General features: G+C 44.9%; 3 protein-coding genes and 1 long non-coding RNA gene across 4 annotated transcripts; 1 reads left to right on the top strand and 3 right to left on the bottom strand.

Annotated features, from left to right (window-relative positions):
• Nucleotides 1-17,390: 17,390 nt before the first annotated feature.
• LOC144674738 (uncharacterized) lies at nt 17,391-22,074 on the bottom strand. Its single transcript, XR_013574612.1, has 2 exons — nt 21,897-22,074; nt 17,391-18,569 (listed from the first exon to the last, which is right to left on the bottom strand). It is a non-coding gene; the product is annotated as an uncharacterized LOC144674738 (long non-coding RNA).
• Nucleotides 22,075-51,210: 29,136 nt separating this feature from the next.
• LOC144674741 (dynein axonemal light chain 4-like) lies at nt 51,211-59,842 on the bottom strand. The gene is made up of 4 exons (XM_078535959.1): nt 59,799-59,842; nt 54,910-54,996; nt 53,455-53,538; nt 51,211-52,329 (listed from the first exon to the last, which is right to left on the bottom strand). Exons 2-4 carry the CDS (start codon nt 54,976-54,978, stop codon nt 52,165-52,167), a joined length of 318 nt encoding a protein of 105 aa, XP_078392085.1. The 5' UTR covers nt 54,979-54,996; nt 59,799-59,842; the 3' UTR covers nt 51,211-52,164.
• A 27,563-nt stretch (nt 59,843-87,405) lies between these two features.
• LOC144674739 (uncharacterized) lies at nt 87,406-144,175 on the bottom strand (the record flags this gene model as incomplete). The annotated part of the gene is made up of 13 exons (XM_078535957.1): nt 87,406-87,639; nt 88,820-88,999; nt 89,442-89,686; nt 92,005-92,230; nt 110,701-111,274; nt 125,092-125,222; nt 126,063-126,152; nt 126,762-126,890; nt 137,151-137,160; nt 141,030-141,952; nt 143,745-143,811; nt 143,984-144,049; nt 144,147-144,175. Coding segments are annotated over 13 exons (2,904 nt in total), but the record flags the coding sequence as incomplete, so codon positions are not given.
• Nucleotides 123,941-128,591, top strand: LOC144674740 (uncharacterized). The gene has a single exon (XM_078535958.1). The coding sequence runs from the start codon at nt 124,155-124,157 to the stop codon at nt 127,041-127,043; it is 2,889 nt and encodes a 962-aa protein (XP_078392084.1). The 5' UTR covers nt 123,941-124,154; the 3' UTR covers nt 127,044-128,591.
• Nucleotides 144,176-144,179: the final 4 nt, after the last annotated feature.

The raw sequence follows: 144,179 nt of genomic DNA, 5'->3' as shown, positions 1-144,179 counted from the left end.
GATTGTTTTACTGGGAAGAAGGTGCAAGATTTTTACACTTGGAGACAATGGAAGCAGCCAACAGTGGAGGGACCGTGAGTCTCCAAAGTTCCAGAAAAGTGTTGAGAATCTTGGGTTGTAAACAGTCGTGCTTTAAACTGCCCATTTAATTCCAAGATGAAAGAGAGTTGGGCTCTCAAGGGTACCTTATCAGTGTCTCTATCTGAATGCAAGGCCCATGTGATTCATGTTGCCATAGTGATGGGCTTTGAGATAGAAAGGGTACAGAAGACACCATTGTAATTTCAGGTTAGGGGCTTTCCTAAAATATCACTGTATATCACAGACAGGTTAGTCAGCCAGGGTCCAGGAAAGGGAGGGCAGCAATAGGCAGCAAGACACCATGGTCCACATCACTGGAAAGCAGATACAAGCTTGAGCTCAGATTGAAAAGACCAAATTCATGGAGTTAAAGTGAGGTTGAAAAATGTGCCTAGCTTTAGCTAGAGAGTCTGACCTGGGTGCAGAGTTTTTAATTCAGTAACACATTTAAAATCAAAAGACCAAAGAATGAGTCAACAGTCCTTCCTGAAGCAATCAGCAGAGTTTATTGCAGTAAAAAAAAATATATTTCTTTTCAGATAGAAAGTGAACAGGCATCAGGAATGATTTCCCGATTCCCCATCGGAGCGTGGGACCAGATACAAGTGATTCCCACGGCTCAACATTGCTCCAAACCTGTTCCTAGGGCTCCAGCTGCTAAAAATCTCAGGAGATTCTCTCGGCCTTTCCCCCGATCCAATCCACACTTCCTTATCTCCGATCCCTTCCCTCCTCCCCTGACTCTCACTGGGGTGCAGTCCCACACCCCCCAATATCTCACCAGAGTGTTAACAGGATCTACAACTCTGAGGGCATCACGTTGTCCTCACCCTCACACATTCCTGTCGGAGTCGCTGGAGACCGATCAGGAATGGGAACCTTGGCTGATTTTCCCCTCCCTGTCCCTGTCCCTGGAGCTGGGTGGGGGGGAGATGTTGAGTGAGTCGCACTGTCCCAGTTTTCCAGGTGGTTCATTCCACTCGGCTGCTGGGAGAACCATTGAAGTATAAAGTAGGATTTCCGGCTGGATTAAGGCCGTGAGTTAACCCCCAGACTGGAATCAGTTTCAGATCCTTCAGTAGATGCAGCCCCTGAATCCATCAGAGAAACTCTCCCCATCACCTAATGTTAGACAGTTCATTAGTAGAGTCAGTAGACTTCAGACTGGTTAGCGAAAGATCATCTTCTAACTAACCAAAACCTTTGGGATGTTTATATGAAGAATGTGGTGGATCACTACAGGGAAATGGTGATAAAGGAGCACTGGGAGCAATTGGATTGGACAGAGGGTGACCCCAATGTTGTTTTTGTAAAGAACGTTCAATGTAAACATCCCAAGATGCTTGATGGTGATGTGAGGAAACACAAATACTGAACCAGGGAGATATTAGGAAGGAGGGGGGGAGACGAACAGCTCCGTCACAGAGGACAGTTTGTGGAGGGTCTTTGGCAGGGTTTGAGGAGGGTCTTGGAGGCGGGGGTGGGGGGTGCAGTTTAGATGGGGAATTCCTGAATTGTAGAACCTCTTTTGACACAGGCCGATTCCCAAGCAACACAATATATGAATTTAGAAGAAGAGTGCGAAGGGATCCTGCAATAACAGGTGATTCCTGCAGTTCACTGACCCAGCTCTAACCAATCAGCTATTGAGAAATCAAGAAGGAAAAATAAACTGCAGCGATTTCAGGAAATCACTCAAAATCCTTGAGATAATCATCAGTCAAAGCTCAGAGAAAATCCTCAGAATCAATGATGAGCAGAAACTCATTCTCTATAAATTGGAGATAACCTCTTCACTCAGGGAGTTGTCTAGTTTCCCCTTATAAAGGACGACAATGAGTCTGGAGCTACCGCATGGCCCATGAGGTGAAGATAAATACTTCCAAACACTTAGCCATTGCTTAAGGTTTTTATACACAATCCCAATCCCATCATTGGTGTCCATCTCAAATAACCTAACAAGTCAGATTGAGTTCAATCTTATGTTTAAAACATCAATCACTCCCTCTCTGAGCCTATGCTTGTCTAATGGGTCAAACTGGATCCTAATAATGAGGAGCCCTAACATTGGTGATTATCCTGATAAAACCCCTCTCCACAGACTCAACATCATTCACTAAGAAAGGACACAAGAAGTTAAGAAATAGAAGCAGGAGTAGGCTGTTTGGCCCCTTCGAACTTGCTCTGCCATTTAATAAGATCATGACGGGTCTGATTGTGACCTTAACTCCATTTTCCTGCCTGTCCCCACACGCCTTGACTCCCTTGTCATTTAAGAATCTGCCTAACTCAGCCTTGAGTATATTCAATGACCCAACCTCCACTGCTCTCTGGGGTAGAGAATTCCAAGATTAATGACCCTCTCTGAGAGAAGGAATTCTTCCTCACCTCCATCTTAAAATGGGAGACCCCTTATTTTGAAACTGTGCCCCTTCATTCCCATGAGAGAACACAAACTCTCAGCATCTACCCTGTCAAGCTTGCTCAGAATCTTATGCTTCAATAAGATCACCTCTCATTATTCTAAGCTCCAATGGGTAGAGGCCCAACCAGCTCAACTTATTCACAAAACTGTACACATTACTCCAGGTATAATCTCGACAAAGCTCCTGCAAGGCTCCTAAACAGGGGCCTCAGCATCGAAGTCTTCAGTTAGAATTCTTCTCCCTTCATCCCGATGTCCTCCACACTCCACGTTCCTATCATCCGGTGTTGAGCTCAGGGCGTTGGTCCACCTTGCAACTGATTCCATTTTAACGCACAAAGATAAGACAAATTAAAAAGAAACAAAGAAAGGCCTGACAGCAATACACAAAGTATCAAAATGCCTAACCCCCTGTACAATCGTAGCAAGATTTCCTTATTCTTGTACTCCAGTTCTCTTGAAATAAGGGCCAACATGCCACTTGCCTTCCTAATTGCTTGTTGTACCTGCATGCTAACTTTCTGTGTTTCTTGTATGTGTATACCCAAGTCCCTCTGAACGTCAACATTTACAATCCTCACGCCTTTTAAAAAAATCTGCTTTTCTATTCTTCTAAAGAGTGATTAACTTCATACTTCCCAACATTATTCTCCACATGTCACCTTGTTGCCCATTCATTTAACCTGTTTATATCTCTTTGCAGCCTCCCTATGTTCCCCTCACAGCTTGTATCATCAGCAAACTTAGACACATTATTCTCTGTCTCTTCATCTAAGTCATTAACATAGATTATAAATAGCTGACACTCTAGAACTCCACTGGTCACAGCCTGCCAATTTGAAAATTTCCTGTTTATTCTTACTTTCCATCCATGCTAATATACTGCCCTCAACTCCAAGAGACCTTCTCTTGCATATTAACCTTTTATGTAGCACCTTGTCGAATGCCATTTGAAAATCCAAGTAAAGCACATCTACTGGTTCCCCTTTATCTATCCTGTCCACCTTCAAAATTTGTCAAACACAATCTCCCTTTCATAAAACCATATTGACTGTGTCTGATCATATCATGATTTTTCACAGTGCACTGTTAAGATTTTCTTAACACTAGATTCCAGCATTGCCTCAATGACTAATATCGGACTAACTGGCCTGTAATTCCCTGTTTTCTCTCTCCCTCCTTAGCGCTGAGCTCGGAGGTTGCGAACATGGTGGGCCTTGGAACTTTGGCGCATGCTGAGACTGGGAGCAGCATGCACATGCACAGATTGGCGCGTTGACATCTTTTGGGACCCAGTATGCTTGTGCTGAGGAAAAAACAGTGCAAAAACCCAGGTCAGGTTCCTGGGTACGGAGTGCCTCAGCTAGGAAGTATCCCAGGCAGGGGACAAGGGAGGGAGACAGGGAGAGATTCCAAAAGGAAGCCACAGGTAAGGGACAAAGACAAGGGGCAGAAACAGGCCCCAGTTAAGAAAAAGGAAGAGAGCAGAGAAACCAGCTCCAAGTTAGAGAAAGGGCTGCGGGGGAGCAGACTTTAAGTAAGGAGGGCTCAGGAGAAGCCCTGGTAATTGAAGGGGGACACTGGGGTAAAGGCACCCCTTTGGAACAGTAGTGTCTGACCAGCTTGGCCGAAGATCTGAAGCTGTGCCTGTAATCTGGTGTTTGAGTGCATCCTCAGGAATCCAGCAGAACAGGATCTTGGAAGACGAGATTGAAACCCTGTGAGGTGGGCCGTTCTTAATGCCGGCTGAGTCTGGGAATTGAAGAGGGTTCAGGAGTAGCCCTGAAGATCCAAGAAGGCAGCTGAAGGTTGGTGACCCCTTTAGAGCAGTAGTGTTCTGCTAGGTGCAGCCAAAGAGCTGAAATTGTACCTGTGAGTTGGTGCTTGAGTATAGACTCAGGGATCCAGGGGGACAGAACCTCGCGAGACGAGGTTGAAACCCTGTGAGGTGGACCAGCATGGAAGCCGTCCAAGTTGGAGCAACTTTTGGAGAGAATTCCAAGGCGAGGCCTTCAAAGGTAGGAAACCCTTGTGAGAGCGTTTCAGTGAGATTGGTTAACTCACAATGTTACTGACATCTGGGTGGGTTGTTGAGAAATCCGTGGACTCTGTTTTGGTTGTATTTGGCATTTATTGTGCAGCGTGGTGTATTCAAACACAATTTGCCCGTTAATTCGCACATATCTCACACTAACCCTGAAAGTTAGAGTGTAAGATTGATATTGTAATTCGTTTTATCTTTCTGACCTTGTCTAGTAAAGTTTATTTTTGTTTGTTCAAAACCAGTGGCATCTTGTGGCTTTCTTCACTGAGCAAGTGTCTTAAATCCCCTATTTTTCCTTAGTTCTGATGAAGAGTCATTCGGACTCGAAACGTTAACTGTATCCCTCTCCGCAGATGCTGTCAGACCTGCTGAGTTTTTCCAGCTATTTTTGTTTTTGTCTTAAATCTCAAACTTTGTCTACTTTAAACAAAATGGGGGTCTGGCCTACCAACTTGGCCTGGGATCATAACACTCCTTTCTTGAATAGTGGTGTTACGTTTGCTAACTTCCAATCCACTGGAAAAGTTCTCAAGTCTAGGGAATTCTGGAAGATCAAAACCAATGCATAACTATCTCTGCAGTTACCTCTTTTAAAACTCTGTGGGGTAAGCTGTCAGGTCTAGGGGATTTGTCAGCATTCAGTCCGGTTAACCCGTCTAATAGTTTTCCTCGACTGATGTTAATTACTTCAAGTTTCTCATTCTCATTAGCCCTTGGTTCCCCACTATCTCCGGTATGCTTTTGTGTCTTCTACTGTGAAAACAGACACATTGTTTAACCTCTCTACCATTTCCTAATTTCCCATTATAATTTCTCTTGTCACAACCTCTAAGGGATTCATATTTATTTTTGTTATTCTCTTCCCTTTGACATGCTTATAGAATCTCTTACAATCTGTTTTCATCTTTCTTGCTAGTTTACTCTCAGATTCTGTTTTTTCTCTTGTTATCAATATTTTGTTCCCTTTTGCTAGTTTCTAAACTCTCCCAATCCAAAGTTACTGTCATGGACAAATTTATGTGTTTTCTCACTATCCGTGTCAATGTGTTTTGTATGTGAGGCGTGTGTATTTTCTTCCCGTCCTAACTTAAATAATCTCAGCAACAAGCTTTATTGTAAGTTTTAAATAAAGAAGGTTATATATTACCCCACACTTGCCCCGGAGGTTTAAAACGTGATGTCTCACGCGCTTACCTCACACACACTATCACTCACACAAAGATTAGATACAGATGAATATAAAAACAATATGATCACATTGTATAATTGTCTCCGTCTCTCTTTTGTGGCAGGCCTGGAGTTGCTTAGATGAGTTTATGCTTTTACTTGAAGTGAAGATCTTTTGAGCAGAGCATTCTCAGTAAGCTGCAAGGCTTCTTGTAGTTGAATTTCCAGGTCGTTTGTTCTCAGGTGAACTTGAAGTTGGGACAGGGTGGGTAAAGTCCTTCCCCCACTTTCAAGGTGTGTTGTTTATTACCTTGGCTGCATAGTTGACTTGCAGTTGGTTCAATGGCTGTCTGACAGATTTTAAATGGAACTCTGTCCGTGCAAGCAGTTTTTGCTGTTTTAAAATCAGACGGAAAACATGGATGTGCTCATCATGCGACTTGTACAAGTTCAAAATACTTTGTCCAAAGAAAGATGGTGTGTTGATTACACACCCTGTGTTGTTGTTTGACACTTTCTGTCTAGTTTGATGAGAGGTCATCATAATACAATGGAGGGTCAATGGGATCTATTCACATCCGGCTAACACACATTGAGTTTCAATGTTTCTATTGTCCATGGTGAAGCAGAAAGATGAGCTGGCTGGAATGCTATAGTTCTGCTGCTGACAGTCCATCTTTAAACAAAGGGTTGTATGAATTTCTAAGTGGCTGTGAATGTCCATACTCAATTGGGTATTTCCTTGAGACTCAGGACTATCTGGCTCAGGATGCCAAAGGTCATGTGATTTGTAGTGGCCATTTTAACAGATTGTTTGCGTCCAAAATTGGAAAAGTATTGTCTGAAAGTTCGTAATATACTGACGCACAAGATTGGGCTTTGCAACCTTATATAAGCCTCTACATTTAATCTAATACTTCCCTTAACATTTTTAGTCAGTCACAGTTGGGTCACTTTTTCTGTAGAGTTCTTGTTTCTCAATGCAATGTGTATTCAGTGAAAAATTTGAATTATTTCTTTAAATGTTTATCACCTCTTATTTACCGCCATACTTTGTAATCTATTTCCCCAATCAGTCTTAGCCAACTCACCCCTCATACTCATTTAATTGGTTTTAGATCAAAACCATTTATCTCCTTTTTGTGCCATAATTCATCTATATTCTATCATAATTCATTATACCATAATTATACCATAATTCATCTATTTTATATCCTTCCTGAAATGTGGAAATTGAACGCTATGCCCCAGCTGAGGCCTCCCTAAGTTTTTCTAAAAGTTTAGCAAAACTTCCTATTTTTTGCACTCTACTCCTCTCCTGTATGCTTTTTTTAAAAAATCTCAACTTGCCCTGCCACCAGTAAAGAGTTGAATGCAACCACCTGCAGGTCTCTCTGTTCCTGCACCAGTTTTACAATTGCACCATTTAGTCCATATTGTCATGTCCTGCCCAACACCACAGAAAAAAAGTACAGAGTTAGCGATTGGAAGCATCACAATTCAGTTGAGGAAGTAAAATTTAAAAAAAAGAGAGTGAGTCACCCTGGGCTGGTCTCACCCAACTCACAGAAAATCACAAACAATTATTTAGGTTTCATTGGCTCCTGATACCTGAGCAAACATGCAAGAATTCAGCAAGTGACAAGATACCAGCAACAACACTGAGACTAGTCGATAATGAGTGAGGAATGTTGGGCAATTGCCCACTGTTCCAACAATCCACCACCCTCTCAGTAGCCAGCGTTTGCCTCGATTACGTAGTCAAATCCTACTTGAACCCACAACATTCTGACATGGAGGCTGTCAACTGAGGAAAGGTAGGTAGGTGGTACTTTCAATTCATGAAAAGACTCCAGAGACACGAACACATAATCCAGGCTGGTCCTCCAGTACAGTACAGATAGAGTGTCAAGCTTGAGATCCTGTCTGCCCTGTGTTACAAACGGTTGAAAGAGTAAAGGGGTTCTCTTCAAAATCCGAGCCAATATCTATTCTTCAACCAGCATCAAAGACAGACTATCTGGTCATTTATCTCATTGCTTTCTTGGAACCTGGCTGTGTGAAAATTGGTTGCTGCATTTTCTACTTTAGAACAGACTTCAGAAGTAAGGAATTGAATGTAAATTGTACAAATGAAAGGTCCCTTATCCATGTTTCATGTCTCTCAGTTGTTAATGTGATGATTGATATTCACATTCTATTTTCCTGGTTGGAAAGAGCGAGTGAGATAATCTGTAGGTTGTTTTGAGAGCAGGTTCTTCACAGGCAAAGACAACTGAGTTAGTTAGTTCCTGGGGTGTGTCCAGTTGGTTGAAATTTCCCTCACTCATAGTACAACAGTCACAATACATGCTAACCCATGCTTAAAGATATGGGCCCTGTTGAACCTGAGTGTAGTCTTTGACAAGGTTTACCATGCCATTCATGTCAATGCCTCTCCTCCATGATCCAGCTCTTATCTCTTCAGTCATAGCCAGAGAATTTCATACCAAGGGCTTCTTTCCCCGCTTCGCACCATTACCTCTGGTGCCCCTGTCTAGTCACCAGCACCCATAACCTGGGACAAAGCCCAATAATTGATTTCCCAGATGGACTATCTGTATTAACTAGCATTAACAATCTGAGTCACACCATCAGGCCCCTCGCCATCCCATCACTTGATCCAAGAAGGTGTCGTCCACGATTACAAAATGGGAAAGATTTTCCTTCATCCCCATTTCAAAGGGTCCGTACGAGGTGCTGGGGAGAGGGGGAGTCAGGTCGGTTCAGCCCCTGGGAGAGCCCTTCTACAAGCCCTGCTGTCATACCACTGTGTCAGTTAAACTGACTGACTATGTTGTTATTCTGTGATTTATTAATTAAAACAATAACTAAAAGTGAGGAATTACTTTAACCCACTTCCAAGTGGCACAGACACAAGGCACAGAATGGTACTTAATACAGCGTAAATTGGGAATCTCAGGCAGGGAATGTAAAAGAAGCTTTAATCTGTATCTAAACTTGTGCTGTATCTGTCCTGGGAGTGTTTGATTGGGGGAGTGTACAGGGAGCTTTACTCTGTATCTAACCCTGTGCTGTACCTGTCCTGGGAGTGTTTGTTGGGGACAGCGTAGAGAAAGCTTTGCTCCGTATCTAACCCTATGCTGTACCTGTCCTGGAAGTGTTTGCTGGGGACAGTGTCAAGGGAGCTTTACTCTGTATCTAACCCCATGCTGTACCTGCCCTGGGAGTGTTTGTTGGAGACAGTGTAGAGGGAGCTTTACTCTGTATCTAACCCCGTGCTGTACCTGCCCTGGGAGTGCTTGATGGGGACAGTGTAGAGGGAGCTTTACTCTGTATCTAACCCCGTGCTGTACCTGTCCTGGGAATGTTTGATGGGGACAGTGTAGAGGGAGCTTTACTCTGTATCAAACCCCGTGCTGTGCCTGTCCTGGGTGTGTTTGATGGGGACAGTGTAGAGGGAGCTTTACTCTGTATCTAACCCCGTGCTGTACCTGCCCTGGGAGTGTTTGATGGGGACAGTGTAGAGGGAGCTTTACTCTGTATCTAACCCCGTGCTGTACCTGCTCTGGGAGTGTTTGCCATACTTTGAATGAGACATTGAAGGAGCACCTTCTCTCTGTTCCATTGGTTCCAATGGATGTTGAAGATCCCATTCTAGTGTTCAAAGAACAAGAGGCTTCCCAAGTTCTAGCAGGAAAACATAATGCACTCGACTGTGAATGTGCGACAGGTCCAATGAGGAAGGAATGGAATATAAAAGAGTCACCCTGGGCTGGTCTCACCCAGCTCACACATAATCCTTCACTTTTTAAATAATTCTCATTACGTGGGCAAAAAAAGTGGCACCAATGAGCAGGATTTAATGGCCCCTCCCACCTGGTGAGATATTCCAGCCCCGCTGAACTGAATGGAGGGTTAAAGGGCTCGCTGCCTCCGCTGAGTGGGAGACCCACTGGGGCGGGGCTGTAAAATCCTGGCCAACGTGATAAGTGGCTAATTCGGGAAGAATGTTGGCCCAGATAATTACCTACCCTTTCAACATCCCTCAGCACGCAATGGCTGCCTGGATTACGTGGTCAATCCCTGGGACGGGGGCTGAACCCATACCTTCTGACTAGGAGCCATTAACTCAGAAAAGGAGGGTAAGTAGTTCTCATGATGAATGACTATTCCTGAACGAGGGCCGCTGTAATCTAAACAAAAAATGATTTAAAATCTCAGGGAAATACCTCAAACGCTTATTGATAATGTTCCTCATCTCGTGAATCATGCATTTAATCATACAAAATGCTGTGGGGTTAGTTAACAGCAACCAAGGTTTAGTCAGATTTGCCCTAAGGCTAACCAAGCTTTCCCTGTGTTGTAGTCCCTAAACCTGGATCCTTGCAATAATCCTTTCTACAGTGAGGATTGCACAGCTCGTTCGCCTGTGTTATAGGCCGATATGAAAATGTTCAAATCAGGATGGGAAAAATCAGCCAGGATTCCCACTCCTAATCCCTATCCAGTGATCCTGCTTGAGTTCAGTCATGATGCTACCAAGCCTTTTCCAGATGTCAGCATGGATCAGTGAGTTGGACTCTCTAGTCTAAATCAAAAGATTATTGGTCCAAGTCCCACTCCAAAGGCATGAATTGATAATCCAGGCTGACACTCCAGTGCAGTACTGAGGGATTGTTAACCTGTCCCACGTGTCAGATGAGATGTCCAGCTCAGAGTCTTTCTCCCCCACAATGTGAAATGTTGGAGACCACAGGTGTTCTCTTTGATAACCCAGCCAATATTTATTTTTCAACCAACATCACTAAAACAGATTATCTGGTCATTTATCTCATTGCTTTTTTTGAACCTTGCTATGCACGAATTGGCTGTTATATTATCTACTTTACAACTGTGTCTCCAAAAGCAACTCATTGGTTTAAAGGCCTTTTACAATGTAGAAATGCTAGTTTCATTTTGCTTTTCTGACTCTTGGTCGTGAACAGTTTGTGATGATTGGAATTCACAATTACATTTTCCTGGTCGGGAAGAGGGAGTGAAACATTCCATGGATTCTTCACGGGCAAAGACAACTGGATTAGCTAGTTCCTGGAATGTGTCCAGATGGCGAAAATTGCCCTCACACTGTACAACAGCCCTAATACATACAAACCTTTGCATAAATATATGGCCCATATTCAACTCATCCATCTTGTCCTGGCTGCAGCCATTGACATGGGTGACCACACCATCCTCTTCCACCCCTCCTCCATTGTGTAGCTGGGTGAGACTGCACTCTCCTGGTTCCATTCTTACCTCTCCGGCTCGAGCCAAAATGGCTTCTCTTCCTGCTTCCTCATTGTTACCTCTGGTGTAAGCCGAGGATTTCTCCTTGACCCCTCCTATTCCCCAGCTCCATGCTGCCCCACAGCAACATCATCGAAAACACAGCCGATGCCACATACACGCTGAGGATGCCCAGTTTTACCTCACCAACATCTTCCCCACTGTCTCTAAGCTATCGTACTGCTTCCCTCATATCCAGCACAGGATGAGCAGAAATTTCCCCCAACTAAATATTGAACCAAACGGATTGTCTTCAATCCCCATCGCAAACTCCATTCCGTAGGCACCTGCTCCTTCCCTCTCCCTGACTGAGGCTGAACCAGACCATTTGCTACTTTGCTGTTACATTTGATCCTGAGCTGGGCTTCTGATCAAATATCCACACTATCAAATAACGGCCCCTATTTGCACCTCCATATCCTCACCCTGCTCCACTCACATCTCAGCTCATCTACTGCTGAAACCCTCATTCATGCTTTTGTTCCTCTAGACTTGACTATTCCAATGCATTCCTGGCTTGTCTCCCACATTCACCCTCCATAAACGTAAGTTTATCCCATATTCTAACTCACGCCAGGTCTTGTTCATCCATCATCACTTGGCTCCCAGTTAAAATGCCTCAATTTTGAAATTCACAGACTTATCTCAAATTCCTCCAGGGTTTCACCCTTCCCTGTGTCTCTAATCACATCCAGCCCGACCAAACTCTGACATCTCTGCGCTTCTCTAAATCTGGCTGCTTGTGTATCCTGAATTTACTCAATCCACCATTGTTGGCTGTGCCTTCAGCCGTAGAGGGAACTTTACTCTGTATCTAACCCCGTGCTGTGCCTGTCCTGGGAGTGTTTGATGGAGACAGTGTAGAGGGAGCTTTACTCTGTATCTAACCCCGTGCTGTACCTGTCCTGGGAGTGTTTGATGGGGACAGTGTAGAGGGAGATTTACTCTGTATCTAACCCCGTGCTTTACCTGTCCTGGGAGTGTTTGATGGGGACAGTGTAGAGGGAGCTTTACTCCGTATCTAACCCCGTGCTGTATCTGTCCTGGGAGTGTTTGATGGGGACAGTGTAGAGGGAGCTTTACTCTGTATCTAACGCCGTGCTGCACCTGCCCTGGGAGTGTTTGCCATACTTGGAATGAGACATTGAAGGAGCACCTTCTCTCTGTTCCACTGGTTCCAATGGATGTTGAAGATCCCATTCTAGTGTTCAAAGAACAAGAGGCTTCCCAAGTTCTAGCAGGAAAACATAATGCACTCGACTGTGAATGTGCGACAGGTCCAATGAGGAAGGAATGGAATATAAAAGAGTCACCCTGGGCTGGTCTCACCCAGCTCACACATAATCCTTCACTTTTTAAATAATTCTCATTACGTGGGCAAAAAAAGTGGCACCGATGAGCAGGATTTAATGGTCCCTCCCACCTGGCGAGATATTCCAGCCCCGCTGAACTGAATGGAGGGTTAAAGGGCTCGCTGCCTCCGCTGAGTGGGAGACCCACTGGGGCGGGGCTGTAAAATCCTGGCCAACGTGATAAGTGGCTAATTCGGGAAGAATGTTGGCCCAGATAATTACCTGCCCTTTCAACATCCCTCAGCACGCAATGGCTGCCTGGATTACGTGGTCAATCCCTGGGACGGGGGCTGAACCCATACCTTCTGACTAGGAGCCATTAACTCAGAAAAGGAGGGTAAGTAGTTCTCATGATGAATGACTATTCCTGAACGAGGGCCGCAGTAATTTAAACAAAAAATGATTTAAAATCTCAGGGAAATACCTCAAACGCTTATTGATAATGTTCCTCATCTCGTGGATCATGCATTTAATCATACAAAATGCTGTGGGGTTAGTTAACAGCAACCAAGTTTTAGTCAGATTTGCCCTAAGGCTAACCAAGCTTTCCCTGTGTTGTAGTCCCTAAACCTGGATCCTTGCAATAATCCTTCCTACAGTGAGGATTGCACAGCTCGTTCACCTGTGTTATAGGCCGATATGAAAATGTTCAAATCAGGATGGGAAAAATCAGCCAGGATTCCCACTCCTAATCCCTATCCAATGATCCTGCTTGAGTTCAGCCATGACGCTACCAAGCCTTTTCCAGATGTCAGCATGGATCAGTGAGTTGGACTCTCCAGTCTAAATCAAAAGATTATTGGTCCAAGTCCCACTCCAAAGGCATGAATTGATAACCCAGGCTGACACTCCAGTGCAGTACTGAGGGATTGTTAACCTGTCCCACGTGTCAGATGAGATGTCCAGCTCAGAGTCTTTCTCCCCCACAATGTGAACTGTTGGAGACCACAGGTGTTCTCTTTGATAACCCAGCCAATATTTATTTTTCAACCAACATCACTAAAACAGATTATCTGGTCATTTATCTCAATGCCTTTTTTGGAACTTGCTATGCACGAATTGGCTGTTATATTTTCTACTTTACAACTGTGTCTCCAAAAGCAACTCATTGGTTTAAAGGCCTTTTACAATGTAGAAATGCTAGTTTCATTTTGCTTTTCTGACTCTTGGTCGTGAACAGTTTGTGATGATTGGAATTCACAATTACATTTTCCTGGTCGGGAAGAGGGAGTGAAACATTCCATGGATTCTTCACGGGCAAAGACAACTAGGTTAGCCAGTTCCTGGAATGTGTCCAGATGGCTAAAAGTGCCCTCACTCACTGTACAACAGCCCTAATACATACAAACCTTTGCATAAATATATGGCCCATATTCAACTCATCCATCTTGTCCTGGCTGCAGCCATTGACATGGGTGCCCACACCATCCTCTTCCACCCCTCCTCCATTGTGTAGCTGGGTGAGACTGCACTCTCCTGGTTCCATTCTTACCTCTCCGGCTCGAGCCAGAATGGCTTCTCTTCCTGCTTCCTCATTGTTACCTCTGGTGTAAGCCGAGGATTTCTCCTTGGACCCTCCTATTCCCCAGCTCCATGCTGCCCCACAGCAACATCATCGAAAACACAGCCGATGCCACATACACGCTGAGGATGCCCAGTTTTACCTCACCAACATCTTCCCCACTGTCTCTAAGCTATCGTACTGCTTCCCTCATATCCAGTACAGGATGAGCAGAAATTTCCTCCAACTAAATATTGAACCAAACGGATTGTCTTCAATCCCCATCGCAAACTCCATTCCGTAGACACCTGCTCCTTCCCTCTCCCTGACTGAGGCTGAACCAGACCATTTGCTACTTTGCTGTTACATTTGATTCTGAGCTGGGCTTCTGATCAAATATCCACACTATCAAATAACGGCCCCTATTTGCACCTCCATATCCTCACCCTGCTCCACTCACATCTCAGCTCATCTACTGCTGAAACCCTCATTCATGCTTTTGTTCCTCTAGACTTGACTATTCCAATGCATTCCTGGCTTGTCTCCCACATTCACCCTCCATAAATGTAAGTTTATCCCATATTCTAAGTCACGCCAGGTCTTGTTCATCCATCATCACTTGGCTCCCAGCTAAAGCGCCTCGATTTTGAAATTCACAGACTTATCTCAAGTTCCTCCAGGGTTTCACCCTTCCCTGTGTCTCTAATCACATCCAGCCCGACCAAACTCTGACATCTCTGCGCTCCTCTAAATCTGGCTGCTTGTGTATTCTGATTTTATTCACTCCACTGTTGGTGGCCGTGCCTTCAGCTGCAGAAGGAGCTTTACTCTGTATCTAACCCCGTGCCGTACCTGTCCTGAGAGTGTTTGATGGGGACAGTGTGGACGGAACTTTACTCTGTATCTAACCCCATGCTGTCCCTGTCCTGGGAGTGTTTGATGTGGACAGTGTAGAGGGAGCTTTACTCTGTATCTAACCCCGTGCTGTACCTGTCCTGGGAGTGTTTGATGGGGACGGTGTAGAGGGAGCTTTACTCTGTATCTAACCCCGTGCTGTCCCTGTCCTGGGAGTGTTTGATGTGGACAGTGTAGAGGGAGCTTTACTCTGTATCTAACCCCGTGCTGTACCTGTCCTGGGAGTGTTTGATGGGGACAGTGTAGAGGGAGCTTTACTCTGTATCTAACCCCGTGCTGTACCTGTCCTGGGAGTGTTTGATGGGGACAGTGTAGAGAGAGCTTTACTCTGTATCTAACCCCGTGCTGTACCTGTCCTGGGAGTGTTTGCCATCCTTTGAATGAAACATTGAAGGAGCACCTTCTCTCTGTTTCACTGGTTCCATTGGATGTTGTAGCTCCCATGATAGTGTTAAATGAATAGGGGACTTCCCAAGTTCTATTTAAAGCAATGGGAAAACGAAATGCATTTGATCGTGAATGTGTCACAGGTCCAATGAGGAAGGAATGAAAGGTAAGTGTCACCCTGGGCTGGTCATACCCAGCTCACAGAAAATCATTTCCTCGGAAGTTAATTAATTCTCATTATGTGGGCAACAAAGGCAGCAACAATGTAATTCGGGAAGAAAGTTGGCCCGGATAATTACCTGCCTTTTCAACATCCCAGGACTCTGTCAGCACGCAATGTCTGCCTGGATTACATGAACAAATCCCACTTGAACGCACAACAATGAATTGGAGGCCCTCAGCCAGTGCAAGGGGTGTTAGGGTGATGGTTATAATTAATTAATATTTCTGGATGATGGCAGCTGCAGTTTAAACAATAATTTATATTAAAATGTCACCAAAGACCTCAAACATTTATTGATAACTTGCCCCATCTGGTGGATAAATGCATTTTATTTCAAGAAGTGTTGGGGATGGTTAACAGTGACCATTATTTTACACTTCACAATCAGTCAGGTCTGGACTAAGGGCAGCACTGCCCAGTGCATTCCCTAATCCTGGTTCCTCTGCAATAATCCTTTCTACAGTGTGGACTGTACAGCACATTGATCGACACTACAAATAGATTTAGAAATATTCAAACTGGGATGGGGAAAAATCAGCCAGGATTCCCACTCTGGAACCCTATCCAACAAATCTACTTGAGTTCAGCTGTGGTGCTATAGCCTTTTTCCAGCTATCAGTTTGGATCAGCAGGAGGCACTTTCTCACATAAATCACAAGAACTTCAAAGGCTTGAATCTATAATCTAGGATGACACTGCAGTACAGCAGTGAGGGTGTGTTCAACTGTCCAAGGTGATATCTTTCAGATGAGATGCTAAACTGAGGCCCAGCCTACCCTGTGATGTAAAATATGTTACAATTACGAGGCTCACAAGATTATTATATTTTGGACTGTGCCTGACAACAAGCCTGATTTGATTTGACTGTCACTGATTAGAGGCAACCCGGATTGTTTTACTGGGAAGAAGGTGCAAGATTTTTACACTTGGAGACAATGGAAGCAGCCAACAGTGGAGGGACCGTGAGTCTCCAAAGTTCCAGAAAAGTGTTGAGAATCTTGGGTTGTAAACAGTCGTGCTTTAAACTGCCCATTTAGTTCCAAGATGAAAGCGATTTGGGCTCTCAAGGATACCTTATCAGCGTCTCTATCTGAATGCAAGGCCCATGTGATTCATGTTGCCATAGTGATGGGCTTTGAGATAGAAAGGGTACAGAAGACACCATTGTAATTTCAGGTTAGGGGCTTTCCTAAAATATCACTGTATATCACAGACAGGTTAGTCAGCCAGGGTCCAGGAAAGGGAGGGCAGCAATAGGCAGCAAGACACCATGGTCCACATCACTGGAAAGCAGATACAAGCTTGAGCTCAGATTGAAAAGACCAAATTCATGGAGTTAAAGTGAGGTTGAAAAATGTGCCTAGCTTTAGCTAGAGAGTCTGACCTGGGTGCAGAGTTTTTAATTCAGTAACACATTTAAAATCAAAAGACCAAAGAATGAGTCAACAGTCCTTCCTGAAGCAATCAGCAGAGTTTATTGCAGTAAAAAAAAATATATTTCTTTTCAGATAGAAAGTGAACAGGCATCAGGAATGATTTCCCGATTCCCCATCGGAGCGTGGGACCAGATACAAGTGATTCCCACGGCTCAACATTGCTCCAAACCTGTTCCTAGGGCTCCAGCTGCTAAAAATCTCAGGAGGTTCTCTCGGCCTTTCCCCCGATCCAATCCACACTTCCTTATCTCCGATCCCTTCCCTCCTCCCCTGACTCTCACTGGGGTGCAGTCCCACACCCCCCAATATCTCACCAGAGTGTTAACAGGATCTACAACTCTGAGGGCATCACATTGTCCTCACCCTCACACATTCCTGTCGGAGTCGCTGGAGACCGATCAGGAATGGGAACCTTGGCTGATTTTCCCCTCCCTGTCCCTGTCCCTGGAGCTGGGTGGGGGGCGGTGGGGGGGGGGGGAGGTGGGGGTGGATGTTGAGTGAGTCGCACTGTCCCGGCTTTCCGGGTGCTTCATTCCACTCGGTTGCCGGGAGAATGATTGAAATATAGGCCGGAATTATACATCCCCATCGCAACGAGGATATGGCTGTAGAATGTGAGGGGACATTCTAAACTCCATTGACTTCCTAACGTAAAATCCGGCTGCCGTAAAATTCCACCCATAAAGTAGGATCTCCGGCCGGATTAAGGCCGTGAGTTAACCCCCAGACCGGAATCAGTTTCAGATCCTTCAGTAGATGCAGCCCCTGAATCCAAGATCAGAGCAACTCTCCCCATCACCTAATGTTAGACAGTTCATTAGTAGAGTCAGTGTATTTCATACTGGTTAGTGAAAGATCATCTACTAACTAATCAAAGCCTTTTGCAGCATAGTGAATAGCAGCATTACCTAGCTCCACAGGGCTGGACTCTACATTGTGGGGGGTGTGGATTTTAGGGGCTAAACTGGGGTAATTTCCACCCAGTGACCCACACAGCCGCCTCACAGTGTTACCCCTTAGTGAGTGCATGAGTCGTGTTATGGATGAAATGGAAGTTGCAACAAGTTCCTGGTTTGAGTGTGGGATAGTCAGACCCTTCTCCATCTGACGGGGGTGGGATTGTGGCCAGATTGAGGGGGAATGAACCCATCAGTTGTTGCTTTATTTGGATCTTGTCCCAATGGGTGGTAAGTGGTTGCCGCCTCCGAAGAGGGAATCATATCAAATGGGACAGCAGGGGAGGGGGTTAACTATAAATGGGTTAAATAAACCCATAATGAAATTACCTCAAACACTGAATATACAAAAACGCTTTGTAGAGTCACACCCCATGATGCTGTTTGCTGCTACCTCAAGTCCCGCGAGAGAGGGGCAGCTCTGTCAGTGCCCCCAACAGTGACGTCAGTCCTGCCTTCTAAAATCTGCAGAGTTAACATTTCTAATTTTTTCATATGCAATTTCAATATCTTCCTCAGGGATCTCAAACCACTCAGTCCCTCCGCCCAGTTCCACTTTGTAGTCATTCAGTTCCATATGAACCTTTTTCTCATCATCCTTTTTCTCCTCCTTTGTTGAACATAAACAGATCAGTTTTCGGGGGTTTCCTGTTTGAAGGCCAGAAATTCGACTTTCAGGATTCTTAGAATGACCCACTTTGTAATAGTCAGTACCCGTCTCACGGATTAAGTAGACACGTTTAACAGATTCAGCCTGAAGAAGGGAGAGAACTTGCATTTAATAAGCATCTTTCACAATATCCGGATCTCCCAACATCCCCAATGTTGTATTAAAAAAGAACGTTTAATGTATAAAAACATCCCAAGTGAAGATGTGAGAATAAAAAAACACTGAACCATGAGGGCGATGTTAGGAGGGGGACAAACAGCTCGATCATAGAGGGGGATTTGAGGAGGGTCTTGGAGGGGGAGGGATTGATTTGAAGAACTCTTGAGCTGTAGAACCTCTTCCGACACCTGCCAGAACAGCCCATAGTAACATTGTAAAGGAGTGGGGAAGGGACCCTGCAGAAACAGACTTTTCACTGACCAACCCGAACCAATCAGCTGGCAGTAGTGGGGGAGGGGCGGTGGGAAGCAGGGAGGCATCTAAAAGGAAAAATAAACTGCAGCAATTTCAGGAAATCACTCAAATTATTTGCGGTAATCGTTAATTGAAGTTCACAGAAATTCTTCAGAATTGGGGATAACTATAAACTCAGCTACACGCTTGATGTAAAATCAAATATAAATCTGTCTAGTTTCTCCTTATAAAGAAATGCAGCGACTCTGTACATACTACATGGAATGGTTACAGCACCAAAGAGGCCGTTCTGCCCTTCGTGTCCATACTGGCTCTCTACAAGAGCAACTCACCTGGTCCCACTCCTGTTTCCCTCGGGCCCTGCATTTTTTTCTCTTCAATGCCCTTTCAAAAGTAACGATCGAATCTGCCTCTTCCACACTCTCAGGCCGTGCATTCCAGGTCCCAACCACTCTCCTAAAGGTTTTTCCTCATTTTTCCCTCTGTTCTTTCATCATTAACCTTACATCAGTGTCAACCCTTCTCAACCTTTCCACCAATGGGAACAGTTTCTCTCTATCCACTCTGCCCAGACACGTCATCATTTTGAATACCTCTATCAAATCTCCTCTCGATATTCTCTTCTCCAAGGAGAATAGTCACAACTTCTCCAATCGATCCATGTAACTGAAGTCCCTCATCCTTGGATCCATTCCTGATTCCTGTAAATCTTTCCTGCACTGTCTCTAAACCCTTCACATCATCCTTACTAAAGTGCCCAGAATTGGACACAATACTCCAGCTGAAGATGAATCGCTATTTTATAAAGTTTCACTATAACTTCTTTGTTTTTGTTCTCTATGCCCCTAATTATAAAGTCCAGGATCCCGTATGTTTCATGAGTTGCTTTCTCAAGCTGTCCTGCCACCTTCAGTGATTTGTGCAAGTTACACCCCAGGTCCCTCTGCTCCTTTTCATGACAGTCGACCAGTTGTTTCCTGGCTTCAACTTTTTTTTGAAATTCACGTTTAGTGTTGTGCCAAAACTTATCTTTCTGAAATTTGCCCTCACTGGCCCTTTGCGTGAGGGAGGAATGGAAATGTGGCCTCTCCTGCCGAAAGTTCGGGAAAGTGCGTTTTATTTTAAATCGCCTCTCCTCGTTCTACCTACCAAAGCGTATCACTTCACAGTTCTCTGCTTTAAATTTCACCTGTCACCTGTCCACCCTTTCCACCATCTGGAAGTCTATCACCATCTTCCTCACTGTTCACGATACCTCCAAGTTTTGAGTAATCTGCAAATTCTGAATTTGTGCCCTGTGCACTCCAGTCAAGACAATTAATATGTATCAAGAAAAGCAGTGATCCTAGAACCCACCCCTGGGGAAGCCCACTGTATCTTGCATGAACAGCCCAGGGCATGCCAATAAATCTTCCTAATTTATTTGCCTCAGGATTTAGGACTTATTCCCAATCTCAATCCCAATCTCAAATAGCCTATCCAATCAGACTGGGTTCAATCCCTTCAGCATTTTACAAACCTCACTCACTCCCTCTCTGGGGCCACACTTGTCTAAGGGGCCAAAGTGGATCCAAATAATGAGGAGCCCTAACGTTGGCGATGACCCTGATCACACTCCTCTCCACACACTCGATATCGTTCAATAAGGAAGATGACTCAAAATTACACACAATACTCCAAGTGTGGTCATATGCAAAGGTTTACGTGGATTTTAATGCTCAGTGAGTTAAGAATAAATAAACTGCCTGTGACAAAACGTAGAACATTCTGGAAATACGCACTGGGTCAGTGAGATAAAGAATCGGGGCCGAGTGAGATGGAGACGGGAGTTTGAGGAGTTGGAAGAAAGTGAAGAAAATCATTTTATGGCTTCCAAGGCAGTCGGTGGTAGGTAGGTGAGAAACTCAGAGAGTAAAAGAACTTTAACTATGAGGTGCAGGAAAAGACTCAGTTAGAGTTGGAGAGGATCAATAAGTCTCGATTTGATGATAGTGAGGGCATGGTGTATCTATCATTCTCTAAACGTAATTGGGGCAGGGGAGAAGGGATCGGAAAGAAATGTTAGGAAAGAGAGTGAAGTGTGTTCAGGAAAATCCCACAGCTACTGAAGCAAGAATCTCAGGCCAGGATTTTCAGGCCCTGTTGTGGGCAGGACTGGCTGTGGGCGAGGCGGTGACCCAGCCAGAGGCCCATTGACTTGCGGCGGGACCGGAAGACCGAGGCGGCGGACAGGTGTGGAAAATCCCGCTGATCGTCTTTATTCAGGAATGTGGGCTCTGGCTTTTCTTGGTCCCGAAACAGCCTGCCAGCCTCATAGGGCAGAATATTACAGCCCCATTTCGGCGGGGACGGGGAAGGGGCTGTAAAATGTGGCGAGACATTCTAAACCCCATTGGCTTCAGCGGGAAGGTAAAATCTCCCTGCCGTAAAATCCCACCCAGAGAGTTTCGATTCTCAACCCTGTCAATCATTAAAACATCAGGAACCTGGTTTATTCATTTGCAAACTCATAATACACCACTTAAACCAAAATTTGCAACTCCATGGTTCTCAAAGTATAGAACCATGAGGAGGGAAAACCATTCAGCCCATCGCAGCTCAGTTACCCAGAAAGATCCCACAATTACTCAGCATGGAGGGGGGGGGGGTGGGTGACGGGCCACAGTTTCATGTGCAGCTCTCCCTGTGGGTCCCACCTCTCACAGGAACCCCAGGATGGGCCATCAACCTGAGTCACTGTCCAGTTGAGACTGATACCTGGGACAAGGGGCTGGTGGAGCAGAAATCCCAGCGAGCAGTTACCTGGGAGAGCAGATGAAAGGGGATCGAAAATGATTGCAGATACTTTACAGAGCAGCACACGCTGTCATTGCGTTCTCCTCATTCTGTGGTCCAGGGGTAGTAGGAGTAGAGCTGCTATCCCACAACCCCACAACTCCACACTGAATCTTAAGTATCCTACGGTAAATATTTAAACAGATAATAAACTTAACTCACCATGTTCAGTTGGAACGTCTCTATAGTTCGGTCTGCTTCTCTCCTATATATACCAGCTCTGGTATTCTTAAACCGGTTTGAACAATATTGCTTCATTGTTTATTTAATTGCTTTACCGTAATCAGTGCATCATCATCATCACTGCAAGGTCCTCACACACCCACATCCAACAGAAAAACACCTGAGACGTAACAATGGCTAACAGGGAATAAACACCGGGGTCTGTGAGGGTCTTCGGTCCGGTCAGTGTTACGGTGACCAGGGTCTATGAGGGGTTCTATTCCCCTGTTTGTGGAATGTTACTGGCACCACTTTGGATTTGATGAAATGTTGGTTTCTGTTTCTCTTTCGATGATTCTCGGTTGTCTACAGTTTGTGATAATTGGTATTCACATCCATAGTTCTAATGGGAGAGGAACGATGCTACATTCCATTGGTTGCTAGCAGAACAAGTTTTTCACAGGCAAAGACAATTGGGTTGGTTATTTCCCTGACATTAAATCTGCCCCCATTCACATTACAAAACCCTTAATGTATACAAACCCAGGCATAAATATATGGTCCATGTTCAACTCCTCCTTCTCGACTTGGCTGCATCATTGACACGGTTGACCACACCATCCTCCGGCAACTCTTCTCCTCCATTGTCCAGCTGGGGTGGGTCTGCACTCACCTGGTTCCATTCTTATCTATCCAGCTCTAGCCAGAGAATCATCTGCAATGGCTTGACTTCCTGTTTCATCAGCATTACCTCTAGCGTACCCCAAGGATCCACCCTTGGTCTCCCCCCTATTTCTCATCTACATGCTCCTCAGTGAAATCATCTGAAAACACATCCCACATATACACTGATGACACTCAGGTCTAGGTCACCAACAATTCACTCCACTCTGCACTTCTCCACCGGCTGGAATCTTCTGTTCTGGAGTATAAGTCAGGTGGCAGAAGCGGAAGTGAGAATAATTTCCACTGGGTGGGGGCGTGGGGGTGGAGGGGGTGCTGAGATGGCCACTCGCAATCTTGCACTGTTCATCCCATTACATATGCATCCACGAGAAGCACAGGGAATCTTGCGGCAGAGACAAGGAGGAAGTCGCCATCCCTGGCATTGCCTCCTGGGATTGAAGGTCTGGGCGTCATATTTAAAGGACACCTCCGCCCCCTATAGCTTGCTCTATCCCTTCCACCTTCTCCTGTCCACTGCTCCACCCTTCCCACTAACCCTTCCTCCCTCCCTTGGTCATCTTCCATGCAACTCGCACTGGCGTGTAGGCTGGCAAGGAGGACAAGGCAGAGGCAACTCACCGTTAATCATGGAAGGCGTCTACCTCGTCAGTTGCGCGCCACTTCTACACAGTTCTTCTCGTGAATGTGAACGTTCTAATTTCTCACTGGCAGGGAACTTAATTTGGAGTGGGAGCTTAATTCCGGCAAGCTGGTCTTTTATTGGGTACGCCTGACTCGCTAACGCACGCAGAAGTGGTTCCTGACATCGTTCGTTGAGAATCTCGACCCGCCTTTAAAGTCCCGAGAATAGACTTCCGACAGTTCACCCTGCCGGCGGGAAACTGCTTTTTGGCCTCACACCAAATTACTTTTCCCCCCGCCCCGCCCACCAACCTTCGCGCTGCTGGGAGGCCTGGAAGATCCCACCCAGTTTCTCCATTGTTGGAATGAAATTTCTAATTTTGCCACTGATACCAAGTCTGAGGTGTGGCAAACAGTGTGGATGATATCAATCGACTGCAACAGGACACAGGTAGGCTAGCAGAATGGGCAGACGAGTGGCAGGTGGAATTTAATACAGAGAAGTGTGAGGCGATGCATTTTGGCAGAAGGAATAGGGAGAGAAATATAGACTTAATGGCCCAGTTCTAAAGAGTGAACAGGTTCAGAGGGACCTGGGGGTTCATCTGCATCAATTTCTGAAAGTGGCAGATGTATTGAGAGAGCGGTTAGCAAGGCATGTGCGATCCCGGGTTTCATAAACAGAGGTACTAAGTTCAAAAGCAGGGAAGTTATGCTGAACCCTTATAAAGCTCTAGTTAGTATTGTGTCCAGTTCTGGTCAGCACACTTTAGGATGGACGTGAGAGTCCTTGAGAAAGTGCAGAGGGGCTTTACCAGGATGGTTCCAGGGATAAGGGATATTAGCTGCAAGGTTAGGTGGGAGAAGCTGGGGTTGTTTCCCTGAAGTTAAGCAGATTGAGGGGAGATTTGATAGGGGTGTAATGAATTAAGACAAGTTTAGATAAGATAAACAAAGAAAAGCATTAGCTGCTTGTACACAGTCTAAGAGACACGGATTTAAGGTTCTAGACAAGAGACGGAGGGTGGATATGAGGAAGAAGTGTTTACACAGTGAGTGGTAATGACCTGGAACTCGCTGCCTATGAGGGTGGTGGAAGTGGAAACAATGAATAATTTCAAAAGGAAATTGGATAGGGACTTGAGGAAAATAAACTTCTGGGGCTATGGGGATAGAGTGCAGGAGTGGGACTGATTGGATTGTTCTACAGAGAGCTGGCATGGGCTCATTGGGTCAAATAGCCTCCCTCCGTGCTGTAATAATGACTCTGACTCTAAATGTTGGGAAGGGAAAAAGCCATTGTCACAAGCTCCATCCCCTAAGCACCCTCTCCTTGGCAGGGCTCTGAGGCTGAACCGTACCATTGGCATCTTTGGGGCTGCATTTCACCCTGAGATGAGCTAACGACCACATATCCACACCACAAATAACACCCCTATTTCCACCTCTGTAATACCTCCCGACTCCACCCTGCCTCAGCTGATCTCCTCATTCACCTCCAGACTTGATTAACCCACTGGCTGGTCTCCTTTGGTGCACCCTCTACAAACTTCATTTCATCCAAAACTCTGCTGCCCATGTCCTAATTTGCACCAAGTCCCATTCATCCATCACCACTGTGCTCACTGACCTGCATTGACTCCCAGTTAAGGGACATCTCAAAATTTAAAACTCTCATCCTTTTTCTCAAATCCTTTCATGGCCTCGCCCCACCCTGTCTCTGTAACCTCTTTCAGCCCTATGGCCCTCTGAGCTATCTGTTCTCCCCCAATTTTGGGTTCTTGTGCATCCCCAATTTTAATCACTCCATCATTGATGGCTGTGCTTTCAATTGCAAAGGCCCTAAAGCTTTGTACATGGGCAATACTCAATCCCCTTTCAGCACTAGACATAATTACATAGGCATGTGGGAAGTGAAGTGTGAAGAGGATGCAAAAGGGCTGTAAATGATATAGACCAGTTAAGTGTATAGACAAGGACATTGCAGATGGAACATAATATGGCAAAATGTGAACTTAACCACTTTAGAAAGAAGGACAAAAAAGAAAAATGTTTTTTTAAATAGTGAGAGATTGAGAAATGTTGGGATTCCAAGGGCTTGGGTTCATTATACATGAATCACAGAAAGTTAACAACAAGCAATTAAGAAAATAAAAGGTGTGTTAGCTTTCATTACACAGGGATTGGAGTTTTTTTTATTCATTCACGGGATGTGGGCATCGCTGGCTGGGCCAGCATTTATTACCCTTCCCTGGTTGCCCTTGAGAAGGTGGTGGTGAGCTGCCTTCTTGAGCCGCTGCAGTCCATGTGGTGTAGGTACACCCACAGTGCTCTTAAGGAGGGAGTTCCAGGATTTTGACCCAGCGACAGTGAAGGAACATCAGTGAAGGAGTACCAGAGAGAATAAATCTTACAGCAATTGTATAGAGCTTCCATAATACCACATCTGGAGTAGTGTGTACTATTTTGGTCTCCTCGCCTGAGGAAGGATATACTTGCCTTGGAGAGAGTGCAGCAAAGGTTCACTAGACTGATTCTAGGTATGAGGGGACTGCCCCCTGAGGAGAGATTGAGTAGATTAGGCCTATATTCCCTGGAGTTTAGAAGAATGAGAGCTGATCTCATTGAAATATATAAAATTCTTAAGGATAGACACAGGAAGGCTGTTTCCCCTGGCTGTGGAGTCTAGAACTAGAGGTCACAATTTCAGAATAAGTGGTCGGCCATTTGCAATGAGGAGGTTTTTCTTCACTCAAAGAATTGTGGAGGTTTGGAATTCTCCACCTCAAAGGACTGTAGATCCTCAGTCAGTGAGTATTTTAAGACATATATTTTTGGATGTTAAAGGAATTTAGGGATATTGGAAATAGAGCAGGAAGGTGGAGTTGAAGTAGAAGAACAGCCATGACCTTATTGAATGGTGGAGCGGGCTCAACCAGCCAAATGACCTACTCCTACTCCATTTCTTATGTGTTACTTACTAATTTTGTGATGGGATAAGTTGATAATGCGATGTCTAGTTTGGCTTCAGCCAATGGCTTCCTGAGATGCCAAGTGACGAATGAGGTGTGTCCTTTACTGACAGGTTGATGTGATGTGTTCCATGCTCTGGGGCTCATGGTCACAATTGCACTTTGGGTCATCCCTCACCTTCCACTAATGGAGCCATCCCACATCATTCCTGCCCTGTCTGGATTCGGTTGAACGTTGTCCACTGTCTTCGAGGGAGATTGAAGTCAGGGACCTCTGCTGCCGGGTCAGTTATGAGGTGTTAGTTCTTTATGCTGCATGTGTCCCACGATTCCGTTGACCTGAGTAATGGGTCATTACCAGCCGAATGACTATTAATTGCTGTTTCTCTGAATGGCTGGAGCAATTTTGAGTGTCTTTGTGTGGAGTTGATGGCAACCTGGTCTCCCTGTGTGTGTTAGTTCATTGAGAACCTTTGAGCTAAACCCATCAAGAATATGGCCAAATACCCAAAAGGGTCTCCAGATTTTCAAATTTGAAAGCATCAAATACAAAGTCCCCTTAGCTAAGTCATTGAAATGGATTGCAAATGGGTGGGAACCCAACCATTCTGATCCACGCACCATGTCAACCTGAAAATGACCTGTGTAAACGTACTCTTTGTTTTTGACCCATTTACCATTCCTCAATTCATACTAATATACTGCCCCCAATCCCAAGAGTACTACTGCATCATTTGGTTATCAACCCTTCTGCCAGTGGGAACAGTTTCTCCTTATTTAGTCCATCAAAACCCATTCATGATTTTAATCACTTTTATTAAATTTCCTCTTAACCTTCTCTGCTGTAAGGAGAACAATCCCAGCTTCTCTGATCTCTCCACAGAGCTGAAGCCCCTCAGGCCTGGTATCATTCTAGTCAATCTCTTCTGCACTCTCTTGAAGGCTTTGATATTCTTCCTTAGGTACGGTGCCCAGAACTGAACACAACATTCCAGCTGAGGCCTAAACAAGTGTTTACTAAATGTTTTGCATAATTTGCTTGCTGGTGTATAGTTTCTTCCTGGTGTATAGATCCTTGCTGGTGTATAGATCCTTGCTGGTGTATAGTTTCTTGCTGGTGTATAGTTTCTTGCTGGTGTATAGTTTCTTGCTTGTTTATAGTTTCTTGCTTGGATATAATTTCTTGCTTGTGTGCTTCTCCCTTTTGCAGCCAGGAGCCATGCATGATTCTCAGCTTGTTGTGTCGTCTACAAAGAGCTAAATGCATACACACCCGTGTCTCTGTTCCTCCACTAGTTTTAAAATTGCACCATTTGGTTCATATTCTCAAAATTCCCCCCTTCCATCCCCCACACCCACTCCTCCCCCCACCCCACACCCCACCCTCCCCCGCCCTCCCGCCAACACTGCAGATAAATGGTACCAGGTTAACAATTCATCTGAGGTAGGAATGAAAACTAAGAGAATGAGTCACCTGGGATGGTCTCGCCCATTTCAGAGTATCACAAGCAATTATTTAAAGTTAATTAACACTTGTTACCTGGGAGAAAATGCAAACATTCAGCATGTGACAAGGTACCAGCAACAATGAGGCAATGGCTAATTAGAGAGGAAACTCTTTCGAGTTACCAACAGTCACAGATTGCAACTTCTTTCGAGTACAATCACAGTTCTTGGTTTTCCGGGAGTGGGACATGAACCCACAACCCTCTGATTCAAAGGCGAGGGTGCTATGAACTGAGCCACAGCTGACAATGTTGGCCCGGACAATTGCCCTTTCGACAATTCAGCGCTCCCTCAGTACCCAGTGTCTGCCTGGATTATGTGGTCAATTTCTGAAGTGGGGGATTGGACACCATCATTGATACAAGGAGGGTGGTTGGTGTTTGCGATTGATGAATATTTGTGGAGGGTAGCAGCTGTAGGTTAAGCAACAATTTATTAAAGATGTCAGCAGAAGATCACAAACATTTGTTCATAAACTCCCCCATCGAGTGGATAAATACATTTTATCACCAGAAATGTTGGGGTTAGTTTACAATTGTCATGGTTTTACAGTTCATGATCAGTGAGGTCTGCACTAATTGCAGCAGAGTTTTCTCAGTGTTGTAGACCTGGTTCGTTCACAATAATCCTTCCTGTGGTGGGGTTTGCTCACCTGTATCACAGACAGATGTTCAAACCGGAGTAGGAAAAATCAGCCAGGATTCCCAATCCTGATCCCTATCCCGGGATCCTGCTTGAGTTCAGCTGTGATGGCCCTGATCCTTTTCCAGGTGTCGGTGTGTCTCAGTGGAGTGCTACACTCTCCTACCTGAGATACAAGGTTGTGATTCAAGTCCCATTCCAGAGACATAAACCTATGTGTCGGGCTGACACTCTGCTGCAGTACAGAGGGAGTGTTAAACTGTCAGAGGTGCCTGATGAGATGTCAAACTCAGGCTTGGTTTGCTCTTTGATATGAAATGTTGGAAGAGCCCTGGGATTCTGTTTACTATCCCAGCCAATGGGCGGAATCATCCCAGGTTTGCACTAAGTGCGGTAGCGGGTGGGTAAAATGATGTTTACCCGCCGGCCGCGATGGTGGGTTTTCACGCTGTATCGTCCCAAACCCGCCACATTAATACGCAATCCCGGGAAACACGCCCTTTCCATGGCAGGCGGGCTCTCATTCGCTCGCCCGCCATTACACCCCCGCTTCATCACACTGGACACCATATTTAAAATCCAGACGCGCACACACCTCTCAATCCTCCAACCCACGACTGCAGCAAAGAAGACAAGGCCCCAAAAGGCAAAAAGACTGCAGCCCCCAGGTTCAATGAAGCATCCCTTGAGCGCCTTTTGGATGCAGTGTAATCTCACCGGGATGTCCTCTACTCCAGTTCTGGCTGCAGGATGGGCAGCAATAGCACTAAGCCGGCTTGGAGGCGGTAGCAGGAGTGGTCAGCGCCAACGCCCTGCAAAAGTGGACAGCCACCCAGTGCCACAAGAGGATGAATGATGATCTCCGTTCCCCAGGGTAAGTCACTCATCTCATCACTCTCACTCACACACTCACAAACCCAGCACACACCCACAGGGCCCTCACTCACTGCCAGTGCAAGGGACATCACCATTCACTCTCTCACGCTCATCGTCATTGTCCTCATCCCATCCATGGGACCACTCACTGCCCAGGTGTATGCAGGCCAGGCATACTTATCATCTGGCCCAGCAGGCATCCTCCTTACACTCTCTCCACCTCTATCCATGCAGGATAAGCTGGCACACAACAAGAGGGAGAGGTCGCAGGCTGGTGGAGGAATGCCTGAAATCAAGGTCCTCACGGAGTTTGAAAACAGAGCCATCCAGCTGGCCGGCGATGACCGGGACCGGTCCTGTGCTGACGGTGAGGTCGGCGCTGCTCTACCAAGTGAGGATCCAGCAGTGCAACATCCATCAGACAACCACACTGTGAGTGATGTGTCCTCTTTCACAGGCCACTGCCACGCACTATTTATCTCTCCTTGCTTCCGCAGGCACATCTGGGAAGCAGCTGACGGAGTCCATGACCCAGGACCTCCAATCCAGCCCCGAGGGAAGCTCAGAAGAGGAATCTGCTGAAACCTTCCCTGAAATCCCATCACAGCCTCACCCACACCCTCCACCAGCACAGAGACACACACCTCGCTGGGACCTAGCTTTAGAATAGCCCCAGGATCACAATCCGGTGATCCACAGCAGGCGAAGACAGGGACTTCCCAGGTTCCCAGCACTCGGAGGGCTGCTGGAGGCCAGAAATCATCTGAATCTGAGTCAGATGAGGAGCCTCTGGACTCGGTCATGTCACAGTTGCTGGAGCTGCAAAGACAAGCTCGGGAACATCAGGATCCAGTGCCAGGTTGTAAAGGGCGCAGCAGACGACGATGACGCGTGACACTCTCTGCGGACTGTATTGCAGGGCTCCACCAGACCGGTCCAGGCACCAGAACCGCATCTTCAGCATCCCGATGGTCTGCTCCACCACAGGTGCACACCCTACACCTGTGGGAAACACGAGATCTGAGCATCCTGGCTTTCTTGGTCTCGGGCGAAATGCACAAAGCTGTGTGCCCTCATGAAGATGGCATCCATGACCTCATGGATGCATTTGTGGGTGGAGGGTTAAGATATCCCCTATGGAGGTCACCTATGGAGCCCTGAAGTGAGCCACTGTTGTAAAGATTGAGCACTGTGGTCGCTTTCACGGCTACTGGCAGCAGGTGCCCTCTGTATCCCTGTGGCACCAAATCCTGCAGCAGGAGGCAGATGTGAGCCATTAGTTCCCTAGACAGGCGCAGTCTCCAGCGACACTCGTTCTTGGTCATCTGCAGGAATGAAAGGCGGTGTCTATAGACTCTGGGTCTAGCTAGGCGCTGACTAACGGTGACTCGCTGGGGCACTTCAGCAGCATGTATGGGAGCCCCAGCCACCCCCTTCTTCCAGAGGGTGCTGCTCCTCCCTCTGCACAGTCAGAAACCTCCTCCGTCGCTCTGTTCTCCATCGTCTTCGCTCTCTGAACGCCACAAGGCACACAGCTAGTTCACCAGGCTCCATGCTCCTGATGTACTCCTCCTGCAGGATGAAATGAGAGAGACATATGGGTTAGTTTGGGTGCACTAAGAACCTCTCTTGGTTAAGTCTGAAGGCCCTTAATGCATCCCGGAGAGTGCCGGCCACCACTTGGATGGCCAGAGTTTAATGCGCTGATTGGCTGCCCGAAACCCCAACCACTTTCACCCCTCTCCACCTGACCGATTGGCAGCAGCTTTGCCCACTGGACTGCAGGCTGTGCTCTCAGCTCAGGCACAGGCATTCCCCTAACCCGCACTGCAAGGCTGCACTGTTAGCTTGAACCATGGGGGAGACTGGACCAAACCGGGATGCTGACATTGCCAAGGGGCTGTGAGCACCTCCACCAGTGACTGCTCCATGGCCAGTGTTAGTGAGGAGATTGTACAACGTGCCCAGTCATCCAGCTGTTCTGCAGTCTCACTAGTTTGCAGCCTGTGGCCAAGGGGTGAAAACTCTGGAGCTCTTGGTGACACTTTCATGCCTCTGTGTTGCTTGAGTGGGCAGAGAATCTAGAGACCCAACTTCACACATATCAATGTGGCTGCGCCTGAACTGTCTCAGCTGCAGAGGAATGGTCACTTTCTACAAAGCTTCACTAATACATGGTCACTTCCCTCCCCCTAGTCCGCACGTGCTTGTGCACTAACTTCAACCACAGGGCAACCCTTGCCCCCACGCCTCCAATGGGATTCAACCTTGAAGTCCAACCGGCGACCTGGGCCTGCGCTGCACAATGTTATTGTGCACTCACCTCTGAGTTCCCCTCAATGTGCAGCCCGCCAAATGCACGCCTTATATATCCTGTTGTGAAACATGTCGGTTTGCAATCATGATAAAGCTGTGGGGGGGAGAGGGGGGAGGGAGGGGGGCCGGGAGGGGAGGGGGAATGATTGCTGGAGGCTGGCCTTATAATGATAGGCAGATATATTACAATGAGATCCACGAAATCCAATGGTTCTTCCATTGGGTTGGTTAATTCCCAGGATGTGACCAGACAGTTAAACCTGTCCTCACTCACAGTACAATTGCCCTATTAGATATAAAATACTGCATAAATCTACAGCCCATGTTCATCTAATTTTCTCCACCTTTTTTCAGACTTTGACATGGGTGCCCACACCATCCTCTTCCACCCCTCCTCCATTGTGTAGCTGGGTGAGACTGCACTCTCCTGGTTCCATTCCTACCTCTCCGGCTCGAGCCAAAATGGCTTCTCTTCCTGCTTCCTCATTGTTACCTCTGGTGTAACCCGAGGATTTCTCCTTGACCCCTCCTATTCCCCAGCTCCCTGCTGCCCCACAGCAACATCATCGAAATCACAGCCGATGCCACATACACGCGGAGGATGCCCAGTTTTACCTCACCAACATCTTCCCCACTGTCTCTAAGCTATCGTACTGCTTCCCTCATATCCAGCACAGGATGAGCAGAAATTTCCCCCAACTAAATATTGACCCAAACAGATTGTCTTCAATCCCCATCGCAAACTCCATTCCGTAGGCACCTGCTCCTTCCCTCTCCCTGACTGAGGCTGAACCAGACCATTTGCTACTTTGCTGTTACATTTGATCCTGAGCTGGGCTTCTGATCAAATATCCACACTATCAAATAACGGCCCCTATTTGCACCTCCATATCATCTCCCTGCTCCACTCACATCTCAGCTCATCTACTGCTGAAACCCTCATTCATGCTTTTGTTCCTCTAGACTTGACTATTCCAATGCATTCCTGGCTTGTCTCCCACATTCACCCTCCATAAACGTACGTTTATCCCATATTCTAAGTCACGCCAGGTCTTGTTCATCCATCATCACTTGGCTCCCAGCTAAAGCGCCTCGATTTTGAAATTCACAGACTTATCTCAAATTCCTCCAGGGTTTCACCCTTCCCTGTGTCTCTAATCACATCCAGCCCAACCAAACTCTGACATCTCTGCGCTCCTCTAAATCTGGCTGCTTGTGTATTCTGATTTTATTCACTCCACTGTTGGTGGCCGTGCCTTCAGCTGCAGAAGGAGCTTTACTCTGTATCTAACCCCGTGCCGTACCTGTCCTGAGAGAGTTTGATGGGGACAGTGTGGACGGAACTTTACTCTGTATCTAACCCCGTGCTGTACCTGTCCTGAGAGTGTTTGATGTGGACAGTGTGGACGGAACTTTACTCTGTATCTAACCCCGTGCTGTACCTGTCCTGGGAGCGTTTGATGGGGACGGTGTAGAGGGAGCTTTACTCTGTATCCAACCCCATGCTGTACCTGATCTGGGAGTGTTTGCCATCCTTTGAATGAAACATTGAAGGAGCACCTTCTCTCTGTTCCACTGGTTCCATTGGTTGTTATATCTCCCATGATAGTGTTAAAAGAATAGGGGACTTCCCAAGTTCTATTTAAAGCAATGGGAAAACGAAATGCATTTGATTGTGAATGTGTCACAGGTCCAATGAGGAAGGAATGAAAGGTAAGTTACACCCTGGGCTGGTCATACCCAGCTCACAGAAAATCATTTCCTCGGAAGTTAATTAATTCTCATTATGTGGGCAACAAAGGCAGCAACAATGTAATTCGGGAAGAATGTTGGCCCGGATAATTACCTGCCTTTTCAACATCCCAGGACTCTGTCAGCACGCAATGTCTGCCTGGATTACATGAACAAATCCCACTTGAACGCACAATGAATTGGAGGCCCTCAGCCAGTGCAAGGGGTGTTATGGTGATGGTTGTGATTAATTAATATTTCTGGATGATGGCAGCTGCAGTTTAAACAATAATTTATATTAAAATGTCACCAAAGACCTCAAACATTTATTGATAACTTGCCCCATCTGGTGGATAAATGCATTTTATTTCAAGAAGTGTTGGGGATGGTTAACAGTGACCATTATTTTACACTTCACAATCAGTCAGGTTTGGACTAAGGGCAGCACTGCCCAGTGCATTCCCTAATCCTGGTTCCTCTGCAATAATCTTTTCTACAGTGTGGACTGTACAGCACATTGATCGACACTACAAATAGATTTAGAAATATTCAAACTGGGATGGGGAAAAATCAGCCAGGATTCCCACTCCGGAACCCTATCCAACAAATCTGCTTGAGTTCAGCTGTGGTGCTATAGCCTTTTTCCAGGTATCAGTTTGGATCAGCAGGAGGCACTTTCTCACATAAATCACAAGAACTTCAAAGGCTTGAATCTATAATCTAGGATGACACTGCAGTACAGCAGTGAGGGTGTGTTCAACGGTCCAAGGTGATATCTTTCAGATGAGATGCTAAACTGAGGCCCAGCCTACCCTGTGATGTAAAATATGTTACAATTATGAGGCTCACAAGATTATTATATTTTGGACTGTGCCTGACAACAAGCCTGATTTGATTTGATTGTTACTGATTAAAGGCAACCCAGATTGTTTTACTGGGAAGAAGGTGCAAGATTTTTACACTTGGAGACAATGGAAGCAGCCAACAGTGGAGGGACCGTGAGTCTCCAAAGTTCCAGAAAAGTGTTGAGAATCTTGGGTTGTAAACAGTCGTGCTTTAAACTGCCCATTTAATTCCAAGATGAAAGAGAGTTGGGCTCTCAAGGGTACCTTATCAGTGTCTCTATCTGAATGCAAGGCCCATGTGATTCATGTTGCCATAGTGATGGGCTTTGAGATAGAAAGGGTACAGAAGACACCATTGTAATTTCAGGTTAGGGGCTTTCCTAAAATATCACTGTATATCACAGACAGGTTAGTCAGCCAGGGTCCAGGAAAGGGAGGGCAGCAATAGGCAGCAAGACACCATGGTCCACATCACTGGAAAGCAGATACAAGCTTGAGCTCAGATTGAAAAGACCAAATTCATGGAGTTAAAGTGAGGTTGAAAAATGTGCCTAGCTTTAGCTAGAGAGTCTGACCTGGGTGCAGAGTTTTTAATTCAGTAACACATTTAAAATCAAAAGACCAAAGAATGAGTCAACAGTCCTTCCTGAAGCAATCAGCAGAGTTTATTGCAGTAAAAAAAAATATATTTCTTTTCAGATAGAAAGTGAACAGGCATCAGGAATGATTTCCCGATTCCCCATCGGAGCGTGGGACCAGATACAAGTGATTCCCACGGCTCAACATTGCTCCAAACCTGTTCCTAGGGCTCCAGCTGCTAAAAATCTCAGGAGATTCTCTCGGCCTTTCCCCCGATCCAATCCACACTTCCTTATCTCCGATCCCTTCCCTCCTCCCCTGACTCTCACTGGGGTGCAGTCCCACACCCCCCAATATCTCACCAGAGTGTTAACAGGATCTACAACTCTGAGGGCATCACGTTGTCCTCACCCTCACACATTCCTGTCGGAGTCGCTGGAGACCGATCAGGAATGGGAACCTTGGCTGATTTTCCCCTCCCTGTCCCTGTCCCTGGAGCTGGGTGGGGGGGAGATGTTGAGTGAGTCGCACTGTCCCAGTTTTCCAGGTGGTTCATTCCACTCGGCTGCTGGGAGAACCATTGAAGTATAAAGTAGGATTTCCGGCTGGATTAAGGCCGTGAGTTAACCCCCAGACTGGAATCAGTTTCAGATCCTTCAGTAGATGCAGCCCCTGAATCCATCAGAGAAACTCTCCCCATCACCTAATGTTAGACAGTTCATTAGTAGAGTCAGTAGACTTCAGACTGGTTAGCGAAAGATCATCTTCTAACTAACCAAAACCTTTGGGATGTTTATATGAAGAATGTGGTGGATCACTACAGGGAAATGGTAATAAAGGAGCACTGGGAGCAATTGGATTGGACAGAGGGTGACCCCAATGTTGTTTTTGTAAAGAACGTTCAATGTAAACATCCCAAGATGCTTGATGGTGATGTGAGGAAACACAAATACTGAACCAGGGAGATATTAGGAAGGAGGGGGGGAGACGAACAGCTCCGTCACAGAGGACAGTTTGTGGAGGGTCTTTGGCAGGGTTTGAGGAGGGTCTTGGAGGCGGGGGTGGGGGGTGCAGTTTAGATGGGGAATTCCTGAATTGTAGAACCTCTTTTGACACAGGCCGATTCCCAAGCAACACAATATATGAATTTAGAAGAAGAGTGCGAAGGGATCCTGCAATAACAGGTGATTCCTGCAGTTCACTGACCCAGCTCTAACCAATCAGCTATTGAGAAATCAAGAAGGAAAAATAAACTGCAGCGATTTCAGGAAATCACTCAAAATCCTTGAGATAATCATCAGTCAAAGCTCAGAGAAAATCCTCAGAATCAATGATGAGCAGAAACTCATTCTCTATAAATTGGAGATAACCTCTTCACTCAGGGAGTTGTCTAGTTTCCCCTTATAAAGGACGACAATGAGTCTGGAGCTACCGCATGGCCCATGAGGTGAAGATAAATACTTCCAAACACTTAGCCATTGCTTAAGGTTTTTATACACAATCCCAATCCCATCATTGGTGTCCATCTCAAATAACCTAACAAGTCAGATTGAGTTCAATCTTATGTTTAAAACATCAATCACTCCCTCTCTGAGCCTATGCTTGTCTAATGGGTCAAACTGGATCCTAATAATGAGGAGCCCTAACATTGGTGATTATCCTGATAAAACCCCTCTCCACAGACTCAACATCATTCACTAAGAAAGGACACAAGAAGTTAAGAAATAGAAGCAGGAGTAGGCTGTTTGGCCCCTTCGAACTTGCTCTGCCATTTAATAAGATCATGACGGGTCTGATTGTGACCTTAACTCCATTTTCCTGCCTGTCCCCACACGCCTTGACTCCCTTGTCATTTAAGAATCTGCCTAACTCAGCCTTGAGTATATTCAATGACCCAACCTCCACTGCTCTCTGGGGTAGAGAATTCCAAGATTAATGACCCTCTCTGAGAGAAGGAATTCTTCCTCACCTCCATCTTAAAATGGGAGACCCCTTATTTTGAAACTGTGCCCCTTCATTCCCATGAGAGAACACAAACTCTCAGCATCTACCCTGTCAAGCTTGCTCAGAATCTTATGCTTCAATAAGATCACCTCTCATTATTCTAAGCTCCAATGGGTAGAGGCCCAACCAGCTCAACTTATTCACAAAACTGTACACATTACTCCAGGTATAATCTCGACAAAGCTCCTGCAAGGCTCCTAAACAGGGGCCTCAGCATCGAAGTCTTCAGTTAGAATTCTTCTCCCTTCATCCCGATGTCCTCCACACTCCACGTTCCTATCATCCGGTGTTGAGCTCAGGGCGTTGGTCCACCTTGCAACTGATTCCATTTTAACGCACAAAGATAAGACAAATTAAAAAGAAACAAAGAAAGGCCTGACAGCAATACACAAAGTATCAAAATGCCTAACCCCCTGTACAATCGTAGCAAGATTTCCTTATTCTTGTACTCCAGTTCTCTTGAAATAAGGGCCAACATGCCACTTGCCTTCCTAATTGCTTGTTGTACCTGCATGCTAACTTTCTGTGTTTCTTGTATGTGTATACCCAAGTCCCTCTGAACGTCAACATTTACAATCCTCACGCCTTTTAAAAAAATCTGCTTTTCTATTCTTCTAAAGAGTGATTAACTTCATACTTCCCAACATTATTCTCCACATGTCACCTTGTTGCCCATTCATTTAACCTGTTTATATCTCTTTGCAGCCTCCCTATGTTCCCCTCACAGCTTGTATCATCAGCAAACTTAGACACATTATTCTCTGTCTCTTCATCTAAGTCATTAACATAGATTATAAATAGCTGACACTCTAGAACTCCACTGGTCACAGCCTGCCAATTTGAAAATTTCCTGTTTATTCTTACTTTCCATCCATGCTAATATACTGCCCTCAACTCCAAGAGACCCTCTCTTGCATATTAACCTTTTATGTAGCACCTTGTCGAATGCCATTTGAAAATCCAAGTAAAGCACATCTACTGGTTCCCCTTTATCTATCCTGTCCACCTTCAAAATTTGTCAAACACAATCTCCCTTTCATAAAACCATATTGACTGTGTCTGATCATATCATGATTTTTCACAGTGCACTGTTAAGATTTTCTTAACACTAGATTCCAGCATTGCCTCAATGACTAATATCGGACTAACTGGCCTGTAATTCCCTGTTTTCTCTCTCCCTCCTTAGCGCTGAGCTCGGAGGTTGCGAACATGGTGGGCCTTGGAACTTTGGCGCATGCTGAGACTGGGAGCAGCATGCACATGCACAGATTGGCGCGTTGACATCTTTTGGGACCCAGTATGCTTGTGCTGAGGAAAAAACAGTGCAAAAACCCAGGTCAGGTTCCTGGGTACGGAGTGCCTCAGCTAGGAAGTATCCCAGGCAGGGGACAAGGGAGGGAGACAGGGAGAGATTCCAAAAGGAAGCCACAGGTAAGGGACAAAGACAAGGGGCAGAAACAGGCCCCAGTTAAGAAAAAGGAAGAGAGCAGAGAAACCAGCTCCAAGTTAGAGAAAGGGCTGCGGGGGAGCAGACTTTAAGTAAGGAGGGCTCAGGAGAAGCCCTGGTAATTGAAGGGGGACACTGGGGTAAAGGCACCCCTTTGGAACAGTAGTGTCTGACCAGCTTGGCCGAAGATCTGAAGCTGTGCCTGTAATCTGGTGTTTGAGTGCATCCTCAGGAATCCAGCAGAACAGGATCTTGGAAGACGAGATTGAAACCCTGTGAGGTGGGCCGTTCTTAATGCCGGCTGAGTCTGGGAATTGAAGAGGGTTCAGGAGTAGCCCTGAAGATCCAAGAAGGCAGCTGAAGGTTGGTGACCCCTTTAGAGCAGTAGTGTTCTGCTAGGTGCAGCCAAAGAGCTGAAATTGTACCTGTGAGTTGGTGCTTGAGTATAGACTCAGGGATCCAGGGGGACAGAACCTCGCGAGACGAGGTTGAAACCCTGTGAGGTGGACCAGCATGGAAGCCGTCCAAGTTGGAGCAACTTTTGGAGAGAATTCCAAGGCGAGGCCTTCAAAGGTAGGAAACCCTTGTGAGAGCGTTTCAGTGAGATTGGTTAACTCACAATGTTACTGACATCTGGGTGGGTTGTTGAGAAATCCGTGGACTCTGTTTTGGTTGTATTTGGCATTTATTGTGCAGCGTGGTGTATTCAAACACAATTTGCCCGTTAATTCGCACATATCTCACACTAACCCTGAAAGTTAGAGTGTAAGATTGATATTGTAATTCGTTTTATCTTTCTGACCTTGTCTAGTAAAGTTTATTTTTGTTTGTTCAAAACCAGTGGCATCTTGTGGCTTTCTTCACTGAGCAAGTGTCTTAAATCCCCTATTTTTCCTTAGTTCTGATGAAGAGTCATTCGGACTCGAAACGTTAACTGTATCCCTCTCCGCAGATGCTGTCAGACCTGCTGAGTTTTTCCAGCTATTTTTGTTTTTGTCTTAAATCTCAAACTTTGTCTACTTTAAACAAAATGGGGGTCTGGCCTACCAACTTGGCCTGGGATCATAACACTCCTTTCTTGAATAGTGGTGTTACGTTTGCTAACTTCCAATCCACTGGAAAAGTTCTCAAGTCTAGGGAATTCTGGAAGATCAAAACCAATGCATAACTATCTCTGCAGTTACCTCTTTTAAAACTCTGTGGGGTAAGCTGTCAGGTCTAGGGGATTTGTCAGCATTCAGTCCGGTTAACCCGTCTAATAGTTTTCCTCGACTGATGTTAATTACTTCAAGTTTCTCATTCTCATTAGCCCTTGGTTCCCCACTATCTCCGGTATGCTTTTGTGTCTTCTACTGTGAAAACAGACACATTGTTTAACCTCTCTACCATTTCCTAATTTCCCATTATAATTTCTCTTGTCACAACCTCTAAGGGATTCATATTTATTTTTGTTATTCTCTTCCCTTTGACATGCTTATAGAATCTCTTACAATCTGTTTTCATCTTTCTTGCTAGTTTACTCTCAGATTCTGTTTTTTCTCTTGTTATCAATATTTTGTTCCCTTTTGCTAGTTTCTAAACTCTCCCAATCCAAAGTTACTGTCATGGACAAATTTATGTGTTTTCTCACTATCCGTGTCAATGTGTTTTGTATGTGAGGCGTGTGTATTTTCTTCCCGTCCTAACTTAAATAATCTCAGCAACAAGCTTTATTGTAAGTTTTAAATAAAGAAGGTTATATATTACCCCACACTTGCCCCGGAGGTTTAAAACGTGATGTCTCACGCGCTTACCTCACACACACTATCACTCACACAAAGATTAGATACAGATGAATATAAAAACAATATGATCACATTGTATAATTGTCTCCGTCTCTCTTTTGTGGCAGGCCTGGAGTTGCTTAGATGAGTTTATGCTTTTACTTGAAGTGAAGATCTTTTGAGCAGAGCATTCTCAGTAAGCTGCAAGGCTTCTTGTAGTTGAATTTCCAGGTCGTTTGTTCTCAGGTGAACTTGAAGTTGGGACAGGGTGGGTAAAGTCCTTCCCCCACTTTCAAGGTGTGTTGTTTATTACCTTGGCTGCATAGTTGACTTGCAGTTGGTTCAATGGCTGTCTGACAGATTTTAAATGGAACTCTGTCCGTGCAAGCAGTTTTTGCTGTTTTAAAATCAGACGGAAAACATGGATGTGCTCATCATGCGACTTGTACAAGTTCAAAATACTTTGTCCAAAGAAAGATGGTGTGTTGATTACACACCCTGTGTTGTTGTTTGACACTTTCTGTCTAGTTTGATGAGAGGTCATCATAATACAATGGAGGGTCAATGGGATCTATTCACATCCGGCTAACACACATTGAGTTTCAATGTTTCTATTGTCCATGGTGAAGCAGAAAGATGAGCTGGCTGGAATGCTATAGTTCTGCTGCTGACAGTCCATCTTTAAACAAAGGGTTGTATGAATTTCTAAGTGGCTGTGAATGTCCATACTCAATTGGGTATTTCCTTGAGACTCAGGACTATCTGGCTCAGGATGCCAAAGGTCATGTGATTTGTAGTGGCCATTTTAACAGATTGTTTGCGTCCAAAATTGGAAAAGTATTGTCTGAAAGTTCGTAATATACTGACGCACAAGATTGGGCTTTGCAACCTTATATAAGCCTCTACATTTAATCTAATACTTCCCTTAACATTTTTAGTCAGTCACAGTTGGGTCACTTTTTCTGTAGAGTTCTTGTTTCTCAATGCAATGTGTATTCAGTGAAAAATTTGAATTATTTCTTTAAATGTTTATCACCTCTTATTTACCGCCATACTTTGTAATCTATTTCCCCAATCAGTCTTAGCCAACTCACCCCTCATACTCATTTAATTGGTTTTAGATCAAAACCATTTATCTCCTTTTTGTGCCATAATTCATCTATATTCTATCATAATTCATTATACCATAATTATACCATAATTCATCTATTTTATATCCTTCCTGAAATGTGGAAATTGAACGCTATGCCCCAGCTGAGGCCTCCCTAAGTTTTTCTAAAAGTTTAGCAAAACTTCCTATTTTTTGCACTCTACTCCTCTCCTGTATGCTTTTTTTAAAAAATCTCAACTTGCCCTGCCACCAGTAAAGAGTTGAATGCAACCACCTGCAGGTCTCTCTGTTCCTGCACCAGTTTTACAATTGCACCATTTAGTCCATATTGTCATGTCCTGCCCAACACCACAGAAAAAAAGTACAGAGTTAGCGATTGGAAGCATCACAATTCAGTTGAGGAAGTAAAATTTAAAAAAAAGAGAGTGAGTCACCCTGGGCTGGTCTCACCCAACTCACAGAAAATCACAAACAATTATTTAGGTTTCATTGGCTCCTGATACCTGAGCAAACATGCAAGAATTCAGCAAGTGACAAGATACCAGCAACAACACTGAGACTAGTCGATAATGAGTGAGGAATGTTGGGCAATTGCCCACTGTTCCAACAATCCACCACCCTCTCAGTAGCCAGCGTTTGCCTCGATTACGTAGTCAAATCCTACTTGAACCCACAACATTCTGACATGGAGGCTGTCAACTGAGGAAAGGTAGGTAGGTGGTACTTTCAATTCATGAAAAGACTCCAGAGACACGAACACATAATCCAGGCTGGTCCTCCAGTACAGTACAGATAGAGTGTCAAGCTTGAGATCCTGTCTGCCCTGTGTTACAAACGGTTGAAAGAGTAAAGGGGTTCTCTTCAAAATCCGAGCCAATATCTATTCTTCAACCAGCATCAAAGACAGACTATCTGGTCATTTATCTCATTGCTTTCTTGGAACCTGGCTGTGTGAAAATTGGTTGCTGCATTTTCTACTTTAGAACAGACTTCAGAAGTAAGGAATTGAATGTAAATTGTACAAATGAAAGGTCCCTTATCCATGTTTCATGTCTCTCAGTTGTTAATGTGATGATTGATATTCACATTCTATTTTCCTGGTTGGAAAGAGCGAGTGAGATAATCTGTAGGTTGTTTTGAGAGCAGGTTCTTCACAGGCAAAGACAACTGAGTTAGTTAGTTCCTGGGGTGTGTCCAGTTGGTTGAAATTTCCCTCACTCATAGTACAACAGTCACAATACATGCTAACCCGTGCTTAAAGATATGGGCCCTGTTGAACCTGAGTGTAGTCTTTGACAAGGTTTACCATGCCATTCATGTCAATGCCTCTCCTCCATGATCCAGCTCTTATCTCTTCAGTCATAGCCAGAGAATTTCATACCAAGGGCTTCTTTCCCTGCTTCGCACCATTACCTCTGGTGCCCCTGTCTAGTCACCAGCACCCATAACCTGGGACAAAGCCCAATAATTGATTTCCCAGATGGACTATCTGTATTAACTAGCATTAACAATCTGAGTCACACCATCAGGCCCCTCGCCATCCCATCACTTGATCCAAGAAGGTGTCGTCCACGATTACAAAATGGGAAAGATTTTCCTTCATCCCCATTTCAAAGGGTCCGTACGAGGTGCTGGGGAGAGGGGGAGTCAGGTCGGTTCAGCCCCTGGAAGAGCCCTTCTACAAGCCCTGCTGTCATACCACTGTGTCAGTTAAACTGACTGACTATGTTGTTATTCTGTGATTTATTAATTAAAACAATAACTAAAAGTGAGGAATTACTTTAACCCACTTCCAAGTGGCACAGACACAAGGCACAGAATGGTACTTAATACAGTGTAAATTGGGAATCTCAGGCAGGGAATGTAAAAGAAGCTTTAATCTGTATCTAAACTTGTGCTGTATCTGTCCTGGGAGTGTTTGATTGGGGGAGTGTACAGGGAGCTTTACTCTGTATCTAACCCTGTGCTGTACCTGTCCTGGGAGTGTTTGTTGGGGACAGCGTAGAGAAAGCTTTACTCTGTATCTAACCCTATGCTGTACCTGCCCTGGAAGTGTTTGCTGGGGACAGTGTCAAGGGAGCTTTACTCTGTATCTAACCCCATGCTGTACCTGCCCTGGGAGTGTTTGTTGGAGACAGTGTAGAGGGAGCTTTACTCTGTATCTAACCCCGTGCTGTACCTGCCCTGGGAGTGTTTGATGGGGACAGTGTAGAGGGAGATTTACTCTGTATCTAACCCCGTGCTGTACCTGCCCTGGGAGTGTTTGTTGGAGACAGTGTAGAGGGAGCTTTACTCTGTATCTAACCCTGTGCTGTACCTGTCCTGGGAATGTTTGATGGGGACAATGTAGAGGGAGCTTCACTCTGTATCTAACCCCGTGCTGTGTCTGTCCTGAGAGTGTTTGATGGGGACAGTGTAGAGGGAGCTTTACCCTGTATCAAACCCCATGCCGTATCTGCCCTGGGAGCGTTTGATGGGGACAGTGTAGAGGGAGCTTTAGTCTGTATCTAACCCCATGCTGCACCTGTCCTGGGAGTGTTTGATGGGGACAGTGTAGATGGAGCTTTACTCCGTATCTAACGCCGTGCTGCACCTGCTCTGGGAGTGTTTGCCATACTTTGAATGAGACATTGAAGGAGCACCTTCTCTCTGTTCCACTGGTTCCAATGGATGTTGATGATCCCATTCTAGTGTTCAAAGAACAAGAGGCTTCCCAAGTTCTAGCAGGAAAACATAATGCACTCGACTGTGAATGTGTGACAGGTCCAATGAGGAAGGAATGGAATATAAAAGAGTCACCCTGGGCTGGTCTCACCCAGCTCACACATAATCCTTCACTTTTTAAATAATTCTCATTACGTGGGCAAAAAAAGTGGCACCGATGAGCAGGATTTAATGGTCCCTCCCACCTGGCGAGATATTCCAGCCCCGCTGAACTGAATGGAGGGTTAAAGGGCTCGCTGCCTCCGCTGAGTGGGAGACCCACTGGGGCGGGGCTGTAAAATCCTGGCCAACGTGATAAGTGGCTAATTCGGGAAGAATGTTGGCCCAGATAATTACCTGCCCTTTCAACATCCCTCAGCACGCAATGGCTGCCTGGATTACGTGGTCAATCCCTGGGGCGGGGGCTGAACCCATACCTTCTGACTAGGAGCCATTAACTCAGAAAAGGAGGGTAAGTAGTTCTCATGATGAATGACTATTCCTGAACGAGGGCCGCAGTAATTTAAACAAAAAATGATTTAAAATCTCAGGGAAATACCTCAAACGCTTATTGATAATGTTCCTCATCTCGTGGATCATGCATTTAATCATACAAAATGCTGTGGGGTTAGTTAACAGCAACCAAGTTTTAGTCAGATTTGCCCTAAGGCTAACCAGGCTTTCCCTGTGTTGTAGTCCCTAAACCTGGATCCTTGCAATAATCCTTTCTACAGTGAGGATTGCACAGCTCGTTCGCCTGTGTTATAGGCCGATATGAAAATGTTCAAATCAGGATGGGAAAAATCAGCCAGGATTCCCACTCCTAATCCCTATCCAGTGATCCTGCTTGAGTTCAGCCATGATGCTACCAAGCCTTTTCCAGATGTCAGCATGGATCAGTGAGTTGGACTCTCCAGTCTAAATCAAAAGATTATTGGTCCAAGTCCCACTCCAAAGGCATGAATTGATAATCCAGGCTGACACTCCAGTGCAGTACTGAGGGATTGTTAACCTGTCCCACGTGTCAGATGAGATGTCCAGCTCAGAGTCTTTCTCCCCCACAATGTGAAATGTTGGAGACCACAGGTGTTCTCTTTGATAACCCAGCCAATATTTATTTTTCAACCAACATCACTAAAACAGATTATCTGGTCATTTATCTCATTGCTTTTTTTGGACCTTGCTATGCACGAATTGGCTGTTATATTTTCTACTTTACAACTGTGTCTCCAAAAGCAACTCATTGGTTTAAAGGCCTTTTACAATGTAGAAATGCTAGTTTCATTTTGCTTTTCTGACTCTTGGTCGTGAACAGTTTGTGATGATTGGAATTCACAATTACATTTTCCTGGTCGGGAAGAGGGAGTGAAACATTCCATGGATTCTTCACGGGCAAAGACAACTGGATTAGCTAGTTCCTGGAATGTGTCCAGATGGCTAAAAGTGCCCTCACACTGTACAACAGCCCTAATACATACAAACCTTTGCATAAATATATGGCCCATATTCAACTCATCCATCTCGTCCTGGCTGCAGCCATTGACATGGGTGACCACACCATCCTCTTCCACCCCTCCTCCATTGTGTAGCTGGGTGAGACTGCACTCTCCTGGTTCCATTCTTACCTCTCCGGCTCGAGCCAAAATGGCTTCTCTTCCTGCTTCCTCATTGTTACCTCTGGTGTAAGCCGAGGATTTCTCCTTGACCCCTCCTATTCCCCAGCTCCCTGCTGCCCCACAGCAACATCATCGAAAACACAGCGGATGCCACATACACGCTGAGGATGCCCAGTTTTACCTCACCAACATCTTCCCCACTGTCTCTAAGCTATCGTACTGCTTCCCTCATATCCAGTACAGGATGAGCAGAAATTTCCCCCAACTAAATATTGAACCAAACGGATTGTCTTCAATCCCCATCGCAAACTCCATTCCGTAGGCACCTGCTCCTTCCCTCTCCCTGACTGAGGCTGAACCAGACCATTTGCTACTTTGCTGTTACATTTGATCCTGAGCTGGGCTTCTGATCAAATATCCACACTATCAAATAACGGCCCCTATTTGCACCTCCATATCATCTCCCTGCTCCACTCACATCTCAGCTCATCTACTGCTGAAACCCTCATTCATGCTTTTGTTCCTCTAGACTTGACTATTCCAATGCATTCCTGGCTTGTCTCCCACATTCACCCTCCATAAACGTACGTTTATCCCATATTCTAACTCACGCCAGGTCTTGTTCATCCATCATCACTTGGCTCCCAGTTAAAATGCCTCAATTTTGAAATTCACAGACTTATCTCAAATTCCTCCAGGGTTTCACCCTTCCCTGTGTCTCTAATCACATCCAGCCCGACCAAACTCTGACATCTCTGCGCTTCTCTAAATCTGGCTGCTTGTGTATCCTGAATTTACTCAATCCACCATTGTTGGCTGTGCCTTCAGCCGTAGAGGGAACTTTACTCTGTATCTAACCCCGTGCTGTGCCTGTCCTGGGAGTGTTTGATGGAGACAGTGTAGAGGGAGCTTTACTCTGTATCTAACCCCGTGCTGTACCTGTCCTGGGAGTGTTTGATGGGGACAGTGTAGAGGGAGATTTACTCTGTATCTAACCCCGTGCTTTACCTGTCCTGGGAGTGTTTGATGGGGACAGTGTAGAGGGAGCTTTACTCTGTATCTAACCCCGTGCTGTATCTGTCCTGGGAGTGTTTGATGGGGACAGTGTAGAGGGAGTTTTACTCTGTATCTAACCCCGTGCTGTACCTGTCCTGGGAGTGTTTGATGGGGACAGTGTAGAGGGAGCTTTACTCTGTATCTAACCCCGTGCTGTACCTGTCCTGGGAGTGTTTGATGGGGACGGTGTAGAGGGAGCTTTACTCTGTATCTAACCCCGTGCTGTACCTGTCCTTGGAATTCTTGCCATCCTTTGATTGCGACATTGAAGAAGTGCCTTCTCTCTGTTCCACTTGTTCCAATGGATTTTGAGGATCCCATGATAGTGTTTAAAGAACAGCAGACTTTCCTAGTTGTTTTTGACACAACAGGGAAACGTAATGCATTAGCTTGTGAACTTATCCACACGTCCAATGAGGAAGGAACAGAAAATAAGAGAGTCATCCCGGCCTGGTCTCACCCAGCTCACAGCAAATCATTTACTTTGAAGTTAATTAACTGTCATTACGAGGGTAAAAAGCAACAAGACAAGTGGCTACTTAGGGAGGAATGTTGGCCCAAACAATTTGCCTGCTGTTTAGGAATCCAGCACTCCCTGAGTATCCACTGACTGCCTCGATTACGCCGTCAATTCCCACTTGAACCCACAACCTTCTGACTTGGGGGCCCACAACTGAGACAAGGAGCACGGCTGGTGTTTATGATTAGTCAATATTTCTGGACGATGACAGTTCTAGTTTAAACACTAATGTATCAAAAATGCCAGTGAAAGACTTCAAACATTTGTTGATGAATTGCACCATCTTGTGGATAAATGCATGTTATCACAAGAAATATCAGATTAGTTTACACTGGCCGTGGTTCTACACTTCATGATCAGTCAGATCTATACTTAGAGCAGCAGAGCTTTTCCAGTGTTGTATTGCAGTACTGAACAAGTTGTTGGAGCTGTGGGCTGACAAGACTCCGGGTCCTGATAGACTTCATTGTAAGGTCTTAAAGGAGGTGGCAAATGAGGTAGTTGATGCTTTGGTGTTAAATTTCCAAAATTCGCTAGATTCTGGAAAGGTTCCATCAGACTGGAAAATGGCAAATATAACCCCTCTATTCAAGAATAGAGGGAGGCAGAAAACAAGAAACTATAAGCCAGTTAGCTTGACATCTATCATGGGGAAGGCGTTAGAATCGATCATTAAAGAGGTTATAGCTGGGCATTTAGAAAAACTCAAGGTAATCAGGAAGATGCCGTATGGTTTTGTGAAAGGTGTCAAGACGAGATTAATGTCTATAATGTTATTAGAAATTATTTTTTAAAATAGAGTTTAGTGGTGTCTGTGTCTAATTGTGTGTATGTGTGTGTGTCTTAATTGGAATAAAGCCAGCTGGTCTAGAGGCTTTGATGTATAGAAATAAGTAGGTTTGAAATGGTAATTAGGTAAACATGGGTAAGTTTAGAAACATAGGGGTCAAGGGGGCAATTTGCATTTTTAAATAATCCATTCAAAAGAATGGGTGAAATCTTGCACCTAGCTAGAAGATGCCAAGCAATATGTTTATTCTTTTTTCAGCTTACTAATAAAATTGGTGGAATGAAAGGATGTTATTGTTAGAAGAGGTAAAATTAAAAGTCTAGTGATACAATGGAAAATTTACATTCAAAGAGAAAGATATGTATAAAGGAGAAAGGAGAATGTGGGTAAGGAGAGGCATTTTAAGATCCAACAAGTGTGAAAAGCCTCAAGCTGCTGTCTGCAAGGGCCCAGAGCTGAAAGTAACTCATTTTGAATGCAACTGTCCAGGTTGTGCTTTCCCAGAGGTCTGTTAAATCTATGAGTTTTACTGTTGCCATAATGGAGGTGTAACTGAGAGTCGGGTTAATTAGGGGATTTTTGTAGTTATTAGAGTAGTAATTTTGTAGATGTATGTATGTGTTTACAATCTTTCTTGTATTAATAAATGTTTAATTTGGTTTTTAAAAAACCTCTTGAGACTCTGTGGTCTTATTGCTACTGAATTCAAAGCCTGCATCTCAAAACATACAAATTGCAAAAACGGGTTATGACAGTTGTCTCAAGTTTCTCTCTGGGATTTGAACAACTCAGCTTTTACCATCGGCTGTGTCATAATAAAGAGAAATCATGTTTAACCATTTTATTAGAGTTCTTTGAACATGTACTGTGGATAAAAGGGAGCTGGTAGACGTTCTGTACTTGAATTTCCAGGAGGCATTCAATAAGGTGCCACATCAAAGATTATTGCGGAAAATAAAAGCTGATGGTGTAGGGGGTGACATATTAGCATGGATAGAAGATTGGTTGGCTGGAAGGAAACAGAGAGTATGCACAAATGGGTCTTTGTCTGACTGGCAGGATGAGAGGAGTGGAGGCCCACAGTGGTCTGTGCTGGGGCCTCAACTTTTTATGAGTTTTACAACTCTAAGAAAATGAAAGCAAACACAAGAGTAGAAAAAAACTGTGCTGTTGCCTAGCAACAGAGGTCCAGAGAGGCAGGCCCCACCCATCCACCTACACACAGACGCACACACACACACATACAGTAAAAACAGCAGTTTGACTTCAGTTGGAAGAAGGTATCAGGACAGGCAGAACATGAAAAGGGGCTGATAGCAAGTTCCAGGGGGATGGAACAGGGAAGATCCCAAGCAGACTTTCGAGTCAAAGGAAGGACAGGAACCTGGAAAAGGTCCTGTTAGGTGAAGTTAAGAGTGAGGAGCTTCAAGCTTAAAGGAAGAAAAGCTGCAGGAAGCCAATTTAAAGTGAGTCTGGCTTGTGAGAATTCAGAAGGTCCAAAGAGAAAGCCGAAGGTCAGTAACTGTTTGCTATGGCCATATGAAGCAGTTGATGGCTGAGTCAGTGAGAGAGAGTGTGTGGAAGGAAGCTTGAATGCACGTGGTGACCCAGGGGAGAGGAACATCGGAAGGAGAGTTCAAAACCCTGAAGGTGGACCCTTGCAGAAGGCATCTGAGAGAAAGCATTGGTTTGAGAGACGATTCCAAAGTGAATTCTTGGAGAGTGGAGATTGGAAGCCCTCGTGTGAAAGAGAGTTCAGTGAGACCAGTTGGCTCACAGTGTATTAAGCATCTGGGGGGATTTGAGGAGAGACCCATAACATTTATTTGGGGTGGCATCTGTCACTTGGTTCCAGAGTGTGGTGTGTCGGACCACGGGTCACCTACTGGTTTACATAGACTGTGTACTTACTGTGAACATTAGAGTATAAGATAGCTTTTGTAACTTATGTTATTGTTACAAATCTGTATATATCCGTAAAGGTATAGATGGTGGTGAAGGAATAATATAATATAGTTAATCTTTTCTTGTTTAATAAATGCTTTATCCTTTCATTTATAGTTCATCAGCTGACTCCTGTGACTGTTCAGTAGTTACTCTCCACATTTCTAAACAAAAGACAAAAGTTCGGATCTATCAAGCTGGGTTCCACCCTGGGATCAGGCTTGCCCTGTGGTAAAATCAGCTGGGGTCATAATAAAAAGCATAGTATTATTTAAATGGAGAACGGCTGCAGAATTCCGAGGTGCAGAGGGATCTAGGTGTTCTCATGCATGAGTCACAAAAAGTTAGTATGCAGGTACAGCAAGTGATTAAGATTAATGGAATGCCATCCTTTATTACAAGTGGAATTGAACATAAAGTAGGGATATTATGCTTCAGTTATACAGGGCATTGGTGAGACTACATCCCCAATATTGTGTGCAGTTTTGGTCTCCCTATTTAAGGATGTAAATGCGTTGGAGGCAGTTCAAAGGAGGTTTACTAGATTGATACCTGGAATGAGTGGGTTGTCTTATCAGGAAAGGTTGAACAGACTGGGCTTGTTTCCACTGAAGTTTAAAAAAGTGACGGGTGACTTCATTGAAGTATAGAAGATCCTGAACAGTCTTGACAAGGTGGATGTGGAAAGGGTATTTCCTCTTGTGGGTGAGTCCAAAACTAGGGGGCACTGTTTTAAAATTAGGGGTCACCCTTTTAGGGAGATGAGAAATTTTTTCTCTGAGGATTGTGCAACTTTGGAATTCTCTGCCTCAGAAGGCGGAAGAGATGGGATTATTGAATATTTTTAAGGCGGAGGTAGATTGATTCCCTTGCCTAACAAGGATCTAATGTTATTGGGAGTAAATGGGAATGTGGAATTCGAAACACAAACAGATCAGCTGCGATCTTAATGAATGGCAGAGCAGGCTCGAGGGGCCGAATGGCCTACTTCTGCTCCTATTTTGTATGGTCATATTCCCTAATCCTGGTTCCTCCATCATAATCCTTTTTAGAGGGGATTGCACAACTCATTCACCAACACTATAGGTAGACATTAGAAATATTCAAACTGGGAAAAATCAGCAAGGATTATCAATCCTGGTCCCTATCTGACAACACTGCTTGGATTCAGCTATGATGGTCCTGACCCTTATCCAAATGTCAGTGTGGCTCAGCGGGTCGCACTCTCCTGCCCAAGTCAGACGGTTGTGGATTTAAATCTCATTCCAGAGATTTCAATGCGTACAACCAGGCTGACACTCCTGTGCAATACTGAGGCAGTGCTGCATTGTTGAAGGTGCTGTCTTTCAGACAAGACATTAAACAGAGGTCTCATCAGCCCTGTTGAAGTTAAAGATTTGGAACGGCAGGGGGAGTTCTCCTAGCAAATATTAAGTCTTTAGGTTATGTTTTCACTTATCTCATTGCTATTTGTGGGATCTTGCTGTGCACAAATTGCACTTCAAACCAATTTATTTAGGACACAAGTCTCAAAGGGCAAGGCATCTTCTCCCTCACCTAATTAAAATTTCAAGGAACTGCAGAATGCATTTCAAATAGTACTTTTTTTTAATTAAAACCTGTGAAGATACAAGTGAGAACATTTCTGTAACAATATTTTGAAAAGTTGTTTTTAAAAAAATGTAACTATTATGAAACAAGTCAACCGAGGGTTTAACTCGAAGGCTTGTGATACTCTCATCCACCTCCATGGAGCTGATAAGAAGTGAACTGAAGTGAGAAACAGTTTTCTAACGCTGAAATAGACTGGACTCTTCTTGTCCCCCCTACCCATTTCCACCTTCGTCTGGTCCCTGTAAGCTGCATCAAAAAATAAGCTTGACAGAATCTCAGTTAAGTTTCAAATGGGTAACCACAGGCTAAGCTGGGGTGGAGGCTTTATTTGACGGTCAGGGTGTGAAACTCTCATTGCAATCTGCCTTCTCCCCTCAGCCTCCCTTACCCAGGAATGTCTGCACTGTTTCACTTGAATCTAAAATGGTGGTCGTCGCTTCAATGACAACATACATCGAGGCTCACGTTCAGATCCCATGCCAGGAAAATCCCTTTGGAAATTCATGCACTATTTTGGTTGCCATTAATGGAAGTAAGATTTTAAGAATCACTTAAAAACACTGTATAGAAGTGTACCCTTGCTCTGCATCATTCACCTTGTTAATATTCCAGGCATATTACAATCCCACTAATTAGGGCAGGGAATCCTATTTTACTGATAGTATTGTTCATTTCTGACCATTTTGTTTTTGTGCCTTGTTAAAAAAGAGATTAAAAATATTCTCAGTCCTTGTCCCTGCCCTGGATGAAACTGGAAGAAATGCTTTGTATCTTTTCAAACTGCAAGTGGTCTGTTTGCAAGATGATTCCCAGTAGTGACTGGATTGAATCAATGTCCTTTGTGCAGTTGTGTTCAGAGACAAATTAGGATCGGGGGAGTGAGAAGGAGAATCAGCGTTGCTGTTCCAGGTGAAGTCCTTTCATGTTATGTGCACTTCCACACACACACTGCCATGTTGCCCCCGAAATACATGTAGAGAATGTTCTTCATCTCGTGAGTGACTTCAAACCCAAACCCTTCACCGACCACCACATGCCAGGAAGCACCAAACCTCTTGTCCATGGTTTCTTTAATCATTTTGGCTGCAGTCTGTGGAAGAGATGAAACAAGTTAATTTTTTTTTTAAAAAGATGGGAAGTGGAGCTGTTAATTCAGGGGAACTCACTGTCTCTAGATGCCAGAATGAAGTCATTTGTAACAATACAATAGAACAACACCTTATTCAAGTAATTTGAGAACTGATGTGTGGGGCGTGGAGAAGGGAGGAACAGGTGAGTTTGGACCTATGATTCCCAAAGTTCTCCACCACTGGGAGTTTTCCTCACCTCATGTCTGGGTGTGTTGGAGACTCATTGATAGAGATTGATCACTGCGATTAGTCAATAACTCCATTCTCATGTATATGATTATAGATGATGAACTGGATGGATCCTGGTCTTTTATCATCCAGCAATTCAGATATTAGAGTGCAGAAAGCAGAGTCTAGTATTCCCTCCACTGACTGCACCCTATTGTGTAACCCAGCTGACTTACAGTGACCTGACAACATTGTAGACCCAAGAAAACATGAGTTTACTAATGTGCTTCCACTACTTTAAAATAAACATGATGGGGGGGGGGGGGAACGGTGTTGTCCTCACACATTCAGACTCAGTCCCTGTATTAGCAGCACAGCCCAACATTACTACAAGGGCCTGGCTCCCTGTAGGGAGATTACTCCAAAATAGGATCAAAACTCCTCTTTTGTGATCATTGTGTTGATTCATTGAGTTGACAGAAGGAGGGCTGCTGGTTATAATACCACGTACTCCAGATCCCTCACCTCAGTCAAACTAATGGAGAGACACGCCAACAGAGTAGATGTGCAATAGTTTGTGACTGATTAAGTGCATTCTTTATGTATTACTTCCCAAGCTATTTATTCGAGTAAATTGTACAGGTAGGGCGCACATCAACTCGAGTGGTTAGGGTATTGCCACACAGGCCACAGTTCCGGTAGTTGTGACCTGTTTGTGGCCTCATGCAGTCCCTTTAAGATTGCTCTGTAGCAGTGTACCCACACAGTTTAATGGGAATATTGAACACATGTAGTAACACCTTTAGCAACTGAACTATCGGGGGAGCATCAATACACACAGCAGAACAAAACATCAGTGAGACCAGCCGCCCATCAATAAACCAGCTGCACATATAATTGGAGCAAGACACACTCACCTCATTATTAGCAGAAAACTTCTCACAAGCCGTGACACACAGTTCCATTGTCTCCACTTTCATTTCCTCTGGCATATCACAATACTGAAAACAGAAGATGACAGGGGCTGACGAAGCAGCTTCCACTAAAGAGAAACTTTGTGTGTAACTTGCATTCAAATTAGGGTGCAGAAATCACAACTAATTGGCATGTTTTCCTGCAATATACAGGAGCAACTTACACAAAGTTTTTGCTTTTGTGAATTTAACCTGAAGGATGTTAATATTGGTGTAAGGAATAACTTTCCAATTTTGGACATTCTGTATCCAACACAGGAAGCAGTCAAGCTCCCTCTTCTTTGGCCCAACAATATTCCTCAGCACAATCACTTCAGTGCATTAATGTGAAAATTCCCCTATTCCCACACTTCCCCAATTTCCTGAAGGATGTCGTCTACTGGAGTGAGATTGGAGGCAATTTGCACTGTGCATAGATACCCATTTTGAAATGGATCAAGACTTCCCAAACGCATTTCACTCAGAACCCCCCCACCACCCCCCCACAGGCTTAAGTGCACAAATAACCTCGGTTATTTGGGTTAATCGTTTTTCACAGGTTGAGAGTACACGGTGCCATAGGCTACTTAACACAAAGCTCACTACAAGCTTGTTAAAGATAGGATGGCACCGAACGTAAAACCCTTGCAGAACAGTTAGATACTTTGTAGGATTGAACAGCTGAGACTTTTGAGGGTCACTTAAAACCTGGCCACATGGACTGCAGCAGTTCAAGAAGGCAGCTCACCACTATCTTCTCAAGGGCAATTAGGGATGGGCAATAAATACTGACCTAGCCAGCGAAGCCCACATCCCGTAAATGAATAAAAACGTTCTGTTAGGACAATCAGCCAACCACGACTTGTTTTACCAACAACTGACAACAATGACTGACCACCCAACAGGGATGTGTGGGTGTGACAAAGTTTTACCACCAAGATCAACGCCATTTACTGACAGTCCTCTCACATGTAGTGGCAGTAGGTCAAAATGAATGATTTTATTTTGCCTATTCTAGCTCTCTGGTTTCAGTCAGAACGTCAAAATCTGACAAGACATCATTTCTCCAAGCTTAAAATGAAATTCAAATTATTATTTTATAGCATGAGAGTACCAGTTAATTAATTAATAAACTTTACAGCACTGTCTGTGACCTGACCTTGCCAAGATTGATAAGAGATTAACTGACATTGTGTGTCTCTGTCTGGTGCAAGGAACCCTGTCTTGACAAGTGAAGCTTTGCTCTGGATTTGGACAGCTACATGGCGAGGAGCTTTCAAGCAACTTGTTGGGGATCATCTCCACAATCAGAGGCAGCATGTAACGCTTAGACCCACGAGCTGAATAGGCCATTGAGTTGAATGGACTTTCTTAGTCTCAGCTGGGAAGGGGGTTCATGCAGTTTAATTGGAAACTCACCCTGACAATAGGGAAGGTTTGAATTCGCCTGGAATCTGCATCTTCCTTCTTTGGCTCGGGCTCTGCCATTACGCATAAACTCTACTCCTTTCAGGAAAAAAAGGTTGTTAATATCCCCATTTCACAGAATCAATCACAACAAAAAGCATATCACTAAAACTATAGTACTGGATTCTTTCTCGATCCTTTTAATCCCTCTGCTCCTATTATGAGCAAACATCCCTTTGCGGTAATCACATAGAGTATATTGCCTCTAATGAAACCCAGTAAGGATACAAACAAAATGTACCGTCTGCCACAGTCAAACAGCCAAAACTCAATGACCATCTGGGTGCATTTCGGAAAGGTGCTTAGCATTGATAACCCAGCAATGAAGGTAAAATATTCTCCTAAACCCATGAGCCTGCCTGCTATATGACAAAGACTATGAGGTTCACCAAGACCTACAGGTGATTAATATACTGCAGCATGAAAAGTTTAGCAACGTTATTAAACCAGAAACTAGTCAAAAACTCATTCCTAAACCCTTGGACTTTTCTCCCTGGTTTACATACTACACAGTGTTTAGTTAGAACTTAGAAAAAATTAAGACATCACAGGATTAAGGGGGTGTCAGAATCTGAAGGCATAAAAAGATCAAGGTGCATACAGGGGGAATTTGCAATTCCCCTTAATTCAATGCTCAATAATCTGCAGCAAAATATACTTGTTTTTAAAAAGGGTTTTAAATTGAACTGAAATTATTCAATACAGCTCAGTATCACAATGGACAGTACATTTCTCAGACCGGGCTTCAGAATTAAGTAAGATTTATTTTTAAGTTATTATTTATTTTTATTTATTATGTTTAGAAGAATGAGGGGTGATCTTATTGAAACGTACAAGACTCTGAGGGGGCTTGACGGGGTAGATGTTGAGAAATTGTTTCCACTAGTGGGGGAATCTCGAACTAGGGGACATAGTTACAGAATAAGGGGACACTCATTTAAAACTGAGATGCAAAGGAATTTCTTCTCTCAGAAGGTAGTGAATGTCTGGAATTCTCTACCCCAGAGAGATGTGGAGGCTAGATCACTGAAAGTATTTAAAGAGGAGGTAGATAGATCTTTGAAACTTCGGGGAGTTGAGGGCTATGACGAGTGGGCACGAAAGAGGAGTTGAGGCCTGGGGCAGATCAGCCGTGATCTTATTCAATGGGGGGCAGGCTTGAGGGGTTGAATGGCTCCTATTTCTTATGTTCTTATCTGGGACATCCCAGGTGTACCACATTGCCATGGGGATAGGTTTCAGGGAGCGACCCTTTTGTGTTAGGTTTATCTGTGTGCTGTCTCACAGAAACCGTTAATTAGCTTGGAAGGCATAGAGGCCATTAGGAACCAGGGAGTCACAAAGTAGGAATTGCAAATGGGGCCCATGCTTGGAATGAAAAGTCCAAATTCATAAGGAATTAAAATTGTCACATCTGCCTGGTAAAGCTAATGGAAGAGATCGGCAGTGGAATCCTCAGAGAGAGAGAGCGAGCTCTGGAAGTCTAAGTGTCAGATTGGAAAACAGGAGAGTCAAAGTGAATTCCTAACACCTGTGGCACATCTTCATTTGGTCCCAGGAGAAGTGAAGGAACCGTCATGATTCTGTGTTGTATAGGGAAACTCTGGGGTAGAAATAGAAAAGGGGATATCCTGTTGAAATTTTCAGGTTTAAAATTGAAGGCTTACTAAATATATTGGCGGTAGATAGGAATGTGGAACTCGAAACACAAACAGATCAGCCACGATCTTATTGAATGGCGGTGCAGGCCCGAGGGGCTAAATGGCCTACTTCTGCTCCTAGTTCGTATGTACGTATTTTCACAGAGCAGGTGTCCAACCCAGGATGTCCTGGTTTGCAAGGCTCAGTATCATTCCACACATTACATTTACCCACTAAACTATGGAAGCATCTGGTTTCTACATTACTCCAATTCCCCTGGTTTAGCCCTTCTAGTTGAAACAAGGGGATTTATTTCATACTAAAAAAAAAGCAGAATTAGCTCCCTTTCCTAAAGAAAAATTAGACCAATCTCCCTCAAGCCCCTCTAAGAGGAGTCAGCATGTATTACTGAACTATTGCATCTAAGCATAAACATTACTGATCAGGCAGTTTTCTACCAAATGTCTTCCCATCAATTTGGCCTGATCCTAGGCTACTCTCATCACATCCTCTTGGTGGGAACCGAAATGCTGTTGGCAGAATGTACAACAGCAGAGATTGTCACACCCAAACCCACCAGACATTGCAAACAAGCCACTGCTGAGTAATCAGGGAAATCCTGGCTAATTTTTCCACTTTCCTCAACCCAACACGTTGCATTGATATAGCACCTTTAGTATAACAAACCATCCCTTCACAGGAGCAATATAAACTAAAATGAGACACCAAGCCTCACGAGCTGATATTAGGACAGATTGCGAAAAGCTTGGACAGAGAGGAAAGCCTTAAGGAGTGTCTTCAAAGAAGAAAGAGAGGTAGAGAGTTGAAGAGGCTTATGGAGGGAATTCCAGAGCTTAGAGCTCAGGGAGCTGAAAGCACGGCTGCCAATGGTGGGGAATTTTCAAGAGGCCATAATTAGAGGAGCGCCAATTTCTTGGAGGGTCGTGGGGTTGGAGGAAATTACAGAAATAGGGAGGGGACAAGACTATGGAGGGATTTGAAAACAAGCGTGAAAATTTTTAAATCGAGATGCTGCTTGACCAGGAGCCAATATAGGTCAGGGAACTCAAGTGGTGATGGATGAACAGGACTTGGTGTGAGTTAGGACATTGGCAGCAGAGTTTTGGATTATCTCAAGTTTGCAGAGGGTAGAATGTGGGAGACTGGCCAGCAGCGCATAGGAATAGTCAAGTCTAGAGTTAACAAAGGTGTGGGTGAGGGCTTCAGCAGCAGATGAGCTGAGGCAGGGGTTGATGCAACCAAAGTGGAAATAGGTGATCTTGGAGATGGAGCGGATATATGGTTGGAAGCTCATCTTGGGGTCCAATATGATTCCAAGGCTGTGAACAAACTAATTTAGTCTCCAGACAGTTGCTAGGTAGAGGGATGGTGGCTAGGGAACGGAGTTTGTAACACAGGCTTTAGATATTGGCTTCCGTCTTCCCCATACTCAACTTAAGGAAATTTCTGTTCAGCCAGTACTGGATGTTGGATAAGCAGTGTTGACAATTTAGATGCTGATGCAGCACCACTGCTGGTGGGAGGCTGTAACTCCAAGTTTCTAGTTCAAGTGTGCAATTTAGATTTTACAATAGAAAGACAAAAGTAAGGACAGCATGTAGAATTTGCAATTGGCCTTGAGGGGGGTGGCAAGAGGGGTGAACTGTATCAGCAATGTTCCAATTATCCCCCATCCTCAAACTCCACTTCAATTCCCCAGGTGCAGCACAACAGATTCGGTAATGTTTAAATCTTTATTGCCAATAGATTCTTAACAGCAAGGAGGCCATCGTGCCGGTTAGCTGTTCGAAAGAGCTATCCAATAAGTCCCACTCCTCTTTCCCCATAGCCCTGCACATTTGTTTTCCTTTTGAAGTATTTATCCAATTCTCTTTTGAAAGTTACTATTGAATCGGTTTCCATCCCCCTTTCAGGCTGTGATCACAAATCACAGTATTAAAAAAAATCTTTCCTAATCTCCTCTTTATCTTTTGCCAATTGCTAGCATTCTGTGTCCTCTGGTTACCAACACTCCTGTCAATGGAATCAGTTTCTCCTTATTTACTCCAGGACCAATATATCCCCCTCTAATCACTAAAAAAGTGGTCTGGTCATTATCACATTGCTGATTGTGGGATCTTGCTGTGTGCAAACTGGGTGTCATGTTTCCTATGTTACAATATTGGCTACACTTCATGGTTCGCAGGATGGAAGACAGTCATATACCAAAGGACTTTCTATACAGTGAGACAGCTGGAGCCAGATGCCCAAAATCCGCTTCAAGGATGCCTACAAGTGCTACATGAAGACCCCAGACATCGATTATCACAACTGGCAGTCATCAGCTGACGACAGAGGAAAATGGAGACACCTCCTGCGGGCACCAGCATGACGACCGGTGGCTACAGCGCTTTGGCAACAGATGCCAAAGACAGCAACCCACAACATTGATTAGCAGCATCATGCAGCAGAACCTGCCCCTCAAGGATTGCCCTCTCTAGCCATCCGCAAAGGTTCACCATATGAAGGCACGCCTTCTGAACAGATTGTCTGCTGCGTGTCCATCATCTTTCGCAGACGGACGGATGCCAAAGCTGACTGATCTGAACGCCTCATGGTTATAAAGTAAATTGGGACATCCTGAGGATGTGACAGGAACTATATAAATGAAAGTCCTTGTTGTTTGTTTCTGCGAGGCACCTTTGGAAGTTTTTTCAACATTCAAGCTGCTGTGAAAACTCAAGTAATTTACTCTATCAAAACCCGCGATGCTTTTAAGCTTATGATGCTTTTCAATCTCCCCTTAACCTTCACTGCTCAGAATCCCAGCTTCTGGCCAAAATTTACCCCCCCAATCAACATAAATCAGACTCCCCTGTCATTATCCCATGGCCACTAGTGGGATCTTGCTGTGCACAAACTGGCTGCTGTGTTTCCTGCATTACAACAGTGACTACACTTCAAAAAACAAAGGGCTTCATTGGCTTTGGGATGTCCTGAGGGGGTTATAGGCGCTAGAGGAATGCAAGTCTGTCTTATTCTCTCCCCCCAACACCAACCCCATCCCCATCACTGAAGCCCCGTATGGCGGTTGGAGGCTCTGAGACTGGAGCTCAGGCCTCAGCCCGCGGTCACCCCCTGCAGCCCAGCCCCAGGCGGGGGTCTGCGGGACATGGGGCCGGGGAGCAGGATGGACTCACCTGGGGCCCGCTCCCGCTCCGGCCGTTGTTAGGGACAGAATCCGGGTCCCAGCAACCACAGGATGTCCCGCCCCCCAGCACATCCCATTGGCGGCACCGCCACTTCTTCGGCATCACATTGGCTGGAGTGGGTGCCACTCAAATCGGCCTTGCGGGGCGTGGCTTATAGTCCCGCCTCTCCTTCACGGTGATTGGTTCTCACTTCAGCTTCCAGCCTCCCATTGGCTGGTTGGAGTGTCAGTCCGCAGCGGGAGGCCCAGCCTCTCTCGGCCTGGATTTGATCACCTTGAAGCGAATGGTGCGCTCGGACGGTTTGATTTTATTCCCATTTTGGTTATTGAGAAATATTTACAGAGTCTGCGGCGTTTCCCGCTGCTTTCAGACACCGGGCCGCTCGGTTGTCAAGGCGCTGACTTGCGCCCTAGCAACGGTTTATGGCGGAGGTTCCACCCCCCTCAACAACGCTGATTGGTCAATTCGATGCCAAATTAATTGCAGCTTCAAAGTGAAGAGAACAAATGGAGAGAAAATAAACTTACATTTCCATAGCATATTTCAAACCCCCCCCCCCCCCAGGATGTCCCAAAGCGCTTTACAGCCAATAAAGGGCAGTCACTGTTGGAATGTAGGAAATGTGGCAGTCAATTTGTACACAGCAAGATCCCACAAACAGCAATGTGATACTGACCCAGGTCACCTGTTTTAGTGATTTTGGTTATAGGATAAATGTTGGCCCCGAGACACGGGGGAGAAGTCCCCACTGCTCTTCTTCAGTATAGTGGTCGTGGGATCTTTTATGATCAGTTTAGTGTTTATCTGAAAAGCAGCACTCCCTCAGTACTGATCCTCCCAAGTGCAACACTCCCTGAGCACTGACCCTCTAACAGTGCAGCACACCCTCTGTACTAACTGTTGTAAGTGCAGCGTTCCCTCAATATTAACTCTCTGAAAGTGCAGCACTCCCTCATTACTGACCCTCCGACAATGCAGCACTCCCTCAGTGCTGACCCTCTGAGAGTGCAGCACTCCCTCAGTACTGACCCTCTGAGAGTGCAGCACTCCCTCGGCACTGACCCTCTGACGGTGCAGAGCTCCCTGGCGTTCTGAGTGTCAGCTTGAATTCTCTGCTCAAGGGGAGGGAGAAGATGTATCTAGCGATGTGACAAGAGCACTAAGAACAGCCATATCCAAGCTCCATGACATTCAGATAGTGAGTAAGAGATAGAATAACAAATAGACTGAGTTACCAGGCTCCATGAGTCAGGTTGCTGGGCCTGAGGAATGGCTTGGGCCCTCGGGGTTGTAGTTTGTGCACCCATGTATTTAGGAATGTGAATACTCTATAATCACTCCTGAATTTTCTTACTGTTCTCCAAACTGGGAGATTCCCTGCCCCCACTATTTCACTGTGTTTAACCAATAACTGGCTGAGCTAAACACCAGATTTGATCTCTGCCCCTCCTTCTCTCTCTAATCTCCCCCAGTCCCACAACCTTCTCAGATATCTGCACTCTAATTTTGGCATCTTCTGTATTCCCAATTATAGTTGTTCCACCATTGGTGGCCCCAAGCTCTTCAATTCGCTCCCTATAACTCTTTGCCTCTCTATCTCACTTTCCTCCTTTAAGACCCTCCTTAAAACCTGCTTCTCTGCCCAAGCTTTTGATCAGATGATCACCTTATGTGGTTCAGTGTCATACTTTGTTTTAAAGTGTCCCTGTGAAGCGCCTTGGGACATTTCATTACATTCAAAGTTCTGTATAAATATAAAATGGTGTTGACTCACCTTGACCATAGCAGTGACAATTAGCACTGGACATTTGCATGTGTGGTCACAGGGAGAAGGAAGAATTGATGTTAGCTGTGATGTCCCTGTAGTTGAATAGCCTGCTGACTGCCAAAGTTCACAACAAATGATTTGCTAGCTGCTTTGGCCACAGACTGGAGAGCAACTGGCCCTGTCAATGCATGCTAAGAGTCAGCACCTTCAGGAGAGGAAAGTGGGTGGAAGCTGCCAAGAATATTCAGTGTAAAGCTCAGTCAAACCCAGTATCACATAAAGTCAACCTTTAACCGGAACTTTGTCAGCAGTGGCTCATCAATAATGTGTGTTCTCTGCAGCTGTGAGCGGTGGCCTCAATACAGGGCTAGGGGTTGAAAAAGCTCTTTGCACCAGGAGTCATTAACACAGAAAATAATGTTTCCATCATTAGCCAACCATCTCAGCGGGAGGCAGAGCAGGGAAGCTGGCCATCGCATCACCTCTCCACAGGCTAGCTGGTATAATTGGAGATGCGTCATCTCAGGCTGTGTCCTGATATTTCTTAGCAGAATGAGGCGTTAACGATTAAAGCTGTTGATCAGGTAGATAGAGAGAAACTGTTCCCTTGCTGGGTAAGTCCAGATCAAAGGGGTGTAAAATTAGAGCTAGTTCATTCAAGGGTGATGTCAGGAATCATTTCTTCACATGAAGGGTGGTGGTATTAATAATATTCACCCAAAGTGGTTAAACGGAGTAAAGTTGCAGATCAACCACAATCTAATTGAACAACAAAAATGGACTCAAGGGACCGAGTAGCTTCCTCCGGTTCTCGTTCTTCTAGATGGCTGAATGGAACAAGGGAGAATGGCACAGAATAATCACTCCCTTCCCCCTTGAGTAGGAACTGGGATAGTGCATGCAGTGGGGAGATCAAAATAAAAGGTCAGGGCAAAAATTAATTTAAAAAAATAAATGTGCTATGTCACAAGATAGAAATAAAAAAACTTTCATTTCTACAGCACCTTTCACAATCTCAGGTCATCCCAAGCACTTTACAACCAATGAAGTGCTCTTTAAAATGTAGCCACTGTTGTAATACAGGAAACACAACATGTAATTTGCATACAGCAAGATCCCACAAACAGCAATGTGAGTTTATTTTGGTGTTGGTTGAAGGATAAATGTTGGCCAGAGGACTCTAGGTAAATCTGCTCTAATTTACTTTGAAATAGGCTCAGATTAAGAAGGCCCTTCATCCCATCCAATCTCATCTTCCCAAAATATTATCCTCCATTCACAGTTCAACAAGACCTCAGTTTAAAAATTCGGATCCTTGATTTCAAATCCCTCAATAGCCTCAACCCTTCCTATCTCTATAATCTCCTTCCCAGCCCTACAACTTTCCAAGATCTCTGTGATCCTACATTCAGGCCTCTTGAGCCTCCCCTATGTTAATCGCTCCACCACTGATGGCAATGCCTTCAACTGCCTAGACCCTAAGCTCTGAAATTTCCTCCCTAAACCTCCACCTCTCTTTCTCTTTCTCCTCCTTCATGACACTCCTTAAAACCTACCTCTTCGGCTAAGCTTTCTGCCCTAATATCTCTTTATGTGACTCAGTGTCAAATTTTCAATAATGCTGCTGTAGGACATTTCACTATATTAAGGGTGTTATATAAATGCAAGTTGTTGTTGCTTTCAAAGTCCACTTGGGTGAGGAAATTGAAGTCTTAGCATCTCATTCAATGGCTGGTCAGTGTATGACGAGCAGGCAGAGAATGTAAACACAAAACAATCGCCGTTCCGATTAAACAAACTAGAACAGACACTGAAACACTCAAACAGAAACAGAAAATGCTGGAAACCCTCAGCCAGTCAGGAAACATCTGTAAAAAAAAAGGGTATCTGTTTTCAGCCCTTCAATCAATCTTGAGTTGCACGAGCTCAAATTGGTATTCCTTGAAACAATCGAGTCCCAAATGTGTATTTGGTTATAGAATCATAGGATGGCCCTTTTGTCCCATTGAGCATGTGCCAGCTCTTTGTAGGAACAATTCTTACGCCTTCGGTTAATTTGAAAGTCAGTAGAATATGATGCTTTCGATGTGTGAGAGGGTTACCACAGCTGAAAGCTCTGTGACTGTTATGACGTGGCAGATGATGCATGCCAGGTGGATCAAATCCACCAGGGAAACTCAATCCCGCCATCACAACAGATTAGTAATTTGTATTTATTTTGAGATGCGTGTCCTGAATTCAGAAGTAATAAGTACACCAAGACTTCAGAGACTTTTAGAAAACGAAATTAAACATTTATTAACAAAGGAAGAGATTTCAAGCACGTACATAGGTCTACAAATTACTACTATAATAACTCCTAAAACCCCTAATTAATCTGTCTTCCAGTTACACCCCTGTTAAGGCAACAGAAAAAAATAGATTTAAACAGATCCAGGCAAGTCAACACAATACCCTGGACAGTAGAATTCAAAGTGGCTTTTCCCAGCTTTGGTTTCTGTGACAGCAGCTTAATGCACAAATACTGGAGGCTTTTCATACTTCTGGTAGATCTTACAATGCCTTCCCTGACACATAGCCTCATTCTCCTTTATACATGTTTCCTCTTAATGTAAATCCCATTGTTCCCATATGGCTTTGGAACCTTACCTTTCTCATAAGATAAATCTTTTCATGGTGCTAATATTATCAGTAACCTTTGGGAAAAATAAACACACTGCTTGGCCTGGCTTCTCTGGCTAGATGTAACATTCTAACATCTCTTTGAAATTCAAACCACCCTGATTTATCTAAAAATGCAAATTCTCCTCATCTCACATTCTAAGACTTCAGCCATGTTTACATACTTAGCATTTCAAACCTACTTTCTTTTGATGAATCAAAGCCTCCAGACCAGCTGTCCCCAAGTTCAATTAAATCCTACACACACACACACACAGAAACTATCCAAACCCCACTATTAACCATGAGAATTATGCTTTTGTGACAGTGACACACAGTTGTTTTGCTGTGGTGTGGTTATGTAGTGAGTTTGGTGTGAAGGCACATTAGGGAAGTGATAAGAAGCAAGTGGTGGAGCGACAGGGAGACAGGTAGAGTATTAAACAGAAGGTGGCAGATTTATTGAGGACTAGCCTGAAGATTCTTTAGTACCTAGAGAAATTTACACAGCTCGAGGACTATGACAAAGAGAGAGACAGAGAGAGCCTACAGCAACACAGTATAAGCCACATGCACTATTATTAGCAGAAAACATCTTACACACAATACAGGACATCTCCCACCAATCAATAACCAAGGTAGTAAAGCATTCACAACCATCAAAAACATTTCATCTCACCGCTTTACCAACAAACGTTCAGAAAAGTTAATGTTTACACGCACACACTATGCAAATGCGTATTGAGTTGGCATGATCAACAACTGTTTCTCTTAATCTTATTTACTGACCATTAATGACCGTAAGCACACCTGGAATCCCAATCAGTCAAATCCATTTAGTAGCTAATATATCAGGCAGCACTGTGCTAATGGATTAGCACCTGTGTTTTAAAATAGAACAGAGAGCAGTTTGTTGAGAGCAGTTTGTTGAGAGCAGTTAAGTGTTGGCTCATGCTAAAAGTGTGACAGCTATGTGATCAGATGTTGCACTCCGTCAATTCCTGTAACAATGGTCTGACTGAGAGGGGAGAAGCAGGGACCTGCAATTTCAGCAACAACCCCAGCTTCTGCACCAAGCTCACAAGGCAGTGCGAAAGGAAACAGTTAAAATTCCAGCAGTGAGATTAATATTTTACTTTCAGCAATGAGTTTTATTTTGTTGTAAATCTGTCTGCAGAAGGCAGGATGGAGACATAAATTTTTAACAGTGTGCCGTAAAGTCAAATGTGACAAGACATGTTTAAGATGCAGGCAGAGAGCAGTGTTTAGGGCTTCCTTCTCTCACACAGTGTGACAGAGCAACTTCCTGAGATATCTAGTGAAACAAATAGGGAAAGAAATCTTAGCTCCAACTGAATTTTTGTTTGTTCTTTCATGGGACATGGGTGTCACTGGCAAGGCCAGCATTTGTTGCCCATCCCCAATTGCCCTTGAACGGAGTGGCTTGCTAGGCCATTTCAGAGGGCAGTTAAGAGCCAACTACATTGCTGTGGGTCTGGAGTCACCTTTAGGCCAGACCGAGTAAGTTTGGCAGATTTCCTTCCCTAACGGAGAGTAGTGAAACCTGATGGGTTTTTATAATAATAAGTTATAGTTTCATGGTCACTTTTCCTGAGGCTAGCTTTCAATTCCAGATTAATTGAATTCAAATTCCATGTGCTAAGTGAGGACAGCAGCAACCTCGCCTGTGGTGCCTACCTTGGTCAAACAGCCCACTGATGGGTGAGCAATTGGACAACATGCTGGAGGGCAGCCACTGCCAGTGGAACCGTACACACCTTTTCAGGGATTTCCACCAACATTATCATTTTATATAACCCAATCCAAAACATATTGATGATTACACATTCCAAAATAGTTAGTAATGGGACACAATACAACAACAACTTGCATTTCTAGAACTTTTAATTAATTAAAGCATCCCAAAGAGCTTCACAGGAGCATTATCAAACAAAACTTGACACCCAGCCATGTAAGGAGATATTAGGATAGAAACTTGATCAAAGAGAGGGGTTTAAAGTAACATCTTGGAGCAGGGAGAGGTTTAGAGAGGGCAATCCAGACCTTAGGGGCCAAGTAGCTGAAGGCACAGAATCACAGGATCTTAATGGCACAGAAGGAGGCCATTCGGCCCATCATGTCTGCATCAGCTCTCTAAATAAGCATTATGACCTAGTGCCATTGCCCTGCCTTTTCCCCATACCCCTGCACATTGTTTCTATTCAAATATACATCTAATGCCCTCTTGAATGCCTTGATTGAACCTGCCTCCACACTTCCAGGCAGTGCATTCCAGACCCGAACCACTCGTTGTGTGAAAAAGTTTTTTCTCACGTCACACTTGCTTCATGTGCAAATCACCAAATCTGTGCCCTCTTATTCTTGATCCTTTTACGAGCGGGAACAGCTTCTCCCTATCTACTCTGCCCAGCCCCCTCATGATTTTGAACATCTCCATCAAATCTCCTCTCAGCCTTCTCCTCTCCAAGGAGAACAGTCTCAACCTCTCCAATCTATCCTCATAGCTGAAGTTTCTCATCCCTGGAACCATTCTTGTAAACCTCTTCTGTACTCATTCCAATGTGTTCACATCCTTCCTATAATATGGTGCCCAAAACTGTACACAATATTCCAGCTGAGGTCTAACGAGTGTCTTATATAAATTCAGCATAACCTCCAGCACAGTCCCCAGTGGTAGTATGATTAAAATCAAGAGATGCGCAAAAGACCAGAACACAATGAACTCCTGCCAGAATCACTGAATTGAGAACTGAGCTTGGAGATGCATAAACTAACATACTTTTATACAATATTTATAAAAACATACTTAACACCATTACAAAATTAACCAGAGAGCACATAAAGCACTTAGACATACATTATTAATCAGTGTGTAATCACAATTGGCACAATGTTAAATATAACGCAGTTTCTCAGCATTAGTTAGGCTTTGCCTTTATAGTAGTGAACCAGAATCACATTCAATGACCAAGATTACTACATAACTTTGCAAGGTTGAGTTTGCAGTTTACCTCATCATAAACTCATCTTCCCATCTCCTAACACACACCGAGTCCTGTTGAACACCGCAGTGTTCAAACCCCTCCATTGCCTCACCACTTGCTATCTCATAATCTGCAGCCAACTGAGATCTCTGCACCTCTTGTGCCTCCTCTGTTATCTTTGTTCCACTGTTGGTGGGTATGCCTTCAGCTGCCTTGACCCTCAGCTCTGGAATTTGGTCCCCAATCTTCTCCCTCTCTCTACTTCGCACACATCCTTTAAGTCACTTCTTAAAACCTCCTCGACCAAGTTTTTAGCCATCTGCTTTAACATCTCCTTACATTTCAGTATCAAGTCTTGTTTGATAACATTCCTGTGATGCCTTGGGACATTTTGCTAAGTTAAAACTGTTATATAAGGGGAAATGATGGTATAGTGGTAATGTCACTGGGCTAGTAATCTAGAAGCCGAGACTAATGCTCTGCAGACATGGGTTCAAGTCCCACCATGGCAGCTGGTGGGATTTAAATTCAATAAATAAATCTGGAATATAAAGCTAGTCTCATTAATGGTGACCATAACAACTATCATTGATTGTTGTTATAAAGACCTATCTGGTTAACTAATGTCCTTTACAGAAGGAAACCTGCCAGCCTATATGTGATTCCAGACCCACAGCAATGTGGTTGACTCTTAACTGCCCTCTAAAATGTTCAGTTCAAAGGCAATTAGGGATGAGCTGCAAATGCAGTCTTTGCCAGCGATGTGCAAATCCCATGAAAGAATATTTTAAAATGTAAGTTGTTATTTTAGCATTCTACCATTTCAGCTGTCTCCTGGAATATAAACACCAGTATATAACCCTCTCCATCTGGGTTGGTTGTGATTTTGTCTGACTGTTCCTGCTCCCTTAAGTACAATTAGATTCCAGTGTAAGTATGTCTGTGACCAGGCACCATCCATGGCCACTTTAGTCAGCCTCTTCTCAATGAACCTAATGTACAACTTTCTTTTGCTATTGTAATTTGACACCATCAGTGTGCTCAGACTTCAGCTTTCAAGAGTTGCAATCCATTTCATGTGTCAACCTCTGCCAAACCAAGCACTTAACATACCAACTTCATAATTAAGACTTTCTCTGTTTATAAGATCTCTTTCTTAAACTCCTCAAAAACCTATTGGAATATTCCATCACTTCCTAATAAACTTCTACAAAGTATGTTAGGGTCGATAGAGAGAAACTATTTCTGTTGTTTGGGGAGTCAAGGACTAGGGGGCATGGTCTAAAAATTAGAGCCAGGCATTTCAGGAGTGAAATTAGGAAACTAGGGCTATGGTGTTTAGAAATCTTTTCCGCAAACAGAAAATGATACTAGATCAATTGTAAATTTTAAATCTGAGATTGATAAAGTTTTGGTATCCAAAGGTAGTAAAGGATATGGGACGAAGGCGGGTATGTGGAGTTAGGTCGCAGATCAGTCATGATCTCACTGAATGGCTCAAAGGGCTAAATGGCCTCCTCCTCTTCCTGTGTTCCTATGATCATTCATTGACAAGTTTGTTTGAGGTGACTCCATGACTGGTGAAAAACCAAAGTGATTGATTCTGTCATTTGATCCATTCTCAAGTATCATTCCATAAGGCAGACACAAGCCAGGGACTGGATTAGTCAGATTTTAATTCGTTTGATGTTTGGTATCAAACTCTCCTGCTTCTCCCAGTACCTTATTCAAAATAAAAAGAATCCCTCAGTCTGATATTGAGAGTATGTTAAAATCCCTCTTCATGAGTTATTTTTATTTACTCAGCCAAATTAGTTTGGAAGGTTAGTAACCTTGACAAATCTGCATTCCATTGGTACTTGGAAGATCTTAATGAATGTTTTCTTTGCCTCGGGTTTCCCAGAATTCCTGTACTACTTCAATAATTCCTAGAATTCTGTAGAAGGAACATTGGAATAGGATGAGACCATTCAGACCTTTCAACCTGATCCACTATTCAAATAGATCATGGCTGACCTGGATCTTAACTTAGTTTAACATCTACCACCTTGATTCCATAACCCTTAACACTCTCAACCTAACAAAACCTATTCATCTCAATGTTATCAGTGTGATGTTGAAGGGTCACTTGTCCCACAGATAATAAACAGAAGTCAAGAAATGGGAACAGGCAAAGACCCATCAGCCCAGTCCACGATTTAATTCCCTTTGTGACTCTCTTATCTTAACCACCAGTCCCACTTTCTCCACTGTGCTTTAACTTGTTCATTTCCCTGGTGAGTTTCTGGCATTGATTAGGAAGTTGTGTTTATCACAATGAACAATTCCTCTAATCTCAGTATTGCCTTTAAATCAATTCCTATGCATTGGAGAAGTATGTTAAGTGTATTTTTTTTTAACTACTGTGCATTACCACCCCATCAAACGGAGGGATATTGATCATTACAGCTGGATAATGAAATAACGTGTTTTGCATGTCATAGAGAAAGAGGACTTTTAATTGCATAAAACCTCAGCTGCATAATTCAGCTCCTGGATGAAATTGGGTAATATGTCAAGTCAACTGCAAATTAAATCCAAATTCACAGACAGGGAATCTTGGCGAATAACTCCATTGTAACATCTTTACATTTTATTTCATTTCTTATCTGAATATTTTTAAACCAGAAGTAAGTTTATTACTGTACTCAGCTCAGGTTTCCATATTAGAACAAGGATATCAAGACACTGGTGAAAGAGAAGATGCAAAGAGATTTATAAGGATGATACCAGAACTGACACAATCTAATCACTGAACGAGCTGGGACTGTTTTTTTCTAGAAAAGAGAAAACTGAAGGGTTGACCTGAAAGAGGTCTTTAAAATTATGCTGGGGTTTGATACGATAAACATAGAGAAAATATTTCTATTAGTGAGCAAGACCAGAACTAGGGACCATCAATATAAGAAAGTCACTAATAAATCCGATAGGGGATTCAGGAGAAAGTTCTTTACTCAGCGAGTGGTCAGAATGTGGAACCTGCTACCACATGGAATAGGTGAGGAAAATAGCAGAGATGCATTTAAGGGCAAATTAGATACACACACGAGGAGAATGGAATAGAAGGATATGTTGATAGGGTGAGATGAGGAAGGGTGGGAGGATGCTAAACACTGGTACAGACCTGAATATTTCAGTATGCACTAGATGTACAATTAGGAGAATTGACATGAAGGGGTGACTCAACAGAGCCAACAGCCTGTGGCATGTCACTGATCAAGTCTGTCACTTCAGCTGTGAGTACTTTCAGTTCCTTTCACACTCCCAGCAACACAAAGATTAGTCAATTCTCCCAATGATGTCATCAACCATTTGGATTTAACTAAAAAAAGACAAAACAAAAATTAAAGGATCTGCCTTAAGATAGAGGAAGGAAACAACAAAACGCCTCTCTCTGGAACAAGAGAATACCACTCAGCAGGCCTGACAGCATCTTGGAGAACTGGGAGAAAATAGTGATGAACAGTTCCATGCTCAAGATTATAAAGGCTTTTGATAAAGTAAATGGGGAGAAATTGTTTCTGCTGACAGGAGGATCAGTAGCCAGAGGACACAGATTGAAGATAACTTGCAAAAGAACCAGGGAGGAGATGAAGAGAAATTGTCTTTTACATAGTGAGTTGCTGTGATCTGGAATGATCTGCCTGAAAGGGCAGTAGGAACTTTCAAAAGGGAATTGGATAAATAGTTGAAAAGGAAATATTTACAGGAGCAGGGGGAAAGAGCAGGGAGAGAGTAGAACTAATCAGATAGTTCTTTCAAAGAGCCAGCACAAGCACAATGGACTGAATGATCTCCTTCTATGATTCAAGATTCTATGATTTTAAGAAGGGACAGAGAAAAGGGGGTAACAGAGTGGAGGAAGGCGAGAAGGGAAGAGAAATGACACTTAGACAAGAACAGGAAAAGAATGGGCAGTAGATTGATTAGGTGGAGAATAATGAATTGGTTAAATGACAAAAGTGATAATAAGAGTGATGGTGCGAGAAGGAGAAGAGGATTGGGTGAGGTTCCTTTGTCAGAGGGGAGTTCAGGTGAACAATGACAGTGGTGGGATTGAGAAAATAAACCCAGAGAGCCCTGGGTATTGGGATTTCTTTTCAATTAGTGTATGAATCTGCTTAAAGGGCCAAGACCCACAGAACCAGGACCAAAGCAAGGAAGGAAGACCAGATTGATCAGGGTGTAATGTTTATACATAAACACCCGCTAAAAAGGAACAGGGCCAATACACATTCACCCAACCCCTACATGTGGAAAATTGTGTATCATTCATGGACTGCTATAGGAGAAAGAGCTGGTGGTCTATCAACATTAGGGGAGGTGGTGGCATAGTGGTATTGTCACTGGACTAGTATTCCAGAGACTCAGGGTACTGTTCTGGGGACCTGTGTTTGAATCCCACTGCAGCAGATGGTGAAATCTAAATTCAATAAAAATCTGGAATTGAAAGTCCTTGTACTTAAAAAGTCTAATGATGACCACAAAACCATTGCCGAATACTGTAAAAATCCATCTGGTTCACTAATGTCCTTTAGGGAAGGAAATCTGCCGTCCTTACCTGGTCTGGCCTACATGTGACTCCAGACCCACAGCAATGTGGTTGACTCTTAAATGCCCTCTGAACAAGGGCAATAAATGCTGGCCTAGCCAGTGGTGCCCACAAACGAATAAAAATAACATTTAGCAATAAAAGTAAAATACTTGGAATGCTGGAGATCTGAAGTAAAAACAGAAAATGCTGGAAAAACTGCAGGTCTGGCAGCTGGAGAGAGAAACAGAGTTAACGTTTCAAGCCAGGTATGACACTTTTTCAATAGCACTTGTTTAGCAATATCTTGTATCACTCTGGTTGCAAATGAGGATTGAATGGCTGTCTTTGTAGCTATGAAATGCAGTTCTCCAGTTGTCTCTTACTCAAAGCTTGTGGGACTAACAGACTAGGATAAAGCTCCCTCCCATCCCCAACCCACCATACACCAATGAAACTTCAGACATGTATCTTTGCTGAGTGCCACTGAATCAGGATATTTGGCCAACACTGGCAAATTGGAAATTTTGACATTTCACGATGATCAATCTTGGCTCAGTCAGTGGGATTCTCACCTCACTGTGAGTCAGAAAGTTATTTGAGCTCCACTTTGGGAGTTGAGCACATAATCCTATCTACCAGTTTAGTGTGATGACAACTTGTATTTATATACCACATTTAACATGTTAAATGTCCCAAGGTGCTTCACAGGACTGTAAAGTTTGACACCATACTGCATAAGGAGATATGAGACCAGTCAGCCAAAAACTTAATCAAAGAGGTAGCTTTTAAAGAATGTCTTAAAGGAGGAGAGAAAGAGAGATGGAGACATTTAGGGAGGGAATTCCAGAGCTTAGGGCCCAGACAGCTCAAGTTACAGCTGGCAATGGTGGAGCAATGGCAATCGGGAGATGCGGAAAAGAACAGAATTGAAGGAGAACAGAGATCTCGGAGGGCTGAGGTAGATTGCAGAGATAGGAAGGGGTGAGGACATAAATTAATTTGAAAACAAGGATGTAAATTTTAAAATCGGGCGATGCTGGACCAGGAGCCAGTGTAGGTCAGCGAGCACGGGGGTGATAGGTGAATGGGACTTGGTGCAAAGAAATGCTGCATTATTGGTGTTGCCATCATTTGAACAAGGTGTACATGTCAGGTCCCTTTGAACAACACTTTAAGGGTGTCATGTCAAAATTAGAAAGGAAGCTACATCCTGGCCAGTCTTCCTTCTCCAAACGGCAGCACAAAAACACATGAACTGATCAGCTATCGCATTACTGCCTGTGGATCTTCCTGTGTGAAAATTGACTAAGTTACATTACGACAATTGTAGCACTTCAAAACAATTCTTTGTGCAGAGATGTGTCTGAGAAATGAGGGAAGAGTTCTGGATTGATGCACCTGCCTTTATTCACATCAACTAATTGTTCATTCATTGCAAAAATCTGACACAGCTTGCATGAATATATTGTGGCTTTAAGTATTCCCCATTTGTACAGAAACTCTCAGCTTATTATTACGGTCAGGTGAGTAGGGGTGGAATGGGTCCCCTCTTTTCCAACTCCCAGTTTGACCACAACAGGTGATTTTTGAAGGGATATGCTTGCCAATTCAGTGAGTGTTTAACTGTTTATGTGCTGTGACTGTAAAAGACACACACAGACAGGTTTCCTTGTAAGTTTTTAAAAAGGAGAGAGAATGGTATTTATTGTACCTAACATCTGGTCTAAGTAAGCTCCAGCTTTCACGCATTCGTGCGTCCAAGAGTTTGCACGTGCATACACACACATAAGTTACAAAGTGAGAGGATAGATTAAGAAGTATTTTTAAAGTCCAATAAAACTTAATGGTGTACGGATCTTGTAGATTGATGACTCAGAAGATTTCAGACTGAGCTCAATGGTCCCTCTGGATTCAGTGTTGAGACAATTTAACTATGTTGACAGATGATTTATCTATTCTTATGGAGCCAGCTGCCGGGTTGGTTTTTGAAAACGCTGCCTGCAGCATGTGGATGGTCAAACAACAGGCTTGCAGTCTTGATGGAGAAAGAGAGAGAGAGTGCCCCATTCAGGGGTCCTGCTTCTTCAGCGTCCCTTCTGCTTCTGATCAGTGGTCTGGAGAAAAACACTTTCTTAAACACAAAAGGGAGTTAGTTGACTCATCACATGATCCCCTCTCACCACCCAGCCAGTTACCCAAACATGGTCATAGTTAGTTGATTCCAGGTCCATGGTTCATATGATTGGATTATAACTGGGTGGATTCCTTTCTCAGCCAGAATTCATTATCTGAAGAGATTATGTCTAATGCTTGCCCCCCCCCAGACAGGTGATTGTCTGGATGCTTTGTCAATGAGTCAGGAGATGGCCTCCAAGATGATTGTCTCTGATGGGATTTTCTAGACAAGCTGACACCAGTTTAATGGCTTTGGAATTTGTGAGGTACAGTGATGCAAATATCCGACCATCTTAGAAGCTGTTATTTTAAATTACTTAAATGCTGTTTCAGTCTGTTAAAACTCAACCAGTGGTTTTCAGCCTAATAAATACGTAAAATCATTTTCAATATAAAGCGATAGCATTATCCTGAACCAAAGTTGACAGGATTTCCCACCTCCAGCAAAATATGAGGTGAACTGTGTTGGCAGAGTTTGAATGGAGTGTGGCAGGGCCTCAGATAACTTTCCGCAACTTGCTGGAAAATGTGCCTGTTCACTCATATCGCCATTCCGAAATTCACAACATAATTCACGACAAGACCAGCATTAATTAATCATCCATAACTGCCCTTAGAGTGTAGTCATCTTGAATTGCTGTAGATTTGGTACAACTGAATGGTTTTAATGGCCACTTCAGGGAGTAGTTTAGAGTCAAACCCCATTGGTGTGGGACTGGAGTCACACACATACAGGCCCAGGCCCGGTGAGGACAGGAGGTTTCCAGTTAGTGAACCATTTGGGTTTTTACAACAATCCAACAGCTTCATGGTAACTTTTACTGATCTTAGCTCGTTATTTCCAGTTTTTAAAATGTATTCAAATTCACAAATTGGCTATGGGCTGATTCAAGCTCACAATCTCTGGATTTCTAGTGCTAGTAACATGGCTACTACACCATATGTAATCCACTATCAGGAGAGTTCCATGCTGTACTCCAAATGCAGTCAAGGGATCTTTGGCGTCAACAAACTGAATAGGCAAGTGGGACCTCAGTTATTTGAAAAATTGCATTTCCAACAATGTTGCCCCCCCCAACCCATTCCCCCAATCCACCACCCCCTGCCCCAAATCCCCCACCCCCCTGCCCCCAAACCCCCACCCCTAGCCCCCAATCCACCACCCCCTGCCCCCAAACCCCCACCCCGGCTAAGTACTGTACTCAGTTGGCAGCCTAAATTGGACACTCAACTCCTGCAGCAAGTTTGAATCACCAATTTAGAGACCCAGTCACACACCTATGAGCTTTACAATAAGCTGCGTCCCCTTGGTGGCTCATTATTGATGCAATCTTACAATGACTCCCATTTGCAAGTTGTAGATGAGAGACAAGCAACATTAATAACATTTACAAATGGACTTAGCTGGATTCATTTGCTCTGTGACAAGCACGTCATAATTAAAGAGCTTGTCTTTTGTGCTCACACATGCGAGGGATGTAAGCGATGGAGAATGGAACATGCTGAAAATGGTGTTGAATGTCCCATCAAACACTCCCAGGACAGGTACAGCACGGGGTTAGATACAGAGTAAAGCTCCCTCTACACTGTCCCCATTAAACACTCCCAGGACAGGTACAGCACGGAGTTAGATACAGAGTAAATCTCCCTCTACACTGTCCCCATCAAACACTCCCAGGACAGGTACAGCACGGGGTTAGATACAGAGTAAAGCTCCCTCTACACCATCCCCATCAAACACTCCCAGGGCAGGTACAGCACGGGGTTAGATACAGAGTAAAGCTCCCTCTACACTGTCCCCATTAAACACTCCCAGGACAGGTACAGCACGGAGTTAGATACAGAGTAAATCTCCCTCTACACTGTCCCCATCAAACACTCCCAGGACAGGTACAGCACGGGGTTAGATACAGAGTAAAGCTCCCTCTACACCATCCCCATCAAACACTCCCAGGGCAGGTACAGCATGGGGTTAAATACAGAGTAAAGATCCTCTACGTCGTACAATTAAACACTCCCAAGCCAGGTATAGCGCTAGATTAGATTCAAAGTAAAGATCCCTCTACACTGTCCCCATCAAAGGATTCCACACTGCTACCATCACAATGGCATTAGTGGGTACAACCAGCCAGGATGTAATAGAAGGAATGTGCAATAGAGGAATAGGGAGACTGATGGATCGTTTGAAGTTTGGTGCATCAGCAATCAGAGTCAGAGGGGGAAATCTGAAATATTCCAGTCACTGTGTGGGTGGAACACACTGAAGGAGCAGATTGTGTAAATGTCAGTGACTGGCCAAATGGCTGAGGTCCTCATGGCTTCAGTGTAATTTCCCACAGTGAGCTGAATATGAGCAGCCAGTATCTATCCCATGGACACTGCCTGTGAAGTTAACTCGCTACTTCCCCAGTAGTTCCATGCACACAGCACAAAATCATGAATCATCCAGTTTTTATTTTCATCCTCCAATCAAATTAATCTAGAATTCAGAACCAGACCTCCTTGAATTTCCTGTGCAAGTGTCAGACTGGTATGTCAACCAGCTTAGTTAAAGGTTGTGAGCTAAATGGGTCTTTAGATAGTTTCTAATATTGTTCTTCTCTCTATTTTAGCTGCATGGATCTACTGTTCTACTGGAGACTCTGTGCTTTGTGTGATCGCCAATCCCGTGAGATGAGTTCCCTGGGCAGTAGTTTTGAAGAGGGGCAGCTGAATTCTCACAAGAACAAGGTCAACATTATCCTGTTATTCTCCGAGCCCCTAAGCAACCATCGCAGTCTGGGTAGAGTTTGGTTTTCAATCAGAGATCCTGATGATCAATGTGGTGTCTGATGGGGTTCTGAATTGTATGCACAAGAGGTTCCAGGCTCAGTTCCTGCTCTTTGCCAATTTAGCTGACCCCAGCTGAGGGAAAAGCTGGGGAGTTATCATTGGCCTTGAAATTCTTGGGTTAAGGTTGGAAAATTCAGCCTGCATTCCAACTCCAGTGAGCCAGTGACCCTGCTGTATGTTAACATTGGGTGGGGTTTCGCCTCGACCATGATACAGTCTAGACTTCAGCCCTGAGACTCTTGAGAGGTGTGGCTGTGGGGGCAGGTGGGGGGTAATTTTAATGTAATCCACCCAGTGGGAAATTGACTGAATCAGCCATTGAGGTCCATGGAATGGGGAATCATGCAAAGTGTAGATCAGGACCCAAACCCATCAGTTTCTCTAAACAGGTTAGATTAAAATGACCCCCCTCACCATTGTGATCAAAGTGCTGGTGTATTGGTAACCCAGGAAGACTTCAGGGATTAGGAAAGAGATCAAATTGGCAGAGAAAATGGTATTTTTACATGATTATGACAGTATTGCCTTGTGATGGAGGAGAACTTTAGGGATAAAAGCAAAAAACTGCGGATGCTGGAAATCCAAAACAAAAACAAAAATACCTGGAAAAACTCAGCAGGTCTGGCAGCATCTGCAGAGAGGAACACAGTTAACGTTTCGAGTCCGTATGACTCTTTAACAGAACTAAGGAAAAATAGAAAAGAGCTGAAATATAAGCTGGTTTAAGGAGGGGTGGTGGGGGTGGGGGGGGTGGGGGTGGGGGGGTGGGACAGGTAGAGCTGGATAGAGGGCCAGTGTTAGGTGGAGATAACAATAAGATGCATTAGACAAAAGGACAAAGAGGTGTTGAAGCTGGTGATATTATCTAAGGAATGTGATAATAAAGGTACAGATAGCCCTAGTGGGGGTGGGGTGGGGTGGGGAGAAGGGATCGAAATAGGCTAAAAGGCAGAGATAAAACAATGGATGGAAATACATTTAAAAATAATGGAAATGGGTGGGAAAAGAAAAATCTATATAAATTATTGGAAAAGGGGGGGATCAGAAAGGGGGTGGGGATGGAGGAGAGAGTTCATGATCTAAAATTGTCGAACTCAATATTCAGTCTGGAAGGCTGTAAAGTGCCTAGTCGGAAGATGAGGTGCTGTTCCTCCAGTTTGCGTTGAGCTTCACTGGAACAATGTAGCAGGCCAAGGATGGACATGTGGGGATGAGAGTGTTGCAATGGCAAGCGACAGGGATGTCTGGGTCATGCTTGCAGACAGACCGAAGGTGTTCCGCAAAGCGGTCACCCAGTCTGCGTTTGGTCTCTCCAATGTAGAGGAAACCGCATTGGGAGCAGCGAATGCAGTAGACTAAATTAAGGGAAGTGCAAGTGAAATTCTGCTTCACTTGAAAGGAGTGTTTGGGCCCTTGGACGGTGAGGAGAGGGGAAGTAAAGGGGCAGGCATTGCACCTTCTGCGGTTGCATGGGAAGGTGCCGTGGGAGGGGGTTGAGGTGTAGGGGTGATGGAGGAGTGGACCAGGGTGTCCCGGAGGGAACGATCCCTACGGAATGCCGCCGGGGGTGGGGGGGTGAAGGGAAGATGTGTTTGGTGGTGGCATCATGCTGGAGTTGGCGGAAATAGCGGAGGATGATCCTTTGAATGTTATATCTCTGCCTTTTAGCCTATTTTGATCCCTTCCCCCCACCCCACCCTCACTAGGGCTATCTGTACCTTTATTATCACATTCCTTAGATAATATCACCAGCTTCAACACCTCTTTGTCCTTTTGTCTATGACATCTTTTGGTTACCTCCACCTATCACTGGCCCTCTATCCAGCTCTACCTGTCCCACCCCCGTTAAACCAGTTTATATTTCACCTCTTTTCTATTTTTCCTTAGTTCTGTTGAAGAATCATACGGACTCAAAATGTTAACTGTGTTCCTCTCCGCAGATGCTGTCAGACCTGCTGAGTTTTTCCAGGTATTTTTGTTTTTGTTGAGAACTTTAGAGAAATAGTTTCAAGGAACATCAGCCCAGAACCTAACCCTTGTTTGCACCAAACACTTTTCCAATCAGAGCTTCCTTCAGCATTTTTACAGCACCTTTCACATCTTCAGGACATCCCAAAACACTTCATCCTGCATGAAAGCATCAACCATCAATTTGAGGTCATTCTGAAAGCTTTTCTCTGTTGCCTGTCATTCTATACCTCCCTGTTTCCTACGTGTTCTCTATCAGGCTTCCACTGCTGACAACATACTTAAGCCATTCAGCTGGAAGGGGGCAGACACAGTCCTTGCTTTGGATCTCACCAGTGATGTCTTCAGGGTTGATGCATGACAAGATGACAAGATCAATGTTCTTATGATGGAAGTTTATCCCTTAGCCTCCTCCCCGATGGGTGGATCTACTCCTGATCCACATTGATGGCCTAGCTGAAAATCAATGATGTTAAACACTGGGGTTTTCTTGAAGAATTGACAAGAGCCGCTTGAATAGAAGCAGCTCTCAACATACGAACATATGAATTAAAAGCAGGAGAAGGCCATTCAGCCCCTCAAACTTGCTTGGCCATTCAATAAGATCATGGTTGATCTGACTGTGACCTCAACTCCACATTCCACCTCCCCCAATAACATTTGACTCCCTTGTTAGTCAAGAATCTATCTGCCTCCACCTTCAAAATATTCAATCACTCTATCTCCACCGCTGTCTGGGGAAAAGAGTTCCAAAGACTCACTACCCTCTGAGAGAAAAAATTTCTTCTCATCTCCGTCTTAAATGGGAGATCCCTTATTTTTAAACTCTGTTCCCTAGTTCCTGCCTCTGCCTCTCCCTCGAGGGGTAACGTCCTTTCAGTATCCACCCTGTCAAACCCCCTCAGGATCTTATATGTTTCAATAAGATCATCTCTCATTCTTCTAAATTCCAATGGATACAGGCCCAGCCTGTCCAACCTTTCCATCCCAGGTATCAGTTGAGTGAACCTTTTCTGAACTGCTTCTAATGCATTTATATCCTTTCTCAAATAAGGAGACCAAAGCTGTACACAGTACTCTAGATGTGGTCTCACCAACACCCTTTTATATTCCATTCCCCTTGCAATAAACAACAATATCCCATTTGCCTTCCTAATCACTTGCTGTACCCGCATACTAACGTTTTGTGGCTCATGTACCAGCACACCCAGATCCCTCTATATCTCAGAGTTCTGCAATCTCTCTCAACTTAAAGAAGATCCTGCTCTTCTATTCTTCCTGCCAAAGTGGACAAGTTCACATTTTCCCACATTATATTCCAACTGTTAATTTTTGCCCACTCACTTAACCTACCTATGTCCCTTTGCAGATGCCTTATGTCCACTTCACAACGTACTTTCCTACCTATCTTTGTGTCATTAGCAAATTTAGCAGCCATACATTCGGTCCCTTCATCCAGTCTTGATATAATTTGTAAATAGTTGAGGCCCCAGCACTGGTGGCAACCTGTTACCAACCTGAAAATGACCCATTTATGCCTATTCTCTGTTTCCTGTTAGCAAACCAATCCTCTATCCAGGATAGAGCTCTTTGCATTGTAACCTTTGATGCGGCACCTTGTCAAATACCTTCTGGAAATCCAAGCACAACACATCCACAGCCCTTTATCCACATTGTTTGTTGCTTCCTCAAAGAACTCCAATAAATTAGTCAAATATGATTTCCCTTTCACAAAACCATATTGACTCTGCCTGATTGCATTGAGATTTTCTAAGTGCCCCACTATAACCTCCTTAATAATAGATTCCAGCAATTTCTCTATGACAGATGTTAAGCTAATGCCTGTAGTTTCCTGTTTTCTGTCTCCCTCCTTTCTTGAATAGAGGAGTCACATTTGCTATTTTCCAATCTGATGGGACATTTCAAAATGAAAGTCTCCAAAATCTGCTCTTCTTAACATAATATTTCCTTATCTTGAATAATTTCCCCCCAATTTTAAACTGATTAAAATATAAATGATGTATTTAACAGGAAGGTAGTAAGAGGAAGCTAAAAATAAACTCAGGGAGCTGATTGAGGATGATTAGCAAAAGAACTAGAGGCAACATGAGGAAGTTTTTTTTTCATACATCGAGGTGTGATCTGGAGTGTGCAGCTGTGAAAGAGCAGGGGAAGCAGGTTCAATGGTAACTTTCAAAAAAGAATTGGATATATATTTGAATGGGAAAATTTGCAGAGGTATGAGGAAAGAGCAGAGGTTTTGGACTAATTGGATAGCTCAATGTAGGCATGATGGGCCAAATGGCCTCCTACTGTTCCATATCATACTATGATTAGCACATGAGGAAGAAAGGAATAGAAGGATACGTTGATAGGGTGAGATGACCGGGGGTGAAAGGAGACTGGTGTGGAGTATAAACACCAGCAAAGATCGGTTGGGCTGAATGGACTGTTTCTGTGTCATAGGCTTGATATAATTCAATGGAATAAAATCAAACAACTGCTTAATGATCAGAGCTGCACTCCAGAAATCCTCTTCCAGCCTCTCACCTCTTCCATAACAAATCCTTTTCTTTTACCAAGTTCTCCTGTGCAGCAGCCCATTAAATAAAGGGAACTGTGAGTTGGTATCAGCCAGATTCACCACCAAAGGTCAAGGGAGAATAGCAAGTTTATCAATGCAATTATCTGTGAACGTTCAGATCAAGGGACACAAAGGGGACACACTACATCCAGGTCATACATCAGGTGACTCATGTATGTGAAAGGCACTGGGGGTGAGCTGTGTAGTCCTGTGGGATGATGCATTATGTAAATAGGAAGAGGTCATGGATGGTGCTGGAAAGTGTTAAATTGGGTGTCAAGTCTGTGATGTGATAGTGTGTCTTTCACTGAAAGTAGAATTCAGGTGTGGGGAACTGACCAGAGACCATGCTTTCAGTAAAATTCAACCACTTAATGGCATCCAGTGATAACAAACTATTAGCAATGTAAATGTGTCAGAAGGAGCATTCCTTATAATTTATGTATGTTTAAAAGGACAAAGATACAAAATGGGAATTGCTCAAAAATTACATAACGATAGATGACAGAAAATATGGCCCAAAAAATTGGCGAAATAATTAATCACCATTCTGTTCTCATGCATCACCATGTGTTACAATCTCAAATGGGGGGGGGTGGAAATTGACAGTTTCCTCCACAGCAAATGTTCGACATCCCAAAGGAACCTAGATGGAGTCATTAGTCTAAGGTTTGTGGACTCAATGCTAATAATATCTGCTGCTAAGTGGCCCTTGTAGAAATGGAAACTGCATCCTTCACTGCCATGCGGTCTCTCAACGTACATGACATCCTTTGCTCAGTATCGTAGCCGTACATCAGATTATATTTCTCCAGTTGTATCCTGATTTCAGCTGTTCAGTCAATGAGCAGCACAAACATCCCACAGGGTCAGGGTCGTGACGGTGGCACTGTCAGCAGTTGATGAGAGAGAATGTGAATGGAAAGGACCAGTTCTGGGAGGACAGAATGCCGCTGAGGAACCCCATCCTCTTCAACCAATCCCATCAGTTTATTCCCAAAATCCATTATGATAGGCTGCCACTTCATTACCGCACCCATTCCACCCCCCTGACTCCAGCCCAGGGTTAAAATCAGCCCTCAAAGATCAGTTTTGCGGCTCTCAGAATAAGATTTTCAAAAGTCAAAACCGGGGAACATGGAAAATCCTTGGGAAGGCGGGACTCCATGATGATTGACATGTTGGGTGACCAATGGCAGGAGTCTGGGGAAGGGGCAGTTGAAGGTAGGAGGTCATGTGATGACATCTCAGGGCATATGTCCAGCTGGAGTTGCCAACCCTGTTAAGACATCCAATTGTTGAAGACAGCAGCTAGGAACCACAGACTTTTGTTTCAATGACGTTTCTGCTTCGTTTTCTTAAAATAAGTACTGAACCAAGTCTTGATTTGTCACAAGTTCCCAGCCAGAATCTTTTATCCCACTCTGTACCATGCACTATGGTAAGACCAATCTCCATTTAAAAGCCTAGCCAATTTTCATTCGCATACTGGGTTCCAGATGTTTTCAGCCAGAAGCTGAATTTTAAACTAGCGAACATAGCCGAAATCTGGGAGATTTTGTTTGCACCCAGAGCTGCAAGCAGGAAAGCACCCGACCTTTCAATGAGGAATGTGGTTGAACGTGCCACGCTCAACCGAACTTGCCTACCACCTTCCTCAGTGATTTACCAATGGGCACCGTCCGGCCACTGGTTCAAGTGCAGCTTGCAGATGGCGGACACCGCTGCCAATCTTCATTCGTAACCCTGGGGCTGATTTCCTCCCAGCTCTGGGCGCCGGGGCCAGTGAGAAGGATCTCTGCACAGGTGGGTGTGTCCTAGCAGTCGGCAAGGGGATGGCATTCTGATTCCCAGGGTGTTTTTAGGTTTGCCGACAGTAAATGGAGTGTGAAGTAAGGGTAGGGGAGGGGAGAGGAAGTGAAGAGACACTGATGCTGTGCGAACAGGTGAATGCTGAGCTACACGGACAAAGAACAAAGAACAAAGAAAATTACAGCACAGGAACAGGCCCTTCGGCCCTCCGAGCCTGCGCCGATCATATTGCCTGTCAAACTAAAACATTTTGCACTTCCGGGGTCCGTATCCCCCTATTCCCATCCTATTCATGTATTTGTCAACCTGCTTCTTAAACACCACTATTGTACCTGCTTCCACCACCTCCTCTGGCAGCGAATTCCAGTCACTCACTACCCTCTGCGTAAAAAACTTGCCCCGCACATCTCCTCTAAAGTTTTCTCCTCTCACCTTAAATCTATGTCCCCTAGTAATTGACTCTTCCACCCTGGGAAAAAGCTTCTGACTATCTACTCTGCCCATGCCACTCATAATTTTGTAAACTTCTATCAAGTCGCCCCTCAATCTCCGTCGTTCTAGTGAGAACAATCCGAGTTTCTCCAACCTCTCCTCATAGGTAATAACCTCCAGACAAGGCAGCATCCTGGTAAACCTCCTCTGCATCCTCTCCAATGCCTACATATCCTTCTGGTAATGTGGCGACTAGAATTGCACGCAATATTCCAGGTGTGGCTTAATCAAGGTTCTATACAGCTGCAGCATGACTTCCCAGCTTTTATACTCAATACCCCTGCCGATGAAGGCAAGCATGCCATATGCCTTCCTGACTAGTTTATCCACCTGCGTTGCCACTTTCAGTGACCCGTGGACCTGTACACCCAGATTCCTCTGCCCATCGATGCACTTAAGGGTTCTGCCATTTACTTTATAATTCCTACCTGTATTAGACCTTCCAAAATGCATTACCTCGCATTTGTCCGGCCTGTGGGAGTGTTTTCACTACACCGACTGCAGAGTACAAGGGACAACTGGGGATTGGCAATAAATGTTGGCATTGTTAGTGACACTGCGTTCCAGTGAATGAATAAAGAATCATCAGTGCAGCCATCTATAGCCACTTGGCAATGATGTAGATTAACTGTTGGAGGATTTTTGTTGAAAGCAGGAGAAGAGGGATATCCGGATTTGCAAATAACCAAGTCCAATGACAGTTGTATGTTTAGCTCGTTTAATGGTTCAGGATGTTAAAACACCACAAATGACCTCACTGTATTAAAAGATATGAACAAGTTATCATTTAAAAAGGTATCGATAGATCAACAATGTTCAACATCTCGGCACTGAGAGAAACATGAATAACTGAATCAAATCTCAAGCTCAGGACACAGTGTGCCGGTGTGACTATCTTCACAATTACCATATAACAATCAGTGACCAACATGCTGACAAGACACATTCACTGTTACTTTACTCAGAAAAAACTTCCAGAAACTCATGTATTGTATCATTTACAAGCATCGACCTACAAGCTACTGCCAGTGAGAATAGCAAATAGACAGCCTCTGAACACCTTCCTCCCTAACTAATTATCGGCCTCTTTAACTGGTGGAGTGACATCAGTCAGAGGTTGTCAACCCTCCAGGATTGCCCTGGACTCTGCAGGAATTAACCTCCAGGACCCTGAGTACAAGCAATGCACAGGAGAAAAATCAGAGAGATGTTAACAAGATTGAGAACTTTCATTCCCCTTCTTTGAAACACTGTTGATGATTTGGTTATGAAGAAATTTGGACATAAGGGAAATAAAAGGCGGTTTGACCAGGGTGGGAGATGACATGTTAAAACCTCCAGGAATCCATCCAATCAGGGTTGGCGACCTTGCTCATTGATCGCACCAGTGTTGGGCTAGTGATGGTCAGGTTTGTATACTGTAACAGCTCTTAAACCAAGGGGACTACCCTGTACAATATGAGTGTGCACTTCCAGCTCAGTGTGACTGGTGTCTGATGTTAACAAGCAGTCATTAATACTCGCTCAGGCACTGCTTGATGACGCCAGTTAACAGGACAGCGTTTAAACTCGTTTCTTGAGTTGTGATGCCTCCTCGACCAGTTAATAATGTGTCCGAGGACCCTCGCGGGGCTCGAGTCTCTGGAACATTGAGCAGAGTGATAAATTCCACCGACCCCACATCGGTTCAAACCAAACATGACAGCAATATTTGCAACTGTTAAACTTTGGCGACAATTGTGATATCAGCAAAAATAAAGGCCACAAGGAAAGAAGCCGGTGATAAATCGCAGTGATAGCGCCCACCCCATCCAGTCCTCTATATACCTAACTCTGGTTGTAGTCTATGGGATGTGTACTGACTGGTTTGGAGAGCTGTTAAGTTGGCTCCAGTTGGAGTTTTGGGTCGCTAATGTTCCACAGTGTTGGCCGTTTAACATTGAAGTTTTAAATTTATCTTCAAAAAGTCACAATCCCCTGAAACATGGGGAAACAGAGTGAAGTGCACACAATCAGAATTGGTACATTTGTGAATTTTTAGACTTTGGCCAAAAACGAATCACCACAGGGGAATTTTTCTGCTCTTGGCACTGGTCAGGAACAAGGATCAGGAAGATAAAAGCAAAATACTGCGTGTGCTGGAAATCTGAAACAAAAACAGGAAATGCTGGAAAAACTCAGCATCTGTGGAGAGAAAGACAGAGTTATACAGACTCAAAACGTTAACTCTGTCTTTCTCTCCACACAGATACTGTTAGACATGCTGAGTTTTTCCAGCATTTTCTGTTTTTGTACAAAGATCAGGAACAAGGATTAAGAACAAGGATCAGGGCAAGGATCAGGAACAAGGATCAGGAACAAGGATCGGGGACATAGATCAGGATCCGGAACAAGGTTCAAGATCAGGAACAAGGATTGGGAACATGGATCATGATCAGGAACATAGATTAGGATCGGGAACATGGATCAGGATCAGGAACAAGGATCAGGAACATGGATCAGGAACAAGGATCAAGATCAGGAACATGGATCGGGAACATGGATCAGGATCCGGAACAAGGGTCAAGATCAGGAACATGGATCGGGAACGTGGATCAGGATCCGGAACAAGGACCAAGATCAGGAACATGGATCGGGAACGTGGATCAGGATCCCGAACAAGGACCAAGATCAGGAACATGGATTGGGAACGTGGATCAGGATCTGGAACAAGGATCAAGATCAGGAACAAGGATCGGGAACATGGATCAGGATCAGTACAATGGATCTGGATCAAGAACATGGATCAGGATCAGGAACAAGGGTCGGGAACATGGATCAGGATCAGGAACATGGATCCGGATCAAGAACATGGATCAGGATCAGGAACAAGGGTCGGGAACATGGATCAGGATCAGGAACATGGATCATGAACAAGGATCGGGAACGTGGATCAGGATCAGGATCAGGGAATCCGGGGTCACTCGATGAATTGAGGGTCAATTGAGGCTCATTTGGCAAATTGAGCGTAAATCGGAGATTGGAGGATCCATCAGAGAATCACGGACGAGGCGGATTTTCCGGGATGCCCGGGAATCAGGGAGCCGATCTCTGTGTGCACATCAGCAGAAACCCTGTGGGGTCACAAATCATTGTCGGCTAAAGAGAGAAGAAGGGAGTGAGGTTTCCCCCCGGCTCCGTCAGTTAAATAACATCAGAAATGAGAGACCCCCCCCCAATCCAAACAGAAAGCAGGAAAATATCAGGGGAGAATTGGGAGGATGGGACCTTCCCAATGATGTCAGGGGCACACGGGGAAGCCTCACCCAGCATGGCCCGAGCCCACTGACCCACACGAGGGCCGGGTGAGCTGCTATAAGGACTGAAATGGTTTTTACTGTGCAGTACCGGTGCTCACAGGGGCTCATTCCCCGATTAAACAGCGAATGGGGGGAGAGAGAGCATCAGAAAATCGCGTCTACAAATCCACCATTGACAGCGGGTTTGTGTTTGGGGTTGGCTGAGGTTTCCTGTCGGGATATGGGCCGATTTTTGTGCATAGAATTCGTGTTGGGACTGAGAATAGGAATTATTCCAACCCCCCCCACCCCACCCCCCTCCCCCAGTTTATTGGATATCTCTGCCCCCCACCCCCACCCCCTGTAGGTGCCTGTACCACACTGGAGAAATGTGAAGGGTGTAGAAGCTGCTTTGGTCCATGTCTGCGAGGGCTGGGGAGGGGGGGGTTAATTCTCCCCTGGGTCCTTCCTTTCACTGCACCTGTGGAAAGGCCACTTGGTGACTCCCCCATATAGGTCAACACTGCTGCCCTCCCAGGAGATAATGTTGCCCAAAGTGCTGGAGGAGCAGTTGGCCAAGCTCTGGACCTCGGCCGCAGTCAGGATCCGGTCCCAGATGTTGAATTCTGCCAGTTCCCCAACAAAGGCTTGTGTAGCATCGTATCTCCCTCCTGCCACATCCTGCACGATGGGGGAAAAAGATCAACTTCCATTAACATCTCGTCCAGTTGGATGTGAAAGATACAGTCAGCACCTGGGTCTTCCCGCAGCCTATAGAGCACCAGCCCCTCACTGGAGGGGGGAGCCGGGTTCCAGATCGGCCACCTTGGGGGGTTGGCTGGAGCCCTGGAAGGGACTTTGCCCGTCACATAACGTTAAGGACAAGCGCGGGCCATTCGGCCCCCTTCCGCCGGTTCCAACAATCAATTAAATTAACTGTTCAAAATGTTATATGTTTTTTATAGTCACATAGCAAGGGAAAGGGGTGGAGAGAGGGGGCAGGGTTGATGGATAAGAGGAGGAAGCGGGGGGAGAGTTGGGGTGAGAGAAGGGAAGAGAGAGGGGCAGAGAGAAGGGGAAAGAAGGAGAGAGCGAAGAGGGAGAGAAGGGGAGAGGAAGAGAAGGGGAGAGAGGAAAGAGAAAGGAGGCGAGAGAGGTGGAGAGAGGTGGGAGGGATGGGGAGAGAGAAGAGATGGGGAGGGAAGAGGGGAGGGAAGGAGAAAGGGGAGAGAGAGGGAGAGAGAAGAGAAGGGGAAGGAAGAGAGAAGGAGAGGGGAGGAGAAAGGGGAGAGAGGGGGAGAGGGAGAGAGAAGGGGAAAGAGGGAGGGGAGAGGGGGAGAGAAGACAGGGAAGAGAGTTGGGGTGAGAGAAGGAAGGAGAGAGAAGAGGGGGAGAGAAGGTATTATTAATTTGGTTGTTATGAGGTAAACTCTTTTATACAGATGACCGAGTTGAAAATTTCTATGTAAAATGAAGGTGGTTCTGTCGTCGGTTAATTAAGGTGTTTTTTCCAATAGTAAATCTTGATTGGGAGATAATGGTGATCAGAGTGCAGCGTCAGTTGATAATGAACAGAATGGCTGGGACTGATTGACCAACGAATGTCTTGGTACAAAATCTACACAATTGGAGTTTGTGAGTCTCAGTCCTGCTGTAATTGGCTGAGATTTATCCATTTACAAGTGCAACATGGAATGGAAGAGGTCAAACTGAGTTACAGTCCTGGTCAGAAGGTCAACATCAGGCGTTAAGATGAAAAACTGAGGACCACATGTCACTTGTCCAAAAACATTTACTCTTTGCCATCAAAACATAATTCCCCTCTTGGTGCTGGCAAATCAATGAGCTTTCCGGTACCTACCTGCTCCTGGCCAAGGACTAGAGTGCCTCCTGGTTTGATTGGGTGCCAAGGAGCCAGATTATCTCCTGATCCTCGTCGCTTGCCATCCTGATACACCTCCCAGACACCATCCCTGGTTGTCCAGGTAATGCACACATGGTGCCACTCTCCATCTTTAACCTCCAACGGGAGGCGAGTCACCTACAAGCACAACAATTATTGTATCCTTCCTTGCTGAGATACAGAGATCTCCCCAATAAACCCTATAAGCAGCCATCGACCCCAATAAACTGCGGTCTCCCCATGAAACAGCCATTATCCCTAATATACATTCAACTCCTCAATAAACGGCAATATTCTCAATAAACAATTTCCCCATAAACAGCCATCATCCACAACAAACATCGATTTCCCCAATATACAGCAATCTGAACATGTGAATCTCAAGGTGTATCAAATGGCCTTCCTCACTGGCAATTATCATGTGATTTTGTGAAGAGTTAATTCAGGAGCAGGAATGGCTGGCTGTCTCCTCCCTAGTCGGAGTGCTCAGACCAATTAGCACATCCCTAGCACTGGCCCAGCTGAGATTCTCTGTCAACCATAATTAATGTGCTCAATTACCAAAGAAATCAATGCTTACTTTGTCATTGATCAGCAGTTCGATGGGATTCTTCCCCCACTCAAGTAAGACCATCTCATTCACTTGCCCAGGAACTGCATATGAGAATGGCGTTCCAATCCCCACAGTCCCCTTTGACTTCACCCACAGGCAGATGGTCAGTGTGTACAGCTCTGGCAGGCTCCGTTTCATCCTAGCGTACATATAATTCGTCCTTACTGGGAATGAGATTTTGTAACCTTCTTGCAATTTATACACTGCAGTCTCTGTCGGGAAGAAGTTAACAATGATTGGTTTTAGCCTTTATGATCATTCACTTCAGAGTCAGAAAGTCATGGGTTCGTGTCCCAGTACAGAGGCTTGAGAACCAAACTCCCACTGCAGTGCTGAGGGAGTGCTGCACTGTCAGAGGTGCTGTCTTTCAAGTGGGATATTAAACCAAGGCTCCTTCAGCCCTCTCAGGTGGAAGTAAAATTTCCCGGGGGACTATTTTGAAGAAGAACATGGGTGTTCCACCCTTTGTCCTGGCCAATATTAAACTTTCAAACAGTATCACTGAAATAAATGATCTGGCCATTGTCACATTAATGTTTGAGGGAGCTTGCTGTCCATATATTCCACCCCCATTTTGTGTCACTCCTACAGGATCGAGGCAGCCTGACTCCCCACTTAAAATTCTCCAATTTTCATTCTAGGCATGTGCAGAGAGAGGAGCTATGAGCTTTAATATTGATTATTAATGGGGCCGGGAACTAGAAAGCCTATAATTAATTTAGTTCCGGATAATACTGTAGGTAACAGCCTCACTCCCCCTCAACCCCATCTCTGTAACCTCCTACAATACTACAACCCTCTGAGATCTCTGTGCTCCTCCAACTCTGGCTTGTCACACATCCCCGGTTTTAATCACTCCACCATTGGCGACCCTGTCTTCATTTGCCTGAGGCCCTCAGTTCTGGAATTCTCTCTCTAAACCGCTGGTTTGAAGGAAGTGGAGGATCCACAAGAGGCCAGAGTTGGAGGAACGCAGGATTCTCAGAGGGTTGTGGGGCTGGAGCGCGTTTTGAAGGGAATTTCTGACTTATTTTCCAAAATCCAGGGCAGGTTAGGAAGGATCAGGACCCAGGTTAAAGAAGGATTTGTTGGAGGGATACTTGTACCTTGCTCACTCCTAAACCCTGCATCGTTGTCAGCTTTATCTCCATCTTTTAAAACCTTCAACTCGACACTTTCACCTGTGGTTTTGGTCAACTTTTCATTGCGAGGAACCCGGTTTTGGAAAAATTTGAAGGACATTGAATTTTGGACAATTCTTCCTCCTGAGTTATTTTTAAAAGCTTGAGATATTAATTCAGGGCTGTGACTATGCCATTCTTCAAGAAACCATGGGTCAAGATAGATGTCCAGCGGGAATACCTGGAGAGGGAAGAGATACCTTGTATATCTAAGTTAACAAAGAACTGCTGTTGCTAGGCTTAAAAACTCTTGCTAATTGGTTAAAAACACCTGACCTAAGAGAAGTATTCCTTGAACATCTTAGTCTTTAAAACCCTCAGTCAATGAGGGAGTGTGTGTGTGTGTGTGTGTGTGGTGTGCCTGAGAAGCAAGCTGCAAGAAAAAGATTCCCTTTTTCCCTCTCTCTGCCCCACCTTTGTGCTCAACCTTCCTCAGAAACGTCTCATCGGAATAAAGCATGTTTTTATTTGAAAGTCTGCAAAGTGTGATAAGTAAGAGTCTTCAAGGGCAGTTTCACCAAAAAAATCCATCTGAAAGAACTTCCAGACCTATTGTGACCAGAGTTCTGTTAGATCAACAGTGTCAAGGTCTCTTCAAATTTGATCCTTTTAAAGAAACGTTCCCATACTCCTACCTCTGCAGGGGACTGTGTTTGTTTTGTCCTGTTTTGTGTTTGTGTGAGTGTATGGGGGTTCAAATATCTTTTTTTTAAAGGGGGACAATCGTTACACTTCTAAACTACAACTTGTATGTTAACCAGCTTATTAACTTTTTTTAAAAAGTAGATTGTTTCATAATAAATCAATTTCTGTTGTGTTTACTGAAAGAAGCCTGGTTTGAGTCTTTTTATGTTGGGAATAACAGTACCAAAGGTAACAATTAGCCAGTTTTGTGAGTGGATTAAACATTTATACTATTATTTCAACCTGTGGAGAAGTGGGGCTGGAATTAACTGCGAATTCCTCCCATCACAGCCCATAACACCCTGAGTCCCGCAGCTCACGATCAGCTTTTCCTTGTGCCGGCCATCACAATGAAAGCTCTGAGTCAACACTAGCTGTTGTTGCTGTGAAGATGTTGATACTATAGTGCCAGTTCTAACTCAGGAAACCAACCACACAGTAAGCTATGGTATATCAGACTGCCTCTTGGACTCACACTGGAATGCACTCGCTGCAGCATAATTCCAGCTGAAGGACATTGATCTAATCTGCTTCCCTTCCACCCACTGTGTGAGAGTGGCAAGTCTGCCTTCTCTCAGTGTGTGCTCTCAGGAATGCTGTTTAGAGAACCAGCCCTATTATCTCCCACATGACTGGCCTGACCATTAACCTGTCCTGAGTCTTACCTTTCTCCAGCTTGTCGATGCGCTGGTGAAGGGCCTCCAGCTGTTCCTCCAGGTGATGTCTTTGTCGATCACTCTTGTTTTGCAGTGAGGATCGCTCTTTCTCCAGTTCCGAGAGTTTGGAGAGTAGCTGAGCTTCCAGCTCCTGGATCTTCAGGTAGATGTGACCCCGGGGTTGGCCAGAGAGTGCAAACATCGAGGAAGTGTTGCCCCGAGTCAGCATCTCCCCCTGCTCCCCGGGAGAGAACGAAGAAGAGAACAATCAGCAGCGTTGTAATCACAGACAAGAGAACAGGAATTATCATCAGTCAGGTGGGCATCCCAGTGCCTGGACACTGGAGCTTAACAGAGCCCCTCTGGCCCAATCTACATTATGTCATGGGATCATCTTCTAAGGTGCACTAAGGAGACCCTGTAGCTTTGAATTGCAATGGGGTATGTGTCAGAGGGTGGGGTATGTGTCACACATGGGGTATGTGTCAGAGGGTGGTGTATGTGCCCCACAGTGGGGTATGTGTCAGAGGGTGGTGTATGTGCCCCACAGTGGGGTATGTGTCAGAGGGTGGTGTATGTGCCCCACAGTGGGGTATGTGTCAGAGGGTGGTGTATGTGCCCCACAGTGGGGTATGTGTCAGAGGGTGGTGTATGTGTCACACAGTGGGGTATGTGTCAGAGGGTGGCGTATGTGCCCCACAGTGGGGTATGTGTCAGAGGGTGGTGTATGTGTCACACAGTGGGGAACACATCAGGCAGCGGAGTATGTGTCAGTCAATGGTGCACATTACCCCAAGTACCAGTGTTTAATGCATTCTACCAAATTCTTCTCTGCTTCATTCTAAAGTAGCAGAGTTTGGGGTTTGAGTGTGTTAAATGTTAACATTGACCACACTAACTGGGAGCTGTCTCCTCGCTTTACTAGCCCACCACACAGAGTGACAGCAGGAATGTTTCCTGCACCAACTCAACCCATGAGCACAACAAATGGACCCTGTGGAGCTATCAGTACCGAGCTATATTCACAGCCTGGGAGATACCATCTGGTTTTAGTTTCAGGCCAACACTACTGCAGCATGTCACAGCAACAAAAAAAAGGCTTGGATTTAGAGAGCAGCATAAATAACCTCAGAATATCCCAAAGCATTTTGTGCCCAATGAAGTAATATTCTTGAATATGTAACATCGGAAACATAAGAGCTAAAGTGTGCACAGCAAGATCCCATAAACAGCAATGCAATAAATAATCTAGTGACCGAGGGATAAATATTGGCCAGGACACAAGGGAGAACTCCCCTGCTCTTCATCAAAAAGTGCCATGGGGTCTTTTACATCCACCTGAGAGTACAGATGGGTCCTCAATTTAACAACTCATCTGAAAGACAGCACCTCTGACGGTGCAGCACGCCATCAGTGTTGCATTGGGAATGTTCAGCATGGATATGTGCTCAGCCACTGGAGTGGGGCTTTGTAAGATATTGGTGTATAATAACTTTATAAAATCCTAAGAAGTTTATTGAACATTATAGGATTAGCTCTCTCTCTCGCTCGCTCTCTCTCTCCCTCTCTCCCTCTCTCTCACTCTCTCTATTATAAGGAAAGCTCCCAAAGCAGCTTCCTGGGGTAACAAACACAAGACAGTGAAGGCCATTATCTTCGCCAAGGACATGTCTTTAGCACAGGTTCTGAAACATGATGTTGCTAATTCTGATTGGGGTGGAAGTAAGGGCACAGTGACCTCATGACCCATAGGTAAACCAACTGCCTGAAGGCAAGCGATGAGCCACAAGACGACTTCTTGAGCTTCCAATGGAACTTGGAGAGATTACCTTGAATATCTGTCCCTTGCCAATGAATAAGTAATTGACATAGACTCCCAGAAACAAGATATATAAACAGAGTCGCGAGAGGGAAAAATCACTTTGGACGGGAGAGAGTTTCTCGAGTTGCACAAATGCTGACTCAAACCTACCCCCTTGGCTTAGCTCAAGAAGACTTTAGACAGAAGAGAGGCTTTCGAAGTAATCCATGCTGGCTGCGGCCTAACACTTTAGCTAGCTCAAGGAGACTGAGGATACCAAAAGAGACTCCACTTCAAGCCATGGAGTTCAGCTTCATCCATCTGTATGTCTGATCTGGGACCAGTAAACCATTCAGAGGAGATGGCCACCCTCAGTCATGGAGATCAGCAATCCCCTCATCCCGCATCCCTTTGTCCAATCCAGGACCAGTGAACCATTCTCACCTGTTATGGGTCGTATCTCTTCTCTGCTGTTTCGCTTTTGTATCATATCTAAACTGTTGCTTCTTAATAAACTGCTTTAAAATCGCCTGTGCCTTCAGCCCCATTTTTGGGTAATCTGTGACTCCTGGACCAAAATCTTACAACTCTAATCCATGACCTTCATGATTCTGAGGCCTCTCTGTATAACTGTGTATCTGTCACTGTCTCCACCTGTGAATGTGTACCTGTCACATTGTGTACCTGTGGCAACGTATACAGTGCGTACACAGTGTTATCTGTATCAGAGTGTAACTGCCACAGTGTCATTTATATCAGTGTGTACCTGTTACAGTGTGTACCTGTCAAAGTGCCACCTATATCATTGTGTACCTGTCATAGTGTGTTTCTCAATCAGTGTGTACCTGTATCAGTGTGTACCTGTCAAAGTGCCACCTGTATCAGTGTGTACCTGTCATTATGTGTGTTTTTCTATCTGTGTGTACCTGTATCAGTGTGTACCTGTTATAGTGTGCACATGTCAAAGTGTGTTTCTCTATCAGTGTGTGCCTGTATCAGTGTGTACCTGTCAAAGTGTGTTTCTCTATCAGTGTCCACCTGTATCAGTGTGTACCTGTCAAAGTGCCACCTGTATCAGTGTGTACCTGTCATAATGTGTGTTTTTCTATCTGTGTGTACCTGTATCAGTGTGTACCTGTCAAAGTACCACCTGTATCAGTGTGTGCCTGTCATTATGTGTGTACCTGTGCTAATGCGCACCAGAAGATGTGTTCATGCTCAACCATAGAATCTCAGGTTTGTTTTCTCTTTTGGGTTGAGTGCAGTGTTTGCTGTTCTTAAATATTCCCTAGAGTGATGACATCACCTGTTATTAAATGTATCACTATCAAAACCATTCAAACAGGGAGAGGGAGAGAGAAGGAACAGGAGATGGAGAGAAAAAGCAGAAGGGAAAAATAGAGAAGAAGATAGAAAGAGAGGAAGAGAGAGAGGGAGAAAGTGCAGGAGAGGGAGAGAGAGAGAAAGCAGGGGAGAGTACTGCTATGTCTCTCCTGGTCCCAATGCTTTTGTCTCTACAAACAAAACTGTGGTACCAAATGGGGTGAAATCAGGAGTAGGAATGGGAAAGAAAAGGAAAAACAGGGAAAGAAAGTAAAATATAAAAAAGAGATGGAAACAAAAAGGAAACTGAGAGAAATTGGGAAAGAGATGGAGAGAGCAAAAGGCAAAAAAGAGAACGTGTACAGAGAGACCGAGAGACCGAGACAGTGAGGGAGAGACAGATCTGAAGGGAGAGAGGGGATGGTAGAAGTGAAGGAGAGGAAGAGAGCGGGATTGTGGAAGAGGAGGCAATGTCAGTCTCAGCATAAAGTAGATTGGCCGTTTTCCCCTTGGTTCTGTTTGAATCAGATGTGGTTGAATCAGAGGCGGGTCCACATGTTGCAAGATTCAGTGGACTCACCCTTCCATGCCCCCTGCCCCCTGCCCCCCACCAACACCACACCCCCCCTCTCCCCCGCCCCCACCGCCCCAACCCCACCCCACCGCTCTTGTTGGTTCCGAGCCGACCTTTTCCTTTAGTATCTGTTAACTAATTATACGAGGATGTGACTACAGGAGCAATCCTTGGAGAATTCTTTAATGGAAATTTGGGACTTTTTGTTATTAGTTTGAAATGATTAATGTATTGCATGAGTTTTGCCTGAACTTTATAGAGTAAAATCTAATCAGCCAGGTCCTGCAGGAAATGTTTAAAAATAGCATTTGGTTGATGTACTAAAGGTGTTCAATATGTAATGGGAAGCTGTCATCATTGATCAGTAGACTAGTCTGAACAGTGTACAGAAGTGTAGTGCTTATGTTACTGGACTGATAATCCATGAGTTCAGAGCCTTTTGGGAATTTGAACTGAATTTTAAAAGGAATAATCTGGAAATATAAAGCTGGTCTCAGTCGAAGTGACCATAAAGCTGAAAAAACCCCGACTCATTCATTCAAAGACAGATGGAAAGGCTTGCATTTGTATAGCGCCTTTCATGACTCCAGGCTGTCTCAAAGCGCTTTGCAGCCAATGAAATACTTTTTAAGTGCGGTAGGAAATGTAATGTAGGAAACGCGGCAGGCGAGTTGTGCACAGCAAGATCCCACAAGCTGTGAGAGATTAATATTGCCCCCTCCCCGCTCCCAGGACAGCTTCAATGCTCTTCTACAAAATAATGCCCTAGCACCTTTTATATCAATTGAGAAGGCAGATCGGGTTTTGGATTTTACACTTGGTGCTCAGCACTGCTCTGGGAGCGTAAACTGAGATTTCGGTGCTTAAGTCCTTACTCACTAATGTCCTTTAGGGAAGGAAATCTGTCATCCTTCCCTGGTCTGAACCTGTATGTGACTCCAGTCCCACACCACTGCAGTTGACTCATAACTAACCCCATGAAGTGTTTAAGAGTATTTCTCATCACCACGTTCACAGGGTAAGTAGAAATGGATAACAATGCTAACCTTGCAAATGACACCCACATGCAGAGAATGAATAATGCATTTTTAAAAATTTCTTCTCATTTAAAAGCTGGTGAGTGTTCGACTGAGTCAGTCTGTGGAGTGGGGAGGTGGGGGAGACTGTACAGGAACCTGACAGCTGATAGCTGTGTTATTGCTAGAGATTTGAAAAGCAGACTGCAGCCATCGCAGGCTGAATTGCTGATGACAACTCAGGCAACATCTGAAAACTCAGCATCAGATTCTACATGTTCACTGACTAGACCCAGCTCTACCTCATCTCTATGTATTTCTACCCTTCCACTGTCTCTAAACAATCAGACTCTTTGTCCAACATTCAGCACCAGATGAACAGAAATTTCCTTCTACTAAATATTAGGAACCGCAGCCATCATCTTCAGTCCCTGTCACTGGTTCCATCCCTCTCCCTGACAATTGGCTGGGGGTGAACCAGGCTGTTCATAATCTTGTGTCATATTTGGATCTAAGTTGAGCTTCCAACCACAGATCTGCTGTGTTACTAAGATCGCCTATTTCCACCTCTGTAAGATCACCCAATTCTGCCCCTGCCTCAGCTCTTCTGTTGTTGAAACCTTCTTCCATGCCTCCGGACTTGACTATTACAACACACTCTTAGCTGGTTTCTCATTTTTAACCCTCCATCAACTTCAAATCATCCAAAACATTGCCTCGCATATCCTAACTCATATCAAGTCTCATCCATCCATCACCCCTGTCCTCGCTGACTTACATTAGCTCCTGGTGAAGCAAGGCCTCAATTTGAAAATTCCAATCCTTGTTTTCAAATCCCTCCATGGCACCGACCCTCCCTATCTTTTTAACCTCCTCCAGCCCCTCAACCCTCCAAGATATCTCTGCTTCTCCAATTCTGGCCTCTTCAGCATCCCAAACTTTATTCGCTCCATCACTGGTGTTGCCAGAGCCCTAAGCTCTGAAATCCCCTCCATGCCTCTTTTAAACTTTTAATCATCTGCCTTAATATGTGGCTTGAAGTCCATTTTTTTTTTAATAATTGCTCCTCTGAAGCAATTTGGAATTTTTTAATTCTTCCATGGGATGTGGGCATCGCTGGCTGGGCCAGCATTTATTGCCCATCCCCAATTGCCCTTGAGGTGGTGGTGATGAGCTGCCTCCTTGAACCACTGCAGCCCATGTGGTGTTACAGTTTACTGCACTACTATATAAATACGAGTTGCAGTTATCGTTAATAATGACTCTGTTTGGATCAGGAGTTATTCAACTCACAGATTATAAAGATCTAGTTTGCAGACTGCTGCACACTGCAGCTTAGACACCAACAGCTGTAGGCTTCAGCAAAAAGATCAGGAACACTTAATATATTAACACAACTAACAAAACTCATTAGAACTCAATATTCCCCAAAGAAGACAACTGACAAGGAATTAGCAATGTGCTCAGTAAACGCTGGTAATTGGGAGCACTGTGTGTCTGAGCCACAGTTTCATATCTAAACTTCATATTCAGAACATGAATTCTCTGCAATAGGTCTGAATGGTAAATGAGTTTACTGTAACCGGGCTGAATTAAAGTGTGTGATGGGAATGGAGTGAAGGGAGCTGCTCTGTGAACATCCGGTGCTTGTGAGAGCTTGTGCTGCACAAATTAACTGCCATGCCCCTTACATTGCGACATTCACTGTAAAGCACTTTGGGATGTCCTAAGGTTGTGAAAGGTGCTATAGAAATGCACGTTCTTTCTTTTCTTTACGTTTGGGAGTGAATGAGGAGGGCTGATCTATTAGATTCTATAGGGAGTGAATGGGAAGATCCACTACACCAAATTAATTTCCTTGATGTCGGCTGTGTGAGTTTGACATACTCTTCAATTATTTATTCACATGTTTGATGAGACCAGTTTCTGTGTCTGTAGCAATTTGTTTCAGAGCTTTCCATTCAGATGCAGCAATTTTGCCCAGTGTTAGTGCCTTTTAAAGATCTCAAACCAGACAGGGATTTTTTTAATTAACCTGAAAAACCCAAGGATATAAATTTATCATGTTATATATCTGTATAAATTAATCAGGGTTAAATTGGAAAGCATTGGAGGGATGGAAAATATTATAGTTTTTGGGTTCATTCTTTCAAACCGTGGCAATGCTGTGCCTCTTCCCGTGTATCTTTCTTCTTCTATGATTTTGTCCCCATTTGCCAATCACCTATTGGTTAGGGAGTATTGACAAGCTATTTGACCATGAGGGCATCACAGAGCAGCCCGACCCTGTCCTCACCCGACATTCCACGCATGAATTTTCCATCAGGATTCACTGGCCCTCGATCAGGAGCAGGAACCTGGGTTGATTATTCCTGCCATGGGACCCTTGGTGCAGACTGAGATCAGGGATCTCGGAGAGATCAAGAACATTATTGGGTCAGCATAGTCTTGCTATTGGCTGGTTTGTGCCACTAGTGAAGGGTGATTGTATACAGAGAATTCCAATGCAACAGTAAAATCCAGAGGCTTGTAACACTTCAGGAAAATAAGCACACATGAATAATGGAAGGATACAACCATTCGGCCCATTAGTCTAGCCCATTTACTCATGACCCTCGAAGCATTTTCATTAGAGACACTCACCTGAACAACCAACCCGTTCCCTCAACCCAAAATCCACACTCCTGACTCACTCCAATCTACCACTCCCCCCTACCCCCATCACTTCCCTCAAACTACCCCCAACGCTGTAAGGTGATCAGAACTGGTTCAGGAGATTGCCCAGAGCTGGCCTTTCACTAAAACTGCTTCTTTGGCAGCAGAGAATAAGAAACGGATGAGCTGTCTCTTACCAATTTAAATATTACTGAGAGGGATCTCGGCACTGGAATCCAGTTCAAAATGTTGCTGTGTGATTAAATCTTTTCACTGACAAAGCAAATGATCAATTTTATGCTTTTGGTGAGGGTCCAATTCTATTAGCAGTTTCACTCGCTGTTGGATACCCAGAGGGAGACACAGGCCTCAGAGGCAGCTTGTTCCAGTGGCTTTTACAAGCCATCTGCAAATAACACTGGGTACATCCTTTCCGTTAGCTGCCTGACTGAATGAGTTTAACAGTCGCTCTATCTATTAATTGTCTCTCATCTATTGACAATTTCTCTACAGTTCCAATCAGCACTTTCTGGATTCCAATGATTCTGTTACTGGGGTACATCCTATGGAAGGACCATCCTTCCTAGAACCACAGGGCCTACAGCCTGGGACCTAACCGACTCTATAATGTCATTCCTGTCTTTGGCCCTAAACAGACTAATATCTCCACTTAAATAACAGACAGTGGGATGTTGTGCATTAAATCACATGCAGGGAAAACAGAAACATAGGACAAAGGAACACAGGAACATAGGAACATAGGAGTACAGGAACACAGGAATATAGGAACACAGGAATATAGGAAAACAGAAACATAGGACATAGGAACACAGGGACATAGGACTTAGGAGCAGGAGTAGGCCATTCAGCCTTTTGAGCCTGCTCCACCATTCAATAAGATCATGGTCTCAGCTCCACTTTCCTGCCTGCCCCCCCTCCACCATAACCCTTGGCTCCCTTGTCTATCAATGGAGAAGAGACTTGTTAGTGAGAGCTGAAAGTCAATTAGCAGTTGCAAACATAATCACAGGGGGAGAGGGGAGGATTGGGATGGACAGAGAGGTATTGCATAGTTAATGAGTCTGATGTCAAAACAAGGCATTTGTGGCAGGATGGTTTATTGAATATATCATAATATTATAATTGGCCGAATCAATGATTAAATCATTGGGGCCAGTGTTAATGAAGATGGGGATCAGTGAGGTCAGGGGTCAAGGTAGACAGGACAGCTCCCCATTGTGAGGCCCAGGAAGTTATAGAAACAGGGGGAGGCCATTCAGCCCCTCGAGCCTGTTCCACCATTCAACTAGATCATGACTGTCTGCGTCTTACCAGGGTCACAGGGTTCACAGATAGGGAGGGAAACCACTGCAGGGGGGTCACAGGTTTCTTGTGGAAGGGTAGGGTGTAAGTTCTTGGCCTTACCCTGGGATGCCAATGAATCCACCCAGATGCAGGCTGGGGTTAAGATTACATTGGGTCCTGGTTACATCATTAGAGCCCAAACTGCTATTCAAAACTAGACAGTAACAGGATCAGAGAGGGAAGTGACATGGGGCACCTCCTGCTGGGCAGGGAATGGATTAAACCCGCACAACCCCCCCCCACCCCGCATTGTATTGATATTGTATTACAGGATCGAGGCACAAACTGTGTAAATGAGAGTTTGTCATAATGACAGTAAACCTGAATCTCCAGTGAAAGCACCAAGCCAACAGACAGGACTGGAGCCAATTCAGTTCAATAAGCTTGGCACAACTTTAAATTGTTTCTGTTATTAATTTAATTTAAATGAGAAATTATTCCATTGGGTTGTCTATTGATCCATTGACCTATTGTAATAGGCCTGTCACACACCACAAGGCACAACAGGAGAACAAAGGTCAGATATTTCCCTAGATATTCTGAGCTTTGGGTTACCTGCCCTAGCTCTGTGAGGGCAGGAGAGGAGTTGGCAAAGCAAGGAAATGGCAAGAGTTAAAACCAGCCCTTAAAGCTAAACTTCATGGCTCTTTCTACTGAGAGTGAGGTTTGCATTTTTATAGCGCCTTTCACAACATCATGACTTCTCAAAGTGCTTCACAGCCAAGGAAACTCTTTGAAGTGTAGTCACTGTTGTAAAGCAGGAAACGCGGCAGCCAATTTGTGCATAGCAAGCTCCCACAAACAGCAGTGTGATAATGACCAGGTAAACCTGTTTTTAGTTATAGTGGTTGAGAGCTGAGTACTGGGGAATACACCCCCACTCCTATTCATACAGTTTAACATCTCATCTGAGAGACAGCAAGTCTGACAATGCAGCACTCCCTCAATACCGGCACTGGGAGCATCAGTCTGAATTATATGCTCAGGTTCCTGGAGCAGGCCTTAAATTGTCAACCTTCTGACTCGGAGCTGAGAGTACTACCCATTGAGCTAAAGCTACATAGGCCACAACAATCATTTTTGACAAGTTCAGCCATTGTTCACAGAATCACAGAATCACAGAGCAGAAGAGGCCCTTCAGCCCATCGAGTCTGCACCGACACATGAGAAACACCTGATCTACCTACTTAATCCCATTTACCAGCACTTGGCCCATAGCCTTGAATGTTGTGATGTGCCAAGTGCTCATCCAGGTACTTTTTAAAGGATGTGAGGCAACCCGCCTCCACCACCCTCCCAGGCAGTTCATTCCAGACCATCAGCACCCTCTCGTTAAAAAAGTTTTTCCTCACATCCCCCCTAAACCTCCTGCCCCTCACCTTGAACTTATGCCTCCTTGTGACTGACCCTTCAACTAAGGGGAACAGCTGCTCCCTATCCACCCTGTCCATGCCCCTCATAATCTTGTACACCTCGATCAGGTCGCCCCTCAGTCTTCTCTGCTCCAACGAAAACAACCCAAGTCTATCCAACCTCTCTTCATAACTCCCTCCAGTGCAATCACATCCTTCCTATAATGTGGCGACCAGAACTGCACACAGTACTCCAGCTGTGGACTCACCAAGGTTCTATACAACTCCAACGTGACCTCCCTACTTGTGTAATCTTTTATAATTTTGCAACATCTAACAATCCTTAATCATCTAATGTATCTCACAGAGACCTTAGTGAGCTACTGGCCGTGACTGGGAAGGTTAGAAGGACCAGTTGCTCTTTTCCTGTCTTTTTATTTCCATATGTTGTATGGAGGTTCTGTCACTTCCTGCCCTGAACTGACTGCAACGCTTTTATTCTAGTCCTTTCATCGCAGTCTATTCTGGGAATAAACACCATGTTGTGCAGAAACTGGAAATAAAGCCCGAGATACTGAGAAGGGGAAGTGGAGGTTGATGTGATGCCATAGAGCACCCAGCTCCAACAGAGTGCATAAGTTTAAAATAACATTTAGAAATTCAGAACGAAGGAGTCAGCGTCTGAATTAGGAAAGAGGGGCATGAACTTGGGTTGGGGTTCCTTCACAACTGTTGTCCATATCAAGGAGCCTAAATCAGTCACCCTTCCCTCTCAGAGACTGGTAAACTTGTAGTGCATTTGCAGCATTTTCTGTTTTTAAAAATTTGTTCTTGGGATGTGGGCATCGCTGGCTAGGCCAGAATTTATTGCTCATCTCTAATTGCCCTTGGGAAGGTGGTGGTGAGCCACCTTCTTGAACTGCTGCAGTCCATGCGGTGTAGGTACACCCACAGTGCTGTTAGGGAGGGAGTTCCAGGATTTTGACCCAGCAACAGTGAAAGAACAGTGATGTGGTTCCATTTCAGCATGGTGTATGACTCAGAGGGGATCTTGCAGGTGGTGGTGTTCCCATTTGTCTGCTGCCCTTATCCTTCTGAATGGTAGAGGCTGTGTGTTTGGAAGGTGCTGTCGAAGGAGCCTTGACAAGCTGCTGCAGTGCATCTTGTATATGGTACATGCTGTTGCCACTGCACATTAGTTGTAGCATTGGAACGCATATGCACACACACACACACAGACACCTTCCATGCACACATATGCATATCACCCACAAATGTACGTGCACACTGAGCAAGCAAATTGCCAAAACATATATATTTTATATGAACTTCTTTATCCATCATTTTCTCCCTCAAATTGTGAGCTTGAGGATCAGAATTAAAGGGATCTTTTCAGATTTTGCCAAAATATGACTGAAAGGACAAAGAAAATCAGTGCTTTTAACATGGGCCCCACACTCAGTAAAAGAAGCCAGAGGTATCACCCTGGGATCTTCACCAGCAGCATAGCGCAGGGTGTCAGAATTTTAAAACGTTTTTTGCTTTCTGACATTCTCAATTTGTTGAGAATTTATAATCAGACTGTCAGCCAGTGCTCACTTTCTCAGCCTCTACAATGGAATCTCGCCTTTCTCTCCCCACTTTACACTTCCGTTTTATTTGTATGCATTCCATCTGATTTTTCAGAGCCTTCATAATCTTCAAAGGCTGAAATTCAGTGTGAGGTTACTTTTTGAAATGGTTAGTCAGTTGGTCTGAATCCAGCAATGTCATGCCAACATTCCAGATCCAAAAGAAAGTTTCAGAAAAGAGGGAGACTGGGTGAGGCAGTTTCATTAATAACCTTTAATCCAACTTCAAACCCAAGCCATTGGCAGCTGAAATGAAAGCCAGACTAGAGGTATCTGATGTGAGATGTGTCTGAACTGTTTGTTGCAGTTCCCAGAAGGAATGGAACAGAATGAATGCCTCCTATCCCCACCCCAACCCTGCACCAACCATCTACCCACACCCATCCCCCCACCCATGTGCAGTACCTTATCAAATGCCTTTTTGAAATCCAAATATATTACACCTACTGATTCCCCTTTAACTATCCTGCTTGTCACCTCCTCAAAGAATTCTAATAAATTTGTCAGGCATGATTTCCCCTTCATGAAGCCAGGTTGACTCTGCTTAATTAGATTATGCATTTCTAAATGCTCTGCTATTACATCCTTTAAAGTAGACTCCAACATTTTCCCAATGACAGATGTTAAGCTAACTGGCCTATAGTTACATGATTTTTGTCTTCCTCCCTTTTTGAATAATGGTGTTACATTGTCCATTCTCCAATCCTCTGGGACCTTTCCAGAATCTAAGGATTCTTGGAAGATTACTACCAGTGCATCCACTATCTCTGTAGCTACTTCCTTTAATATCCTTGGATGCAACCCATCAGGTCCAGGTGACTTATCGGCCTTTAGCCCAATTAGCTTCCGTGGCACTTTTTCTCTAGTGATAGTTATTGTATTTATTTCCTCCCCTCTTTTCCCCCTTGATTATTTAGTATTTTTGGCATGCTATTCGTATCTTCTACTATGAAAACTGAAGCAAAGTATTTATTCAACTCCTCTGCCATTTCCTCGTTCCCCATTATTATTTCCCCAGCCTCATTCTCTAAGGGGCCTATGTTCACTTTGGCCTCTCTCTTCCTTTTTATATTAAAGAAGCTCTTACTTTCCATTTTTATATTACTTGCTAGTCTACCCTCAAAGTTTATTTTCTCCCTCTTTATTATTTTTTTGGTCAGCTTTTGTTGGTTTTTAAAACTTTCCCAATCCTCTGAATTAGCACTAATCTTTGCCACATTGTATGTTTATTCTTTCAATTTGTTACTGTCCTTAACTTCCTTGGTCAACCATGGTTGCTTTATCCCCTTCCTTGAATTCTTCTTCCTCACTGGGATATATCTTTGTTGTGAGTCATGAACTATTTCCTTAAACATCTGCCATTGTTCATCAACTGTCTTTTCTGCTAAACTCCTTTCCCAGTCCATTCCAGCCAACTCTGCCCTCATTCCATTGTGATTACCCTTATTTAAGTTTAGCACAGTTGTTTCTGACCCAAGTTTCTCACTCTCAAACAGAATGCCAAATTCTACCATATTATGGTTTCCTCGAGGATCCTTTACTCTGAGATCATTTATTAAACCTGCCTTATTACGCATTGCCAGACCCAAAATAGCCTGATCCCTGGTTGGATTCACAACATATTGTTCTAAGAAACTGTCCCGAATACACTCTATGAACTCTTGCTCATGTCTACCTCTGCCAATTTGATTTTCCCAATCTATATGAAGATTAAAGTCAACCACGATTAATGTACTGCCTTTTTTACATGCCCTCATTATCTCCTGATTTATTCTCTGTCCTACAGTATAGCTACTGTCAGGGGGTCTATAGAGCACTCCCATCAATGTCTTCTTCCCCTTGTTATTTCTTACCTCCATCCATATGGACTCCACATCTTCCGATCCAAGATCCTTTCTTGCTATTCTACTTATTCCATCTCATACTAACAAAGCTACCCCACCACCCTTTCCCTCCTGGCTGTCCTTTCAAAAAGCCACATACCCCTGAATATTTAGTTCCCAGCTTTGATTTCCTTGTAAGCACATCTCCATAATGGCTGTAAGATCATACCCATTAACCTCTATTTGTGCCATTAATTCATTTATTTTGTTCCAAATATTATGTGCATTTAAGTAAAGGGCCATTAATTTTGCCTTTTTACCATTTTTCCCCCTTTGACCCTATTTGCTGCTGTTTTTTTATGTTTGTACACTCTGTCCCTTCCTGTCACACTCTGGGTATCATTATTTAAATAGCTGCCCTGCAAGGCTGCCATGTCCTTTTGCTTTGTAAGTCTACGTATCCCCTTTCCAGAACCCTCTCCCCGTCTATTTAGTTTAAAGACCTCTCTACAGCCCTAGTTATTCGGTTCACCAGGACACTGGTCCCAGTACTGTTCAAGTGAAACCTGTCCCACCGGAACAGCAGTACTGGTGCCAGTGCCCCATGACCTGAAAGCCATTCCTGCCACACCAATCTCTGAGCCACGTATTTAACTCCTATTTAACGTATTTACCCTGTGCTAGTTTGCCCATGGGTCAGGTAGTAATCCCAAGATTATTACCTTGGAGGTTCTGCTTTCTAATTTAGCTCCTAACTGCTCAAATTCTTTCAGCAGAACCTCCTTTCTAGTCCTATCAATGTCGTTGGTACCAACATGGACGATGACAACTGGATCCCTCCCCTCCCACTCCAAGGTCCCCCCCAGCCCTGAGGAGATGTCCTTAACCATGGCACCGGTCAGGGAACACAGCCTTCGGGACTCACACTCACGACTGCAGAGAACAATATCTATCCCCCTAATTATACTGTCCCCTACCACTATTACATTCCTATTTCCTCCCCCCACTTGAATGGCTCCCTGTACCACAGTGCCTTGGTCAGTTCACTCATCCTCCCTGCAATCCCCGCTCTCATCCACACAGCTTTCAAGAACCTTGTTGGACAGTTGCAGGGGCCGAGGCTCCTCGAACGCTACCCCCTGGGTCCCCAAACCTGCTTCACCTGCAGTCACACCCTCCTGTCCTTGATCACAGACCAAATTTCAATTACCTAATCTGAGGGGTGTGACTGCCTCCTGGAGCAAAGTGTCCAGATAACTTTCCCCCTCCCTGATGCAGCGCAATGTCTGCAGCTTGGACTCCAGCTCCTCAACTCGGATCCAAAGTTCCTCGAGCTACAAACACTTGCTACAGATGTGTTCACTCTGGATCACCTTGATGTCCAGCAGCTCCCACATGCTGCAGCAGCAACACATCACCATCCTGCCATCACAATCATATTTTGTTCAATTTATTAATTAATTACTCTAGTATCGCCACTCTTTACACTTTATTATAATTATTTTTTATACACACCAGTATCGATCTAATACTTAACAAGCTATCTTTAAGAAAAAGAGAAAAAAAAGACTAGAGATCTAAACACAAACTAAAGACCTTACTTTTACTTTAAAGTCTACCTGCAGCATTTCTGACATTATAACAGTGATTACACTCCAAAGGTGATTCAATGGTTGTAAAGCACTTTGGGACATTCTGAGGTCCTGAAAGGTGCTATAGAAATGCAAGTATTTATTTCACAATTATCCATCTATACTATTGACCAATAAATCAAATCAGGAGCGAAAATCTGGAAGGTAACAGAGTAAATATCTAAGAATAGATCATAAATAACACAGGTTCACTTTCATAAGAAGCATTTATCACCTATATAACCCAGTGGATTATAAATCTTCAGTTAACTATGGTCGAACGCCGATGAACTGCTCACATTACTGTGCATCGAGTTCACACTTGCAAATTAAAGCTGTTATATCAAAACAGCATTTATTAATCTGATGGAGGGCTGGTTGTAAATGGGGTCCATCTAGTCAACATTAATCACATTTATATGAACATTTCAAACACTGTCTAAATGCTAAAGTGATTTTCTTGTTACTAATAGTGAATATAGGAATTCATGTAGCTGAGGCTGTGTGTGTTGTAAATCAACAATATCCTAATCCATCCGTGAATCTCAATTTACTGCAATTTTATAAAGTAAACACAAATGTTTCTCTGAGCCGTTTCTCCATCAATATTTACTGATTTACATATCACCCTAATGCTTCTATTGCTCTTACTGGAGGAATTCTCATGGTTTGATATGATTCATAAATATAGTTCTGATTTCCATACACTGCAACTATTTTTATTGCCTAGCTCCACCCTGCCTCAATCTATCTGCTGCTGAACCCCCTCATCCATGCTCTTGTTACCTCCAGACGCAACTATTCCAATGCTCTTCTGATTGGCCACCCATTTCCCATCCTCTATAAACTTTAGTTCATTCAAACCCCCTGTGCTTGCTGACCTATATTAGCTCCCAGTGTACAGATCCTTCGAGTTTGAAAACTTTCGTCCGAGTGTTCAAATTGCTTCATGTTTTCACCTCTCTCTATGCCTGTGTCAGGAAGATAAAATAATATTATTGGAATTTATTGTAAAATAGTGGTATCTGTGTCTATATACATGTGTGTATGTGTGTGTGTATGTGTGTATGTGTGTGTGTGTGTGTGTGTGTGAGAGAGAGACTTAATTGAATTAAAGGCAACTGGTCTGGAGGCTTTGATGTAACAAAAGATAAGATGGTTTGAAATGTTAAGTAGGTAAACAGGGGCAAGTTTAGAATGTAAGGTGTAAAAGGGCATTTGCAATTTTAAATAAACCAGACTAGATTGTTTTCAAAGGAGGGATGAAATGTGTCACCTAGCCAGGTGAAGTTCAGAAACAATGTGGTTATTTTTCCCAAAGGTTACCAAATTGGTACTATGATAAATTTTTATGATCAGGGAGGTAAAGTACAAAGGCAGTGAAACAATGGGAAATTGCATTCAAAGGGGAAAATATATATAAAGGAGAGAAGGCTGTGTGTAAAGGTGGGCATTTTAAGATCTAACAAGTGTGAAATGCCTTCAGCATCTAAGCCTCAAGCTGTTGTCTACAAAAACTGAAGTTAAGGAAACTCACTTTGAATTGGATTGTTCAGGGTATCATGGTTCTTTGCCTGGGTCTTTTAAAATCTATGTCTTTTAAAATCTATTTACTGTTGCCTTAACGGAGGCGTAACTGAGAGTCATATTAATTAGGAGATTTAGAAGTTATTATAGTAGTAATTCATAGACATATGTATGTGCTTAAAATAATTTCTCTTATTAATAAATGTTTAATCGAGTTTTGTAAAAACCTATAAGGCTTGGTGGTCTTATTACTACTGAATTCAAAGCCCACATCTCAAAGCATACAAATTGTAAAAATAGTTATGGCAATTGTCTCAAGTTTCCCTCTTTGAACAATTCAGGATTTACCATTGTCTGTGCCATAACAGCCTGTAATCTCCCCCAGTCCTACAAGCCTCCAAAATCTTTGTGTTCCTTTATTCATGGCACGTTGTGCACATTCTTTTCAACCCTTCCTTAGTGACTCTTTCTTTAGCCAGCTACGCCCTTAGCTCTGGAATTCCCTCCGTAAACCCACTCTACCTCTCTCCTGCTTTGCCCCCTCCTGCTTTAACGCCCTGCTTAAACCTACACCTTTTGACCAAATGTCTGAATATTTCCTTCTTTGGTTCTGCATCAATTTTTGCCTGAAGCACCTTGGGGCATATTACTACATTAAAGGTGTTATATAAATGAAAACTGTTTTTATGTAAGTATCAAAAGACTCATAGATCCTGAGGATCACTGGCACCAACAAGAGTTTGTTTTCACTCACAGGTGAAAGATATCCATTATTCCCCAACATCAGTGAGACAAACACAATACTCAGTCTATCATTATGAGATATCATTTTATTTACACTGAGCTTTGCAGCAGATTTGCTAAGCAGTAAATTGCTGCACAAGTTGTTCTGTCACAACTGGAAATGTAAAACATATTTCATACAATGCACTTGTTCTGGTTAGTATGCTGACTGTGTTTCTGAGGTTTAGAAAATATCACTGCAGTTTCTTAATTAAAAAGGATCCTCCCTTCTTGCCCAGAAAGCAACAATCAAAGCTGGGAGTTCAGAAACATGAGTATCGGCAATTCCCATGGGACAGCTGCTTCTACAAATGATTGTCAAAGGTCATTGCACCATAGAGGGATAGAAGTATTCTAGCCAGCCCTCCTCCTGACCTCACCCAATCTCCTTACACATATACATCAATCAGGCCCACTGGCTAATGAGAAAGAATGTGAAAGGGTGTGGGGCAAGAGCAAGGTGATGGGTCTAAGTGCATAGCTGTCTGACAGAGCTCCCAAAGCACGGTGGGCCGAGTGGCCCGTTGCTGTGCTGTCAAGGTCTATGATTGGAAGCAGAACCCTGGTTGATATCCCTTTCCTACACCTGGGTGTTATGGCCAATGCCATTGCCTGAGTGCAGCCGGACAAAGACCTGAGGTCAAACCTTCCTGTGCATTTTTATTGTGTCTTTGTTAGGCTGAAAAGCAGATAAAACCATTTTAATCAGGAGTATTCAGCAGGCACGGGGGTTGGGTGGGGGGTGGGGGTCAAAATGGAACAGATGCTTCGGGGAACAGACAGTGTGAATGGTAACACAGCGAGAGTAAATGGAGGATTAGGTTGTGAATGTGAAGTCACGAGTGGATTTCAAGGCTTTCTGTTGGCTCCCTCCCTGTTGCACATTGCCCTTTTAAACCATTTTCAAGTGTCTGTGATCGTTTTATTTTAGTCGAAAGGCTGAGAGAATTAACTGAGAGAATAGGGCCCCTAAAGCCTAACAGTCCCAGCTCGGGTTGGTCCAACAGGTCCCTCATCGATTTCGCACTATTTGGAGGGGAGGGATATTTCAAGAACAATCTAGAATATAATATATATCGTCGTCGATGTGTTATATCTTTGTAATAAATCACCTTTGGTTTGTGAAAATACTTTTTGCAACATTGACAAATTGATATTACATGCCAGTCCAATGACAAACTATTGCTGCGGGCTTAGATAGGTTCAGAGTAAGATATATTTTACCTCCAGATTTTCAATGCTGTTCTTTAAGGAGTGTATGGTGTGTTCTAGCTCCTGCACTGTCCTCTCGGATTCTTCAGTCCCATCTTCCAAGCTGCTTCTTCCAACGTCCCACGCATATTCCTCGGGGTTATTTTGGAAAGAGCCCAGCTCTTGCCCGCTCTCACACCGGCTGAGTTTGCCGGTCAGTTCTCTGATGGTTTCCTGGTCACTGAGTATCTGCTCCTCCTGTTGAATGACCATCTGGCGGAGATGGTCTGCTGTGCTCCTCAGCAGTAGGAGGTCTTCCCTGATCGATGGAGAAGGGCAATCTTGGGCTAAAGGCAGGCAGAGGAAGCGGCTGGTGGTGCCAATGTCCGAATCAGAGCCTAAGACGGGTCCTTGGCCAAGCTCGGAACCCACAGAGGCTTTGCCAGTCTCAGGCTCGAAGGCGGCGGCTTTGCTTGCTGCGGTTGGGCGAGCGCGGTCGCTGTCCGTTTCAGCACCGTGGACAGCTCCAGCGCCGCCTTCGGTGCCATACAAAGCTCCCTCTTCATTTCCAGCACCGGGGACAGCTCCCGGTGAACCCGGGGCGATGCTTGCAATGATGCATATAATTGCACCGAGAAAAGCAAGCATCCCTGCCCCGAGCAGGATGGTTAGATACTTCAGGGTGACGGAGTTTATGAAACACAACCAAAGAAGGAATCAATCACAAAAAAGCAAAAAAAAAGCCTCAGCTTGAGGGAAGCTCTGAGGCACAGATGAAACACTGAGAAATAAGAATTAGAATGGCAATCCCTGGGAATCAGATGTCAATCACAGCCCACGTAGACGTCAATGATTCCCAGAAGAGCGTCCCACATTCTTAAAAGGGAATGTTTAACATTTCTTAAAGGGGCAACGCTCCTTGAATTTTAATATTTGAAGAGAGCACAATACTGCTTGAGCAACTAGATTTGAAATGTAATTTTTAACAGTCACACTAATCTCTAAGAACATTAAAGGGGAAGCCATGAGAAATACATGAGAGAGAAAGGATTAAAAGGATTTACCGACTGGGTAAGATGAGGAGGCTCATGTGAAGTAAAAACCCTGATACAAGCCAGATGGGCCAAATGGCCTGTTTATGTGCTGTAAACTCTATGTAATTCTATTATGATAACCACTGTGTTTCTCTAGTTTACTGCCTAATTCCTAAGACTCCTTGAAGTGGAAGAGGCATTGGCTTTGTCTGTAGAACAATCATAACCACAATGGTTTAAAATTTGAATCTTCCAGAGGAAGCCTGAGTGGATTCATCCCCCCAACCCCCAACCCCACCATCCTAGGGAGGTTTATAATGAATTATGTTTTTCTAAAATGCAGGAAACACCCACAGATTCTGGTTTTGTTCATTGCTGCTTTAATGTTTATGACTCTGCCCAGCCTCTCATTGATAATTCAAATTGGAAGATAAAAAACGAGGCTTAAAAAATAAAACTCTCAGTAAATAACACAGGACAGCCTATTCCTAAAGTGCGGCTTCACTCAGTTCATTATTTGAGATGTGTAGAGTTGGGGTGGGAGGGGGATGCTGAGACTGGGGGAGGGGGTGATGGGGGAGGTCATGCCCCTGCATCATTTGCAGCCCCCAGCTTCCAGCCACTGGGGAAACCTGGGACCACCTCCCATGCCCATTGTCTCCATCACCAACTGAATGAAAAGTAACAATAAGAAGTGTAAATGGGCGGGGGGGAACGACGCTGATGGTTTCCTGGGAGGCTTCTGAGGATAGGAAGGATGTAGCTGGAGTGGGGGTGGGGGCGGAGGGAGAAACATTTGGAAGAGATTGTTCTTCGTTCTGTGACCTCCATGATTCCTCGAATCAGAATAACCAGATCTGTATATCAGCAACTTGGGATATCTGCAGTCACTCAAAGAAAAGCTGGGGCAATACAGATGGCCTCAGCGTCTGCTGGGATTGAAAGAGGGAAAAACGCATGTTTATGATCCAGTGCCTGTCAATGGAATATATATATATTATATATAGGTGGGTGTGGGTGTGATTGTGTGTGTGTGGGGTGTGTATGTGGGTGTAAGGTGTGTATGTGTGTGTGGGGTGTGTATGTGGTTGTGGGGTGTATATGTGTGTGTAGGTGTGATTGAGGGCATGAGGTGTGTATGTGTGTGTGGGGTGTGTATGTGGTTGTGGGGTGTGTATGTGGGTGCAGGGTGTGTATGTTTGTGTGGGGTGTGTATGTGGGTGTGAGGTGTGTATGCGTGTATGGGTGTGATTGTGTGTGTGGAGTGTGCATGTGGGTGTGAGGTGTGTATGTGTGTGTGGGGTGAGTATGTGGGTGTGGGGTGTGTATGTGTGTGTGGGGTGTGTATGTGGTTGTGGGGTGTGTATGTGGGTGCGGGGTGTGTATGTTTGTGTGGGGTGTGTATGTGGGTGCGAGGTGTGTATGTTTGTGTGGGGTTGTATGTGGGTGTGGGGTGTGTATGTGTGTGTAGGGTGTGTATGTGTGTGTGTGGGGTGTGTATGTGGATGTGGGGGGGTGTATGTGGGTGTGTGCATGCAAATGTAGATGAGCATGTATATATGCAAGTTTGCGTATGTGATCATGTGTGTGTGCGTGTGTGTGTGGTATGTATGTGTGTTTGTGTATGTAGGTGTGTGCGAGTGTGTGAGAGTATGCATTGCACAACTGCGTGCATGTTTCTGAGTGTGAGTGACTGTGGACCTATGTACATATGTGTCTATGTGTGTGTGTGTGTGTGTGTGTACTTGTCTGTGCCTATATCCAAGTGTGCATGTGGTGTGTTAGGGAATTTTTGGGTGAGGACATGAATAGACTTATTTGTGATGGCCTCCAGAGTTGAATATTCTGCTGGTGCTCAACATCCAGTCTCCTATCTGAAAAAATGGATAAGCAGCACCCTGTGGAATGAACTTGTGTTTAGGAGATGAGTGGATAAAGGGAGGGAGAAGATGTCTTTGTTAGAGGCCAGAAATTCTGTTCTTTAAGCTTCCCACCCATCAGCACCATCATATTTACAATAATCATTGTGGATAATTCAGCAGTCACAGGAATCTTTCTCAGGTTGCGGTGTCATGGGGGAGGGTTCAGATAACTCCTTTAAGATCACTCAGCATTTGACAATCTTTCAGTTGTACGTGAAATCACAGCCATGTAAATCCATTAAGTCTGATTGCATCTCTCAGTAAAAACCCTACTACATAACCAGTGATAGACAATGTTTCCTTCTGAGCAATAAAAGCACATCACTTGAGAAAACAAGTAAACAGGTCGATGCATTTTGCTGAACTGCATCAGTCAGATCCATGACGCGGATATATCAGAATGCCACAGTAGGTCCCCAGTTAATCACCTTTGTGGCATTTGCATCAGATCAGGACTCTTAAGGCATTTTTCAAAGTGTTCTCCCAGTGAACTGGCCAACATTCCTTCCTTAGCCCATTCTATTGAAACAGATTAATCGGAATTACATCTCATGGGATCTCACGATGCACAAATTAAGAACATAGGACATAAGAGCAAAGGAACACAGGAGCAGGAGTAGGATATTTGGCCCCTCTAGCCTGCTCCACCATTTAACTGGATTGTGGCTGATTTTCTACCTCAATGCCGCCTCCCTGCACTATCCTTGTATCGCTTGATGTCATTGATATCTAGAAATATATCGACCTATGCTTTGAATGAACTCCATGACTGAGCTTTCACAGCCCTCTGGGGTAGACAATCCCAAAGATTCACTACCCTGTGACTGAAGAAATTCCTCCTCACTTCAGACCTAAATGACGCCCTACCTCCCTCCCTTATTATGAGACTGTGTCCCTTGGTTCTAGACTCCCCAACCAGGAGAAACATCCTTCCTGTATCTATCCTGTTGAGCCCTGTAAGAATTTTGTATGCTTCAATGAGGTCACATCTCTTTCTTCCAAACTCTAGAGAATACAGGCCCAGTCTCCTCAATCTCTCCTCATAGGACAATCCTGCCATTCCAGGGATTAGCCTGGTGAACCTTCTTTGTATCCCCTCTATGGCAAGAATATAGGAAGGATGTGATTGCACTGGAGGGGGTGCAGAGGAGATTAACTAGAATGTTGCCTGGGATGAAACATTTAAGTTATGAAGAGAGGTTGGATAGACTTGGGTTGTTTTCGTTGGAGCAGAGAAGACTGAGGGATGACCTGATCGAGGTGCACAAGATTATGAGGGGCATGGACAGGGTGGATAAGGAGCAGCTGTTCCCCTTAGTTGAAGTGTCAGTCACAAGGGGGCATAAGTTCAAGGTGAGGGGCAGGAGGTTTAGGGGGGATGTGAGGAAAAACGTTTTTACCCAGAGGGTGGTGACGGTCTGGAATGCACTGCCTGGGAGGGTGGTGGAGGCGGGTTGCCTCGCATCCTTTAAAAAGTACCTGGATGAGCACTTGGCACGTCATAACATTCAAGGCTATGGGCCAAGTGCTGGTAAATGGGATTAGGTAGGTAGGTCAGGTGTTTCTCACGTGTCAGTGTAGACTCGATGGGCCGAAGGGCCTCTTCTGCACTGTGATTCTGTGAATATCCTTTCTTAGGTAAAGAGACCAAATCTGTACAGGTCTCACCAAGGCTCTATACTACTGCAGCAATACTTCCTTACTCCTGTACTCAAGCCCCCTTGCAATCAAGGCTAACATACCACTTGTCTTCCTAATTGCTTGTTGCACCTCCATGTTAGCTTTCAGTGACTTATGAACATGAACTGCCAGGGCCCTTTGGCACTTCCCAATCTCTCCCCATTTAAGAAAGACTCTGCATCTCTCTTTTTCCTCCCAAAGTGGATAGCTTCACATTTTTCCACATTATATTCCATCTGCCAAGTTTTTACCTACTCACTTAGTCTGTCTAAATCTTCTTGAAGCCTCTTTGCATCCTCCTCGCAATTTACATTCCCACCAAGTTTTGTGTCATCAGCAAACTTGGAAATATTACATTTGGTCCCTACATCCAAATCTTTGCTGTAGATTGTGAATAGCTGGGACCCAGGCACTGATCTTTGCAGTACACCACTAGTCATAGCCTACCAACCTGAGAATGATCCATTTATCCCTACTCTCTGTTTTCTGTCCATTAACCTATCCTCAATACATGCCAGTATATTTCCCCCAATCCCATGAACTCTAATTTTGTTTACTAATCTCCTGTGTGGGACCTTATCGAAAGCCTTCTGAAAATCCAAATACACCACATCCACTGGTTCCCCCTTATCTATTCTGCTTGTTACATCCTCAAAAAACTCCAACAGGTTTGTCAAACGTGATTTCCCTTTCATAAATCCATGTTGACTCTGCCCAATCTCACCATTATTTTCTAAATGACTAGTTATCACATCCTTTAGAATAGATTCTAGTATTTTCCCTGTTACTGCTGTCAGGCTAACAGGTTCCTGGCTTTCTCCCTCCCTCCTTTCTTAAATAGTGGGGCCACATTTGCAACCTTCCAATCTGCAGATACCATTCCAGAATCTATAGAATTTCAAAGATGATCATCAACGCCTCCATTATCTCTACAGCCACCTCTTTCAACATTCTGGGATGTAGATCATCAGGTCCAAGGGATTTATCAATTTACAGTCCCATTAATTTCTGCTACTTTTTTGTTGATATTAATTTCTTTCAGGTCCTCAATCTCACTAGTCCCTTGATCCCCAATATTTCAGGGAGGTTTTTCGTATCTTCCTCCATGAAGACAGACACAAAGTATTTGCCTAGTTTCTCTACCATTTCGTTATTCCCCATTATAAATTCTCCATTCTCTGCCTGTAATGGGCCCACAGTTGTCTTTACTAATCTTTTCCTTTTTACATACCTACAGAAGCTTTTACAGTCTGTTTTTATGTCCCTCGCTAGTTTAATTTCTATTCTATTTTATCTTACTTTATCAATTTCTTGGTTCTCTATTATTCAATTTTAAAATGCTCCCAATCCTCAGACTTACTACTTTTCTTGGCAACTTTATAAGCCTCTTTGTTTAATCTAATAAAATCTTTAACTTCTCTTGTTAGCCATGGTTGGATCACTTTTTCTACTAGCTTTTTGTACCTTAAAGGAATGTAAATTTCTTGAAAACCATATATTAACTCTTTAAATGCTGGCCATTGCCTTTCTACCATCATACTTTTTAATGTAATTCTTCAATCTACTTCAGCCAACTTGTCCCTTATAACTTTGCAGTTTCCTTTGTTTAGATTAAAGACTCTAGTTTCGGATTGAACTACATCACTTTCAAATTTCATGTAAACTTCTATCATATTATGGTCACCCTTCCCTAAAGGCTCCTTTACAACGAGATTATTCATTAGCCCTTTCTCATTGCACAATACTAGATTTAAAATAGCCTGTTCTCTAGTTGATTCCTCAACATATTGTTCTAGAAAACAATTGCGTTTACATTCCAGGAATTTGTCCTCCTCAGCATTAGTGCAAATGAGATTTACCCAGTCTAGATGCAGATTGAAGTCTGCCATGATTAAGGTACTGCCCTTGGTACATGCACATCTAATTTCTTGATTTGTACTGTTACCACTACTATTTGGTGGCCTATAAACAACTCCTACCAAAGATTGCTGCCCCTTGATGCTTCTTAGCTCCACCCAAATATTCTACATCTCGAGCCATTGCTTTTCCCTACACAACAACTGTGGCTTCACTGTGAAGGTAATTCATTGACTGTCACATTCTTCAGGACATCCTGAGACTCTCTGTAAATATAACAGCTCCCATTTGCTACAGGTATTTTGGTCACCTTTCCCAGGAGCTCAGCCAGGGTAACAGTGGCTTAACTAGGGTAGCAAGCAACCCCGTGCCATTTACAACCTACTACTTCTTTAGTTACGCCTGTTGGAGTGGAGTTGGAAATCTCCCTTCCCTGTTTAACCCTTCACTCCATGGTGAGCATCTCTCACTCTCTCCACCTAAGCAGCATGACTGTGTGAGAAAAGATGTGGGCCAGAATTTTACAGCACCATTGTGGTGGGGACAGGACCATTAAATGTGGCAAGCCATTCCAAACTCCATTGACTTTGGCTGGAATGTAAAATCCCATCGGCATAAAATTCTGCCCCTGGATTACTACTGGCCGTGACTGTGTCCCACACAGTTCTCTTTTTATTGGTTCGTGGGATGTGAGTTTCAGTGGCAAGGCCAGCATTTATTCCCCATCCCTAATTGCCCTTGAGAACACAATAGTGAGCTGCCTCTTCACCTAGACTTTGGTGTACAGGGCGCAATTTCAATATGTGCAGATGATATGAAATTTGGAAGCATTGTGAACTATGAGGAGGATAGTGTAGAACTTCAAAAGGACATAGACAAGCTGATGGAAGGGGCGGACAGGTTGAAGTTCAACACAGAGAAATGTGAGTTGATTCATTTTGGTAAGAAGAAGAGACCATATAAAATAAAGGGTACAATTCTAAAGGGGCTGTAGGAGCAGAGGGACCTGGATGTACATGTACATTAGTCATTGAAGGTGGCAGGACAGGTGGAGAGAGAACATGGTTAATAAAACATATAGTATCCTGGGCTTTATTAATAAGGGCATAGAGTACAAGAGCAAGGAGGTTACGTTGGACTTGTGTAAGGTACTAGTTCGGCCTCAGCCTGGAGTATTGTGTCCAGTTCTGGGCACCCGACTTTAGGAAGGATCTGAATACATTAGAGACGGTGCAGAAAAGATTCATGAGAATTGTTCCAGGGATGAGGAACTTCAGTTCTGAAGATAGATTGGAGAAGTTGGGATTGTTTTCCTTGGAGAAATGAAGGCTGAGAGAAGATTTGATAGAGATATTCAAAATCTTGAGTGGCCTGAACAGAGTAGAGAGGGAGAAACTGTTCCCACTCGTGAAAGGATTAAGAACAAAAGGGCACAGAATTAAAATAATTGGCAAAAGAAGCAAAAGCGACAGGAGGAACAACTTTTTCAGGCAGTGAGTAGTTAGGGTTTGGAATGTTCTGCCTGAGAGCGTGTTGGAGGCACATTCAACCAAGGCATTCAAAAGGGAATAAGATTGTTATCTGAAAAGGAAGAATTTTCAGGGTTATGGGAAGAATGGCACTAACTGAGTTGCTCGTTTGGAGAGCTGGTGCAGTCACAATGGGCCAAATGGCCTCCTTCTGTACTGTAACAATCCTGTGATTCTCTGATCTTGAACCACTGCAGTCTGTGTGATGTAAGTACACTCACAGTGCTGTCAGGAAGGGAGTTCCAGGATTGTGACTCAGTGAAGGAACAGTGAGATAGCTGCAAGTCAGGATGGTGTGGCTCTTGGGGGGGGAACTTGGAAGTGTTGTGTTCCTGTGCACCTGCTGCCCTTGTTCTTCTGAGTGGAAATATCCCATGCCTGCACTAAAATGGTAGCTATAGCAACGTGAGGTGGGGGTATCTCCACGATGATTATTTACCTGGCATATCACTCACCGTGAATAGGCCGATTACTACATCAGGATTGGAACAGAACTATAACTCTGTGTGATATAAACAGGAAATGCTGGAAAAACTCAGTAGGCCTGACAGCATCTGTGGAGAGAGAAACAGAGTTATGGCTCTTCTTCAGGATTTTAACTCTGTTTCTTTCTCCACAGATGCTGTCAAGCCTACTGAGTTTTTCCAGCATTTTCTCTTTTTATTTCAGATTTCCAGCATCCGCAGTATTTTGCTTTTATATTATTCTGTGTGGTCCCCCATGTATGAATCAGCTGTGATGTGGGCTGTGTGCTGTCATTTAACATCTCCTCAGACAATTGAAAATTATTCCCCATTGATGGGAACATTTTTTGAAACTAACAGAAAGGTCATCAACCTGAAATTTTAATGCTATTTTCCTTTGTACAGACCTCTCCAGATCTGCTCAGTATTTCCAGCATTTTCGGTTTTTACTGTAGCAAAAAGACTTATTTGCTTTCTCTTTTTTAACAATACATATTTTGGCACCAGTTGGAAAATGTAATATCCCAGTGGTGACAATGCTCCTTATAGATTTTCTTCTATTTGTTAAATAATTCTCCTTTCAATCTATTTATATGTGAGCTTCAATGTTGACCTGATTCGAGTTATGATATTTAGTGTGTCAGCCTTTCATTTGTAACTGAGACAAGTGGGGCCAGTAGAAGTAATTGATCAGCAATAGTCTCAGACTCAGATCTGTTTCTCCACCTGAGATCTATCCCAACACTAGTGCAGCCTTCCCTTCAAGTCAAAGCTCCCTGCATTAACGATGTGTCACACATGCCAGCAACATCTCAGCCACAATCTTTATGAGTTCATGAATCATCTGAACAATATTAGTTTAACTAATTAACTTTAACAATCAACAGCATTATGAAAGTTATTAACTAACCACATGTGTACAAAGTTTCAAAAGTAAATTGCATTTATACCTGAAAAGGAAAAGGATTGCAGGGCTGTGGGGAAAGGAGCAGGGGGAGTACCTAATTGGATGGTACTTCCAAAGAGCTGGCACAGGCACAATGGGCCGAATGACCTCCTTATCTGATGCAAGATTCTACGATTCCATACTTTCAAGCCTCACTCTAGAGACTTGAGCAAATAATCTAGGCTGACACTTCCAGTTCCAGGACTGAGGGAGTGCTGCATTGTCAGAGGGGCTGGCTTTCTGGTGAGACATTGAACCGAGACCCTGTCCGCCCTTTCAGGTGGATGCAAAAGATTCTATGTCCACCGTTTCAAAGAAGAGCAAGCGAGTTCTCCCCAGTGTCCTGGCCAATACTTATGTCTCAACCAACCTCACCAGATTAATTACTTCCTTGCTGTTTGAGGGAACTTGCTATGTGTAAATTGGCTGCTACATTTCCTAATTACAGAAAGACACGATTGAATCGGTTTCTGCCTTCCTTTTAGGCAGTGCAGCCTGCAGCAGTTCAGCAACACAACGTGCAGGAGTGCATGATTCTTAGGTAGCAAGGTATGATTGATTAATCTCATTAGTGCAATATGGAACATAAAATAGATTAAAATCTACAGTAATATGTGAGGACAGAGATACATGGAAGCCCATCCAGCCCTGTCAGGCAAACTATTAGCATAGTAGAGGGGAATTCACACTGCAACTGAAATCAGGAAACAGCAATGCACAAGCTCACAACTCATATATATTGAGGCTACAGTGTATATTGAGGAGGCTTCAGGGTTTGATTACAAGAGACAAGTAGGAGCTCACTAAAGAGAGGGTGTTGAGCTACTTACTTGTCTTGAAGTCCCTTATTTCAGATTTAAAACATGCATTTGCATTTCTGTAGCACCTTTCATGACCTCAGGACATCCCAAAGCACTTCATAAAGTACCTTTGGAAGTGTAGTAACTGTTATAATGTAGGAAACACAAAATCCATATTGTGCACAGAAATCTCCCACAAACAGCAATGAGATGATGACAAGATAAACTTTTTTTTAAGCATGAGTGTTTGAGGGATAAATTTTGGCCAGGACTCCGAGGTTAAGTCCCGTGCTCCCTCAAACAGCAAGGAAGTAAATAATCTAGTGAGGTTGGTTGAGGCATAAATATTGGCCAGGACACTGGGGAGAACTCTCTTGCTCTTCTTTGAAACAGTGCCATGAGATATTTCACAATTACCTGGGATCGCAGATGCGACCTTGGTTAAACATTGCCTCCGAAAGACATCGCCCCTGACTGTGCAGCACTACCTCAGTTCTACACTGGAGTGTCAGCCTAGATTATGTGCTCAAATCTCTAGAATGGAACTTGAATCCACAACCTTCTGGCTCAGAGAGCAGAGTGTTGCCCAATGAGGCATGGCTGACAGGCAAAACCATGTAACAAAGTACCTGTAGAAACCGTAGCTGTCTGACTGCTCTCCCACACAGCTCGCTCCATGTGTTTTAATCTGGCAGACTGCCAGTACTGACTGTCTTATTAATGAGACATCAGGTCGGCAGCCGGAGATTCAAGTCTACAAATGGGTGCTTCCTGACCCGGAGCAGAGCCAGTCACCTCTGCACGCCGCTCGTGTGTAAACAGATGGCAGCCATCAGACAGCACAGAACAGAGGTGGCTATCAGTACCTGTGCAAACTCCATTGCTCTCATTATTTTGTCTGACTGCAGTTGGGTGCAGGGCCATTTGATAGTGTGTGAAGTCTGCAGCTCAGAGAAAAAGCCGGATATGTCAGTGATTCCATGTCCCTTTCCCATCCATGTCAATATTAGACCGGACGTGAATGTATTCTACGCTCTGCCTCTCACTCAACCTACCTCATCTCACCCTATCAGCACATGCTTTCTCCCTCATGTGTTTATCTAGATTCCCATTAAATACACCTATGCTATTCACCTCAACCACTTCATGTAGTTGCAAGTTCTACATTCCATTCATTCTGAGCAAAGTTTCTCCTGAATTCTTTGTTGTGTTTATTAGTGACAATCTTACATTCTTGGCCCCTACAATCTTCCCACAAGTGGAAACATTTTCTCTACATCTACCCTATGGAGGCTTTTCATAACTTTGAAGACCTCTATCAGGTCACTCCTCCTTCGAGAAAAAAGAGCCCCAATCTTTCAGTCTTTCTTGACAGCTGTAACCTCTCAGTTCTGCCATCATTGTAATCTTTTTAGCACCTTCTCCAATGACTTGATATCCTTTTTGGAATATGGAGACCAGAACTGTTCTATTCTCTGAGTGTGGGGTCCTGTTCTGCCCTCCCCCTCCCAAACGATCTCCCAATACATCCTCCAAAAAAGGCCTGGGAGCACATCTCAACCACATAAAGGTAGCTGACTCATCGAAACCAGCCAGTGTTACCACACTAACAAGCACTAATAATATGTTGTCTGTCAAATTAAACTTTAACATTCACTCCCTCCACCACCAACACACAGTAGCAGCAGTGTGTACCATTTACAAGATGCACTGCAGGAACTCACCAAGGCTCCTTTGACAGCACCTTCCAAACCCATGATTGCTACCATCTAGAAGGACAAGGGCAGCAGACACATGGAAACACCACCACCTGGAAGTTCCCCTCCAAGCCACTTATCATTCTGACTTGGAAATATATCACCATTCCTTCACTGTCGCTGAGTCAAAATCCTGGAACTCTCTCCCTAACAGCACTGTGGGTGTACCTACACCACATGGACTGCAGCGGTTCAAGAAGGCAACTCACCACCACCTCCTCAAGGGCAATTAGGGATGGGCAATAAATATTGGCCTTGGCAGCACATGTTGGGGTATTGTTGGGTTGAGCAGGAGTTCTCAAATTCAGCAGAGGAATTCAACATGGAAGGAAAGAGGTTTAGAAAATTTCTGCATTTCCTTGCAAGAGATTAAGAAATGAACATTGTTAAAAATTTACTAAATGTGGATGTGTTTTATCTATTGCTGCTGGGTACTTAGTTTCCAAACAGAACAGAAAGGGGAAGCTCCATCAAATTGACATAATGTTGGTCTCCAAAAGAGGAAGTACCCTTCAGATATCAGTGGTTGTGTTCTGAAGCAGAAAAGTGTGACAGTCGTTCTGAATGTGAAACACATTATATCAGCATATTGATGCTTTTATCAACTCAGCTTGTGGCTTGGAATGTAGGAATCAATGGCAATGACTGACATTTATTGCCCATCTCCAGTCGCCCCTGAGAAGGTGGTGGTGAGGTGTCTTTTTGAACCACTGCAGTGTATGTGGAGAAAGTGTTCCCACCTTGTCGTTAGGATTTTGACCCAGAGACAGTGATAAATGTCTGAGTCTCACAATGCGGGTCTTGACAATCGCAGTGCAGCTCTGAGGGAGTGTCGCACTGCCGAAGGTGCTGTCCTCCAGATGAGATGTTAAATCAAAGGCCAATCTCCCCTCTCAGGTAGATAGAAGTCATCCCATGAGCATGATGGGAAGAAGAGCAGGGAGGTTCACCCTGGATTCTGGTCAACGACCCTTCCTCAAACACAGCACCAAAATTGTGGAACTGGTCTTTATACTTATGGGATCTTGCTGTGCATAAAATGACTGCCACAGAAGTCTCCATAAGGAGAGTAAATACGTTTGAAAAGATATTCATTCGTGGTGCTCTGGGATGTCCTAAAGATAACATTATATTAGTGCAAGCATTTTTGGTCTTACTCACCCTCGCTATATTAAACTTCTCCAAATCAAACACATCAGAATGAAAGCGTGTGTTTATGCGCATTACTTCCTCAATGAACAGCAAGGAGCGAGTAAAGCAGTCCATGGGGCCAGTACCAGTTAAGACATCCTCAGCATTGCAAAGCAGGAGTATTCAAACGTGAATTCAAACATAAACCAAAGCAAAGGTTAAAACTTCTACACTCCAATCAGTGTTGGAACTCTTCCTCCGACTCAGACCTGGTCTACACTCGGGAAAGTAGCAGAATATTGAGTTGAGTAGAGAATTGGCCTCAAGAATCCAGGAGAATTTGGAGTGATTGAGGACTCTGGTCAAGATGCTGCCTTGTCCTGGGAGAGAGCTGGTCGGAGTATTTCTGCTGATCTTGGTTTTCGGGGAGATGCGGCCAGTGAACTGCGTGGCTTTCAAAAACTGTGTGGGTGACTTGACAAAAGTCTCCTTCACCTGTACAGACAACGGCATCTCACACCTGAAGGACGCTGTTTCCGACCTTCCTGCCAACGTCAGGGTCCTTAATGTCTCCTTCAACATGATCAGAATTCTACCTCCGAGAGGACTGGAAAACCTAACACAACTGGAATGTCTGAGGCTGGACAATAACCACCTGGTCACCATCCATTCCTGGGCTTTCTGGAAACTCAGTAACCTCCAGCTGCTAAACTTGTCCTCTAACCAGTTGGAGACTCTCAGCCAAGGCATCTTCAAATCCCTGATCAACCTGACCAACTTAATCCTTAAACGCAACAAGCTGACGGCTGCCTCTGGAGAAAGTGTCTTTCCGTTAAAGAGGCTGTGTGTCCTGGATATTTCTTTCAACGATTTACACAATGTTTCCTCTTTCTTCGCAGCTCTGACCAATTGTTCTGGTCTCAGGACTCTAAATGCTCAGAGCACCAACATCAGCTCTTTACAAATCTCCTCGCAATTCCCCCCAAATTTGACTCATCTGCTTCTAGCTGGAAACCCCATCTCCAAACTTCAGGGACCCCCGGCTTTCTTCGCTAACATTGTTCACTTGGATCTGTCCGACAATAACCTGTCGAGGGCCGAGGACTTGACTTCACTGAACCTCGCCAGCCTTCGCTTCCTGAACATCCAAGGGAACCCCTTGAAGAAGGATGTGATTCTCAGCATTATTCAACATGTGAATGCCCCACTGAGAGACATTACCCTGTCGCACCTGGGGCTGGAGGCCAGGGCAATATTGAGGCGGCTGTGCGGGGTCATTCAGCAAAAGGGCATCCAGGGCTTACAGCTGATGGGCAATGGGCTTCACGTGGTAAGTAAAGCCTTCGATGACTGTCGTGATGTTGTGTCTTTGGATTTGTCCTTCAATCGGATCAAAAAGCCGGACATTTTTGGCTCTTCGGATGTCCCAAGCAACCTGCGAACGTTAAACCTCGACCATAATGTGATTCGAAATGTCTCCTTATGCGGTTTGGGGCAAAATGTAAAAGATAACAGAGCAACTCCATGCCTTCAGAAACTAGAGTATCTGTCCTTCAAATCCAACCACATCTCCGCCATTAGATCGCATGCATTCTACCATCTTAAAAACTTGGTTTATCTTTCCTTAGCTGTGAATGAAATTAATTTCATAAACACCACTGCCTTTGTAGGTCTATCCAATTTAAAGTTACTGTCTCTCACTAATAACGCCATAGGAGAGATTTTTCACAAAACCTTGACTCACCTCACAAATCTGCAGGTCTTAAAGCTCAGGAACAATAGGATTCCCATTGTCTACAGCATAACCTATTCCAGCCTCTCCAATCTGACCACGCTGGACTTGGGAGGGAACCACATCCAGAAGATTGAAATGGGAGGCTTTAAAGGGCTCAGGTCTTTGAAAAATCTTTATTTGGACAGAAACTGGTTGTCACAAATTAGTCCGGAAATGTTTGAGGATCTCAAATTGTTGAAAGTATTGGACCTTGCCAACAATAAGTTATCTTTCCAAGTCGCCCACTTAAAATTTCCCCCATTCATTAAACTTCACAATCTCCGAATGTTGAAGTTACAATCTCAGGAACTATTTGGCCTTAAAATGTTACCTCACAATCTGTTCGATGGGCTTTGGAAGCTAAAGAGACTTGATATCTCCAACAACAAGTTTATAACTCTCAATACTCTGCCCTTTCGCCAGCTCACTAGTCTAGAGCAGTTGCACATGAATGATATCTGTAATGGGTTCCAGACCATGCATAACTTGACTTTCGCCAACCTCGTCAACCTTCAACTTCTGTCCCTGAAGAATGTCGGGTTGGAATCCATCAGAAAGATCCTCTTTCAAAATCTGACCAGCCTCACCAGCCTGGAATTGCAGAGCAACATGATCCGTGTCATCAAAGAGAAGGACATCCCCCCATTGCACAACCTGAGCTTTCTGGACCTGAAACTTAACCCAATCTCTTGTGTTTGTGATAATCTGTGGTTTCAGCGATGGTCAGTTAGCTCTAGTGTCCAGGTGGCTTCCTTCTACCAGTATCGCTGTGAGGACCGTGAGGTTGATAAAACAAAGTTCTTTGCAAAGTTTGACAGTTCAGTCTGCAATGATGGCTTTGTGGTGTTTTGTGTGACTGCCCCAGTTACGTTTGTTTTCATGGTCGCAGTTGTGATCTACCAGAAAGGAAAGTGGAACTTCTATTATGGATACTATTTGCTTCGGGCTTGGATTCATGAAAAGAAACTCCAGAGGAATCGTACCAGAAGTTACAAATATGATGCTTTTGTATCCTACAACTCAAAGGATGAAGCTTGGGTATTCAACCAACTGATGCACAACCTGGAGAATGAGGGGCCTCCATATCATCACCTCTGCTTCCATCACAGGGATTTTGAAGTTGGTAAACCCATTGTGGAAAACATTGTTGATGCTATCTACAAGAGCAGGAAGACAATTTGTATCATCTCCAAGAATTACCTTCAGAGTGAATGGTGTTCCATGGAGATGCAGGTGGCCTTGTACAGACTCTTCGATGAACACAATGATGTCCTCATCTTGGTTTTCCTCAATGAGATCCCTGGCCATGTGCTCTCTTCTTACCATCACCTACGTAAGCTGGTGAGGAAGAAAACCTACATTAACTGGCCTGCTGATGAGACTGGGCAGAAGCTCTTTTGGACCAAGTTAAGAGATGCTCTCAAGAAAGCGACCCTAGCTTCTGAAGAAACGCTTCATCAACTTACCCAGCATATAATCTAATTCCATGAAATAACCCATGCGCTCTCAGGGAGGAACATGATTCCAACATTTCAGTTACTGTGGTGCTGGCCCAAAGGTTTAATCACTGACATTTCACTTCTAGGATCTGAATTTAGGAACAAGAGGAGGCCAATCAGCCCCTCGAACCCTCTCCTCCATTCAATTAAATCATACCTCAACTCCATTCATCTGCCTTTGCCCTAAGCCCTTCATACTTTTACCAACGAAACCTTACCAATCTTAACTACGGTCATTTCAATTGACACCAAGAATCTGCAATTATCTGGGGGACAGAGTTTCAGATTTGTGTGACAATGTGCTTCCTGTTTTACTCCAAATGGCCTAGTTCTGATGTAATTACCCTATGACATGTTTATGTGCCCAGTTCCAATTTAAACATGTATGTAGGAATTCAAAAGGGAAGAGACTGACATAAATGCATACGGAGACAGTTTTTAATATGTTATTGATATATAATTGTATATTCTTTGCTCAAAATGGTTGGAACTGAATTATTACAGATTTATTGCTCTTGATGTCTCAATATCATAAACTTTCCATTTTGTGACTGTTATGTCTTTTTGTTTTCTGCATATCACATGAACTTTCTGAATAAATACCTTGTAACCTTCTCATTTCTGTTTTTTTTAATGAAAGATATTTCTGTGATCCTGGTATTTTCCATTTTCAATACTTGTTTTTGGATGATAACAAAATATCATGTCACAGTTACATGGCTTTCACAGTCAAAATTACACCCAATTCCATGGTTGAGGTGGAAGCACAGCCAGTGTTAGATCACTGTGAGCTGATATTCTTCTATTGTTCTGTTTTGGCAGGCTTAATTTTTAAAATTCATTCTTGGGATGTGGGCATCACTGCTGCCACTGTGCATCAGTGGTGAAGGGAGTATCATTTTGGATACAGGAGGAAAGCAAGAGAAGGACCCAGTCCCACAAAGCTTGAGCGTGAATCTTAACAACCGAGATTTTCAGTGATTCCAGGAAGTAGCATTCACTCATAAATATTCTGAGTAATTAATCAAAGTTAAGTTCAAAGTTTTCTCATGGACTTAGTTCCCTCAACTCCCAAATGCACTGAGAGAAATTTGCTTAATTTAGATCTCCCCCAACAGAGATAAGCTGTCGAGGAAATTTAAAAACAGGTTGATAAAAGTTTTTTTATTGAGCAAGAGTGTTAAGGTTTTTAAAACCAAAGCAGATTGGTGGAGTTAATGTACAGTTCAGCCCTGATCTAATGGCACAACACTTGAGGAGCTGAATGGTTTCTGCGTGTTCCTATGTTGAAAGTGCAAACTGTAAGCTTGTTATTCAGGGTCCTGCTCCCACTCTGGAGTGTTGTTAGGTGGGAGAGGGAACAGTGGAAATGGGTCTGTAGCAGTATGGCTCTGATCTCTTACCTCCATCTGACCGTGCACCGTAACGATCCAGCTCCCAAGCCCAACACGACACTGCCACCACCTGGCTATCACAGTCAATGCAACCTCCAGCCCCAAATAAAACCAGCTCGTTATTCCAGGATGCATTTGACGCCAGGTGGTCATTTTATTCCTGGATCCAGGTTCATTTCACCCCAGCCCCAACATCAGTCTGGAGGGGGCCCCGTCACTTGTGTTAAAATTGCAGTAGAAGGCAAAAAAATCTTGCTCCAAACTAAATTAGAATTCAGAAGATAGTTTCCAAATTAGTCACCACAAAGCAGACAATAATCTGAGGCTGGCTGCACCTGATAAAAGTTTCAGACTATTGATGTATTTTTTTTGTGTTTTTTAAATAAGATTGTTTCAAGACTGTAACAATGTTCAATAGACCCCGGTGTTCAATCTCCATTAAACACAAAGATTTCAGGGTAAGGAGATTTGGGGAATTGTGGCTGGTGAGTAGAACGAGGTGGGTAATGTAGGGCTGAAACTCTTTCGAGTTATCAACAGTCACAGATTGCAACTCTTTCGAGTACAATCACAGTTCTTGGTTTCCGGGAGTGGGACATGAAACCACAACCCTCTGATTCAAAGGCGAGGGTGCTATGAACTGAGCCACAGCTGACACCTCAATGTAGGGCTGAAGGTGGAACCAAGAACAAAGAGGCACAATTGCTAGACTATCTGACAGTGAAATCAAGAAACACATTTTGCGAAGCGTAGCAGAAATCAAGGAATTCTCTCCCTCAAAATGCTCTGGATGTTGGGCATCAATTGGAGCTTTCAGGACTGAGGTGGTACATTTTTGAGACACCGTATCAAGGGATTAGAGAGCGAAAGCGGGAGAACAGACTTCAAGATCAGCCACGGTCTGACTGAATGGCCTCCTGTTAAATTCGAGAAGGTTTTCATCTTGCTGTGAATGGGCACTTTTCCGCAGCACCATTGGATGTTAATCTCAGAATATATTTATCCATTTAATCTCTAATTAACCAAGGTGTTTGACTCAGTGTCTGAATCCACTCTATGCAAGTAGACACAAGGTAGTAGCACAACCCTACTACAAATTTGACATTCCTAACAGCATTACTCTGGGATCTCCCTCTGCGATATTCCGCCTTTCCTTGTGTGAATCTTATCACAGTTTTGGCTATAGGTATTGTTATTTTAAATGTTTCCAATAATGACCCTTGATATCATCTAATCTTATTAAGCAATTGTTGGTGTCATCATCTTCCCATTTAACTGCCACCGATCTCCACCTCAATCTGTTCACACACTCCACATCGGCCAACTGGGTCCAGTCCATTCTATGGGTCCAGTCCATTCTATCAGTCATCCATTTTCTGTTGCTCCCCTCTACATTTTCCAATCTTCCTTCCAATAACTGTCAGTCTACTCTAATGTTGTGAACAAAGTATTCTATCTTTGATGTTATGCAGTCATTCCTTTTCTCTGGCCATTTCCATCACTTCCTCTTTTATGTTTCTGTCTGTGTAGGATATGGAGAACATCTTCCTTTACATCCATATTTCAAATGCATTAAGTTGATCAAGAGACTCTGCTGTTAAGCAGTTGATGGGTTATTTAACTCGTTGCTATCTCCCTTTGACATCTCTGCAAACCTCAGCAGCTAACAGAACACAAGGAATGAGGGGTGGGCCATTCGGCCCCTCGAGCCTGCTCCACAGATTCAATGAGATCATAGTCTGATCTTCCACTTCAATTCCACCTTCCTGATCCTTGACTGAGAGGTGTCAGCTGTGGCTCAGTTCATAGCACCCTCGCCTTTGAATCAGAGGGTTGTGGGTTCATGTCCCACTCCCGGAAACCAAGAACTGTGATTGTACTCGAAAGAGTTACAATCTGTGACTGTTGATAACTCGAAAGAGTTTCCTGATCCTTGACGCATGTGAATATCCAATCAATTTCAGCCCCTGGGTCTGATCAGGATGCTTCTTCTGTTTGCTTCCAATTTTAATGAGATATTCGACTGTAAGTCTCGATTAACTCCCTTAAACGCACGGAAATAGCGGAGGCTTGTTTTAGGAATATGAACATTTATTTATTTCAAATTCACAAAGCGTGATTGAAGTGCTGGGTGCCTGCATACAATAATGCAAATTCATAAAAACCATCGCAACAGCAACAAATCTCATCAACGTACAATTTCCAAACACTAATCATCTTTACAAAAAGTTACAAAGAAATCAGGGGATGAGAGGGGAGAATCACAAGGTTCATTTGGAATTCATTAGGCGCACTGGATTCAAACATGAATTAACACTTTCAGGGACCATTTGAAAAGTTCAGCTGCTCCCTTTCTCTCTCTCTCCTGCACAGACTATTGTTGTTCATTAGAACCAGACAAATTTCAAGTGATCTCCAGCCCTCCCCTTTCTCCAACAGCTCATTCTGCAGCTCCTGTGCCTCAAGAGGGCCATTCCTGTTGCCCCAGCCACAGACTCACAGCAGGAACAGGGAATAAAGGCATCGCGACCAACTGCAAGCCCCTCTCACCCGGTATCCAAACTTGTTTCCGAGAGGCCGGGGGTCATCAGATAGCAATGAGGAGCTGGGACCCTGGGTGATTCCCAGGTCCCTCCACCCCCTTCTATTCCCGTTAGCTGACGTTTCTTGGGCCATTTTTAAGTGCAGTCCAGCCTGAGGTGAGCTGATTCAGTGGCACACCAAGAAACAAATGCAGATTTTTCCTGATATCTCACTCTCCATCACTGGAACTCCCCCTCCAGGCCCCCTGCTGTGTTAAGAGGAGGATACAAACTCCATAACACCGTCACCCTTGGACCAACAGAGTTTTGGAGAATGGATCACTTTCCCCCTCTGAATGATGATTAATTGCTCAATAATCTCAGGAAGATGCAGAGCATCAAATGCGTTCAGAAGGTCCAATGCAGCTCAATTCAGCAGCTTTCACTGAGCTCCTGCGAAATCTCATCAGCCCTCGGTGTCAGGGGCCCTTCCTCTTCAGCAACTGATTCCCACCCTCCTTATTCCTGTGGCCTGCCTCAACCTGACTCTTTTATTGAAAAGAAAATAACCTCCTATTGAAAGCTGAGCTGCCTGAAGAAACTCACTCGGGTTTTTAGGTCATTCCGCTGGCTTCACTGACACTCAGGGAGCCCCATTGGCTCGGTCAGTGCTGCCGGGCCAAGTGCAGGCAGATTATCGGGGCGTAGACACGGGGGAAGGGGGGGAGAGACACATTGGGGTGGGGATGGATGGGGGGTGGGGGTGATGGATGGGGGGGGGGGTGAGGGTGATGGATGGGGGGAGGGTTGGGGTGATGGATGGGGGGGCTGAGGGTGATGGATGGGGGGGTGGGGGTGATGGATGGGGGGGTGGGGGTGATGGATGGGGGGGTGAGGGTGATGGATGGGGGGGTGAGGGTGATGGATGGGGGGGCTGAGGGTGATGGATGGGGGGGCTGAGGGTGATGGATGGGGGGGTGAGGGTGATGGATGGGGGGGTGAGGGTGATGGATGGGGGGGTGGGGGTGATGGATGGGGGGGTGAGGGTGATGGATGGGGGGGTGGGGGTGATGGATGGGGGGGTGGGGGTGATGGATGTGGGGTGATGGATGGGGGGGCTGGGGGTGATGGATGGGGGGGTGATGGATGGGGGGGAGGGTGATGGATGGGGGGGTGGGGGTGATGGATGGGGGGGAGGGTGATGGATGGGGGGGTGGGGGTGATGGATGGGGGGGTGAGGGTGATGGATGTGGGGTGATGGATGGGGGGGCTGGGGGTGATGGATGGGGGGGTGATGGATGGGGGGGAGGGTGATGGATGGGGGGGTGGAGGTGATGGATGGGGGGGTGGGGGTGATGGATGGGGGGGTGGGGGTGATGGATGGGGGGGTGGGGGTGATGGATGGGGGGGTGGGGGTGATGGATGGGGGGTGGAGGTGATGGATGGGGGGGTGGGGGTAATGGATGGGGGGGTGATGGATGGGGGGGAGGGTGATGGATGGGGGGGTGGAGGTGATGGATGGGGGGGTGGGGGTGATGGATGGGGGGGTGGGGGTGATGGATGGGGGGGTGGGGGTGATGGATGGGGGGGTGGGGGTGATGGATGGGGGGGTGGGGGTGATGGATGGGGGGGAGGGTGATGGATGGGGGGGTGGAGGTGATGGATGGGGGGGTGGGGGTGATGGATGGGGGGGTGGGGGTGATGGATGGGGGGGTGGGGGTGATGGATGGGTGGGTGGGGGTGAAGATACACATACACACGGGGAGGGGGGGGGGAGATAGGAAGAGGAGACACGGGGCGGGGGGGAGACACATGACATGGGCGGGGGGGTGACGGAGACACATCTTGAGAGCAACGAGCAGCACCTCCCAAATGGTGAAAAACAGGGGCCACCACTGCACAAGCTCATTTCAGAGGAGGAGAGGTTTTTATGGGATTAAAAAGTTAACATGTACAAGTCAAATGTAGAGGCTCAAATATTTCACTACGTTGGCCTCTGTCCTCTCCCCCTCCCAGAGTCTCCCTTAAATTAACCTGCCTGTGTTCCTTACACTTCGTGCTTTTCACTAACACAGCACCAGCACCAGGTAGTCGAACAGGTCAACAGAAACACCCCAACCCCTAGAGAACAGGGCGCAGCATCAACTCTTCCTGCTGGACATCTGGAGGTACCTTCACCATCGAGTTAAGCCTGGGGATTGGTCAGTCCCATCACTCTTATCACCAGGCAAACTCTGCCAGCTCCAGCAAAATGCCTCGTTGGCCGCACTCCCCAATCCCCACCCTGTGCTGCCCAATACCGAGGAACTGGTCCACAAAGACCCCTCGGAAAAACACACACCATTGCACGTGGGGGGGGGAGTCCCCAAAACCCACAAGATGACAAGGAAACGAGTCCATCTGCGATCCGAGGGCACCAAATGGCTCCCAATCCTGTTACAATTGAGTAGAGCAGCAGGAAAACAGGGCGGCTCCTCAAACCCGAAACATCAGCAAGTGTCACAACTCGATTGTCATTTTAATCAAGAGACACAGGAGCAAACCTTCACTCAGGACATCAGTGAAAGGGGTGCATTCTCTAACTCTACAATGAGCACAGTCTAATACACTGGAACACACAAGACATCCCTTCCCTGGCCAACAGGCACTGACACTCCGTCTGCATCAGATAAAAGCTTCTGTAGCATCACAGGGAAGCCGAACCTGTTAAGTTCCTGACTGGACCCTGTTCCGTATCTCACACACTCACACACACACTCACACACAGAGAGTGAGCCTTCCCAATTCACAATCCCTAAAGCACCTTTCATGATCCCAGGCCACCCCAAAGCGCTTTACAACCAGTGAAGAACTTCTGAAGTTCAGTCACTGTTGTTATGTAGGAAACGCAGCAGTCAATTTGTGCACAGCAAGATCCCACCAAGTGCAATGTGATAATGACCAGAAACCCGGTTTTTGAGATGTCGGTTCAATGGTAATTATTGCCCAGGATATCAGGGAGAAACCACACCCCCTGCCACTCTTCTTCAAAATAGTGAAGCAGTTCTTTAATGTCCACCTGAGGGGGCAGACAGGGGCCATCATTTAATGTCACATCACAAGGACAGCACCTCTGGCACTGTGGCACTCCCTCAGCGCTGACCCTCCAACAGTGCATCACTCCCTCAGCAAGATGCTCCCTCAGCGCTGACCCTCCAACAGTGCATCGCTCCCTCAGCAAGGTGCTTCCTCAGCACCGACCCTCCAACAGTGCATCACTCCCTCAGCAAGGTGCTCCCTCAGCGCTGACCCTCCAACAGTGCATTGCTCCCTCAGCAAGGTGCTTCCTCAGCACCGACCCTCCAACAGTGCATCACTCCCTCAGCAAGGTGCTCCCTCAGCGCTGACCCTCCAACAGTGCATCGCTCCCTCAGCAAGGTGCTCCCTCAGCGCTGACCCTCCTACAGTGCATCGTTCTCTCAGCACCAACCCTCTGTCAGTGCAGCGCTACCTCAGCACTGACCCTCCGACAGTGCAGCGCTACCTCAGTACTGACCCTCCGACAGTGCAGGGCTACCTCAGCACTGACCCTCCAACAGTGCAGGGCTACCTCAGCACTGACCCTCCGACAGTGCAGCGCTCCCTCAGCACCGACCCTCTGATAGTGCATCGTTCACTCAGCAGCGACCCTCCGACAGTGCATCACTCCCTCAGTACTGACCCTCCGACAGTGCATCGCTCTCTCAGTACTGACCCTCCGACAGTGAATCGCTCCCTCAGTACTGATCTTCCAACAGTGCAGCACTCCCTCAGTACTGATCCTCCGACAGTGCAGCACTCCCTCAGTACTGACCCTCCGACTGTGCAGCACTCCCTCAGTATTGATCCTTCAACAGTGCGGCGCTCCCTCAGTACTGACCCTCTGACAGTGCAGCACTCCCTCAGTATTGACCCTCTGACAGTGCAGCACTCCCTCAGTACTGACCCTCTGACAGTGCAGCACTCCCTCAGTACTGATCCTTCAACAGTGCATCGCTCCCTCAGACAGATTATGGGTTCAGGTCTCCAGAGTGAACCTTGAACCCATGCCCTTTGACTCTGAGGAAAGAGTGCTATCAAATGAGCCAAACTCTCAGCCTGATAACGACAGGAGTCAGCGGTAAACCAGACAGGTGGACTACAGTTACAGCTCTTGCTCATCAAACTAAGGGACGTAGTTTGACAATGAAAGTTCTCCGATCTTTTGCACTGTGACAGCATCAAGCTCTCCACAGTCAGGATCAGACTGACCCCGGTAGAGACCCCTGCAATCCGTCCGTACAACGCCTTAAACCCCTCCACTTGGAGAAGGTATCCTGGGCTTCCAAGGTGGAATTCTCATTTCCCAGTCAAACATCCTCAGACAACTTGTACTGAACTACGGGCTGTTTTGTGCTGATATTCACAAAGACTAAGCTGAGGCCAAACCCCCTTCATGTTAGGACCCAACACTTTCACTTCACCATACAGAGTGGGATTAAGGCCAGGCTCTCAGTTCACTGCACAAACTCAGTTACTAACAAGGTAAACGCAGGGGGCTCCCATTGTCTATCCAAACCTGTGCTTCACCTGCTCAAAGGAAGTTACCGGGGGCAAAGTGTTGAGACGGGAGTTCAACTGTGATTTTGTCAAGCGGTGGGGCAGGCTTGACTACAGCTGTTGCTGAGGTCTTCCTGGAATGTGAAGGAGGTGCAGCTGTTTAAATCTCATAAACCTTAACAAATTACTTACTGGAAGGAAGGGGCCTCGAAAAGTGAAAACTGACAACAACACCGAACTCCCTGCGCCGCCTCCCTCAACACAAACACCCTCACTAAAATCTCCAGCCCCCAAACTTCAATAATCCACAGCAAAACGTAATCACAAAACAACTGTGCAAACGCATCTCCACAAATCACCCATCTCCACGCCTCAGGATATTTCAACCGAGGGACAAGTTCTCAAGGTACAACATTTGCAGCAATTTTAATGTTTCAAATACCTGGTGCCGGGTCGTAGAGTTATTACGGTACAAGCGGAAGACATTCTGCCCATCAAGTCCATGCAGGCTCTCTTAGAGCTACCCAGTCACTGGCCTTTGCTGAACAGAGGCCCAGTGTGTGCGTTATACCTCCTGCGGCACAGAACTTCCTCAGGACTCTGCAGCCCCTCGTGAATTCTGCTCTCCCCGAGGCACCTGCCAAACTAAACAAGCCCCGACAGAAACACTCCCCACCAACCACTTCAAGAACATTCTGCAAAGTTACACCTTGACAATAGCCGGGTTCGGTACCCGCTGCAAAACGTAGAAACCCAGGAGCAGGTGGACACAATAATAACCCAAGGCTATCACGGTCACCTACTATCAACCAGGTAGGATTTAAATTTACATAGCACCTTTCACATCCTCAGGTCATCTCAAAGCACTTTACAGCCTTTGAACTATTTGAAGTGTGGTCACTGTTGCAATGCAGGAAACACAGCAGCCAATTTATGCACAGCAAGATCCCAGAAGTAGCAATGAGACAATGCCCAGATCATCAGATTTTTTTTTAAAAAAACATCATGTGGGTTGGGGGGTAAATATTGGCTCCAGGACACCAGGGAGAACTCCTCTACTCTTCATCAAACAATTAGCCGTCAGGTTTTTTGTGTCCATCTGAGGGGCCAGACAGGGCCTCGGTTTAACGACAACCCAACAGTGCAGCGCTGCCTCAGTACTGACCCTCCGACAGTGCGGCAGTCCCTCAGTACTGACCCTCCGACAGTGCGGCAGTCCCTCAGTACTGACCCTCAGACAGTGCGGCAGTCCCTCAGTACTGACCCTCCGACAGTGCGGCGCTGCCTCAGTACTGACCCTCCGACAGTGCGGCAGTCCCTCAGTACTGACCCTCCGACAGTGCGGCAGTCCCTCAGTACTGACCCTCCGACAGTGCAGCACTCCCTCAGTACTGACCCTCCGACAGTGCAGCAGTCCCTCAGTACTGACCCTCTGACAGTGCGGCGCTAAATTAGTTAAAACAGATCTTGAACCCCAACTTTCAGACTTAGGATTCAATGTTCTACCTGGAAGAGAGGAAGGATAATAGGCAGTTCCCCTAAGACAAGCACATCTTTCCTTACAAACATGCCGGAATAGCTACACTACACTCCTTCACGTCCCAACATGTCACTTACCGGACATTTTCTGGGGCACAAGGGCAGGGATTTTGCAAGTTCTCAATTTCAGCCAATATGCTAAGTAAAGACCGAGCATCAGCCAGTGCTGCACTCACTGAGGGAGGATGTCATTTCTGGCTTTCTGCCAGCACCTATCAGCCAATCACAAGCCTGTTCCAACAGGAAGTCGTACTGTGAAGCCACAGAAATGGTGCCAAGTGGAGAAAGGGTCTCTTAACTCAACCGCAGCCTCTCATGTGAAGGAATGTGATAAAGAAGCAACTATTTCTCAACTAAATCAGAACATGTTCTGGATACCTATTGGCCCTCTGAACGCACAAACCAGAAACACAATTAATACACATCAGTCTTACCAAACATACCACTATATATATATTTTCTGTTTCAAAAATCAACTATTAACATCAACCCACTGAGCAGAATCCTCCCCAAACCAAGTTCATCTCTACACAGTTTACGCACAGAGAAAATTCTACCATGTACCTTCACTGACATAATACATCAACACATTTTGGAGGGGGGTGGTGGGGATGGACCTTGATGACATTCCCATTCAACTGGGAAAGGGAAACAGTTGGATGAGATCCCTGACAAATCAGAGCACATGGGAAACTCTCGTGTTCGTGAAAGACCGGGCTTCACCACACCAGTTGTTGTGAATATCGTGAATATCGTTCCGATTTCCAACGGGAAGTCCTCTGTGCTCAGAAAGGCAAAGGGAGTCACAGGCGTGAGGCAGTCTGGACAGGATACAGCTCCCGCTGCTCCTCCCCAATGCAGTCTTCCCCACTCTCTCAATCCGATCTCAGGGATCGCTCCCAATACAGTTCAGGAGCAGGTTCCGTACCAGAGGAAACTTGATCGAGACTGGGCTGGTTACTCTCTCTCTCTCTCTCTGTCAACACAGTCTGGTTAAGGAAGCCCCTGGCCGGAACAGTTCAGAATCTCAGTGATCTAAACAATTGATCAGCAAAGATGGCGAGACATGGATCAATACGATCGCTCCCACTCCAATAAATGGATCTGGATTGGAGGGAGCTTTCTCTTGCTCAGAGCTGAGGTCAGACTCAATATCCCAACGCTCTTGAAGCTTCAAAGTCAGGTAAAGGATGAGATCACAGGGCTGATGATGGAGGGGTAGGAAATGTCTTGTCTCAACTCCGCAGTCATCGCCAGTGCAGGGCAGACCCAATGATCAGCTGCCTAACTGTTGCCCCATTTACCTAAGACCAGTTTGCTTCATCTGTCAATATTTCAGTTCAAACCCTCCCTTTCCAATTCCCACTCCACGTGATGGAGAAATCACTGAGCACTCTGAACATCCCACAGTCTCAACGAAGCCCTGTTCTCCAATTAAACCTAACTACAAACAACATTCCATTGAACAAGACAATCACAGACCAAAACAGCACAGGAGGCCATTCAGCCCACCATCTCTGTGCCAGCCAATATAACGCAGCCTCCGATTCAGCTCGAACATCAAGATAATTGTTCTGGTCTCAAGGGAGTCATGACCCTCATTTGACCCTCCACAAACACACCACCCCCGTCCCCCCCAAACAAATGGCGTAAATTTCCCCCCCTCCATATGTAACTGGCCTTTCTGCTATTTCTAAGTGCAATGACAGTGTTGATCCCTTCTCCACCATCCAGCGTTCCTGGATGTAGCGATGGTTGGAAGTTAAGCAGCCTCAGGGCAAGTGTCCCTTGGCTGTGTAATCGATCATGGAGTAAGATCACGACACTAGTGCATGTAGCCAACATAGTCGCCAGTTTAGTAAATCTGTTGCCAGGTTTCTCTCCACCTCCCCAATCAGTAACCTGCCCTCAAATACTACACCACACAACAACCATTCCCCAACACATATCTACAGGAGCCACAGAATTGTATAACACTGCTCAGGACTCCACCTGCTGTAATAGGCGCTTTAAGATGAATTAATTCTGTATCGTGCTATCAGACTTCATAAGCTGAAGGCACAAAGTTAAGCAGTTTCTTTAAACACGGTTTTCAAAATGAGTCAGAAGCGCAGAACCCAAACCGCAGGTGAAACACGTCCTTTCCAGAGAATCCTCCTTACGTGGTGCCTCAGGGGCAGGGAGGAGATACAGGCGGCACGTCAAGCTCGCTGCCGCTCTGCCATACTCAAATGGTTCAAAATCAGCAAGAACATTCCATCTCCATCTTCTCGGAGAAACAGAAAGCTGACCATTGACACTCTTCCCTCGCTCCTTTTCGACTGTCGTAGGTCGACCTGGTATTTGTCCGACCCAGCTCCACATGACCCTGTCCCAGACACCCAGCAGCTTCCTGACAACCCCACGCACACCCAGTCTTACCAAACACGGAGGCTCTGGATAACGAACAGCTTTAGAAGCGTCTTTTAATCCTGACTGTTATCCATCGTTCTTCAAAGCGACGATGAAACAATCAGTTCAGCTCCTGAACATGCGCACAGATTGTCACCACCAGATTGTGCACAGGTTCCACTTTGCTAACCACCCCCCACCCCCGCAAACAAACAATCTCCTATAAGCTTTAGAATTCTATATATTGTGCAATGAGAGCAAACTTTAAAAACCGGCATGGCCTGTTCAGTGACGAGTCTCCCCTAAATCACTCCTTTATCATGTCACATAACGTTACACATGGGTCTGACTCTCAGGTCTCCACACTGGAAAACACCAGCCCAAGAATTTCGGTGGCAACAGGGGACAAAGCAACAGCGCTATGGAAGTGAGGGTGACGGGGGGGTGGTGGTGGTGGGGGGGGGGGTGAATGAAACAAAGCCTCCCGCCCTGTACCCCAAGCACAGGAGACCGGGAGTCAGTCAGCCTCCAACAACTTCTCCCAGCAGTCGAAGGATCCTAATCTTACGCTAGTGGGAGAGACGCATCCTGAGATCCCGCTCCCCACTGGCAGCTTGGACCCACTCCCAAAGGAATTACACAAAAACAATCCTCTTGAGTCTATATAATTTCTGACCCAGGCTAGTCCTAACCACAGCTGCAAACAGCTATCGCTCTGTGCTAAAACAGAGTCCTAACTAAGAAGTGCGTTCAGCTTTTTCTTATATAATAAAAGTTAATTTGTACTAAAAGTTTATCGCGGCCTCTCTTTTCTTTTTTTAAAAAAAAAGCCGCTGGGAAGATTTCAGCCAGCTCGAGTGAGCTGGGACGCGGAGATGTCGTGTGGGTTAGTCTCATCTCCGTAAAGTGGCTGTTGTCTGCTTCATGTTACGAGTAAAAAGGTGTCAAAATGGACAAAGCCGAATAACCAGAGATTTACCAAAAAAAAACCAGAAAGACCTGAAATCCTAGCTCGGCATTTTCAGCACTTTCTGCTTCTATTTCTGATTTTCAGCATTCGCAGTTTCTCTCTCTGTCTCAAAGTTTCACGTGTCTAAATGATAATGTAGTGTCACTGAATGCTCTCAAACGAAACGCTCGAGAGCTAGAAATAGATAAACATAAAAATGCCAACAGTCCTGCCTCCATATTCACTCGGAGAAAGGGGGTGGGAGGGGAGAAGAATGCAAGGGAAAGAGTGAGACAGACAGGTGGGGTAGGGCGCAAGAGAGGGGTATAGAGAGAGGGCACGTGAGAGAATGAGGGGGGAAGGGGCATGCGGGAGAGGTGGGGGGGCGGGAGATGGAGAAAACAAGAGAAAAGAGAGAAGGTGCACATCGAGAGGAAAGCATCAAGAGGAAAGATGCAAGCTTTAAAATGATTGAAGCCTGCGTCTAAGAGGATGGCACCTGTGACTGACTGGGTCAAATGCCATCAGGGCATCAAGCTCCCACCCTACTAGAAGGAATAACCCCTGGAGGCAGGAGTGCTGGGCTGACCGAGGTCCTGCAGAGGCCCCCAGGCTACTTATTCACAGTGGCAGATTTCACGAAGTTGTCAGCGTTGCAAAACTCTTTGATCGTGACGGTGAGGAGATTGGTCGTCACGTCTGTCACCACCACGTTGGAGCAGGGTGACATCTCCGGCCTCCAGTCCGACACATCATGCTCCGTGTCCGAGCCCGAGCCCGAGCCCAGGCCCTGGCCAGCCGAAGGTGACCGCCTGCCGGCCGCGGACTCGGGGGGGAGCGAGAGGTCGAGGACCTCAGCCTCTCGCCAGTCGGGCACCGCGGGGCTCGGAGAGTCGCCGGGGAGCTTGGCCCCGCAGTCACGCGCGTCCCCCGCCCGCGGCCAGTCGCTGCCGGGGGGGGCTGGGTCGCTGGCATAACGGGGGGCGCAGGGCGGGGCAGCCAGGGGCTCGGGACGCAGGGCAGGGCCGCGGAAGCTGGGCTCAGAGCCCGAGGTGCCAGCGCCGCTCTCCATCCTCCTCTCGTCGCCCACCGCCATCCGGAAGGACTTATCGTAGACGGAGAAGTTATTGAATTTCATGTGCCTGATCTGGCTGCGGAGGATGCTGTCACTGAACTTCTTGCTCTTCCCGATCACTCTGTTACGGGAGGGGATCTTGGCCTTGCCCAGCGTCTTGCTGCTCTTGTCAATCACCTTCAGGTTGAGGATGATGCGATTCCGCTTGCGTTTTCGGGGCTCGACCTTGCGGTTGATGATCCGGACGGTCTCTGGGAGCGGGAGCGGCGTCCGGCTCGGCCCGCTCAGGCCCGGCTGGGGGTCAGCGCGCGTCAGGTTCCGTTTGGACGTCCGGTAGCAGCGGCGGATGTTCTTCTTCAGTTTGTAGGCGGCGAGGCTGTTGGGGATCTTCGCTGCCGATCCAGAGCCAGGCTTCACCGAGAAGTGCATCTCTCCGATCCTCAGTGCTTCAGCCTGGGCTCGGGCCTGGGGAGAGAGACAGAGAGCAGTTACAACACAGCAGTGAACAGTTATAACACAGCGGACAAGGGCGATGCGAGAACAGAACGAGGAATGAGCAACAGCAGACAAAACAATCTCTCTGGAGTGTTAATCCGCCTGCATCTTAATAGCCAATTCCTCTCAATCGTGAAATGTTTCATTAATTCAAATCCCAAATTGGCAAATCTCCCTATAAATTATACTTCTGGTGGGAAACGGGAGATATTAGCGACGTGAAAAACACAAGACCAGAAACATGTGAGGGAAACAGCTCGTGTCTGATTATTCTACGACGCATCTAATTACTGCTCCCCTTCTACAGTCAGCAATAGCAATCCTTCTCCACCAGCTCCTAGAAAATACTGGTGTTGACAATCTCTCTCTCTCTCAAATCCTCAACCCTGAAATAAGGGGGAAAAATATCCAGTGATAAAATTCGACGATTCTAACCTTCCCATCTTGGGTTGCAACTTAAGAATATTTGGAACTACCTTTAACACTAGGTGAGTACACCTCCATGACAGGTGATGGGAGCAGTTTGACCAGAATAGCTAAGAGTTGCATTCTGCTGTGCGTTGTGTGAACCCACAAGGAGTCACTGTCGCTGGGTCAAAATCCTGGAACTCCCTCCCTAACAGCACTGTGGGTGTACCTACACCACATGGACTGCAGCGGTTCAAGAAGGCAACTCAGCACCACCTTCTCAAGGGCAATTAGGGATGGGCCAGCAATGCTCACATCCTGTAAACGAATAAAAAAAAATAAGCTCCCAGAATGGGCTGGACACAAGAGGAAAGCTGCCGCCCATTACGGGAATGCAGTAAAGGGGGGGCAATGAACAGAAAGATGCTTTCAAATTTGATCAGAAACTTAAGGATGTCCACAGTTGGTAATGTGCGAGTGTGACAAGAAACCAAGATCACAACCGGACAAAATTTCATTTGCAACATCAACATCACAAAAAAAGATGTTTCTTTTATTCATTTACGGGATGTGGGCGTCGCTGGCTGGGCCCAGCATTTATTGCCCATCCCTAATTGCCCTTGGGAAGGTGGTGGTGAGCTGCCTTCTTGAGCCGCTGCAGTCCATATGTTGTAGGTACACCCACAGTGCTGTTAGGGAGGGAGTTCCAGGATTTTGACCCAGCGACAGTGAAGGAACGGCCGATATATTTCCAAGTCAGGATGGCGAGTGACTTGGGAGGGGAACTTCCAGGTTGGTGGTGTTCCCATCTACCTGCTGCCCTTGTCCTTGCCCAGGTAGCGGTCGTGGGTTTTGGAAGGTGCTGAATATCTTGTCACTCTCACACCGATGCTTTTTGGGGATCTCGCTGCGGGCAAAATTGGCGGCTGCATCGCCTACCTCAGAACAATGACCGCGCTTCAAGGGCAGGTACTCCTGGCTGTAAAAGCACCTGGAGACATCTGGCGATTGTGATAAAATGCCACACAAACACCAAGTCTTTTGTTTTTAACACGTAAGGGATGCAGAAAATGTCACCTCCCAGGATGCCTGTAGTTACAGGAATGAGCCATGTTGCAAAATGACAAGAACCCCCCCTTTTTTTGGTAAACAATAGCCAAAGCAAAACCGAATCAGCAGGAATAATGTATAGGAATCTACAAAATGCAAAACAGAACAATTTGCAAAACCCTACCAAGTGCATCTTTAATAGAAAAAAAAAGGGGGGGGCTTTCTTACGTCACTTTGCAAACACACACACACATATTTTGATTTTCGTTCCTTTCTCCTAAATAAAAAAAACATGAAGACTCACTTTCAACAGGAAGGTTTTGGGTTTGGGGCCTCGCTTCTTCGGCCCGTACAGCTCCCTCTCCCTCTCTCTGCAAGAAAATGCAAAGGAAACACAAGAGAAATGCAACATTTTGCAAATGCACGGCAAACGGGGGGACATATTTTTTAATTGGGGGGGGGGGGGGGGGAAAAAACATAAATAAATCCAAAATGGACTCGGTTCAGGGCAGGAAGAAAACATTGCTCCGCCTTGCACTGTACCTTTGCTCGAAAGCTGCGATTAAACGGGCATCCAAGATATTCTCCTCTGGTTCCCAAGTGCTGTACCTAACAGAAGAAAGGATCTCGTATTGCACCTTTGCAAATCGACGTATTTCCCTTTTATTTTGCATTTTTCCCCCCTCTCCTTGGCCCGACACCTTACTTGATAGCCCATCCTTTCCACTTCACCAGATAC

The sequence above is a fragment of the Cetorhinus maximus genome, unplaced genomic scaffold (assembly GCF_964194155.1).
Source record: "Cetorhinus maximus unplaced genomic scaffold, sCetMax3.hap1.1 HAP1_SCAFFOLD_778, whole genome shotgun sequence".
Classification (NCBI taxonomy): domain Eukaryota; kingdom Metazoa; phylum Chordata; class Chondrichthyes; order Lamniformes; family Cetorhinidae; genus Cetorhinus; species Cetorhinus maximus.
This window is presented reverse-complemented; position numbering and strand designations above follow the sequence as displayed.

Bases quoted from the DNA above. Each gene is read 5' to 3' on its own strand.
- LOC144674740 (XM_078535958.1), top strand. From the start codon at position 124,155: ATGCTGCCTTGTCCTGGGAGAGAGCTGGTCGGAGTATTTCTGCTGATC.
- LOC144674741 (XM_078535959.1), bottom strand. From the start codon at position 54,978: ATGGCAGAGCCCGAGCCAAAGAAGGAAGATGCAGATTCCAGGCGAATT. The intron at 53,539-54,909 runs GTGAGTTTCCAA...TTCTGTTTTCAG, and splicing joins AAACCTTCCCTATTGTCAGG to TATTGTGATATGCCAGAGGA. The intron at 52,330-53,454 runs GTGAGTGTGTCT...TCTCTTCCACAG, and splicing joins AGTTTTCTGCTAATAATGAG to ACTGCAGCCAAAATGATTAA.